General features: G+C 33.9%; 1 protein-coding gene across 1 annotated transcript; it reads right to left on the bottom strand.

Moving 5' to 3' along the window:
- Positions 1–62,250: 62,250 nt before the first annotated feature.
- On the bottom strand, positions 62,251–132,369 carry LOC129226723 (mutS protein homolog 4-like). The gene is made up of 23 exons (XM_054861352.1): positions 132,321–132,369; positions 125,068–125,155; positions 124,709–124,869; positions 118,722–118,870; positions 116,146–116,333; positions 115,950–116,071; positions 112,622–112,839; positions 101,962–102,156; positions 101,756–101,875; positions 98,387–98,453; positions 96,296–96,474; positions 94,495–94,507; positions 94,326–94,371; positions 92,698–92,822; positions 91,478–91,572; positions 91,330–91,377; positions 85,887–86,054; positions 79,319–79,391; positions 77,534–77,598; positions 71,143–71,213; positions 69,151–69,251; positions 67,597–67,688; positions 62,251–62,538 (listed from the first exon to the last, which is right to left on the bottom strand). Exons 1-23 carry the CDS (start codon positions 132,367–132,369, stop codon positions 62,386–62,388), a joined length of 2,586 nt encoding a protein of 861 aa, XP_054717327.1. The 3' UTR covers positions 62,251–62,385.
- Between the last annotated feature and the right edge of the window lie 11,810 nt (positions 132,370–144,179).

The following is a 144,179-nucleotide window of genomic DNA, read 5'->3' as shown; positions in this document are numbered from 1 at the left end:
GCACCATCTATTGCTAGAGAGACTGATGCATGCTCAACGTTAGATGTTGCACAGTAACAGTGTGGTTTCACGCCGAAGAGGAGGTGGGTCGCGCAAGTTTTCGTCCACTAAGGAACATGTCCTCATTTTTTGACCACAAGGGCCCACTGCTTGGCAAGCTCCTAGAACGGGTCACAACAATCAATGCCCAGGGTTATCAAGCCACTTTTACAGAGCCTTGGACGAGCCATTAAGTCGAAACGGCCATGCATGTTGCCTAAAGGCGTCCACTCACGGCCAATGCGATGAGGACGACATTGCAGCCGTTTCGGTAGGAAACGTTTTAACATCCACTGTACAGCCCAGACCTTTCACCGTGTGATTTTCATGTTTTTGGACCTCTAAAACGAGCTATTCGTGAACATCGATTCACAACGGACGACGAGGTGTGTGACTGGGTCCAGGTCAGGATCCGACAGCAGCCTACTAGCTTCTTCAAAGATAGAATCGACTGACTATTATCGCAATGGGCGAACAGTTTTGGCCATTATTTTTGAGTTAATAAAATCGTCACTGTTGCGTTACACTAGTGACCGGGTTTCATTTGAATGCCCCTTATATAGCTAAGTTCAGAATAGTATTTAATTGAAAAAATGCTTTTCCGCTGATTGTGTAAGTGATATCACAAAATTTTCAAGGCGAACCAGTCTCAGTCCGGTATAATGTACTACGCTTCTGGTTGGTTGTGAAAGAAAGTTCAGTTTGTGGAGCAAGACGCCATAAGTTTTTTTTCAGTTATTATTACTAGGTCGTGATGGCCTGATCGATGGGGCGTCGAACTCGTAACCGAAGATTCCCGGGTTCGATTCCAGCCGGTCGAAGAACCTAAGTGTTCTTTATTGGTGATTGGAGCGCGTTAAATATTTATTTATCACAAAGTCTTCCAAGTGAAGTAATACCTCTGGGGGGTACTGGACCAGAGATTGCTCGGCTACTGGTCAGGATCAAAAAATCAGAGCTGTCTTCAGGGCTCCATCCAGCCGGTTAAGCCACAAATAGTGGTACGAGGGACCCTGGAATACGAAATGTGAAGTAATTATTACAGGGATAGATCTTAAATATTCGTTTCTGCAGCTTTTTTATGAAAAAAAGATCATGTTCCCTCATACATATCGTTCAATTGCACAGTTGGTATTTGGTTGATCTGATATCCGATAATCGTATTCTTAAGAGTTAACTAAAAAACTGTTTAACAGTACTTGGTTAGTGACACACTCATTAGTGCGTAACACACATTAGTGTAGAGTGTATTAGTTAGACACTCTGTGGCTTTGCAACAACTTTTTATCTTGCAATCTTCAAGTTAAGATAAATAAGATTCTTCAGGTTACTTCCAAAGGTAAAATACTCTAGTTCAATTTGGAGATGATAGAACTCAAAGAATACAATAAAACAAATCTTCATTATGCTTTTCGTACATTCAAAACAGGCTTCAATAGACCAACTATTTCTTGTTTTCGTAGGATATTATCATTCAAGTTGAACCGAGATTAGAAAATGCATCGTACTTATTCCTTCACTGGGAATTATCTGGAGCTAATTGGAGTTCGCTGTTTCCTTATGGCCTTGACTTTTATACCCAGCAAACGAAGATAAGAAAATTTTAATCTCTGTTTAACCTAGACGTATTTTGGTTTTCAGACGATTCGTATGTTTGATTATCAATTTCCTCTTTTCATTGTTAAATCTCTTTTCGCGGGTTTTAAGTTTTTGCCCCAAAAGTAGAAGTTTTCCTACTTACCAAAGATTTCTCACTTAGGTAGCAAATTACTTAACTAATATAGCTTCAAATGCTCTTCAAAATTGTACAAAAAAAAATCATTTATATGTTTTTCTTCAAATTGCAATCAACCTTAATTATGTACACAAAATGTTGATTTTGATGGTGTTACTGTATTTTGTGTTGTCAAAATTTCAATCAAATCAGCTGTTGTTCAGGGTTTCTTTGTTGGAAGGCGATGGAAAGTCAATCCACATCTCCCACCAAAACCGAGAAGGTCTTGTTACCATTCGGGGGAGAAGTGGAGGAGTTGTCTTCAGTTGTCTTCAAATGCTCTCTCCCTCTCTCTTTCTCACACACACGCACATATCGTCGCCTCAGAACAAGAGCAAGACATCTTATTCCAGAAATATCAGTAAGATATCCTACTCATGGGCCGATTTATGGGGAGGGGGCGAGGAGGGGCAACACCCCCCAGTCTTAGGAGGACTTAATACTTAGTAACAATACACCTTCCAAAATCTTAAAAGTAAAAAGTCATGATTTTTTTTTCTTTTTTTGAATAGTTCAGAAGTGAAAAATGAATAGAATAGCAATTTTCCTTTACCAATGGGGGAGGGGGACACTGTACACTGTATTACAAGTAGTAAAGCTGTCACTGGTTTACTGACAATGTGTTGAAAACGATTAATTTGAACTGAAGACCATTAGGGCAAGTGTATATAAGTGAAAATGACGAGCTATGTATTGATCTGCAATACATAAAATAATCGACGATTGTTTCAACACATTACAAACAAAAACAAAGATTTAAGAAAATGAATTTACCTATAAACTAAATAAGCTATAGCTTTAGGCACCCACTTTTTTATATGCCCCCAACTGCCGAAAATTTCATGACATGTTCCTCAAAAAAAAAAAAAAAAAACCTTGAAAAAATAATTTTTTTAAGTGTTTGAAAACCTTGAAACTTTGGAAAAGTGGAGAAACAACCATAAATTTTAAACTTTATTTTTTAAAAAAATGGGAGAGGTAGGGGAAGAAATTCCGAAATATGTCAAATTCAGCTCCTTGCCCTATCTTGCATCAAAAACGTAAAATCCATGGTTCTTACGTTTCTTCAACATGTTACTTGAGATAAATTTTTGTGACTCACATGTTTCATATCTTTCTGTTTATTTAATCGTGAATGCAGTATTAAAAAAAAAAAAAAACTACCTTTATTCCTTTTTGTTTTCTGCACTACTCGTAACTGAAAAAAAAAAAAGTTGTTGTAGTGAGAAATCTTTAGGTTTTTTTCTTTTCTTTTTAAACTAAAAATAGTTGTTTCTTGCAAAGTTAGAACAGTACTGTAAAACTGTACAATCTAATACTAATTTTCAGAGACTAGAAAAGGCAAATGAAGTGCCTTAAATAATTTTAATTGCTCTCGAGTCCTTGAAAAGAATTAGAAGAGTCTTTGAAATCCCTAATCAAAGTGTGCTTCAATTTTTTTTTTAAATCAGTTGTATAAATTATGAATTGTCCAAATGCACAGCATGTTACTCTTTTGTGACTTATTTTACACCATTTCTTTTAAAGCATTTTTTACTATTGATCATTATGTATTTAATTCATTGTTGTATTTGTGCGTGGGTTGGAGGCGTGATCAAAAGCTTATGAAATTGAACCGACAGCCAATGTAAGTAAATAACAATGCACAATCTTCTCATCTCCCTCGTCTTTTCTCTCTGAGGACTGCTGTCATTGATTTTTCGACACGAAGACAATTTTTACTGTGTATTATCGTAATTTGCACAAGAGTATTTTGCCTTTTTTTCTGTGATTTTTGTAGTTCAAAATTACCCTTTATAAGATTTCAAAATGCAGAATTTTATATCTATTTTTTTTTTAATTCCTCCGACGGAGAAACCCCCGGACCCCCAGAAATTGGAGATATTCTATACTCTACTTAAAAGGATCACCCTTCTTAAGTTCAATTCAAGAAGGACAGCAGTCAACATATTAATAAAACTACACAAAATAAGTAAAGCATGACCATATGTATGACAGAAAACAGACAGAAACATAGTTGGTGGGGGGGGGGGGTTAAAATGGCCTTTTCGCCACCGACAAAAAAAGTTGTCCGGACTACAAGAGAGACCCAAAACCTGAAATAGCTTAGAGCCACGTTAAGTCTAAATTCAGCCTTGATATCAACCAATCTTGTCCAAAAAAACAAAAAAACAAAAACAACCCCCCCCCCCTAGGAACTCAGTTCTAAATCCGCCTAATACTGTTGCTTTGAGGTGTCGAGTATATATATATACATACACATACATACACAAAGTATATCACATACAAGGCTTGACTACAGCAGGGCTTCCCAACTGCAAAAAGCCCACTGGCTAGAATTCCGGTCACTGATCACCTGGCGGGCCGTAGCTTGAAAAAGTTGAACAATAACCCCTTACATCTTGTACAATACATAACAACTGATAATTGAATTATTAATAAGAACACAATGAAACAGAAGGATGATAAAACAATTTGCTTACATTTTAATGGGAAAACTGAGCTGCTAGCTTATTCGAGAACCTAACATTCGTCGCAAATAGTCAGATCATTATCATAAACGGAAAAGAGCGGAGAGTTGCCGAGAGCACAAGCTATCAATTTATTTTTCGAAATCAACAAAGGTGGTAGAGTCAGCAAGGGGGGGGGGGGGTCTTTTTTTTTAACCAAGTGCAGGCAGATTTTGCTTATCTGAAATGTTTCTCTCTTCCCTTCCAGTCTCCCCCGCCAACGCGAGGCAATACTCCTTCTAGGAATTCGTTTGAACACCAGCGTGCAGGGTAGGACTGCTGGACCTTAACCTGTAGATGTCCTGTACCTTTTTCTCCCAATACAATGAAAGGAGTAAAAGAGAAATCAAGAGAAATTTCGGGGACCCCAGACTTGACCAAGAATGGTAGTCTTGGGTGCTTCTTGATACCGTAAAATGGCGAAAACAGAAATATGCTTTGAATAAGAAGTTGCTGGCCGCACAATATGTGTTGGCCAGCCACCAGATGGACAGCCCTGGACTAGAGAGTATACTGCCAGTGAGTCGACTAGAAAAAAGACATGAACTGATCCAACCGTAACTTCCAACACATTTTTAGAAGGTCTAAAAATGGTGTATTTTTTCTCTTGGTTTTTGAAGGAAGTCCGGATAAGAGTTTGGAGAGTTCCTTTAGAATTTTAGGGCGGCTACGAAATGGTTGACACCTTTGAATCGGTCAAACGGCTGGTTAAAAACTTCGCGTACTTCTCGACGTTCTTCATAACCCCTTTAGCAGCACAATGATGAATGTCATTACTTCTCAAACTGAATTCCAGTGTTTATGCTCAAAATAGTTTTGTAACTAACTAAACCATTTTACAGTTTATTATTTATAATTTTTGTTGTCAGTGTTTGTTAATCATTTAGCTATGGATATCTTAAACAATTGCTTATGTTTCAGGTTTTGCATTTACAAAATTCAAATTTGATTTTGGTACACGTGGGAAGAAGTGAATTTAATGCAGAACTAGTAAAGTATGGCGAGTGTAATATCAAGACATTCAACATGTAAGTTCAAACTTAATTTTTTTTTTCCTACCTTACATTCTGCTAGAGGTTATTTTATATATTACTACTTTATATTCTACTAGCTTTGCGCGTAGTAGAAAATTAAAAGGTCATTCGGTTCGCCTGTATATTTACAAATAATGGATGAAGAGTTTCTCGCAAATATGCTATGTTAATTTGCTTATCCATGTTATCGCAATTTACTCGGTATTACTGCAGAGGAATTAAACTCACCAATAGTGGCTTAAAAGAACAAAATCTAATTTTCGAAAAACCGCTTCGAGGTGCATGCTATGAACTAGTTTTGTGGCAAATTTCATGAAAATCGGCCGAACAGTTTAGAAGCTATGCGTGTCACAGAGATCTAAATTATTAGTAAAGATGACATGTGTTTAAATGCAACGATACCAAGTAAAATTGTCTCAAACTTCTTAACCCACTTTGCCATCTTACCATGTTTAGAGGTCCTTTAGCTATATCTCAGTTTTTTTGTTTTTTTTTTCGTGTACTACGTCAGAAAAACACTTGTAAGAACAAAGGTGGCAAAAAACAATTATAAGTTTCTTTTTTTTTTTTTTTTTTTTTGATACTCCGTTCCCAAGTTCTGTATTCGAGTTATCTCCCGATTATCCGCGGAATGAGGTCGTTTCCGAAAGTTTATAAAAGTGTTTTTTTTTTTTTTTTGAAAGAGCATGCTTAAAAACAAGGATCTGACCATCTTAATACATAAATAGCTACTTCTGTATGTACGTACGTATGTCCTGGGTAATCTTCAACTACTGGACCGATTTTAACCATTTTTTCACCATAGATAGCTACATTGTCAGGGAGCAACTTAGGCTATAATTTATTCCTAAAAAACTTAATTTAAAAACGTTATGATGGAAAATAGTAAATGTCATGTAATTTCCCCATTAAATGATTAAATATAAAGTCCATTGTTACGAAAATTCGTTGCTTTACAACAGCAATATTAAAAGTAATCATGAAAATTTTGAATCAAGGCTTCTTTGGAGCAAGCATGAAATTTATTGCTTTCTTAGGATTTTTATCCTCATCCATGCCAATAATCGATAACGGAACGAAGTAAAAAGACAATTGATTTCGGCAACAGTTGGAAAATAGAAGGTATTTATTGTCAAAAATTACACAGGCCTGCAAAATTTGGGTCATGAAAAAGTAATTGAACGGTGTTGAGTGAATTTTATTCTACTAGATGTGCTGATTTCAAGTATGACATCCATTGTTCTCAATCATAAAGATATTTTCACCAATTGGGCTTTAACATATAAGCAGAAAAGCCTATTTTTTCCTATTCTGAGAGAAAGAGTCTTTTCAAAATAGGTGTAAGCAGGCCCGGCTCTAGGTTGCCAATTGGTTAGTCCTGCCGAAAAAATTGTGGCCGAGTTTTCTGGATTCAGCCAGATTATCGAATGCCGAGTTTTCAGGACTCGACTGTTTTCCGTTTTGATTAATGACTGGTTCAATCTCATTGACTTTTGCATAGAGTCAATGGATTTTTTTCACGCAATTCATTGTAAAACTTCGGCTATCGTACTTATAGTGCAGCGTTTAACAACTTAACGTGAGTCCTCACGTGGATACAGGACTGACGAGAGGTCATGTCAGCCTAGTCGGAAATTAGGGGCCCGGGTCCGAAGCGGAGTAATATGAATTTGATAAGCTGTAAGGAGGAGGGGGACCAGCGAATAAACTGGCAAGGGGCCTTGTGCAGATATTAAAAAAAAGTCGAATTTTCTTTGTTTGCGGGGAAAGAGCAATAATGACTTAACAAGTTGTAAAATAAGCCTAGAAATAAAATAAACTTCAGTTGTCGTTTTCTAATTGAGTGAAATTATATTTTTCCAAGGATGCTTACGGGATAATCAGCAACGCGAATAACCCATTCTCGGATAATCGAGAGTTCACAGTAAAACATACTCATGACGGGAACTGTTTTCGCACTCTTAACCGAAAACAGGCTTTATTCTTATTAGAGCTGAGTTCTATATTTGTAATCACTCTCTTTATTGTGAGATAAGTTTAGTGGCCTCGGTAATTTTCCAGCCAAAAAAAAGAAAAAAAGCGAATGTTTGTCGTGCGAAGATCTGTCTATGGGTTGAGGGGCATCACTTTCAACTTAAGCGATGAGATGTGTTACACTTGAGCCACGTCAGTTGTGTTCCAAAAACAAAACGAGGTTGTTAAAAAGTTCTCTATGATCCTTATATTTTAGATAACATTAGACCAACTGAAACCAGTTTTACCGGAAAAGTCACGGGGTGAGCCGCGAGTGCCTTACTTGCAGTCTAAAGATCGAAGCAAATAGTTTCCCTTAACTGATGCCCTTTTGTTGATTCCTTGCATCTTTTATCTGTCGCTAAATATATGCCTAAACAGAAAAAGAATAACAACAATTAGGGCTAAAAACTTAGCTTTGTAGACGTCAAATACCTTTTTTATGCTTCATTATTTGTGGTTTTTATAGTTGATGTTTGTTGACTTTTGAGCCGTAAATGTCTTACACTAATGTTTATATTTTACACTTGTGGTACCCGCACGGCTTTGCCCGTAGTAGAAAATTAAAAAGTTATTTGGTTCGGCTGTATATTTACAAATAATGGATGATGAACTTCTCGCCAATATGCTGTGTTTATTTGCTCGCCCATGTTATTGTAATTTACTCGTCCCTATTATGATAATTTGCTCGGTAAAATGTTCTTAAAATTGGAATAGAGAAAGGACAAAATCGAATTTTCGAAAACTCGCTTAGAGATGCACGTTCCCGTGCTACAAACTAATTTTATGCCAAATTTCATGAAAATCGGCTGAACGGTGGAGGAGCTATACTTGTCACAGAGATCCAGACATCTAGACACCCAACTTTATTATTAGTAAAGATTTGTACTTACAAAATTCAAATATTCTTTCGATAGATGAGGAAAAAAGTAAATTTCATGTAAAACTAGCAAAACGTGGTGCGTACAGCAAAAAGGCAGTGCGTACAAACTGTAAATACTTTTCTACATGAATTTCTACCTTATATTCTATAGCAGCGATTCTCAACCAATGGTCCGACGGCCGGGCACTAGTCAGCAGAAAAATTTGACCGGTCCGCAGAGAGTTTTACTTTTTCTCGCTAAAAAAAGATTCCGAACTCAAGAAAGAAAAGAAAGCACGATGCAAATAATAAATGTCTTATATGTTATCATTTATGTGAGTTTTGTGATTAATTTTCGTAGCTTTCTGTTATTTTTCAACAATATTGATTATTTATGAATAATTATTACAATAATGATTATTTTCATTCAGACATTTTTTGTAACTTCTTTAACACCAAATAATGTTTAAATTATACATTTATTTATTCATTTATTATTATAATTATTTTATAAAACAAGAAAGAAAAAAAAAAGCTCAACCGGTTGTTAAAAAAAAAAAATCACTATTGTTTAACGGTCCTCGGGTAGATACCTTTTTTTTTCCTTTTTTTTTTTTTTTTCAAGAAAGAACGAAAGACGAAAGAAAAAGGAAAAACTAAAGGGTGAATCTTGCTGATTTGTAAAAAAAAAAAAATCTTTTAACAATCCTCAAATGCAGGGTTTTTTTTGGGGGGGGGGAGCAAGGAAAGAAAGAAAGAAAAAGAGGAAATAAAAACATCACAAGTCAGCGAATGTTTTTCAAAAGCTCTTATCGGTCCGAGGGTCAAAAATGGTTGCGAAACGCTATTCAATAGCATATAGTATTTATTCTATAATATTGAAGAAATATATTGAAAAAGCATACCTTTTTTATGTACAGACGTGTTTATGTGATTTTTAGCGCTTTTTACCCAAGAGAGTGAGAGTTCATTGCTATATTAATGTAGTTTCATTTGTTGTAAATAGTAGAGCAACTTTTTTGATAACCATCTAATCGTTAAAAATGTGTAACAATGAAAATTTTCTCACGAATTTATCTCAGGGTTCTATACACTCCTGTTTGTGAAAATTGCAACACCATGAAGGAAGCGTCAGAGTTGAATGAAATTTAATACACAGTTGAGTGGTAATGGTACAAATAAATGATTACATTTTCAAACCAAACAAACAATAAAAAGAGATAGAAATTACTATTTTGTGTAGTCACCACGCGCCGCAATAAGAGCTGCTACACGACTCGGCATGGAGTGAAACAAAGTTTGAATATGAGCCTGCGGAAGAGTATTACATATTGTTCGTATGCGCAACCAAAGTTCGTCTGTCGAAGCAACAGGAGACATATCCGGGGAATATGCAGGCCAAGGAAGAAGCTGTACCTGCTGCGAATCAAGGTAGGATTTGACAGTCCTGGCGACATGTGGACGAGCATTATCCTGCTGGAATACAGTCCTTGGCAATCCTTGCAGGAAAGGAATAGCTTGGGGCGTAAAACTTCGTTTACGTATCGGGTACTGTTCAAATTGCCCACAATTCGTAGCAATTGTGATCGTCCATGATATGCTATGGCACCCCGGAATGTGCTGTTCACCGGCATAGCGCCTGACACGAATTCGGCCATCATTGTGCCACAAATTGAAGCGCTATTCGTCAGAAAAGAAGACCTGCTGCCAATCAGCACGCCAGCTCCTATGCACATTGGCCCATTGTAGCCGCAGGCAGCGATGGTTTTGCGTGAGAGGAATCCTGTATAAAGGAATCCTTGCGCGCAGCCCACGCTGCAGCAGACTTGTCCGAATATGAAGCACACAATGAAACACCTGTAGCTGTTGACCACTGTGCTGCCAATTGTCTAGAAGAAGCTGTGCGGTCCGTCAGCGCCATATGCACCAGGTGTCTGTCATCGCGAGCTGACGTCACATTTCGGGGTCCACTCCCGGATTTCCGAGCTGTCCGACCCTCGTTCATCCACTGCTTCCAAACACGCATGATTGTGCTGCTGTTACGCTGCACACGAGCGGCTACTACACGATAAGACAATCCAGCTCCACGAAGGCTGACGATTCTGCCCTGTTCAAACTCCGAAATTTGCTCAAATTTTGCTTTCTTTCGTCGAACAGGCATAGTAAAGACTCAGTTAACGTTTACTCTAGCATATAACCACCGATAATCATACACGCCTCGTTAGAGCCATCTATTTACATTCGGTTCGATCCGCCGTTCAGAGGGCGCTGCTTAGCATACGCATGCGCTACCGGTCTTCAATTCTAATCATTTGAATATCATGCCCTACTTTACATTTCCTGCAATTTTCAGCTCACGCGCAAAAGTCTTTCGTGGTGTTGCAATTTTCACAAACAGGAGTGTATAGCTGCGAGTATTCATTGTTGTAAGCTAATGTTATGCGTCCAGAGGTGCAATAATATTGAAACAATCTTGAGTTTCACTTATTTATTAACATAATTCAAGTATATATATATATATATATATATATATATATATATATATATATATATATATATATATATATATATATATATATATATATATATATATATATATCTTATACATATAAAATCTGAGTATCTATCTATCTATCTATCTATGTCCAAGCTTCTTCTCCGGAACGACAGTGAACTGACCATCGAACCAGGTATCGATGGATTCGTAATCTTCCCGTCTTCATGTTTGGCTATTTAACATAATCCTCTGATAATAATTAGCGGAGATATCAATTAAAAACTATTAATTATGACTCTTAGATTTCAAAATCAAATCCCTATTTTTCGAAGGCTTTCCTCCATTCAAATTATTATTCAGTGCTTCATCTCAACTTTCCGCAACAACGCTTTTATTAAAATTTACAGCGTGAAGAAAATCATTGAGATGAAAGATCTGTTGCCATTTCTTTTTCTCGAATATAAAGAAATAAAATTAGGCTTTTGTTTTAAGGCTTTTCCTGTAATCAGGGTGTTTAAGTTGTTTACTTTTTGATTATTTTGCCGTAATCTGCAGCAAAATTTTGCTGTTTTTTTTTTTTTTTTTGTTCAAGCCTGATTGTTAAATACGCGTCACATGACATAACTTTCATTTTCGAGGAGGACCGTGCACGTCGTAAAGTAAATGAGTGATTTACATGCAGTTTATTTTTAGTTACCTAACCTTAGTTAAACCTTGCTTTACGCGCATTTATTTATTCCTTAACGCGTTAGAAACTAGTGTCAGTGTACTACAAAAGCATCAACTGGACTGCTCTTACATTTTTTAGGTAGCCCGTGCAACGCCGGGCACGCAGCTAGTATATATATATATATATATATATATATATATATATATATATATATATATATATATATATATATATATATATATATATATATATACTTGATATATACTTGATACCCTATACATATATATATATATATATATATATATATATATATATATATATATATATATATATATATATATATATATATATATATATATATATATATATATATATATATATATATATATATATATATATATGTAGTGTGTGTATGTATCTATGTATGTTCCTATACAAATGAATCAATATGCAAGTGAGTATTTCACACACTGATTGCAAAACTATTCAAATCTATATACATAAATGTCTACTTCTGATGTGTGTATGTTCGGGGTAAGCTTCAAAACTACTGGATGGATTTTAACCATTTTTTTCACCATAGATAGCTACATTATCAGGAAGCAACATAGGCTATAATTTATTTCTAAAACACTTAGCTTAATAAAAATTATGACGGAAAACAGTAAGATTCATGTAATTTCCCTATTAAAAGATTAAATATAAAACCCATTGTTACAAAAATTCGTTGCCTTACAACAGCGTGATAAAGTGAATTTCAACCTTTGAAGACAGTTCAATTTTCGCTACTTAATCACTCCCTGCGATTCAGATTTTTAGCTCAATAATTAAGTTTAAGTCCAAGCATTAGAAAACATTTAATGAGATTCAAAAATAGCGGTAAAAAATAGCTGTTCATTGCTCCAAAGTTTAAATCACCTTCTATCGCCATTTTAAAAACTACATCTTCAAAAAAAAATTTCAAGAAAACACTGATAAAAAGAATAATTTTAGCGAAAACCGCAAACGAATCGACCAATTTTTCCGCTTTTTATGATCATTTGAAATTTTGGACCCTGAACTTTATTGACCCCTATCTCCTTTGGAAGACGTTTGGGACCCTTATTTTTGCTATTATATTTTTTGTGCAGATGTGTACAATCATCCCTTAAAGTTTTCCCCAAGAGTTTAGAAACACCCTATACATAAATGGCTACTTCTGTACGTAAGGATGTCCGGGGTAAACTTCAAAACTACTGGACCGATTTTACCATTTTGTCACCACAGATAGCAACATTATCAGGAAGCAACATAGGCTATAATTTATTTCTAAAAAACTTACTAGTTAGTTTTAAAAAGTTATTATGGAAAACAGTGTTTCATGTAATTTCCCAATTAAAGGACTAAATATAAAACGCATTGTTACTACAATTCGTTGCCTTACAACAGCAATATTAATAGTAATCATACTGAAAATTCTGAATCAAGGCTTCTCTGGAGCAAGCATGAAATTTATTGTTTTCTTAGGGTTTTTGTCCTCATCTATTCCAATAATCGGTAACGGTGCTAAGTACAAGCATGGCCCCACTGAATACGCGCCAGCGCATTCAGTGGGGCCATGGTACAAGACAACTGATTTTGGCAACAGTTTGAAAATAGAAAGTGTTTACTGTCTAAAATTGCACTGGCCTGCGAAATTCGTGCCACGAAAAAGTGATTGTACGGTAATGAATGACTTTTATTTTATTGGATGCGCTGGTTTCAAATATGACATCCATTTTTCTCAATCACATACATGATTTTGACCAATTGGACTTTAACATATAGGCAGAAAAGCCTATTTTTTCCTATTCTGAGAGAAAGAGTCTTTTCAAAATATGTGTAAGTTTATTACTTATAAACGAGTTTATGCATCAAACATACAATTGAAAATCAGTTACTTAATATATGTATTAATTTCATAGAAATAAGAACATAGTAATAATTCATAACGATTCAATTAGAACGTGAGGCAATCTTTTCATCTGGCGCTGTTTTTGCAGCCAAAAACTACGTAATAGTGTTTCTCGGCTTTCATTTCACCATATAACCAAAATATCCCAATTAAAAGAATCTTTAAAACTTTTGTTAAAATGTAAGATAATCCGCTGAATAAATTAGATAAATCTATAAACAGCGCAAAAACTTCCATCAGTTTGTCTTTGTGCACAATTTCAAACCTTGGCTAAATTTTGATAATTTCGGGAGAAAATATTTAGCATCATTTTATGGTCACCAAAAATATTTCAGTATTTGGCGACGATATCTCTTTGACGAAAATTAGTAACAGACCGTTTTACAAAGTAGGGAGGTGGAGCATTATCCAAGGTATCCCAAAACGATTGCCGCAAATTTGGTAACATTTTAAATCGCACCAAGAACCCACAATAATTGAAATTTTCCAAAATAACTAAAGCAAGCATAGTGGGATTATGGGCGTCTACATTTTTTAAAACGGTTTATAGTTCAATAGCCGTATAGAAAAAGTTTTAGGCTGTGTTCAAAAAAGAAAAAAGAAATAAATATTAACTGATAAATCTTTTTAAACAAGTGAAATTTCATATTTTGGAAGTTTATCAAATTTTCATATGCTTAAATGTCGTACTTTCGTTTCTAACTGAATACTACATATTTTGTTCCTTACACTTATTGCTATTTTACTTTTATGGGTATAGAACAAGTTCGTTTTTTAATCACATCAACGCGGTGTGTTTTGAGTTCTTTCAATTAAAACAGAAAACGAATCAAAATAGCGATTGTTTCTCACAAATATTACTGACCCAGGCTACGCCGGGTATTTTCGCTAGTTTGAAATATAGGAGAAGAAAAACCGAAAGTCGTTTTTCAGTTATTTATTTACTTATTTATTATGCAGGGCAAGCCACGAAACACAGACCCTCGCTCAGAGAAGGAGGAAAGAAGAAGAGGAAAACCGTTACTTCTGAATTAATAAGGTTAGATTTTTTGCTGCCTTCTTAATATAAAAAATCTCATTTTAGAAATCTAAATAACATGTTGTGTTTACAAATTGTTCAAGAAATATTTTGTTTAACAATTCAATAGATATTCTAAATACATCGTGAAATTTCTTCATGCAGTCACTTTTTTAGGGACGCAACCAGGAAGGTGTCCTTTGCCCCTTATGAGACTACGTTCCCGAAAGAATAAAAGAAAAAGTAAAAAGCATGAAAGAAAATATAAAAAAATCGCAAGAAACAAAAACGTTTAAAAAAAAAAACCATAAATATTGAAAAATATAGAGTTTTTGCATGGAGAAATGTGAACCTGTCGGTATATTTGTCTGTAGGCCCCCCCCCCTCCCTCTCTCTCACACACACACATACACATAACATTTAAAGGAATAGTGCAATTCAAACGAACATTTTTTTTTTTTTCTGTGGAGTATCTTATTCCTTTCTTTTTTCATTTGAAAGATTTTCTTTGTAAAATATTATGCAGAAATTGTCCTTACTTTTTTAATTATTTTTCTTCCGTTATTAAAATTGGGAATTTTACTTTGGAGGATACTTTCTGCTGTAATTCGTGTGTATAATTTTTTCTCCTGCTTCTACATATTGACTACTGCTGTTACATATTGAAAAAAAAATCTTGTTAAAAATATTCCTGCATAAAAAAAAGTAGTGATAGTTTGAATTTATTGAAACATGATGGCTAACAGTGTGAGAGAAGAATTTGATATCCTTTCTACGTTAACTTATTTTCTTTTAATGTAAGTCATGTTTTGTTTTCCAAAGCTGCTTTAACTTTTTAAAAGTACATTTGGGTAAACATATAATCGCATCCTGAGACTACCGAGGGAGAGTCTCAAGTTAGAAAATTGATACTGACATAAGGGAAAATAGAATCGTTTAGTTCTAGATGAACGTCTATAAATTAAGGAACTATAAGACCATCTAGAACAGAAATTCTTTGTTTTTTATCTGTGGAAATTTTTTTAATATCCACCCTTTTCGCGGAACATCGTGGTAGTATAATAGGAATGATACATTTTGATCTTCAGTTTCATAATTTGAATGTTACTTTGAAAAAGGTTTATTTGCAACTAGCATAAATACCCGGCGTTGACTGGGTCAGTAATAATTGTGAGAAACAATCGCTACTTTCATTTTTTTTCTATTTTAACTAGAAGAACTGAAAAAACACCGCGTTGACGTGATTGAAAACCGAGCTTCTGCCTTACCCATGAAAGTAAAATAGCAATAAGTATAAAGGACAAAATAGTATTCAGTTAGAAACGAAAGCACGACATTTAAGCATACCAAAATTTGATAAATTTCCAAAATATGAAATTTTACTTGTTTAAAAAGATTTATCAGTTAATATTTCTTTCTTTCTTTCTTTTTTTTTTTTTCCGAACAAAGTCTAAAACTTTTTCTATGCGAGGCAGTGAGAAACAAAAAGATGTATGCGGACATTTTCAAGTTTTGAGTAAAACGTGTTTAAAGATAATATCCCAGACAGGCTTTCATTGAAATTTTTTTCTACATCATGTTGTATAGCAGCAACTACCCAGGGCGACTAGTACCATCTCTTGCCCCAAGATAGAGGAGAAGTTCACTTACCATGTGTACTGATTATCTCCAAATTCTTAATTTTGCCACTTATGTACATCCCTTTGCTTCTCATTGTCTCATATGGCTATTGAAATACAAACGATTTTAAACTAGTATGTTGTGGCCATCACGAAACTTTCTTCTATATTTTTCTTTTTTTATCCGATCCCTCCCCATACTTGATGAGGAAGCAATATTCCAAAAAAAAAAAGAGAATTACATATGCAAAAACTTGACGACCATCCCAATGTCTGAATTATTGCAAAAGCAAAGCAAAGAGCGAAAATTGAAAGCTATTTTAAAAGCCTTGCTTGAATTAATTACAAATATTTCACTTGTTAACAAACATAAGATGGCAACAGTTAAAAATTTTAAATCATTGAGAAAATATTTCCGATCATTTCCATACAATTAAAATCACGAGAAATACGCAGACGACAATCTATTACGATTTATCTTTCTTATTGTTGCATTAATAAAGCTATTTTTATTCGCAAAAAAATAAAAAAAAAGAATCAACACCTCTTGGAGCGATTGGCGTCAAAATTGAACCAAAGCCTGTTTACATATGGATTTACATATATTCCAAATTTCAACCAGAATGTAGCATTACTTCTTGAGATAGGGCACTCACAATGGAAAAAAAGAACGGGCGATTGCGCTACCCCCTTTTTAGCTGTTGACACCAAAATAAAATCAGCTCTTATACCCACTAAGGGCTACTTGCCGATAAATTTTTCTTTCATTCCGTTCATTATTTCTTGAGATACAGCAGTCACAATTGACGACAAAAAACGTTCTATAGCTCAACCCCCGTTTGAGTTATTGACACCAAAATTAAATCAGCACCTGTTCCTGTTAATGGCAACATATGGACCAAATTTTGTTTGATTCCGCCAGTTACTTCCTGAGGAATAGCAAGCACTCGTAACTCAAAAAAACGTCCCATTGCTCCACCCCCCTTGGAGGAATTCGCGCCAAAAACCAATGGGCACAAGTTCACATAGCGGCACATATGTGTAGCAAATTTCGTTCGATTTCATGCGGTAGGTTTTGCTGTAGAGCGGCCACAAAAAACTGGTCACACACAGACGTGACACACACACATACACACACACACACAGACAGACAGACATTTTCCAAAAATAGTCGAAATGGACTCAGCACACCTCAAAACGTTCGAATCCGTCGAAATTCGAAAATTTGCACGAATCCAATACTTTCTTCTATATATTAGATATAGAAGAAAGTAAAAATGTAGCCGCCCATAATCCCACTATGCTTGCTTTAATTATTTTGGAAATTTTGAATTATTGTGAGTTCTTGGTGCGATTTAAAATGTTACCAAATTTGCGGTAATTGTTTTGGGATACCTTGGATAATGCTCCCCCTCCCTACTTTGTAAAACAGTCTGTTACTAATTTTCTTCAAAGAGATATTGTCGCCAAATACTGAGATATTTTTGTTGACCATAAAATGATGCTAAATATTTTCTTCCGAAATAAGTAGTAAAACTTGGCCAGTGTTTGAAATTGTGCACAAAGACAAACTGATGGAAGTTTTTGTGCTGTTTATAGATTTACCTAATTTAGTTAGTGGATTATTTTACATTTTAACAAAAGTTTTAAAGATTCTTTTAATTGGGATATTTTGGTTATATATGGTGAAATGAAAACCGAGAAACATTATTACGTTGTCTTTGGCTGCAAAAAACAGCGCCAGTTGAAAAGATTGCCTTACGTTATAATTGAATCGTTAGGATTAATTATTACTACATTCTTATTTCTATGAAATTAATATATATATATATATATATATATATATATATATATATATATATATATATATTAGGGTGGTCCTTATTTTTCAAGTTGCAGATATTTTGCGCGACGCCCCCTCAATTTGTTCCATTGTTCAAATAAATGATCCTTGCAAAATTTAAAGTCAATCCATGAATATTAACACGTGCCCCTAGGCCCCCTTTTTTGAGTTTCGAAGAAAAAATTGCGGATTTTCTCATTTTTAGTAAAAATATTCTAACGTTTTATGTTTAAATTAATTTTGAACCTCAATAGGTGCTGCTACTTCCAGATCGACCATTCTCTCACTTTCATTCTGTAAAATTTAACATGTTACAAAGAATAAAATGTACACCAATGACCTTGGGTTAAGCGTACCGCTCTTCTGCGCTTGTTCCATCCAAGCGGCAGGGGAACGTTTCTTCCCATCAAGATGGACACGAGGGATTCTATAGTCCATTAATGAATGACCTTGGCCATTACTGAACGATCTTTGACAACAACAAATTGCCTCCTCCAGGCTTTGGGGATGTTGATTTACAAAATTCCCTGTGTATGTAATAGGTGTGTCAAATAGAGTCGCAAGGTTTCAATGCTATAAATATAAGTAATTGCAATTATATTTTAATTCGCTGTTCTTTAGTTATAAACATACCTAAATGCTTATGCAATTTTTAATTTTTAAAATATAAATTTCGAAAAATCCTCGATTACTGCTAACATAAAAATATACTGTATTTTCCATAGCTATATAAGTAAAAAATTATCCAGATCGGAACAATGTAGAAATCTATACTTTAAATTAATTTTCTTCTATTTCAGTACATAGTCTTTTATTATCATCAAATTCTTGCGATTCACAAGATTTAGAAACCGAAATGGGTATCTATCCTAACCTGTTGAACTTTTGTTTTCTCCAGCTGGTTTACCACAATGCAAAAAAGCTTGACAACTATTGATATCTGCTCGCCTTTCATCACTGTTAGACCAATGCCATATTAGGGATAAAGATGTTGTTCATTTATTTACAGCCTATGTAGATGCAATAAGTTTAAATCCAAATGAGCTAGTGATTAATCGTACATTCCTTAAGAGAGCAAAAGAAAATCTTCGAGAGGTAAAATTAAATTTCATGAATTTAAGTTTAGATTTTGTAGTTATTCACTGGGATACAAAGCTACATCCAGATGTAACTGGAAAAAGAACGCCGACAGGATTACCGTGATAGCTTCAGGTCCTAATATTGAACAGCTACTCGAAATTCCTTAGATGTTTCTTCAGTTGTATATGATATCTTAGATGAAAGCTCTTTATTGCTAACTGTTCTAGCTGTAGTGTTTGATACAATGGCTTGTAAAACCGGCTGCATAAATTGTGCATGCAATTTTTTAGAGCGAAAACTGAACTGTTATATATTACATTTGGATTGTCATCATCATGCACTTGAAATCATACTGCAGAGTGTGTCTTTAGAGAAGTTTTTGTTTTTCTTAGTTCTAGATCAGATATTCAATTATTTAAGCGCTTCAAATTTTGTGGAAAGATCTCCATCATTCAGACCTTATAACATTTCAATCAAGTACACATACCACTTAAATTCAAAAAAGACGAAGTGGATGACATATTATTGTTCGTAAAAAGCGGAATTGAGAAAGATTACAGGTAATTCTCATAACTTGTAATAATATTTCCTGGTGAATTTCCTCCTGCAGCGACATGTTTTCGGCAACCTGGAGCTTATCACTGAGCCACATGGGTGGCAAAAGAAATTTTAGTTTGAAAATTTTTATATTTAAGAAACAATTTAAATTGACCTTACATGAAAAAAAAGCCCTTTAATGCTGTTTTACAAAGCTGTTTTACAATTAAATGCTGTATGAAGATATGGTTTTTCGCAGCAACCCAATCGAGGCTCTTTTGAATAAAATAATATGTCTGAAAAACTAGCAGCGTACAAAATGACGACAAACATGTAGCAGAAGCAGTGATTGGAAAATTCATAAATCACTTATAGTATTTATGGGATAAACTAGTAGCTTTGTCCGTATTGGATGAAGGAATTAACTTTGAATGTAGGAAAAGACTAGACCAAAAAATGCTTGTGATGAGGAAGACGTGTCTGATGACTGTTTAACAAATTTCAGATAAAAGTAGATGATTTAGAATACTTTCTTAGTAAAGATCTTCCTCTTTATAGAATCAATTACGAGTCAATAAAATTGTTTGATAAGTTTCAAATACTAAAAGATTTTTTCCTCTTTGATCCGGATTCACGACAAAATGTTTAAGCTATTTAAAGGGAAGAGAGATTGTTAAAATACTGAAAATTGTGAATGATACAACTGAAAGAGGAGCACAATATTAATCGAAAAATTTCACAACTAATTTACCAAAGATGAGTCACAAAGCAAATTATTTTACAGACCGTCCAAGACTATCGGGAAAAAATACACACTATCGAGACACATTGAGAAAAGCGTACGATTAAGGAAAGTTTCTAAAGCATTATTTCATTCTTATTCAAAGTAAAATCTTTAGATGATATAAAGTAATTAAAAAGGTTAATTTTAGTGCTACCTCACTGTAAAAATATTTTGCAAACCTAGGAGAAACGATGTACTGGGTCTGAAGTAAAAACTCGGAAGATTTGTGAGAAAATTATCAAAAGTGTTAAAGCTCAACGGCCTAGGGGCACGTGTTATTATTAACCGATCGAGTTCAAATTTTACACACGTTACTTTTTATTATAGTGTCAAAAAACTAAGGAGCGTCACTTGCTGAATTCCGAAAAAAAAATTTTCCCATATAAATAAGGACTACCCTAATATATATATTAAATTGATTTCCAATTGTATGTTTGATGCATAAACTCGTTTGTAAGTAATAAACTTACACATATTTTGAAAAGACTCTTTCTCTCAGAATAGGAAAAAATAGGCTTTTATGCCTGTATGTTTAAGCCCAATTGGTCAAAATCTCCTATGTGATTGAGAAAAATCTATGTCATATTTGATATCAGCGCATTCAATAGAATCACTTTTCATGGGCGGAACTTTGCATGCCTGTGCAATTTTAGACAATAAACACTTTCTATTTTCTAACTGTTGCCAAAATCAATTGTCTTCCTACTTAGCACCGTTACCGATTATTAGCATAGATGAGGACAAAAATTCTAAGAAAGCAGTAAATTTCACGCTTTCTCCGGAGAAGCCATGCTCCAAAATTTTCATTATGATTTCTGTTAATGTTGCTGTCGTAAGGCAACGGAATTTGGTAACAATGGGTTTTATATTTAATCATTTAATGCAGAAATTGCATGAAATTTACTGTTTTCCATAGTAACTTTTAAAACTAACTAGTAAGTTTTTTTTTTAAAATTAAGTTGTAGCCTAGCCAATGTTCTTTCCTGATAATGTAGCTATCTGTGGTGAAAAAATGGTAAAATCGGTCCAGTAGTTTTGAAGTTTACCCCGGACATCCTTACGTACAGAAGTAGCCATTTATGTATATAGATGAGGATAAAAATCCTAAGAAAGCAATAAATGTCATGTTTGCTCCGGAGAAGCCTTGATTCAAAATTTTCATGATGATTTCCATTAATACTGCTATTGTAAGGCAACGAATTTTCGTAACAATGGGATTTATATTTAATCATTTAATGGGGAAATTGCATAAAATTTAATGTTTTCCATCATAACTTTTTTAAACCAAGTTTTTTAGAAAAAAAATTATAGCCTATGTTGCTTTCTGATAATGTAACTATATGTAGTGAAAACATGGTTAGAATCGGTCCAGTAGTTTTGAAGTTTACCCCGGGCATCCTTACATACAGAAGTAGCTATTTATGTATGTACAAGGTGTTTCTAAACTCTTGGGGAAAACTTTAAGGGATGATAGTACACATCTGCACAAAAAAAATATAATGGCAAAAATAAGGGTCCCAAACGCCTTTCGAAGGAGATAGGGGCCAATAAAGTTAGGGTCCACCGGCCTCTGCAGGTGCCTCGGAATCCGCTTTTCCGGAGGCGTCCATGTCCAGCACACACACATGCTCACACACATACACACACGCCTACGTGCATACACACAGGTCTACGCACACACACAAGCATACACATTCACGCACGCGTACCTACACACAGAGAGAGAGACACACACACTGCACACGTAACCGCCCAGGAGGAGGGGCAAGCTTGGGGGACAAAAGCCGCTTCTAGAAACAATAACTCCAATGAGTAGGGTCCTGTCGCAACTTGTGATTGCGAAACACATAATTTGAATTCAAAATGCCAGAATTCAAATTAATTATTATTATTTTTTTTTTTTTTTGCTTATTCTATCAATTTCAGTGACTAAAAGTACTACTTTTGACTGAAGGAAACAACCTCATTTATGTTTATGTCTCGAGGATGAACCAGATGTTGTTTCAATAAAAGTTCGTATTCTTGAAACTGACATAGTTATATTTTCAGAATGAATGGGTCTTGAATCTACAGTTAATTTTCATATTTTCTCTGTTGTTTATTCGGAAAATACTGGTTAAAGACTTCACTTAAAACTTATTTTCATCGATTTCTTCCGTCTTGAATTAAAGGAACGAATGCAGGTTTCGTGGAGTCCTCAGGTAATTGCCATGGATCCCGTGGGTTCCGCGGAACACAATTTAAGAAACTCTGATCTAGAGATCTGAGGAAACTCCAAAACTATATTTCCTCCTTTTCACATGTTTTCACACGATAACTCTAATAAATCACTCAGCTGATCAAAAAAGAAGAGATATCTGTCAATCTTCAAAATAAGCTTGATACAATATGAGTGTTCCAATCTTGCCTCCACAAGATAAAAGGGGTTTTTATCATTTTCTTTTTTATCATTTTTATTCGTGCATGGAATAAGCGGATGTGCCTGGGATCAAGTCCAAAGTGAGTCTAAATTGAGCTGAGCTAAGGTCGTTGCTGAAAAAAGAAAGATAAAAAAAAAATCACTAGATTGCCACTAATGACAGATTTTTGAGAAAATATTCGATGTACATATGTGTGTTACATATTTATGCTATTCGAGCATATTATTCAAATTTAGAGCATTGGTTGACATCAGAGAGGCTATTTAACATTAAATGAAATGGCATCGAATTTATCTGTAAGCAAACACGAATTGCATTTCTACGAGGGCAATTTTTTCCCCAAAGTCCGAACAGTTATGAAGTAAAATCTGCCGCGAACATCCGATGGCGCTATTTGAAGACGTAAGCAGTCCTTCTAATATAACCGTCAATCACTCAAAAGAAATGAAATGAAATGCAAAGCGTAAAGCTGTAAGTGTACGGTATCCTGGCAAAATATTTTCGAAGTCCGCGAAAATATTAGCAAATCCGGAATCAACGATGATCGAACGACAGAATTCAGAACACGGCAACCTCCCCGCCTGCTAAAAAAAAAATCCAAGTCCAGAGCGAGGGAGTTCAGAACACGGCAACCTCCCCGGCTGCGATGAAAAAAAAAAACTGGTCACAGTAGTCGGTTCTGAGCACGCAGTGAGCCGATGCCATCGCAACACATCTGTTACGACGGTAACGAGTGAGCACTTAAACATACCCTAGATTCTCTCGTGCAGTGTGAATTTCACGCTGTAATGCAATCAGGGCCTGATTAACGCACGGTCCGACGGTCCGCGGACCTGGGCACCACAAATTTAGGGGCACCAAAATAGCCTAGCCTAAATTCTCATTTTACTTTTTCACAATTTTAAGGGAGAGGGGGCTCAAAATTTTTTAAAAATCTCCTCAAAAACTCATAAAATTGAAAAAAATTCGCGCAAAGAAGTTGTTGTCCCTTAGCTCTGGAATTTCAAAAAAATTACTCGGATGACATAAATGAACATTTTCCAGAAGAATTAACACACTTTCAAATTTTTGCAAAAGGTAACCCTTCTGCTAGAATGGTTTAAAAGGATAAGATGATTAAACATTACAAATACATTTTTACTTTCTTCTATATCTAATGTATAGAAGAAAGTATTGGATTCGTGCAAATTTTCGAATTTCGAAGGATTCGAACGTTTTGAGGTGTGCTGAGTCCATTTCGACTATTTTTGGAAAATGTCTGTCTGTCTGTGTGTATGTGTGTGTGTGACCAGTTTTTTGTGGCCGCTCTACAGCAAAAACTACCGCATGAAATCGAACGAAATTTGGTACACATATGTGCCCCTATATGAACTTGTGCCCATTGGTTTTTGGCGCGAATTCCTCCAAGGGGGGTGGAGCAATGGGACGTTTTTTGAGTTACGCGTGCTTGCTATTACTCAGGAAGTAACTGGCGGAATCAGACAAAATTTGGTCCATATGTTGCCATTAACAGGAACAGGTGCTGATTCAATTTTGGTGTCAATAACTCAAACGGGGGTTGAGCTATAGAACGTTTTTTGTCGTCAATTGTGACTGCTGCATCTCAAGAAATAATGAACAGAATGAAAGAAAAATTTATCGGCAAGTAGTCCGTAGTGGGTATAAGAACTGATTTTATTTTGGTGTCAACAGCTAAAAAGGGGGGTAGCGCAATCGCCCGTTCTTTTTTTCTATTGTGAGTGCCCTATCTCAAGAAGTAATGCTACGTTCTGGTTGAAATTTGGAATATATGTGAATCCATATGTAAACAGGCTTTGGTTCAATTTTGACGCCAATCGCTCCAAGAGGTATTGATTTTTTACTTTCTTCTATATCTAATATATAGAAGAAAGTATTGGATTCGTGCAAATTTTCGAATTTCGAATTTTGACGGATTCGAACGTTTTGAGGTGTGCTGAGTCCATTTCGACCATTTTTGGAAAATGTCTGTCTGTCTGTGTGTGTGTATGTATGTGTGTGTGTGTGTGTGTGTGTGTGTGTGTGTGTGTGTGTGTGTGTATGTATGTGTGTCACGTCTGTGTGTGACCAGTTTTCTGTGGCCGCTCTACAACAAAAACTACCGCATGAAATCGAACGAAATTTAGTACACATATGTGCCCCTATGTGAACTTGTGCCCATTAGTTTTTGGCGCGAATTCCTCCAAGGGGGGTGGAGCAATGGGACGTTTTTCGAGTTACGCGTGCTTGCTATTCCTCAGGAAGTTACTGGCGGAATCAAACAAAATTTGGTCCATATGTTGGTATTAACAGGAACAGGTGCTGATTCAATTTTGGTGTCAATAACTCAAACGGGGGTTGAGCTATAGAACGTTTTTTGTCGTCAATTGTGACTGCTGTATCTCAAGAAAAGCAAGTGTTTGGTATTCAAATCCCAGGTTTCCTTTTAAATGTAGTAATGTTCCTTTAAAATGTAGTTTCTAGTATATTACGCTTCTAGTATGAAACATTGACTTTAAAATTGTGCGGATTTTCTCATGGGGTGGGGGGCACCAAATTCAACTGAGGACCTGGGCACCAGTTTGGCTTGATCGGGCCCTGAATGCAATCATTCAATTTCTTCAGGCAGGGCTGCAATACAGCAGAAATTCATCGACAAATGAGAAATGTCTACAGGAAAACTTTCATGAGTAACGAAGCGATGTGTGGACATTCCGTTGAACTCTAAAGAAAGACGCACAGTTGTTTATTTTCCAAGTAGTGTGACTTTATAGCCTGACTTGGCTCCTTCCGACTTCCGTCTTTTTGCTCACCTTAAAATCTGATTCGGAGGACAAAAATTTGGTTCAGTCAGAAGTAGGAAATGAACTATAGCCTTGGATAGGAAAAGACCAGCTGCTGCCTTCGATGACGAGAGTTGGGAAAGTTGGTGCCACGCAACACGCAACGAAAAATGTCCCAATTTGAATGGTGACTACTTAAGAGAAGTAACTGCATGATACATCTAAATATTCCAAATAAAAGTTTTAATTTTCACTATAGTTTTCTTTTCCTGATCAATTGGACCCTGAAAAAAAAACTAGCTCTTGTATTTGGTGTTTAATGAAGTTTGTTTTCGGTGCAAAGTACTGTCCAGAATTTGGCCCAAAATATATCAAATCTGGGTCCGATCAAGCCAAGATGATGCCCAAGTCCTGTAAATATTATTTGCCTCTCACGCTAGAAAAATCTGCACATTTTCAAAGTAGTAGTTTCCAAATAAAAATTTAAAAAAACCCCAACTGAGTCGCAACTCTAGAATTAAGAGGGAAAATTGAAAATCCTCTTAAAATTATACTATTCAAAATATATTACTAGTATTTTACTTGTTAAAAAATAAATACTGGCAACAGATAAAAATTTGAAATCATTGCTTTTAATTTCCTTTCGACCAACAGTGAATTCGGTTATCAATCGCCTGAATAAAGGTTTAGCATTAATTAAAATCTGCTTTAAAAAAATGTTATAATTCGAATTCTATGAAACATGGAAGTTGCAAACACACTCTATCAGACGCGGGAAAAAATTATCTTTATTTTGATATTAAATGTTAAAACTTTTGACTATGTTTTTACTGCAAAAATCGCGAAAAACCTTTTAGAGGTTTTTAATTAATATCTTCGGTTAATTAATGTCATCCAAAGATGCAACCTAGCTAAGAACACTATCGATCAACTCTCCTTTCGAACATTTTTTTTTTCAAAACCGGTCTATCCGTTTATGCGCTTGAGTGCCACAGACAGACACAGAGATACACAGACACGTCAAACTTATAACCCCCTTCCTTTGTGTGTCGGGGATAAAGATGAAAACAGTCGGAAAAAACCGGAAAATTTCCGAAAAAACGAAAAAAAAACGTTTTTTTCCGAAGGAATAAATTTCCACTTCGGAAAAATTGAAAAAAAAAAAGAATTTTTTCAACTTTTCGGGGTTTTAATTGAAATTTTCAGCAAAAAGTGATTAGAAATTTCTCACGCTTAAATTCTGATGCAATTTCCTCCCCCCTCCCCTCCCGTTTTATGTTGAAATACTATCTAACGTTAATGCAAGTTGTTGTATGACAATATAATTTGCATATAGATCAAAAAATGTTTAATTATACTTTATACAAAAAAGCTTAAACCAATAACCTTAGTGAAGAATTTATTTTCCTTCTTCATAAAACAAACAAGCATAACTTTAATCACAAAACTATGTTTATGCTGACTGCGAACTAAATGTACAGGGTGCGGCAAAAAAAAAAAAAAAACGGACAAGCAATTTTCCAAGAAACTTTATTAAAAATAAATAAACTAACAAAATACAAAAAATAATGATATGAAAAGACCTTTAGCAATCATTAAATTTAATTGGTTTCAAACTAGCAGCCTTTTGCAGTAATACAGAGATGCAACTGCATATTGAAATTTTCATTCAAGGGCAGCTAGTCCTTTTATTAATCCTATTCCCTATAAAGCAATTGGTTTAGAGAGTTAAATTTTATGTGTAGATTAGGGTAGACCTTTGACTCTAAAATATACCATATAGTGTAATAAATGGGATTGAGGTCGAGCGAGTAGAGCGTTCACTCAAAAGATATCTTGTCAAAAAAAAAAAATGCGCTTTGCACCACTCTTGTCTGTTTGGCTATATGAATCGGTGTGGAGTTGAAGGAAAATGTCTAGTCTACAATGCTGAAACGCTCATAGGCCCACAGAAGTACAATAACTTTTAAAATGTCCTTCTGGTTCACTTTTTGATTCATTTTACGGCCCTCATCCACAAAAAACTAGATTTTTTGTCACTTGTCTTGATTCTATCTCAGACCAAGCCTGACTTCGGATTCTGGCGATATCTGAAGAAAAAAATGTTAAAAGGAAGGAAATTCTCATTTCCAAAGGGGGGGGGGGGCTTGAGCCCCCACTTTCCTCCCTACATGGGAGCCTATGGTGTCTACAGACCAGATCCTATGGTTCTGGAGGATATGAAACGGTTGAACGGTAAATCAGTGAAAGGTATCTCTTTCAGCGTGTACTTGCGGGCCCGTCTCAAACGTTTCTGGCATCTTTAGAGTCATACGAATGCCTGAATGTTTGGAACTTGCAAAACTTCTGTTTGAGCTGTTTTTTTCCCTTAGTCGCACTTATCGGTCACAAATTCCCACAAACGACTGCTCTCGTGGAAACCCGAGGATTTCATTGAATTCACTTTTGGATGACCTGACGATTAACTGAAATGTTCACTGTTCGGTTTTGTACACTTTCCGGACATCGACTATCATTTCCAAGAAACGGCACGCCGTTTCAAATACTGTTTGTCGAGGCACAAAAAGCAAACGAACTGTCGTTCTACTTGGTTAAACAACTTAAAATAGCTGGTATTTCGCTTAAAATTGTAAGAAAACCGAAAAACAATACATAGACTAGGTAACTGTTGTAAATCATTTCCTAATAAAGTGAGGAAAAAAAATAAATTAGGTACTCATTAAAATGAAATTACCTTTCTTGCATTCGATGATATAATTTTTGTCCGATATATATATATATACATATATGTTTTTTTTTTTTTTTTTTTTGCCGCACCCTGTATACTGCCGTGCTAAGCAAAAAAGGGGACTTTGCTGTTGAGCTCAAGTTGAGTTGTATTTTAAAGTGTGGCTCTTCCATATATTTGATTCAGATGTCTTTTTTTTTAAAGAATTTTTCAAAACAATAGCTCTTTATCAAATGACTCTAAAACATTTTATTTATTAAGTAAAATACGAAACAGAGAACAACTTGGTTATAATAACTCAAATTTGTTCAAAAGGGCTGGTATGACTACTTTTACTACTGTGCTTAGCACGGCCGTATGAATAAACTTAAACTCCAGTTTATAATTTTGGTTCAGCTTAAGAAAAACCAATTTAGTTTTGATTTGGACTTAGACTGAATTGGAAAAAATCAAAACACAATAGCTGTCATTTTCAGACAGTAGCATTGTATTACTTTTCTTCCAAAAAAAAAAAATATATATATATATATATATATATATATATATATATATATATATATATATATATATATATATATATATATATATATATATATATATATATATATATATATATATATATATATATATATGAATCATGTTTGAAAGTCGAAAATTTCAGAAGTTTCAAAGGCAATCTAAGACAGAAAATGTAATTGTTATGATTAGACACACATTACCCAACATTATTGGTTGAGTGACGACTTGACTTATTTCTAGGTTTGACCATGAAAGCCCTCTACTCAGTTATAAAACAAAAAGCTTTTTTCTTCCAATTAATCTTACCTTTATGTGTATTTCTGTCAAGCAGAAAAGGAAGATGTGTGGATAGCATATATTTGTTAATGTGTAACCCTTTATTTGTTCCAAGAAACACAGAGCTATTAAGAAATCCAAATTTTATTCATAAAGAAATCAAATTTTCCATTTTTTCCCAATTTTTCCCGAAAAAAAACCGGTAAAAAACCGGTTTTTTTCCATCACTTCAAAATTTTCGGAAATTTTACATCTCTAGTCGGGGATTAAAAAGGGAAGAAAAGAAGAAATTTGCTCTATTTTGGTGCCCCAAAAATTGTGATGCCCTGGTCCATGGACCTGTAAGACCGTGCATTAACCAGACCCTGAGCGAGATCACAAATTTTCTATCTGACAGTGTGTCACAAGAACCACCAAACCATCATCTTCTTTTTCTTCTTCCTAAATCCTCTATTTTAGCAAAGCTAGATATTTCGATGCTTTTACAGATTCTGAAATAATCTACAGCAGGAAAAGGACGATCCAGAACCCCTCTCTTATCTAGTCCGAGACATTCCAGGATAAGTTGTGGGGAGGCCTGTAAGTTGTGGCAATTAGAACATTTTAGCATGCGTGTAGTGGGGCTGGAACACGCCGGTACGACATTCTGATACTTTTCCTTAAGATGGAACGCCGTCCCGGAATAGAATTTCAAGTAAAACTTATTTTTCCTTTGTATTTGAAAATTTAAATGTATTTCCAAAACAGTTTAATTGGACTCTGTTCAAATCTGAGTATTTTTCTAAAACTGCTACAGTAAAATCTCTCAATAAGGAACCGTCAAGGGAAAGAGTATTGTCCGTTTTCCACGAGAAGGCTCTTGACTCCGCCTTCGTCACGTGGTGTCCGATGATTCTATTTCAGTTTTCGGCAGAAGGCATATTCGGATCACAGCATTTTGTCGTAAACGCAGCAGCTTTTAAAATGTAAGAATAACGAAAGTAGCAACAGACAAGTGAAGCATGTGATGTAAAGGACTTTTTTCGTACATTAAAATGCACGCCAAAGTTAAGGTTGTCTGGGTGTCTCATTTACAAGCACGGGGATATGTTACCGATCACCCCCGCGTAAATTTGAACTCTGCGTTCGAGAAGGCGGGGCGAAGTGCCTTCTCGTGGAAAACGGGCAATACTTTGTTCCTTAAATAGAAGTGTTCCTTCTTCGGAGGTATTTGAGCTAATGCCTGCAGTATATGAACTCAGTATAGTTTTTTAATAAAAGTAAACTGTTTTAACATCGATACTAAAAAACCTGTTACGCGTCTCTCTCTCTCTCTCTGTATATACATACACACACACACACACACACACACACACACACACACACACATATATATATATATACACACACACACACACACACACATATATATATATATATATATATATATATATATATATACCATTAGATACAGGGTCTCCAGAGGAAGCTTAAGGGACTGAATATATGAATAGATAAAAACATTCTACTGCACATCCAGTATGTCTACGGGACATTCAGGAAAAAATGCATTGAAATTATCATTAATTTGTCATTCGCGGCAGGCGGCAGGGGGTATTGAACCGCAGGTCGCGCACAGGGGTTGGCGAGCCAGGGAGGGGGGTAGAGCCCACTAGCTCCAGAATAAATATTGAAAATATTTTATTTTCGCTCCCTAAAATTCAGAATTATTAAAATTTGAAAAAAAAAACCTTTTAAAACCAAATTCAAAAATTTGGTACTGGCAAAGTTTTGTAACTTATTAGAAATTATTTTGAAATAATTCCTTACGTGGTTTTGCTTTATGTTATGCAATTTATAATGCAGTACAATGTAAATTATAATTAGTATTTATAGTTCAAGTTTTCTATAAAACACTTGTCATGGACGCAGGGGTAAGGCGCAGACTGCACCATTAAAATTTTTAGGGGGTGGATGTTTTGAGGAGTATTTTTCTCATTTTTAGAGGGGGATCTTGCTTTGGGGGGTGGGGTCTTTGTGAAATTTAGGGGGGGTGCGTCCTTTTTCTAAGGAGGGCACCCTTGATTGGCCTTGGACCATCGCTCGAGAATGAGCCTGCAAGAATAAATTGGTCAGAAGGAGGTGCATGCATATAAATTGCAGCGAAAATTTCGCACGTACTTGCTTCCTTCTTCATGTTAGTGTCAAACTTTTACCAGTCAGTTTTTGGACAAAAAAAATTAAACAAACCTTGAATTCCAGTAAATTTAATATCTCGTATTCATTTATATATTACTTTTGGTATTTTTTCTCTGTGACTCTCCCTTAAACAGAGTGTCTCTCATTTAGACGCAAATACACGGAAGTAAGCATCAAAAGAGACTGAAACCAGAAAAAATATCCCCAAAAAAGTGTCACTTAAAGCTAATACAGTAAAACCCCTCCGATGCAGACACTAACGGCATAAATTTTTTTGTCCGCAAGACGGGTTTAATAATTTTATTTGCCTTCGGATCGGGGAATTAAGAGTTGTCCGCATAAAAGGGGTGTTCGCATTTGAGGGGTGTCCATTAGGAGGGGTTTTACTGTACTATACTTTTTTCAAAAGCATTTTTAATCCACGTAATGAAAAAACTTTAGCCAAAATTAAAAATAAGTGATGTCACATTTAGCCACTTATTAAATTTGTTAGTTATTTGAGATTAATTTTTATTTCAATGTCGTTTACAGTAAACAATAAATAACGCATGATTTTCAAATGCATTACTGTTAAAAGTAATATTTATGCACTGTAATTTTGTAGTTGTATTGCATAAGACTTAATTCCTTTTCTGGAGAATCCCCTCTCCCCTCTCCTGTCAATCGATAAACAAAATACGACGACAAGATACGGTTTAATTAAATTTTTTCTCACTCATTCCTGCGTTCCAGGTCCGGAAAAAAAACGTAAAAAATAACCACAATTTTGACAGTCAGGAAAATTTGTAAGTTCACCACTAAATGTATTACTGCTGTAGGCAGTACAAAAATGAGGTTCTGGAGTTACTTGAAGAAACTCGTTTTTGATTTCCCGAAAACTAAAGTAAGATAAATGACGAAATTCAAAAATAATAATAACAATGACCACAACATATTTAGAGCGTGCCCAAGCAATCATCAGTGAACACCGAGGCTCATCGACCGGCTGGCATCGAACCCGGGATTCTCCAGTTGCAAGACCGGTGCTACACCGATCAGGTCACCTTTGCACATATCGACTCTTGGACAAGGGCGGACTGGGTCCCGCAAGAAGGCGCCAACCTTAACCTGGCCTCCAAAGAGCGCAAAAAAAAAGTGGGGGGAAAGAAAGAAAGAAAAAGGAAAAAAAATGATGGTACACAGGTTTACGGGTTTAAAGAAAAGAAGAAAAAAAGCGAAGTAAAATGGCACAGGTTGGTTATCGCAAAAAGAAAAAAAAAATAAGGAAGTTGCACCAAAAAATTAAGAATTTTTAAAAATAATAATAATAAAAGGTTTTCAGGCTTGAGGGCGCATAGGTGGAGGGCACATCGGCCCACTGGCCAATCCGCCCCTGCTCTTGGATATGTTTATGGATATCGTGAAATAGAGGATATCATCCCCAGGCATCATGTTGAGTTTTAGTATGCTTTTCACTGTTTTTAATTTCAATAATATTGAAATTTTAAACTGTTTCTTTAGAAAACAGCATTCAAATTAACCCCAAAATAACTTTTATGTCATTTCATTGAATACAAGTAACGATAGAATTAAAAAATTTTAAAATCCCCGACTGAGTCGCAACTGTAGAATCAAGAGGGAAAATTGAAAATCGTTTTAAAAGCCTTAAATTATTAACTAGTATGTTGTGGCCATCACGAAACTTTCTTCTATATTTTTCTTTTTTTTTTTCTTATCCCTCCCCATACTTGACGAGGAAGCAATATCCCCAACAAAAACAAAGTTACACATGCAAAAATTGAAAGTTATTTTAAAAGCCTTGCTTGAATTAATTACAAATATTTTATTTGTTAACAAACATAAGATGGCAACAGTTAAAAATTTTAAATCATTGAGATAATATTTCCGATCATTTCCATACAATTAAAATCACGAGAAATACGCAGACGACAATCTATTACGATTTATCTTTCTTATTGTTGCATTAATAAAGCTATTTTTATTCGCAAAAAAAATAAATAAATAAAATAAAAAAATAAAAAAAAATTAATTTGAATTTTGACATCTTGAATTCAAATTATGTTTTTCGCAATCACAAGTGTGTGTATGTAGGCGTGTGTGCTTGTGTGTGGGGGGTATGTGTATGTGTGTGTAGGCATGTGTGTTTGTCTGTGTGCTGGCATAAGTGTGTGGATAGTTGTGTATATGAATGTGTGTATGTGTGTGTAGGCATATGTGTTTGTGTCAGTGTGCAGGCATGAATCTGTGGGTAGTTGTGTGTATGTGTGTGTGCGTGCGTGTGTGTGTGTAGCTGCGTATGTATGCGCGTGTGTGTAGGACATGGATGCAACCTGGAGACGACTTTCGCTATAGGAGTAGTATCGTGAGGAGCCGGTTGACGGTGACAGGGTGCGGAGGGTGGCGGTGGGAAAATAAAAAGATAGGACATCAAAACAGTCAAATGAGAACAATAAGCAATCGTGATTGCTCAAAAAAAAAACCAACACCTTGGAGCGATTGGTGTCAAAATTGAACCAAAGCCTGTTTACGTATGGATTCACATACAGTGGCTCCCAAAAGTGTTCGTACACTTTGAAATTTTTTAGTAAAACCAAAATAACTCAAAACTGAATTCGAATATAAAGTCCAATATTTTTTCACATCATTCCTATGTCATTCTAAATATAACCCATTGTTTTTTTTTTTTTTTTCAAAATATTGACGAATCTTCTTTTTGAAATGGGTCAGAAAACGAAGAGACAGAGAAATAACACGCCACAAAAGTCATCGTACACTCAAATATTTTCGAATAAATTCATGATTAAAATTATCATATGCCGTTTTATTAGTATTTTTGCATTGTGTTGACCCTTATAAGTCATTTGGCTTTAATTTTTTTGTTTATTTATTCCATAATATATTGCTTATTACTACAAAACGGCTGGTATTCGTAAAAAACCGCAAACTCCATTCAAATTTGAATTTTTTCCCCACAGTAGTGGTAAATTGGTGTGAAATGTCTCTAAATTAGTTAATTTATTTGTTTGTATAGTAAAGTGCTTGAAAAAGTGCTTTAAAGAAAGGAATCGGACCGAAAACAAGGTAAGAAAAGGTCAACCGGCAAAGTTGACAAAACGTGATCGTAGATTTAAAGTTAAAAAATTTATGAAAAATACACATTTCAGTACTGTAAAAGTTTCTGCAGAGTTAAATGAAACATTTTACATTTAATTTTCACCTAAAATTGTTCGCCAAGTTCTTTGATTAGCTGGATTAAATGGGACCTCTTCCCGCAGAAATTTTCTCGGTCGTGCGAAAAACAGAAAGCTTACGGTTTTTATCCCAAAATCAATGATAAATAAGCTAAAAACAGTTTAGAATCATGTCTTACTTACAGATAAAAAGTAATTCAACATTTTTGGTTAAATTGTTGTATAACTGTAAATAGAAGAAAAAATTAGGAACTTAATCTTAAGAACTTAGTTGGATCAGTTAATCAGGACGGTGAAGGTGTTTTAGTGTGAGGGTGCATATCAGCATCAGGACTTGGTAGTTTGTAATTTTTTGATGGAATAATGAATCATGCTGTTCCTTTAAATATTTTAAAAACCAATTTTGAACTCTTAGCCAAAAATTTGGTTATTGGAAACAACTTTGTTTTTTATCAAGATAACGATAAGAAGCACACGGTTTTCAACGTTTGCGTCTAGTGCCTCGAAAATTGTCCTAAAGTTTAGAAAATACCACCTCAATCTCCAGATTGTAACTTAATGTAACGTATTTAGAGATATCTGGAGGCTAGATTACGAAAATAGGGCTTTAAAACGAAAATAGAGCTAGAAATAGTAATACTCGAAGTGTGGTAGAACACTTACTCAGAAATTACGCTAAAAAAAGAAAGAAAAAGAATGAAGTCTATTCCCAGACGTTTAAAAGGTGTTATGAATACTGTATGATATTCTACTAATTAATAAATTAATCAAAAGTTAGATTATTCAATAATATATAGACATTTCATAAAGTGTACGAAGACTTTTGTGAGATAAAATTTCGGGCACTTTTCGGTTTTTGGTTTTTAAAAAATTAAGTTTTAATATTTTTTGAAAACTTTTCATGCAGTTTTGTTAAAAATTGATCATAGATCTTATAATTAAATACCTATTCCGAAATATTAATTCTAACCAATGATTTGGGGCCTATTTCGTTGAAAGTCGTAGGTGTACGAAGACTTTTGGGAGTCACTGTATATTCCAAATTTCAACCAGAAGGTAGCATTACTTCTTGAGATAGGGTACTCAGAATTGGAAAAAAAGAACGGGCGATTGCGCTTCCCCCTTTTTAGCTGTTGACACCAAAATAAAATCAGCTTTTATACCCTTTAAGGGCTACTTGTCGATAAATTTTTCTTTCATTCCGTTCATTATTTCTTGAGATACAGCTGTCACAATTGACGATAAAAAACGTTCTATAACTCGACCCCCGCTTGGGTTATTGACACCAAAATTGAATCAGCACCTGTTCCTGTTACTGGCAACATATGGACCAAATTTTGTTTGATTCCGCCAGTTACTTCCTGGGGAATAGCAAGCACGCATAACTCAAGAAACGTCCCATTGCTCCACCCCCCTTGGAGGAATTCGCGCCAAAACCCAATGGGCACAAGTTCACATAGGGGCACATATGTGTACCAAATTTCGTTCGATTTCATGCGGTAGTTTTTGCTGTCCACAAAAAACTGGTCACACACAGACGTGACACACACACACACATACACACACAGACAGACAGACATTTTCCAAAAATAGTCGAAATGGACTCAGCACACCTCAAAACGTTCGAATCCGTCAAAATTCGAAATTCGAAAATTTGCACGAATCCAATACTTTTTTCTATATATTAGATATAGAAGAAAGTAAAAATCAATGTCAAGTATTTTATTTGCTATTAAATAGAGACTAGCAACAGATAAAAATTTTAAATCATTGCGTTTTATTTTCTGGTCGGCCAACAATGAATTCGGTTGTCTATCGCGTGAATAAAGACTTAGCAGTTATTAAAATCTGCTTTAAAAAAACGTTATGGTTCGAATTCTATGAAACATGGAAGTTTGGAAATTCACACATTCTATCTGATGCTGAAAAAAATTGTCTTTATTTGCGTATTGAATTTTAAAATTTTTAACTATGTTTTCACTGCAAAAATCGTGAAAAACCTTAAGAGGTTTTTAATTAATATCTTCATTAATTAATGTCATCCAAAGATGCAACCTAGCTAAGAACACTCTCGATCAACTCTCCTTTCGATCATTTTTTTTGAGCAATCACGATTGCTTATTGTTCTCATTTGACCGTTTTTGGTGTCCGTGCCTTTTTCAACTTGGACCAGAAGCCTTTGCAGCACCACCGCCCATCGTCCTCTGCTGGCGGCGCGGCGCGGCTGCTCCGGTTTTGAGCTATCCGCTTCTCCTGGTCGGAGGCGTCCATGTCCTACACACACGCACATTCACACACATACACACACACACGACTTCACACACAAACACTCACACACGCCTACGTACATATACACAGGTCTACGCACGCACACAGCTATGCACACGTAACCGCCCAGGTGAAGAGGCAGGCTTGGGGGGGGGGGGGGGGACAGGAGCCGTTTCTAGAAACAATAACTCCAATGAGTAGGGTCCTGTTTCAGTTCGTGATTGCGAAAAACATAATTTGAATTCAAAATTTCAGAATTCAAATTAATTTTCTTTTCTTTTTTTTTTTTTTCAAAATCGGTCCATCCGTTTAGCTGCTAGAGTGCCACAGACAGACACACAGATAGACAGACACGTCAAACTTATAACCCTCTTCCTTTGTGTGTCGGGGATTAAAAATCCCTAAAAAGTGACATGCACCTGCGCGACTTTTTAAGTGCTGCATTTTAAGATATTACATGAAAAGCATTTTAACATGTTTTAAGCTTAAAAGAGACAAGCACATGTTGAATAGCGAAAAAAAAGCGTGCCTAATGGAATTATCACACGTGCTTTGTGTAACTTTTATCTTTACTCGTCTGTTGATTTTCCGTTTTTGGTAAGGCTACGAGAGATTAGATAATAACACGACGATATGAACTGCTGTCTTCGCCGTTCCTTGATTATCATTCCGGTTTGGCGATTTAGCTCTTCGCCTTGGCTTTTGTTTGCCTAAAAAAAAGGCTTAAAATATCTCAATGGTAACACAGATTTCAAAATGATTGAACATCAGAAAAATTTCAATAAAACTTCTCAATGAGTCGTGTAAAATGAATGCAGGCAATTTTCAAAAAAAAAAAGGATTAATTAATTTGAATTTTGGCTTCTTGAATTCAAATTATGTTTTTCGCAATCACGAGTGTGTTTGTGTATGTAGACGTGTGTGTTTGTGTCCAGGCATGAGTGTGTGGGTATGTGTGTATAGGTCTGTGTATGTATGCGTGTGTGTTTGTGTCTGTGTGCAGGCATGGGTGTGTGTGTGTGTGTGCAGGTGTGTGTATGTATGCGTTTGTATTTGTGTGTGTGCAGGCATGAGTGTGTGTGTGTAGGTGTGTGCGTGTGTGTTTGTGTGCAGGTGTATGTGTGTTAGATATGGACACCTGGAGACTTTGCTCGCTAGAGGAGGAGCATCAGGAGGTGCCGTTCGACGGTGGTGCTGCAGAAGGAGGAGGGGGGAAATAAAATCATAGGACGCCAAAAACATTCAAATGAGAACAATAAGCAATATAATTGCTCAAAAAAAAGTGTCAAACATGTTATTCGTGAATGAGCGAAACAATTTTCAACATTTTTGCTGGTAATATTTAGCAATTTAAGGGTCATTAACACATTAAAAAATAATGTTGATTTTTTATGTGGGTTAAAAAAATTACAATAATCTACTCATTCAATGTTAATTTGAAAAGCACCGAAAATATTTGCGTACCTAACCAATAGGTTGTACCTAGGATAAAGCTTGGCGCTAGGAAAATGGGTCGTTAACTTGATAATTCTGGAATAATGAAGTTGTGTATAATATCATTGTTTAAGGTTAGAAAATAGCAATTCATCTCGAATCAAATGAATGTTTCATAATCTACGCAGCCCCGACTCCTGGGGTAGGCTGCAGATTTTAAGGACGGCAAATTTTTTGAAACTTTTTTTCCCCATGCTGTGGAAATCTTTTTTACACATCTAGAGTTCTCTTAATTTTATCCTCATATAAATAATAGCCGATGATCGAGTAACTCGCGTGTTTCCACAATGAAACTCGCGCTACGGCAGAATAATTGGATAATATGATTTAATAATGTTTAACATGAATGGAAAGACTTTGTTGTGACAAAGCTGAACTCGATCTGGTAACTTGCCTGTTTTACTGGTAAGACTCATTTCAGAGGAATGAAGAAACGATAAAATGGTCAACAATGAACGCTACCTACTGAAGTTTAGGGTTAGTCCACTGGAGATAGGGTTACAATTTCAACTATGAAAATATTACCTAACAGGCAATGGCTTCGTTCAAATCTTGAAGCAATTTTCACCCGTCATATCTTGACGGGCGACTTTCTAGTTTTCGAATACTGATCACTTTGTTTCAAAGTATTATTATCTTTTTTAATTGTTTTTTATATGGGCCAATGTTACCCTTACGTTTGGGTTATTTTGGCTCAAAGTAATTTTCTCTATTTAAAACCATTGTAGAACTAACTGAAACCTAAGAAATACGTGTGTTCATAGGGGAAATTATTTATTTGAAAGAAAAATTCAGTTCGCAAGAAGTTTGAGTCACACATATTTTTTTAAGGAAAATTAGTTTTTTTTTTTTTTTAATGTGTGAGCATACCTAGTTATTCTTTCAGAAATTACCGACGGAGAACAGTCCTCTTTTCATCAGTTTTGGAGGTTTAATAATTTATTAAGATCTAACGTTTTTGGTCATTTTCAAAACTGTTTCGTCCGTTTTATTTACTCTCAACATTAGCTCCTTCTTCTCTCGCATAAATATAGCTATCCCTGGAAACCTGAGATCATTCCAAATTCCAAAATAACAAAATTCGATGACTTCCAACAAATTTTTAAAAAATGTATACGAAGAAGATGCAACTAGGTCAATGTTTTCTAAACCTCCTGCAACTTTTAGTTCATCTTCATCTTCTTTACTAATAATAAAGCTGAAAGTCTCTGTCTGGATATCTGGATCTCTCTCTGTCTGGATGTGTGGATCTCTGTCTGTCAGGATCTGTGTGACGCTCATAGCTCCTAGACCGTGCGGCCGATTTTCATGAAATTTGGCACAAAATTAGTTTGTAGCATGAGGGTGTGCACCTCGAAGTGATTTTTCCAAAATTCGATTTTGTCCTTTTTCTAGTCCAATTTTAAGAACGTTTTTCCGAGCAAATTATCACAATGTGGACGAGTAAATTACCAAATTATCATAACGTGGAACCGTAACATAGGAGAGCAAATTGGCAAGAAATTCACCATCCATTATTTGTAAATATACAGGCGAACCAAATGACCTTTTAATTTTCTACTACGGACAGAGCCGTGCGGGTACCACACACACACACATTAGTCCATAATAAAAGCCATGTAACTGAGCTTTGGGGAGTTCAGTCTGTAAACGCTCTCTTAATCCGTCGCTGCGATTTCCTGGTTTTTTTCTAGTGTTTTTCCTGTTAAGAGTTCTACTTTAAGCTTTTCTGTTCTTTTCCAAATCTCTCCGACCGTTTTTTTTTTTTTTTTTTTTTTTTTTCAAGTCTTTATGCTGGGCCAAAGTAGATCGTAATTTTTAGGTGAGGAGATATGTTGTAATTGTGAAATGTTTAAATAAAAACCTTAAAAGAAATGAAAAGTAAAACTACATAAAGTATTGAATACTGTTCATAAATAAGTACTTAACAATTTCTTAGCTGATACAGAACTGCGTTTACATGTAAAAGTCTGAGAGGTTATAAAGACACATGTTAGCACAAGGAACACAAAACCAGTAGTTTTGCTCCTTGTGGAGAGCTATCAAACTGTAAAAGTCTGAGAGGTTATAAAGACACATGTTAGCACAAGGAACACAAAACCAGTAGTTTTGCTCCTTGTGGAGAGCTATCAAACTGCTTGGTATAGATTTACTGAGTCCTTGAGGCTGCTTCTCTAACGGATTCTATCAAAATATGTTTAAAAATAGCTTCCTGAAGGTTGGCAGAGGACGTTGTATCTTTTTCTCAATTTGGGCCAAATTAGGACCCTAGGACCAAAGTATCCCGCGTTTACGGTAATAAAAGGTAAAAAAAAAAACTCTTCACGTGTTCAACGAAGCATTTTTTAACCGCTCTTTACTCTTCCTAGCTCTATTTCACTCGGAAACAGAATTTCTTAAATTAGACAAATCAATTAAGAGAATTTTATACGAGATTTTTGCTCCGTTTGCTATAATCAGAGTGCAACGGAACGGGCATATTTCTCGTGACTCGATAGCGCCTATTAATTCTTCACGTTGCATTTCTGAAGAGTTGTAAACAAAACGACCAACTGGTTGACATGTTTTCATCTCTCAACACATTTTCCTTCCTTTATATCAGCAGTATTCAAACTTTGTTTCTTTACAAATTTTTACATGAGCCAAGTTTACAAAAATTGTTAAACATTAATGCGCATTTCTTTGAAAATATTGCTGAATTCATCTAAACAGCCGTTCTTTACAGAACCAAACTGAAATAATTATACCAGTAAAGAGAAAGAAAGTGATTTTTTAGCGTGAACCTGCACGAAATGTTTTCGACCTGGTGTATCGAATTTTTGAATGCTTTTACTGGAACTCTCAAAGCCGATCGCATGCAGATTGTGGGTCATAGACTGGGTCGCGGCTGCTTTTAGATTTGTTCTAGAAACACCTAAAATCAATCGTTTATCCCCAGCAATTCTCCCATATTATTTTGCAGATGTGAACTGGATGCGGCAGAGTCATAGAATCAAACATCGATCCCTAGTAGAGGTTTTCTTTCCCCTGAAGACACCTTCTTTTAAGATAAATAAATACCCCTTTGTGCTTAACAGTAAAGTAAGAAATAACGTCAAAAAGCACAAATTGCAGATTACTGCAGACACGTGTTTCGACGTTACAAGGACCGCCTTTTTCAATGCAAAAAGTGATGAGCTTATGGATGAAAATACATCCGACAAAAGCACACGTGTTTCGGCGTTACAAGGAGTCTTTTCATCGATAAGCTCATTACTTTTTGCATTGAAAGAGGCGTTCCTTGTAACACCGAAACGCGTGTCTGCAGTAATCTGCAATTTGTGCTTTTTGACGTTGTTATTTCTTACTTTACACCTTCTTTTATTCATTTTTGATGGTTTCCAACAACCGTGCTACTTGTTTCGAGTGATAAGCAACGGACGCGTTGATTGGTCTTCATATAAACCATATATTGGTTAAAATAGAATCTAAACTTTTCTGTTTTAAATCTCAATGTTTCACGTACCAGGGGCGAACTTACCACCGGCTCGGCTCATCGACCTTGAACGCCCTCTATGCGCCTTCGTGCTTTTTCTTTTCTTTCTTTCTTTTTCGAACATTCAGACACCTGAGAGCCTTTTTTCTTTATTTTTTCTTTTTTCTTTTTTTTTTTTTTTTTTTTGTTCAGCCAATGCGCTCTCGTTTTTTTATGCCCTCGATCCTGTGCGCCTTCGTTATTTTACCCCTTTTTCTTTTGCGCCTTTGAACCTGTGCATTTTTGTTTATTTTTGCGCCCTCAAACCTGTGCGCCTTCGTTTTTTTCCCTCCCTCGAATTCTTGTCCGACTTAGTTTTTTTTTTCCAACCTTTAAACCTAAGAACCTAAGAATCTTAATTTTTCTTTTTTCCTGCTCTCTCAAACCTGAGCTCCTTTGGCTTTTCTTTTGCGCCCTCGAGAGTGCTTTTAAGTTCTATTTTATTTTACTTTATTTGTGTCTTCGAACGTGTGATTAACTGTTTTTTTCCCCACATCCTCGAGCCTATAAATCTTCCTTTTTTTTTAATTTCTAACTTGTGCACCTTCAGGGTTTTTTTTTTTTTCCCTGCGTCTTTTGGGAGTCGATGTTGGCGCCCACTTTCTTAGGGGGGCTCAGTCCGCCCCTGTCACGTACTTCTCGTTTTAGAAATTCATTGGAGGCATTCATGGCGTATGTTCAACTAACTGTAAAACAATCATTTTTACTCTTTAAGGGTTTTCAGAGTTCTGCAACTGAGTACTTTTTGATAAAATTGTTGAAAAACTCAGCTGAAAATGTGCAGTCAGCAAAAAATTTTTAAATGTTACGAGTAGTAAATAATTCTTAAGTATGACTCAAATTATTTCAATTATTTTTACATGGATTTTTAATAACAGAAATTAAATTTTTGTTAGAGTTATATATTCTGCTACAACATGCATTTATGCATGTTTTATTAATATACAATTTTTTGGCAAACGCAGTTATTTTAATGTTTTTTTGAGCAATCCGAAATGATTATTATCCTCGCTGGACCGCTATTGACGTTCCGATTCCATTTTCCATGTTCCCACGTAATGATCATCTCTAGTAATATATAAGGCAACACCTCATCCATAAAATTGTAATATATTTCAATGGGGTCGTTTCCAAAATTTTAAAAGTATTTCTTTCTGGAAGAGTATGCTTAAAAACATAGAATCTGACCATTTTTTAAATAATTTGTTTAAGTTTAATATTTTTAAAAAAATACTTAAATCGGACGCTTTCATTGTTTACGGCTTCTGCCGATGACATCACAAATGATGAAATGCGATTCTGTGTTGCCATTCACAGTGCAAAATATTTAATTCGCATCTTTACTCTCGTGTATTTTGGCAACGATATGGTTGATAGCAAGCGTAGAGCGTAACATTTAATTCGCTTCTTGATTATCATAACGTGGAAACATGGCAGAAAGATGCGGCAAAGTGCATCATTTGTGACGTCAACAAGACCACGCCTTGTCTGAAAAATCGGACATTTTAAAAAAATAATTTAAAAAAACTGTTGGGAAAATAAAAGTATTTTCTGGGTTCATGGTTTTTTTTTTCTCTCATTCTATCCAGTTCAATGACTAAAAGTAGTACTTTTGGCTGAAGGAAACCACCCCATTACCCCAGGAAAAATTCTGATTTCACCACTGTGTGACGTAACCCTTGCTCCGAAGTTTGTTTAACACTTAACTTTCGTAATGTCCTTCCCAAATCATCAACACAACACCACACAAATTGAAACTGAATAAGTTTGGAAAAAATAAAAATGACTCATCTAAACACCTACTTGTTTTGCCTTTTCTCTTTTGTGCACTTAAATAAAGTAACCAATATCAACTATTTTTGACGCATGTACATATTACAGTCACCGAAGTTCTAGTCAAAATATAAACAGACAACATTTGCATATGATGACCTTGTTAAAACATTTCTCAAAATTAGCAGAATATGTGCAAGTACACATCGTGGTCAAAGATTTAAAAAAAAAAAAAAAAAAACACGTATCGTTCACGTGGACAATCAAAAAGGCTAAAGAAAATACAAAGAAATAGTCTGTGGGATAAGAAATATTAGTAACTGCGCATTTTGTGTCTAGCTAGCATCGCTAAATCTCCCTGAGAGGTCATCTGTTTATCTATGTCCTTTATGAAAGTCAAGGACTTTGAACGCAAAAAAAAAAAAAAAGAGATTTTGCTTCTGAAAATTTTTTATAGCAAGTTATTTCTAATTTGCTTACTATTTCTATAAAAATAGTGAATGTTGATATACAAGGAACTGCACAAAATAAAATCGAAACGGTGATTTTAAAATTTTAAACGTCACTGTGGTTTCTGAAATCAGCATGAATGATTTTAATCGAGCAGAAGTTGGAATAAGTTGGTGCGCATAAAAATACAGCTTAAAAACTGTCTCTTTGTAAAACAAAATCGATATGTTTTATGAATGTAATATGAGTTTCAAAAAAAAAAATCGTAATAAAAAAGTAATCAAACTCTTATTTTCTGTAACTTTTTTTGTTTAAGAAATATAAAGACGGCAAATGTCTTACCTAAAGAAATATTGTAATAAAAATGATTTTATGTTCCATGTAAAGAAAACGAGATTGGGAACAAAATATATACTGACAAAATCTAATGATTGCGTGTATTACTACTGGAGTAATTCTAGTGGGGGAAAAGGTGAGGAGAGGTTATTTTTCCTAATTTTTTTTTTTTTTTTTTAAATATTTGGGCACTCTGTCAACATCAATAAAATAATGGTTGATGCGTTAACTTCACTCTATAAAAATTACTTCAGACGATTAAAAAGGCTAAGACGATTAATAGGCTAGTGCCAATAATGTTTGAGACCAAAAAAATTTAGAACAGGATAAAACCAGTTCGAAAGGTAAGAAATTCTAATAACATTAATAGGAAAAATAAATTACGGGCAAGTTGAGTTCGGGAAGGGGGGTTCAGGACCGGACTAATGCTCCGTCATTCCGTGCCCCGGCACGGAGTAAAAAATTTGAGGGGCGCAAAATTGCCAAATCCAAATGAGAAAAATATTTGCAACTGAGCGGCTGAAAAAAAAAAAGTTCTCTGGAAAAAATACTGGCACCATCTACAAATGAAGAGGGCGCATCACGATATCCCTTTATCTATTGTATAATCGTAGTCTGCACAAGTTTGAAGGAAAAGATGTTAGTACTTGTCGAACTTTTACTAATTACAGAGACTTTAAAATCATTTTTAATGAAAGAAAATCATCAGTGTGATGAACACCATCAGGTGCGCCCCGAACTTAAATTTTTCGGAGGAGAGAAATTCTCTGCCGAACGAAGCCCCAAGCTTTGCAGAATGATAAAATACGGATATGCACATATGTACTTACATTTCTAGTAAATAGTTACATTTAGGCATTTAAATATTTCAATTATGTCTGCAAATTTACAGAATCGTCAGGCAAAATTTGCCAAAACTCGAAATTTTTGAGAGATCACAGTGATCTCAAATCGGGGTGCCCATAGTCACCAGGATGGGGGGGAGGAAGGAGAGTGGGGTGAACATCCAGAAAACGGGTTAAAAAAACATAATAACGAAAATGACAATTTTTTTCTGTAAAATTTGAAACAAAATGCAAGTTAAAAAAAATATATATTTAATAATATATCAGAGAACATCTCGACTAACAAGAAAAACCAACTAAGAGCCGTTGAGATGAACGTTTGAAACTTCTTTAAACAGGGACAAAAAAAAAAAAAAAGCTACCTTAATAGGACTAACTTTCGTGAGCCGTAGTTTTCACGAAAATGAAGACAACGGTGATTTCGCGAGCTGAAAATTTCGCTATCTTTTTATAAACAAAATCGAAAGTTGAAAAATCCGAAGTAAAAGAATATTTCGCGAGGTTTAAAATTTTCGATTATGACGGGGTTGCGAAAATTAAAGCCTCGCGAGAATAAGTGCTTTTACAGTATTCAGTGCAATTTAGAAACTCATGGAAAGCTTTAGACTAAAATATGAATAAATTTATAAATAAACAATATAGAGTCTGGGGAAATGATGTTTTTCGGTTTCTGTTTTTCTTACTTTCATTTTTTTGTTCCTTACAATGAAAATCTCACAGCTAAATGTTGAAAAATGTATGTGCCGCCGAAATATGGTTCAAACAGATTAAAAGTCAAAGTAGAGAGATAGAGAGAAGTGAGGATTTAAACGATTGTAATGAAAAGTTGCACCAGAAGTTAAATGGTTGAGGGGAAGAAACGAAGGTTAAAACAAGAATTCTGCAGGAGGTTAATGAGGCACGATATTTAAAATAAAACATAGTAGAAAAATGACCATAGTTATCACACAAAAATCAAAAATAAAATAAAATAATAAATAAATAAAAACACCTCCGTTCAAAACAATGAAATATTCTACTGGACTGTAAGCGTTTGAATTCAAACATGTTAAAATGTAAGGTAAGAGTGAAAATTAAAAATTTTAATATTTGCGTTTTTAGGACTCTAATTTTGAAAGAGTTCCTAGGGTTAGAGGAAACCCTAGAACCCTAAAACCTGGTGCTTATAACATCATCGAAGATTGTCTATATAGCTGTTTTCAAAACTTTTATTTTGAAAAATTTCCGAGGAAGTCTCCTCGACTCTTACCTCTTCCCCTAATGTCATCAAAGATTGCTTACAATTTGTGTAGTTATTATTTCAATTTTGAAAAGTTTTCGCGGAAGCTCTTCCGAACCTTCCCTCTCCAACATTAAAGATCAACTTCTGTTCAAACGATTTCAATTTCGAAAAATTCCGCGGGGAAAGGCACTTAACTCTCCTCATCTTAACATACCGAAGATCATCTTAAACTATAATTTTGGAAATTAAACTGATAATTTACTATGGAGAATTCTCCAATCCCATTCGTTCTCTTAAAATGACTTAGAATTAAATATTTCGGAGGAAAAATGTACGGGTGGATGATCCCAGACCCCATCCCGTTCCCTTACTTCAACAAAGTTGCCTGCCGATCGAGTTGTGTAATGGTTAGGCGCTGGCATCTTACGCTTGAAGACAAAGGTTCAAACCTGGCTCCAATCGGTGGATTTTCAAGATGCATAAAATAGACAGCGCCCGGGTCGTATGACCATGCGGCATGTAAAACATCCCTCGATTATTCGTTTGGCTTGAAGTACTCTTGGAAAAAATAAATTCCCAGCTCAATTTCGCATCGTAAGAGCCCAGGTACCTCCATCTGATTACAGAAAACTGGACGTCGATATTATCGTGGCTCGGTGCCACATGAAGGAATGGATCGGGAGATCGCACTAGGTGTACAAAAGTCAAAGCCTCTAAAACAGCCGCATTAGAAATAAATAAAAAAAGACAAAGATTGCTAACAGCAGCTTTTTTTTTTTTTTTTTTTTTGAAAATTTTCCTCTCTAGACATTTTGACAACCCCTTCTTCCCTTCCCTATTTCAAGATGTAACTCCTGGACCCCGCATTTATGCTCAAAGCCATGACGCAATGTTCACATAGCTCTTTTTTTGAGCAATCACGAATTGCTTGTTGTTTTCACTTGATCGTTGAACGACGTCCGTCCTTTGATTTTATTTTCTATTATAATGCAGGAGTCCACGTGCCTCGGAATCGAATTATCTATAAACGACTTCCTCGACTTTTTACAATATTTCTTTTCTCGAAAAAAGTATCCAGCAGATAGCATTCATCAGATAACAACCAGCCCCTGGCATTCCTTTAAATTTTAAAGTCTTGAATTTCAATTATAGTTGCGATAAGAGCCATTAGTAGAAACAAGAAACCCAATGAGTAGGGTCCTATCGCAATTCGTGATTGCAAAAAATATAATCTGAGATTTCAAGATCTCAAAATTCAAACTGGGTATTTTATTTATTTGCACGTAGAAAAAGGATTAGTAACATGCATGCAACACATAAGCATAATTCTACTAATTCCAGATTCCACATAGATAACACAAGTCCCCAAATGTATGTGCTCATATTCTAGTAAGGATTCCCACTTAAACCAGACGTTAGATCCACTCTGTCTCAGACTGCCGTCTTCTGAACGGAGAATTAGAAATCACCAGAATCAAATATCTGTTAACCAATTGGAAAATTATTATTAATATTTACATTAATTGCCAAGTTACTTTGACACATTTTATGCGTTAGCCAAAAAATGTAAAAAAGAGCATGTATTTATTTATTTGAAGGGGTGGTCTTTATACATGCAGTTCAAAAGGGGCGCAATTTTTCCCTTTTGCACGGAGTATTTCAAAAGCTAAATCCAGCCCTGGGGGGTTTAAGGGGGGGGGAACGGTTTATCACGATTTCAGGAAAACCTAAGAGTCCTATCGAGAAAAACTAAATTACAAAGTTGATGGTAATAAAAAAGATCTACAACTTTTGTAATTGCACTTTTTTTACATAACCTCAAAATTTATGCGAAAAATTCAAAAAACCGCCTTTTTGGTTTTTTTATTTTTATCTCCCACAAAAAAAAATTTTTTTTCACTAAATTTAATGAACAGTTACCTTATAATGTCCTAAATGCACTGTTTTTCTTTCTTTTTTTTGGATTTGAAATATTAATTTTTCTCCTTATTTTGATTCAGTAGTAAAAAAGCATCAGAGTTTTCAATCAAAAAATCTCACGTCAAAATATCTGATTTTTTTAAAAAATCGGAGCAAGTTTTTTTTTTTTTTTGGAATCTCTATTTTTTAATGGTATAAAAAACAATATATAATACTATGGAAACTTTGCGCAAAAAAAAAAAGAAAATAAAAAAACTCGAATTTGAAAAAAAAAATCATCACTATGTAAAATTTTAAGCTATTTATTAAAATTTGCACTTTATTTACACAAAAAAGGTATAGAACATTTATTTCGTTTAAAAAATACTTCATTCATTTTAACAAAACGCTTTATTATCTTGTTATTTATCAATATTTAATCGTTAACTATAATCACATCCTTTACTTATCCATTAGTCTTTTCTTCATCGTTATGCTCATCTATTGTTCTTGATTCCAGTAGATCTTCGAAATTTTCTAGACCATCATCATCTTCGTCTCCAATTTTTTTCCCAGTCTGCATTAGTTTTTCATCCCCAATTTCATCTAAACCATTAAATTTCTCGGAGGTTTTTACTTCCACATTGGCGCATTTTTCAGAACCGTGACAATTTGAACATAGACTGCAGTCACCGTCTAATGGTGGATGAGAAGGGTAAAACAAACGCATGCTGTAACTTGATTTTTAATTATTGCAGTATGTTTTTACTTTCAGTTTGTGTCAATGTAACATGAAAAATTTCATTTTTTGTGTAATTAAAGTGCAAATTTTAATAAATAGCTTAAAATTTTACATAGTGATAATTTTTTTTTTTCAAATTCGAGTCTTTTTGATTTTCTTCATTTTTTGCGAAAAGTTTCCATAGTATTGTATATTGATTTTATACCATCAAAAAGTAGAGATTCTAACAAAAAAAACTTGCTCCGATTTTTTTAAAAAATCAGATATTTTGACGTGAGTTTTTTTGATTGAAAATTCTGATGCTTTTTTACTACTGAATCAAAATAAGGAGAAAAAATAAATATTTTAAATCCAAAAAAAGAAAGAAAAACAGTGTATTTGGGACATTATAAGGTAACTTTCATTAAATTTAGTGGAAAAAATGTTTTGTGGGAGATAAAAACAAAAAACCAAAAAGTCGGTTTTTTGAATTTTTCGCATAAATTTTGAGGTTATGTAAAAAAAGTGCAAATACAGAAGTTGTAGATCTTTTTATGGCCAACAACTTTGCAATTTAGTTTTTTTCGATAGGACCCTTAGTTTTTTCCGGAAATCGTGATAAACCGTTCCCCCCCTTAAACCCCCTTACACCCCCATTCCCGAACTCAGTTCGCCCGTAATTTATTTTTCCTATTAATGTTATTAGATTTTCTTACCTTTCGAACTGGTTTCATCCTGTTCTAAATTTTTTCGACTTTTTACCATTTTCAAAACTATTGGCACTGGCCTATAAAACCTAATCATGAATACTTAAAATTCGGTTATAAAAATGAGCGTTCTCAAACTGCATATGAACAAGTAGCCCAGTCAATAAAGGTTTCGTGTCGCAACTAATTTAGGGAAAGCTAATTTTTTGCAGTTTGTTAGTTCATAAAGTATATACACTAAAAAAATACAAAGTCCCGACCCCCACCCCTACCCCGTCCGAAACATTGCCAGAGCAGTACTATGATTATACGCTTTTCGTGTTGCAACTACTTAAGAGAAAGCAGAATTTTGGCAGGATGTTAGTATGTAATGCATTTTTTTAAAAAGTACAAAGTCCCGACCCCCACCACTCTTTCTCCCCCCCCCCCCTCATCCCCTACGAAACAGTGCAAGAACAGTACTATGATTGCACGCTTTTCGTGTCGCAACTAATTAAGGGAAAGCTGAATTTTGGCAGGATGTTAGTATGTAATGTATTCTTTAAAAAAGTACAAAGTCCCGATCCTCACCCCCTCCGAAACATTGCAAGAGCGCTACTATGATTATGCGCATTTCGTGTCGCAACTAATTTGGGGAAAGCGGATGTTTTTCATGATGATAGTACAAAAAGAATACACTAAAATAAGTCAAAGTCCTGACCCCCCCCTCTCCCCCCCCCCCCTCCGAAACATTGCAAGAGCAGTACACTATGATTATACGCTTTTCGTGTCCCAACTAAATAGGGGAAAGCTGATTTTTTTTTCAAGATGGTAGTATACAAAGTATGCACTAAAAAAACACAAAGTCCCTACCCCTATTGCTTCCCCCCCCCCCCCCGCCGCAAACATTGCAATAGCAGTATTATGATTATACGCTTACAGCTCGAAAACTAATGATGATACCGGAGTATTCCTTTTTTTTATTTTACTTCTTACAATATTATAAACCAGTGGTGCCCAACCTACGGCCCCACGGGCCTATGAAACTGATCAGTGTGAACCGTTGTTTTGCGAAATGTTACAACTCTAAGACTATGTCGCAACTGGTTTCTGAAAAATAGGTTGCATTCAACAACAACAACAACAAAAAATAAATAAATAAATAAATAAAAAAAGCATCAAGTTATTATAACTACAATTCTTTTTTTATAAGGGGTTATCTAACAGTTTTTTGGTTTGGTCCGAAATATTGTTACAGTGCATTCCACTAGTGTCCACACATAGACGTGCAATCAAACCTAGCTTTACGACAGATACAGTTTGAAACACATAATGTTTTCAATTGCAAGATATGAGTAGGAGAATTTCACTTGTAGCAGAGGTTATTGTCATGATCTTAGGAATCAGTCTGTTTCTTGAAATATATGTCCAAACCCTGGAAATTTAAAACCTAACCAAGTTTGAATAAAAGTTTCTGAAAAGCAAGTAATCGCAAAAATGTCCCTAAAATCCACTTTTGATTTATCGAAACTTCCACCAACTTCAGACGTCACTCGTCAACATCTTTTTAAGGTTTCCACCAGAGTTTTTAGGGTCAACACCAGATTCAAACTTGGTTAGGTTTTTAACGTCCCACAGAAGAGTGGGGTTGGCATTATACTTCATGCAACAGACAGATTCCTAAGTTCATGAAGATTACCTCTGCTTCAAGTGAACTTCTCCAATTAATATCTTGCAATTGAAAACATGTGTTTCAAACTGTATCTGTCGTAAAGCTAGGTTCGATTGCACGTCTATGTGTGGACATGGACACTGTAGTGGAATGCACTGTAACAATATTTCGGACCAAACCAACGAAGTATTAGAAGATGGCCCCTTATATAAGACCAGGGGCGGATCTAGAGGGAGGGCATGGGGGCCATGGCCCTTCCCAAAGCCTTGTGATTGTAGAAAATTTTTTAAGGAAAAAAAGAAAAAAATATTATGAGAAGATAACAAAATTTAATACATGTATTTTACTGAAAAGAAGTATAGGCCTCAATTGGGAGATAAATTATATTCTTATCCTCAAAACAAAACTTTTATTTCCAAAATGTTTCTCCATCTTTTACATCATTTCTTGATTCCAACTACACACACTTGGACGATCTCTAAATGTTGCGGATCTCAGAGTATACCTTTTGTTCACAAGACCAAAGAGAACCTAAATATTCGTTTTTATGGCTTTAATTTCGAAACTAGGGGGAGAACTCTCTTTTCCCATGCCCTTTCACAAATGCCTTGATATGTAGCAAAAAATTGCATTTTAAGTCTTTTATTTGGCAAAAATGTCAACGGAAACTAGCTAATCCAGCCCTTATCAGTTAACTTGCTTAAAAGCAACTTAAATGAATTTTTTTGGGACTTCAATTACAAACGAGTTTTGATAGGACCCCCTCCCTTCCTAGTTTATATCGTGATGATAGCTTTAAAAGGAGGTTTTTTGGAGGAGCTCACGAATCTTCCATCCCTTTCTAAAATATGTATAAATATAGTTAAAAATCGAATTTTTGGAGCCTCAAAGGCAAAATATTTCCAGGAAGGAAGGATTCTAAGCACCTTCACACTTCCTTTAACGTAAGCAAACGTTATTTATAGGTGCATTTTTAGGCGGGACAGCTGAAGAGCTGGAAGAGCACCCCCCCCCCCCCTGTTCTAATTTCTCAATGTATAATGGCAGAATATTTTGGTTTCTAAGCTTTATTTTCAAAAAGTATTTTGGGACCAGCGCTCGAAACCTTACCTTTCTCCGTACATCATCAAAAATAGACAAAATGCGTTTTTAGTTTCCTAATTTTCAAAAATTGCTCGGAAATTTAAATTTTGAAACAATTTCGTGGGAGATTCCTAAATACACCATTTCACCTAATGTCTCGATACCCCGAAAATTGAGTTTTTAAAACTCCATTTTAATAAAATTTCTGGGGAGTTATCAGGGCCCAATTTCCCAATAGGCAGAGTAGGCAGCTGCCTAGGCCGGCAAACTTTTCAGGGGCGGCAAATTTGCTATTTTAAACACATATTTTGAATTAAATTGTTATTCTTGGGAGTAAAATATTAGCATTCTTTCATTTTCCACACAGACAATTTTTTCTTGTAATTTAATAATGATTACTGTCACACATCTTATGAAAGTCAAATGTTTTTCAATCATGGTATTTGCCGAATGGTCAGCAAAATTTTCCGAATAAAAATTTTTTTGAGAGATCGCTGTGATCATTTCATCGGGGCGTCTCAGAATGTGAAACGCCATCATTTCTTCATGAGTTTGACAGTTTGAATCTGGGGAACACTTTTTTACGTTTTTTTTTTTTTTTTTTGAGTCAAGGATATTTTGCTTCTTTTAGGGGGGGGGATGGGGCGGCAGATTTCAAATTTGCCTAGAGGTGGCATGGAGCTAAATTCGGCCCTGAGGAGTTTGTTCAAAATTTTCGGATGGCCCCTCCCAAAACAATCGGCTGGATCCGCCACTGTATAAGACTTAAAAATATAACCAAAGGTAATATTAAACGTTAATAATATCCGCTGCGAGAAAATAATCTCTGTTAAAATATATTGTTCCTGATTTATTTAAAGCTTAAATAGTTAGCCAAGCATTAACATTATTTTGTAGACTATCGCCGACACAAACGAATTATAAACTTTTGTAACAAATAATTGCATTATGGGAGTAAACACTTGAAACAAGTGAAAGTCAATAAATTGTTGATCCATTTCAAGAAGATGATTATTATCATATTATTATCTATAAATTTTGTTCAAATATTTCTTCCCAAGACATAATGATAAAAAGCTATTCATTTGTTGAAGTACTTTTTGGTTTTTGTTGTGAGTTTTCTGCACGATTAAGTTGGTAAAATGGTGAAACTGAGCTATCTACATAAAAAGTGCATATTTCAGAATTTGTGTATAACATTGGTCCCCAACAATGTTTTCAGAAACCAATTTCTAAATATTTAGCTAACAATTTGTAACATTGTCATTAATCATGCTCTTCGAGTTGTAACATTTCACAAAACAACGGGCAACACGGATCAGCTTCGCGGGCCGGATTCGGCACCTGGGCCTTAGGTTGGGCAACACTGGTTTACAATATTGTTAGGAGTGAGAGTGAAGTAAAAAAAGGAACATTCAGGTAACATCATAAATTTTGAAGCTGTACGCGTATAATCGTAGTACTGAACTGATCAGTGTGCAATATTTCGGAAGAACGGAGGGGGGGGGGAAGCTGCAAGAGAGGTAGGGGTCGGGGCTGTCAAGGTTTTAGTGTACACTTTATGTACTAACATCGTGCAAAAATTCAGCTTTATCTTAATTAGTTGCGAAAAGAAAAGCGTATAATCATAGTACTGCTATTGATGGTCTAAGTGTTTTGAAGAGGGTGGGGAGGAAAGCCAAGAGGGGTAGGGCTCGGGACTTAGTGTTTTTTAGTGTTTTCTTTATTTACTAACCTCCTGCCAAAATTCAGCTTTCCCCTAATTAGTTGCGACACGAAAAGCGTATAATCATAGTATTGCTCTTGCAATGGTTCGGAGGGGGGGGGGGGAGCAAGAGGGGTGGTGGTCGGGACTTTGTATTTTTTAGTGTATAGGGTCTGGTGGGGGAAAGTGGTCAATGGGGTAAAGTGGTCATACTTCAAATATATGGCTATAGCTTGCAAATAAATGCTCGAATGAATGCGAAAATTTTATTTTAGAGTAGGGCAGCTAGAAACTACATTTTGAATACAAAATTTTACAACTAGCAAACTTTTATTTGGTAACAAAAAATATTTTGCGTGAATATGAAAACTTTTTAAATCTAAACACCTATTTTAACTTTCTTGGGAAATTTTGTTTGTTAGAACTAGGAACAGATTGACTGCACAGGAAGCTTCCTACATGTCTCAAGAACTCTTACTCATTAGCAGTAAGCTGAATCTATTTTAGAAAATTTATTAGAACAATTTCAGTAAGATGGGGTAAAGTGGTCATAATATTAGGCTTAACGAATATTGTTCTTCTAATGTCACTTAATCTTTACGTTTAAGGCAAATACAAATTAAATATCAATTTTACTTCATATGTATTGTTTTTACAGAAAACGGGGTTAAATATACGAGTATATGCTTATATATACGCATATATGCTCGTGTTCACATAAATGCGCCAATAAATACGTATACGATAATCTGCAAGTATTTTTTATCCTTACAGCTATACATTCTACTATACGGTATACGCCCAAAATGTCGCGGGACAAAATGTCGCGGCCAAAATGTCGCCGGCCCAAAATGTCGCCGGCCCAAAATGTCGCCAGTCCGAAATGTCGCCAGTCCAAAATGTCGCCAGTACAAAATGTCGCCGGTCCAAAATGTCGCCGGCCCAAAATGTCGCCGGTCCGAAATGTCGCCGGTCCAAAATGTCGCCGGTCCGAAATGTCGCCGGTCCAAAATGTCGCCGGTCCAAAATGTTGCCGGCCTAAAATTCGCTAGTTCAATTTGTACGAAAAATTTAAATGTACGTCGATATTTTCCAGCATAAAAGTTGCGAAAGAATATTAATTGCCTTTCAAAGTAAGTTCCTTCAAAAATTCCAAACGTTTTCTCCTGTCTTAATTCGTAAACATCAGATTAATTCCAGAAAATTAATAGTTTTCAGAAAAACATACGTTTTTCTGTATACTATTTCAAACGTAAACATGTGAAAGGCTGCTGCAACGGAATACTCTTTCTCGTTTAATCTGATTAATAATAATACTCAAGATGTAACATAAAGGATCAAGATGTAACGCAAGGATTCAGACAAAAAATTGGTATGGAAGTAAAACTTAACTGTTCTAAACGCGAATGAAAGAATAGTGAGGTGCAATCTGAATATGGCAAGAGAATAGGCGGTTTGTATTTTTTGGCGTAATGAAGTAAAAACAAATAACTCCTTCACTCTAGCATATTATTACAGTAGCGACAGGTCAGTCATTTAGGGGATCAGGTGGAATGGCCCTCGACTTTGAATTTTTTTTTATATACAAGTGGGAGTGGTTTTTATAGCAATCCTATGAAATTTGCATTGGTTATACATACGCCCGTTATCCTCCCTCTCCCCTTTCACTGGAAAAATTCGAAATCACGGGCCAGGGTGGAAATAAAGTAGAAAAGTATCTTAATGAAATTTAATTTTCTCATAGATTTATCAACATTACCCTAAGAACTGTAAAAAAAAAAAAAAACTACGTTTTCAGTGAGATATACGTTGGTTAAAGTAAGATCAAAACTGCCGTGGGAACTCCCATCTCTTATGAGTAAAATTCTGAAATTACGTCGAAATGTTCACCGTCAAATCTTTTGAAATCAATGAAACCCGTAACTGCTAAAACAGGTGTCTTTCACTCAGATTTTTGAAAAACGACTCTACGCGATGACAAATATTTTCAATTCTCAACATTCATGAAATTTATATATTCGATAGAACATCAAGGGACAATTTCAGAACAGCTATTTTATTGAAGGTTTTCAAGAGGATACTTTCATGCATGCGAAGTAGCGCTTGTCAGCTAATCACATTTTCCAATTTTAAATAGAAAAGAAAAAATTTCATAATGTAGGGTGAAATAACTGATGTCAATGAGATTATTCAGATCAATTTTGACCTGGACTTATTTTTAAAATGAGTTTCAAAAAGTAATAGTTCCAGCTCAATATGGCTTGGCAATTCAGAAAGAAAAGAATATTGATAATAATAATAATAGACAAATAAGTTTTTCTCTCTCAGAAAAAATTGCTGTTTTAATTAGTGAATTTTTACTACGCAAATTATATAAGAATGCAAACTCGGTTTTTATTTAACACTCACGCTAGTTAAAGTGCTACAAAAATGAGAGGAATACACGGCTAATTTAGATTTTATTGATATCATGCTCAACCTCTCATATATAAATTCAGTATATTTTTCATTGTTTATTTGATTACACTGACTCACGTAAACGATTACGAAACTCAACTTAGAACGAAAATAAGGCTTGTTTTCGTTTAATTTCACTTGTATACTATATTTTTGTATGAATCCTCGCATTACTTCTTGAGATATAGCAGTCACATAAAACGATAAAAATTATTCTGTGATCCATCCTTTTGGGATGACTGAAGCCAAAAATAAATGAGCAACTCGCCCTTTAAGATATACCTGTAGACCAAATTTTGTCTTAACCCTTGTACAGTAGACCCTCGTTTTACGCGGGGGTTATGTTCCACGGAAATGCTGCGTAAATCGAAACCGCGTAAATTGAGACCTAATATTAGTGTCAAAATAGGAATTAGGTTCCGTAGATTAAAAAAAATACTTCATTCTAGTGATGACTAATTGTATAATAAGTTTAATGTGTACTTATATCAATTTTTATGCACAATATGCATAAAGAAAACAAACTAATTTCGTGTTCTGTTTATGAAGAAGAGCTGACTATGATAGTTTTTTGGTAGTCATTAAGAATTTTTCCTCCAATTCTTTGCTTAGCATTAACTCATCTATGATCACTTGCGTCATTTCCATGATAGAATCTTCTTTCACTAGCAAATCAGAAAGATCATTCCTATTGTCTACGGATGGTTCGAAAATTTTCAATGTGAGCGTTTTTGGTTGTGTGTCACCGGAGTCGGTATCCGCGTTGGTTTTGACCTCCGTTGTCACTCCTAAAAGCTCTTCTTCCAGTGAGTTCTGAACTGTGTGAGTTTAATCACTTTACTTCTGATGGAAAAAGCTCTGGAACCAATCGCATAAAATGTCTCCAAGGACCCAAGTTCGATTATTAGCACGCCAAAATGCAGTTAGTTACGTGTAATCTGCAATCTTTAGGAGCTTGGGTTTTGAAAGAGAGGAAAATGTTACCTGTTTGCATTGCCGCATCTGCGTAAAACCGAAACTCATCTGCATAAATAAAATAAAGGTGTCAAATCTTCAACCGCGTATAATCGAAACCGCGTAAAATAAACCCGCTGAAAACGAGGGTCTACTGTATTACTTTTTGAGATATATCAATCACAGATAATAAAAAAGAAAGGAAAAAACATTCGATTGCTCCACCCTCTGGTGTTATTGAGCCCAAAATCTGTCCCCGTGCTGCTTCCTAACATTTTATTTGATTCCATTCATCATTTTTTGAGCAATGACAGTCACGCATATCGATGAAAACGTTCAGTTACTCCACTATCTTGAACGAATTGACGCAAAAAACCACGCAGCCCTAAATCATATATGGGTACTTGCGGGTATCGTTCGAATTCTTACTACAGGTTTTGACGTAGAATGTCCCCAAAAAATCGATCACATACAAACGCACACTATTCTTGAAGAAAAGTTTAAAATAATTTAGCGAACGTCAGAACTGAACGCCGTCAGAACGTTTTACAGTTGGTAGATAGCGAGTCACAAGAAATAAGATAACGTAACGCTTGTATTCTATTTGTTTGCTGAAAAACAGCCGAGAGTTGCGAATCAAAACGGAATAATCTTTTTAGAATTTATCATGAAACTCAGTTAGTCCAGTCCCATTTTTAACGAAGACATTCATTCAAGGCAGTAACCATTTATTCTGCAAATTTGGTGTTAAACATCATTTTTGTACATTTAAATTTTTCTTACCAACTGAATAAACGAATTTTGGATCTACGACATTTTGGACAGGCGACATTTTGGCCCGGCGACATTTTGGACAGGCGACGTTTTAGCCCGGCGACATTTTGGACCGGCGACATTTTGGACCGACGACATTTTGGACAGGCGACATTTTGGACCGGCGACATTTTGGACCGGCGACATTTTGGACCGGCGACATTTTGGAACGGCGACATTTTGGCCGCGACATTTTGTCCCGCGACATTTCGGTGGCGACATTTTGACCCCAAACCCTACTATACACGTATATGCTCGCATATATACTCGTATATATAAGAACACTTATATACTCAGGTAGACACGTATATATGCTTACGTACTCGAGTAAACACTTAAATACAAGCATAAGAAATACAAGTATACAGGGTGAGTTTAAACTCTTGAGCAAATTATTAAAAGGTTTTAGAGGCGGGGATAAGAATCAAGAATCACATAAGGAACATATGGTCACAAACACAATGTTGACGCGCTACATGCACGCAAAGCCAGAAACTGATGGATGCAAAAAGAAGTCACAAATTTATTACACAAAGTCAATTTTACACATCATTTTAGGTCTTAAGAAAGTTTTAATGCGATTGATGAAATTTGCGGCCTGCAGCTGTAATACAAATGTGTCGCATTCACAGATCACTCTCTGTTGCAATAACGAGACTTTTGAAAAACTTTTATCAATCGCTGCGGCTTTGTTGCGGATGCGTGTATTAGAGCTACTACAGGCCGTAACTTTTAACAACTTCTCTAAATATTTCTTAAAAACTAAAATGTTAGATAAAATCATCTTTGTGCAACAAATTTGTGCCTTGCTTTGTATCCATCAGTTTCGGGCTTTGTGTGCATGTAGCGCGTCAATGATCATAATCTTAATTATGTCTTATCCTACCCTCTTACAGTCTTTTGATTTTTGCCCAAGAGCTTGGATTCACTCTGTAGGCCGACATGTATATAAGCGTATATTCTCGTGTATACATACATGTGCTGGAGTATAAACGTATACATTGCGTATATACTAGTGCTTCCCCATTACATATACGTGAGTAGACACGTACCCTCCACCCCCCAAAGACGCACTGGATGTATCCACGAATTAGATCGTGTATACCTATATATGTATGTATGTGCACTTATATATGCGTACGTCTACTATACATATATGTACTCAAGTATGCACGTATTTTCTCGAGAACAAGTGCATAAGCGCATATGATGTTCGTTTACACGCGTATATACTCGTATATACACGTGACACGTATATACAAGTGACACGTATATACATGTAACACGTATGTACTCATGCAGACACGTATCCACGCCTGTAGGTAATCACGTATACATGCTTATATATTCGTATATATGCTTATATACTCGTATATACACGTATATACTTGAGTAGGCACTTGTATGCATGTATCTGATGTGTACATGTATCTACTCATATAGGAACGTGTTTACTCGTGTATAACATACAACACGTATATATTCACGAGTACACGCATGTACTCGTGAGTATACTTGCAACTGTAAAAATAGCCGAAATATACAAGTATTAGTGTTATTTATAATGGTTTTGCATCTATTTTTAACTATGACCACTTTACCCCATGCTATGACCACTTTCCCCCACCCCATGGGGTAAAGTGGTCATAAAAACATAGGGAAAAGAAAGTGCTATAAAACTACTAAAATCAATATTTTTCATCCTAAAATTCAATGTACCGTGTTCTTTAATAATGCAATGTAAAATAACAACAAAAAAAGTTGAAGTGTTTAAAGAATTTGTTGTATTTATTATCCACCTAAGCTGAAAACCTGTGATTTTATGACCACTTTACCCCACCAGACCCTACCTTATTTGCTAACATCCTGCAAAAATTCAACTTTGCCTAAATTAGTTGCGACAAAGCCTGTTTTTTTTACCTTCATTGACTGGGCTAAAGCTAGAATTTATCGAAAGAAGGGAAGAAAGCATAAAAGCAGATTATATCGGGCAATAAACCATGAGCCAGGAAGAATAGGCTAACATTTGAAGTGAAAAGATTTATACACCAATGATTCACAGTTCTAAGACTTGAATATGCCACCTCAGTCCCCCCCCCCTCCACACCGCAAGATAAATGGCGCACTTCCCCCTCCACGGAGATCCTCCCTGGAAAAGAGAAAAACACCTCTGAAAACACTCCCCCCCCCTAAAAATTTCAATGGCAATTTCTTGGTTGGCACCCCTGTGCCACCCATTAACCAAAGAGGTAAAACATTCCATCCCTCCCTTAAGGTAAAACGTAGACTTTACCAGACAGTTTGCGATGTTGATGTTACTTCAAAAGAATACAAACGAGGCAGTGAGAAATAAAGGGACCTATAAGTGGGAAAATTAAAAATTTGGAGATAACCAGTACACAAGGTCGGTGAACCTCTCCTCCGTCTTGGGGCTAGCGATGGTTCTAGTAGCTCTGGTAGTTGCTGCTACAGACAATGATTTAGAAAAAAATTTCAATGAAAGGCAACCTAGGAGCTAATCTTTAAACGGGTTTTACTTTGAAAATGTCCACTTACATCCCTTTGCTTCTCACTGCCTCAAATAACTAACTACGTGAACAAGATGCAAAACTGCCGTCATTCACTAAGCTAAAAAGCAGGTTATAGGTTGATGGACTTGTTTTACCCTTTTCAGCAGCCATTAGCCAGAGACTGCGACGCCTCCAATAGTTGATTTGAATTGCGAATTACGTAATACATGTAAGAATATAATGAGTTATCAAGTGGAAAAAATATGATACATGAAAGAAAGAACTGCTCGTAGATGCCGAATTAAGTTTTTGTATTAGAAGAAGACTCGACGCTTATTTGGCAGGGCGCAGCATCTACATTTTATAAACCCATACCTCGTTTAAATTTTTATAAATGAATTTATATTTTAGCAAAAAATAGTATGTAATTAAGAAAATCATAGCTTCATAACATATAGATTTTATTGAAGAATTCAGAACCTATGTAATTTCTTTCATTTTGCATTTTTAATAAGCTGAAAAAGAAAGCTATTATTTTGCAAATAGCTTCCTGGATCAAAATGGTACGTCTGCACTTGTTTTAAATGTTAATTATTGATTTCATCAAAGTAGAATTAATGGAAAAATCCCGATACTACGTGCTTTTTAAATCGAAACCAGCATGGACGCCCATATGCAAAGTTGCAAGGGGGCTCAAATATTTTCCCTGTGGTTCAGCTGAATATTTTCCCCGTCAAAACTGATTTTAGGACAGATTCGAGTCATTAAAATTTGACATTTTTAACAACTTATTGATTAATGGCTAGAGAAGAAATGTTTTTACATTTTTGCAAAGAAAAAGTATTAAAAGCAAGGAAGTTCCGATTTCGAAGGGGGGGGGGGGGCTCGAGCCCCCTCTTGCCCCCATATATGGGCGCCCTTGGAAACCAGTGTGTTAAATGTATTCTGCCACTCTGACTTGAGTATTACTTCTTTAGAGAACAAAAATACTCAACTATCGTTTCGCGCAGTATAGCCTATTAAAAAAGGTTCTTGCACCATTAAAACCAATAGAGTCAACCAAAACTACTTCTATTCAAATATCTGGTGTGTGTTTTGTGTTCTTTTTAAATAACGGTTGAAAACCTGGATTTAATAGAGAGGTTAGCTAAAAAATAATAAATGAAATAATTGAATTGTATCTCTACTGCCCCCCCCCCTTAAAGCCACCGCTGCTCACGAAGCGACCATCTTATCATAACCCAGCTTAGTTTCTGGCCAATGTATCCCATAACTACAACTTCAATCTTATCTTATTTTTACCGAAGGCAAGTCATTTATTATTAAATTTCCTGTAGCTATGAACAAAACCGAAAGCTGAAAAATAAGCCATGAAAATTATTTTGCGAAGCTTTAACGTTCGTATCCGGTTACGACGGTTTCCCGAAAGTTAAAGCCTCACGAAATAAGTGCTTTTACAGATTTAATTTGTAGAGAAAATTTGCTGAAATTATCACAAAACAACATTGATTTTTTAAAAGATTTAATATCATTACATGTTTTACAAACATCAGACATGTTTAACAATAAAATTTAACAGAATGACAGCAACATTATGCTTAGAAAACAGTGTTTTACACAAGCATGAGCAAAATATGGAACATCATGAATGTTCAGTTAAACTAGAAGTTGCTAAGCATTAATTTTGTTCACAAATTTGAGATTTTAAAGTTTTTAAGTGACATCTTAACTGCTGTTCTTCCAATAGAGAGTCCTGGGTTACTTGTATGAGATGAATTGCAAGATTTATTTCATCTTGTTTTGTAGAATCATTTTGATCTATTTTCTCAGCCTAGAAGAGCAATAAACATAAACATCTATATTGAAGTTTTAAAAAAAAATCATCTCAAATAGGATTAATAACTCTAGGTTACATACACTGTAAAAAAAATCCGGAAACGTTTCTGAGTATATCGTGCAGCTGTGGTTCATGAAAGTTTCAAAAACGTTTCTGAGTATTTCGGAATCCTCTTTCTGTAATGTCCAGAAACGTTTCTGAGTATTTCGGAATCCTCTTTCCGTAATTTCCAGAAATGTTTCTGAGTATTCTGTGCAGCTGTGGTTCATGAAAGTTTCGAAAACGTTTCCGAGTATTTCGGAATTCTCCAAACAATTTTCAAAAACGTTTCCGAGAATTTCGGAATCCTTTTTCCGTGATTTTTTCTAAAATATAATTCTTTATTATAGTATTGCATACCATATCAGTTTCAATTCTTTCATATCTAAGAGCAATAATACAAGCAATTTTAGAATCATTCGTGGATTTTTTTTTTTTTGGAATTTCTAATGACAAATAGCATGGTTAACAGCATAACATATGCACAGTTATAAATTTTTGAAAAATTATGAAATAATCTAGTAGTTTCATTCCTAATCACAAAATCGTCGGGGAATTGGAGTGGGGGTACCTTCTGAAAAGTGGGGAATGTTTGTTAAACAATCTTAAACTTCAGTTTTTCTCTCAATATTTTCAAGACAAAACTATCAACATATTGTATTTTTAATGCAGAACTTAAAAACATATCTTGTATCAAACTTGATAGCTTTTATCTTCGGATAAAATTTGACAGGACTTACCTACCCTTCGCGTTCCTAAATTCGTTCACCTCAAGTCAATTTCTCTGACGAACAAAGTGTACCGAAAAGTACCAACAGAGAAATTGATGAATTTAAATATGACACCAAGTCCCCCTGCTGGAACCATTCGGGTTGATTCTTCTGTTCTTGCCCTTTTCCAGTTCATCACAAATATAAATACTTATTCAAAATAAGTTACTGATTTTATTTTTACAGTGTGCGCAAAATGCATTATATATTTTATTTATTAAAACATTGAACTCTATTACATGATTATTCCATTTCATATATACGAGAATACCCCCCCCCCCACCATAAGAGTGATGGTGCACCCATAAAATGCTATGAAGCGCCCCCCCCCCCCCTTGAAAAAGCAACATCATATACATTATAAATCAAAGTATCATATACATTATAAATCAAAGTATCATATAAATTATAAGTCAAATACTTTAATATGGTGTAAAAATACAAAATTATTTTATTAAGTCTTTTTTTTTTTTTTGCTTTTGGTAAAATTGAGGCTCGTAAAACGAAAAAAAATGAAGACACTTTTAAATACATATATGTATCTATTTGTTAAAAAAATTAATACACATTTAACTAATTTAAAGCGTTTCGCTAATGCAAATATTTAAAGAGATATCGTCATTTAGATAATACTGAAGCACTATGTTCCTAATTACAAGAGATAGTTTTTTTTTTACTTCATACAATCTAGCTACGCTGTTTACAAGAGAATGAAAACATGCAACCTTAAAGACGAACTATCAAACCTGACAGTTCGCATATTATAACATTTAATTCATAATGCTTGATACATAAATGTTCAGCCAAATATTAACTGAGATTGACACATAAAAACAAAGTACACAATAACACCTATTTAAATTTTTTTATAATCTTCAATTCATAAATTTTACAGAATAAAACTAGACACACTTGCACTTTAAATATGTGTTCTACGTAATGTAAAATATTTTCAAATTGCAATAGTTCACAACGAAAAAATTATACTGAAGAAAATAGTTTTTTTTAACGAGATTTATATGAACTCTATTATATGATATCTCTTAAAAGTAATACAGTTGCAAAGCGACTTACCTATTCGTCGGTGGTGGTCTTTTGCAGGCTTTGGTCACAAAAAAGGTGATTTTTATGACAGAATAAAATTCTGCCAACAAAAATTACCCATTTGGTAGAAAGAAGAAAAGTATCCAAGAAAAAAGTAATTACCTACACAAGTTATGCGACGCAACGAATTTACATGGCGTCCTCTCGGCAGTTATTTGGTTTTTAATTTCAGTTTGTATTCCTTCCGCGACCATGCGTCGAGAAGTTGCACTTCGTACTTAAAAATAAGTGACATAGCTTCAAATTCAATCTCATGACGATACATATGCAAGAAAATATAAGACTTTAAAATTATCTTCAGTGAATTCATGCGAGGAACAAAACTTCTACTAATCCCCTTGATGAGTGTTACTTCGCATACATGAGTCAGCACTTGTTTTCATTGTGTGCTTTCGAAAGTTTCAGTTTAGATTTACTGCTGACTATAAAATTGCCGCGGGAGCTGCGCATGCGTCGACTCTTACTTTCTTGCTAAACGGGAAACGTTTTTGATTATAGCAGAAAACTGCGGAGGGCGTACGAATCTGTGTATTACGGAAAACTTTTTTGTATATTCAGAGAGTTTTCCGAGATTTTTTACAGTGTACAATAAAAGCTCGAAAAATATGTGCATAATGAAAAAATTTCAGCGTTAATGGCCATACCTCTGCCTATATGTATAAATATAAAATTTGATGAAATATACTAAACTGTGAACGTCATATTTTAACTGCAAACTTCATGTAATCTTCATAGAAAATTTTTAATGTGTTCCAGGGTTAAAAGTCAATAAATTTAAAACAAATGTTCTTACATTTTTCCAACATTTTATTAACATTAACACTTTCAACTAAATTTCTTTCAAATAATTCTAAATTTACCCTACAGTTAATTCACTCAACACTTAAAAATGGGACTGTTAAAAAAAACCATCGTAATAAATTCAGGCTATTGGACGGTAATTTACTGAATATACCTGCCTTGCCTTCAATCTTCGAGTTGAACCGAACCATTGCTTCGGTCACTCGTCTGGTCTGCACTAATTCTATATTGGCTACCAGTTTGTTTGGCACTCTTGGCTTCCTTAAGAGGTTTTCCACCTCCAGCTCAGTCACTTTCCTATGCCGGGCTGATGAGTGCTAATAAGTACAAAACTGCAGTCCTCGGCTGGAAATGACTGAGCTGGCGGTGTATTTCATGTATTTCTGCCTTATCCTTGGCTATAGAGCGAGAACTTCATGCATCGTAGTAAATTCAAAACTAAAATTAATGAAACGGATCCTCTCTAAAATATATTTCGGGCTATGGCCTTGCTCTTAACTACAGTATAACCTCGATTTAACGATTGTCAAGGGAATGGAAAAAGTTATCGCTTAACCAAGAACATCGTTAAATGGAGGAGCATAGACATTCAATGCAGTCAAATCCGGACCAATGAAATGTATCATTAAATTGAGGAAATAGTTAAGTTGGGCATCGTTAAACCAAAGTTATACTGTATTCTCATGGGCGCCTCATAAAGGGGGAAATTGGGGGCTCAACCCCTGCCCCCTTAGAAATTAGAGCTTTCTTGCTTTAGAACTTTATTCTTTGCAAAAATGGAAAAACATTCTTTTCCAGCCGTTAATGGCTAAATTATTAAAAATGTCAAGTTTTAGTAACTTGAATCTGTACTGAAATCGGTTTACATGGGGAAAATAGCCTGCTAAATCATAGGAAAAATATCTGATCCCCCCCCCCCTTGAAATTTTGCATCTGGGCGCCCATGCTATCTATATATATTATCACATTAAGAGGAAAAACTAGAGTCCCCCATGTCTTTTTTTTCTGTTTAAAAAAAAGGGTAAAGAATCCTTTTCTTACAATTTACTTTTGTTCCGTTCATTTCTTTAAGCCTACATTGATTTTGAGTGGGATTAAATTTATTTATGAAATGTATGCTTAAGAAAGCAAAAAGCATGGATATTTAACTATTTCGTTTGCTTCTTGTATCGTTATCGCCAGTTAAAAAATTTTTGAAAATAATAAGATTAAAGAATAAACTGCGTTGTAAATAAAACAAATGCAACAACTAGAGTTTTTAGATTCAACTAAACACTTATCAACTTAGATTTTAGGCGTTTGAAATGTTTTAATAAAACTAATATATGGCGTATGCCTATCTGATTGCTCTGCAAAAACTGCCAAGTTCTGTTACAGAAACATCATATGCAGGTGTGTTTCAGAATTCAACGTAGGTACTTAACTTATGTTGGGCAAGTAAAACATGAGCTCTGATGTGTATCCAAACATTCGAGATAACACAGCATTTTAAACTCTGTGTGAACGATTTCATAAACATTCCTTTTCTCTCCTTCATCTTGAAAATGATTCTGTAAATATACTATGCTCATGCAACTGTAGTTTGAAAATATGTGTGCTCAGGGGAACCCCAATAAAGGGCATGGGAGATCAGAGTCACTCCCATTTCCTTAAAAACTTTTTCATATTTTCCAAATTTTGTACGTCAGTTTGCAGATTTGAAGACAGTATTTCAACATTGCAATTTTTTTTATGATGCACAACATCTCTCTGGATTAGATGTAGGTATGTGTGAATGCTCATATTTTATCCTTCGGTAAAATTTGAAATTTCATTCGGAAAATTTAGAAGTCCCCCCCCCCCCAAAGAAAAAATTAAGTTTAGAAATATCCCTGCATGCATGGGCGCCCTTATGCAAAATTGTAAGGGGGGCTCAAATATTTTAATCATGGTTTAGCAGTATATTTTTCCCCATGGAAACCAATTTCAGGACAGATTAGAGTCACTAAAATTTGACACTTAATAAATTATTCATTAATGGCTGGAGAAGAAATATTTTTACATTTTTGCAAAGAAAAAAGTACTAAACGCAAGAAAATTCTAACTTCTAAGGGGGGCTAGAGCCTCCTTGGCCCCCTATATGGGTGCCGCCCTTGCCTGCGTGTGCTTAAATACTACTGCTCTCCCTAAAAAAACTCCTTTGAACACATTAAATATGAATTAGAATGTATGTTAAGTGCTCATTATGACAAAGGTATCCATAGTGTTTGGATACTTTTGCTACATGATGTGGGACTGGCTACTTTAAAATGATTAAAAGAATTTTCTTTAAAATTTAAACTAAAGAAAATCAACTTACATTTTCATCATCTGCAGATGTTTCATCAATCAACTGTTTAGCATCTGAAATTACTGTTGAGGGAATTTTCGAAAATTCTGCCATTTTAATGCCTAAATGCACAGAAACATTGTTACAAGGAAATTTCTTCATATGTACACAAAGTCACTCAGTCAAAAGATCATATTTAATAATAAGAGTTAAAATTTAATCATATTAATTCATAAGAAATAAAATATTATTTTCAAACTAAGAACAAGTAATAAATTTTCAACGCAAACATTTCCAGTAGTTGATAAATAGTGTGTATACTTTTATTTCTAGTATGAAAAACAGCAAATAATGTTTTTATGTACAGGCCATTTAAAATATCTTGCAACGTGCATCATCAAAGTTGGTTTTCAGGTGGAATACTAAGCATGAAAAAAATGTTTGAAGAAAAATGCATCAGATCAGAATTAAAACATTATAAATTTCTCAATGCATCATTTTTTTGCTAAAAATTTCAAAATTTTTCAATTTTCCCAGAATAGACACATTCAGAAAAAAATATATTTTTCCTCAAATTTCCCAGTTTTTTTTTTAGACCAGTCTCATCTCTACTTAAAGTTTATAGCATTTAGGATAAAATTATATGCATCTAAACTGAATCAAAAGTTGCAAGTAAAAAAAATCAAATTTTCATTTAAGATTAACTTCTACAAATTGAATTTTATCTATAACTAGTTGTAACCGCACGGCTTTGCCCGTAGTAGAAAATTAAAAGGACATTTGGTTCGCCTGTATATTTGCAAATAATGGATGATGAATTTCTCGCCAATTGGCTATGTTCATTTGCTCGCTCATGTTACGGTTTCACGGTATGATAACTTTGTAATCTACTCTTTCATCTTATGATAATTTGCTGGGTAAAATGTTCCTAAAATTGGAATAGAAAAAGAACAAAATCGAATTTTCGAAAAATCGTTTCGAGGTGCACACCCCCATGCTACAAACTAACTTTGTGCCAAATTTCATGAAAATCAGCCGAACGGTCTAAGCAGGCGCAGAGATTCAGACATCCAGACAGAGAGACTTTCAGCTTTGTTATTAGTAAAGATTTATGTTGCGAGATGGGTTTTTTTTATCACTAATTCAACAATAAATGACCAATCACCAAAAACTAGTAATACCTTTTAATTGAATGTAGTACATTTTAACCACTATTGCAGGTTTTCACTTCAAACTAATAAAAATAAGGTTTGAATCTCAAACTACATTTTTTGAGCGCTCATTTTTCACAAATGTTTTTCCATTCTCAACTGACAGCTAAAGACTCAATTCAAACAAGAAGGTTAAAGGTTATTAAATTGAAATACAAAGTAATTAAAGTTAATAATTACATTACAGTGGAGCACCGTTTATACGTTTTTCAGGGGACTGTATGAAAAAATGTACAAATGAAAAAATGTATAGTAAATATACGTTAATATGCATATGACACTGCAGGGATCAATTTTGAAAAAACGCATAAAAGAGGAACATATAAACGGTGCTTCACTGTATTGAAACTAATAATTAAGTAAAAAACTTTACCATAGTATTTTTCTTTACAAGGTCCTTGAGTTAAACTGTATGTAAAGCTACAGAGATAACCATCATTTTCATTTATGTCATAATTTACTTTGAAATGGTAACTACAATAAAGCAAAACAATAGAATTAAAGATAAAAGAAAGAAAAACTGAATAGGAATAAGGAATTTAAGAGCCAACTTTATGCTATAAAATCCATGAAGCGTTTCACAAACTAAAATACAAAACAGGTAATGTATTGAAATGTTATAACTAATTCAGTAAGTTCTCGCTCTATAGCCAAGGCTAAGGCAGAAATACATGAAATACACTGCCAGCTCAGTCAATTCCAGCCGAGGACTGCAGTTTCGTGCTTCTTAGCACTCATCAGCCCGGCATAGGAGTGACTGAGCTGGAGGTGGAAAACCTCTTAAGAAGCCAAGAGTGCCAAACAAACTGGTAGCTAATACAGAATTAGCACTGACCAGACGAGTAACCGAAGCAATGGTTCGGTACACCTCAAATATTGAAGGCAAGGCAGGTATATTCAGTAAGCTAATTCTGTATTAGCTAGCAGTTTGTTTGTCAATCTTGACTTCCTTAAGAGGTTTTCCACCTCCAGCTCAGTCACTCCTGCTGGGCTGATGAGTGCTAATAAGCACAAAACTGCAGTCCTCGGATGGAAAGAACTGAGCTGGCGATGCGTTTCTGCTTTAGCCCTGGCTATTGGGCGGTAATTTACTGAATATACCATGCCTTGCCTGCAATCTTAGAGTTGAACCGAACCATTGCTTCGGTCACTCGTCTGGTCAGTGCTAATTCTGTATTAGCTACCAGTTTGTTTGGCACTCTTGGCTTCCTTAAGAGGTTTTCCACCTTCAGCTCAGTCACTTCTATGCCGGGCTGATGAGTGCTAATAAGCACGAAACTGCAATCCTCGGCTGGAATTTACTGAGCTGGCGGTGTATTTCATGTGTTATAACTAACTTTAATAAGCAACATTTCCACAAAACATAATTTTAAGAAGTATTTCAAAAGAATTTACTGCCACCAAAATAACCCATCTTAAGAGCTTTGCATTGATAAATGTAAACCAAAAACTACTCTCTATCCAAATGGGTAATTTTATTTGATGATAGTAGAAGTACAGTTAAGTATATCAATTTTCTTTTCCAGAGTGAATGTAAACCAGTAAGCAGAAGTGGATACAAATTACTGGTCTGGAATGATCTTTTCCATCCGAACAAGCTAACACAGATTCCTTTGGATGTCCCATTTGAAGCAGAGAAGAGAGGGGAACATATTGCCCAAAAAACAGTGGTAAAAGTAAGAACCTTTCAAAATGTCGATACAAAAGGAAAATAATTTCTGACAATTTAGAACATGATTGTTTAAACCATTGTTCTAACTCAACATATTTATTTATTACAATTGAAAGTAACGAACAAAAATGTAACTATGTATGATATGAAATTAAAAGTGTGTTAGAAATTTTAAATTCAATTTCAAAATCCTTCCTTTACAAAACACATTAGGTTTAGGAGGAATGTATAAGCAAGTTTAGCTTTTTAAATAAATTAATTTTATCTCATTTTTTTGAACTTGGTTTTAACTGTTTTCAGTATAGAGTTACAGTATGCCTACGGATTATATTTAATTGGCAAACATCCAGTTAAGACGAATCTATCTGCCTGATTTGATATGCATTTTCATCAAATCATTCATCAAAATGAAGAAGAGTCACATGCATTTGAATGTGACTCTGCTTCATTTAGAAGCTAACATACATCTGCAAAAGCTGACATGCCCGAAAAATAACAAATGCATCCATTTCCGCCTGTAAACTGGATGTTTGCCTTTCTATCTAATCGGTGGTCAGACTGTAAATTGTCGTAAATTGGACAGTTCTCAATTGATGTACTTCATGGTTCATGGTACAGTTCGACACTGATCAAAGAGAAATATTTATATCACTTCTATAATGTCTAGAAAAAACATATTTAAAATATGCATACTTTTGAGCATTTGGATAAACTGAAAATAGCTGGACAAGTTCTGAAAAATGTGTAGCACATAAAGTGAAAGCCTGAAAAGCAAAAGTTGTAAGTTTAAGAAGCATGCATACAAAAATTATGAATGAAAAGTAACGTTAGACTATAAGACTTTTCTTCATTGTAGTTGTACATAGAATTAAAGCAGCTAATTTTCCTTATTAATTCAGCACTTAATAACATTTTTGAATAGAAATAATACACAACTTAAAAGCTTACTTGCTTTTTTAAATTAAATCTATGAAAACCAGCTTAGCCCGTTCACTTTTCGGCTTTTTTTCTAGATTTTGTTTGCTCCCCCTCCCCCTCCAGTTAATACCTTTGTCAGCCTCATTCATCTAATATTCACATTGACAAAACAAAAGTGTCTACTCTCCAGGCGTAACAGCATACTTTTTCAAATCTTAAGAGGATTTTTAGGGACGTTTTGCTAACAGTTTAGAAAACTTTTAGTTAAGTTTTAGTTAGCTTACTCTGACAAAACTGATTTGCCCAACTGAAAATTTGTATTCTTTATATCCTATTATAGCCAGTATGACCCCCCCCCCCCTCCTCATAAAAGAGGCTGTGAGAAAACCCTTATGTTTAATGTTACTCTCACATTTAAAGGTAACTTTGAAGTAAGTTTTTATTAACCGACTTCTAAAAGGAGGCGTTATCAGTTCCTACCCTATGTATGGTTTTTTTTTTTGTCCACTCACAGCATCTCACCTAGTGAACCGATTTTGATGATTCTTTTTTTAATGCATAGGAGATGGCTCAAGTTAGATCCCATTATTTTGTTTGATCATATTTGTTCTTTAGAAAAAAAGTTATGGGCAAAAAACAGTTAATTTCATGCAATTTCCCTATTAAAGGATTAAATATGAAACCATTGTTATAAAAGTATGGTGCCATATAACAGTAACATTAATGGTAATTGTAATGATAATTTTGAATGAAGGCTTCTCTGAAGCAAGCATCAAGTTTCTTCAGTGTCATTGCTCCATAGTGGGGGTACACCTAACCTGGAAGCGAGGTGTTGCAGCGATCAGGATCTGCTTAGCCTTCGTAATACTACCAAGTTAGGTTTGCCTCAACCATACAGGATTGCATCACAAGCAACTTGTATGCTGTAAAATGCAAATTAGTTAGGGAAAACGTAATATTTAAAAAGTTGTTATTAAATTAACACACAAAATACTTCCAGAGAGAAAACAAAGATAAATTTTTAGTGCCAATCGCTTAACGTTTATGGCGTGCTTAAGTTTTTTTTTTTTTTTTTAGTATGGAGCATTTTTATGAAAAAAAAGGTGAAGTTTCCTGATGGTAATTTCTTACTTTTACTGAAATACCTACATTTACACTTAAAAGAATGAAATAAAAAAAAATTTTTGAAAAAAAATAGAACCGACTTCAAAATTGCTCTAAAAAGTGAAAAATAATTTTATTCTTTAAACATGATCTATAATACTTTTGAACATAATTTTTGAAGTTGGCGCAAAAACGATAGATAAGATCATTCACAACCATAACTCAACTACAACTATAAATTTAACCAGGCCTAGTTTCTTCACTACCACATACATTTTGCATTGATGACAGCATATTTGAGTAACAATATAAATGTTTCGTTCCTAACTTTGGATGATTTTCTGAAAAAAATCTGAACAAAGCATGGTTTCACTGGATTTTACTTTTTGTTTTTGCGCCAACTTTAAAAATTATGTTTAAAAGTATTATCGATGGTTTTTAAAGAATAAAATTATTTTTCACTTTTTAGAGCAATTTTGAAGACGGTTCTATTTTTTTTTTTTTTTTTTTTCAAAATTTTTTTATTTTCTCCTCATTTATATGACAAAAAATTAGCATCTGCTATTGAAGTCAGCTCTGATTTTATATTTTGATTTATGTTATACTTTTTTTTTTTTTTTGAACGAAACACAATTCAATAATTTTTTTTGACCGCTACATTTCAGATAAATGATTTATATTGAAATTAATTTCTTTTTAAAAAAAATCAAGAATGTACTTTTGCAGTTCCCTTTTCAAAATTAGTTCTCTTTCACTTTCAAAGCTAAACAGTTCTGAGATTTTGCAATTGAGCAGTTCCTATGTTACATTCCATTATGTTTGAACTAAAATATTTTTTTCAGACATTTTGCACTCTCTTTTCTAAACCTAATATTCATTTTTTTTAAACTCATTAATATTTTTGTCACTTACGCAAATTTGTAAATCAAGTTCATTTTTCTAGTTAACTCCTTTTCTAGAACTCCCTTTGTCATTTTTCTATATTAAGATTTTCTTTCAATCTAGTAGTACAGTGGTGCTGAACCAACGGTTCCAGAAGTTGACCCATGTGGCTCTGTGGCTCATTGAGAATGGAAAACCATCTTTGCATCAATAACTATTTTTAGTAAGTAAGTAATTTTAGTAAGTTTTCTTTTCCACATTTCCCAATGTTATCTAAGAAAATTAAAAAACTACACAATGTACTTTCATTTTTATATTTTTAAAAGTCTTTTGTATCTTAACTTTCAAATTATTTATTAATATTTTTCTAACGTTTTTAATTTTCAAAAAAGTTTTCTCTGCGTTCAGTTCTTCTGACTACCAACATTTTTATGGATTTGAAAGGAGTAGTATACTAAAATATTTTATTACCAAACCCAACTAATTTGCTTTTCAACTCTATCCCCTCCCCTCAAGAATATTGTGATTTTTAAGCAGAACAAAAATTTCTGAATATTAAATTAAGCTGAAGCTAGTTTTAACTACTAAAAATATTAATAAAAAAGATGTGAAAAGATAATGAATTTTCAAAAAAAGAACAAAAAATTTGGCGAATTTTTGCAATAATTCATAATTATAATAGGACTACGGAAAACAGCACAATTCACACCAGAAAACAAAATTATTTCATAAGTGACATAAGCTACATAGTTCGTGTACTTTTCCAGCATTTATTTTTTGAGTGGCAACAGGGATTTGAACATAACTGCCATCAGCTGAAATTTGTGCTGTTGAAACATGTTCATTTAAAAGTAAGCTTACTTTGTTTTCATATTCATTCAGATAATTCTGCTGTTAGAATTAAAAAAATCTTTTTCATAAAATGCATCACTTTAAGGATTTTACCAGGCTCCCATCATTTTAAAGTTTTCCAGTGGTGGTGGGGGGGGGGGGGGGGGGGGGAGGATGGCAAAGGGGCAAATACTCAATGCATTTTATAGAGAAAAAAACATCAAAATATGTGCAAAATGCCAAAGGGGGTCAATTGCCCCTCTCCCCCTCCCCTGATAGCTCAAACGATAGGCCTGCATTTTCATGCAGTGCAAGTTACTTTGAAACTACAAGTATCGGTTCAGAAATAAGGTCACCATCAATTTTACAAACAGCCAAATTTTTTATTCTCATAGAAATCAACATTGTTGGAAGAATGAAACTTTCCTCTATATTTCAACATACTCGCCATCTTTTTCTACACATTCTTGTAGACAGCGCTTCATTTTCTAAATCCCAATATCATAGAACTCTGCCTCCAAACCATTGAGAAAACGTATAACCTCTTCTTTGACTTCGTCACTCACGTGTTCCTTTAACTTCCCCAACGATCAACTGAGACAGTTATTGTGCAACACTAAGAAAACTCAGGCGAGCTATTCAGAACCGCCGGCGAGGATGACTGACAGCTGGTATAACGCTGCTTCACTGAGAACACACAAAATCCAGGAACTTTTGACAAACTTGGCGTGGACTGTCATGCTCCATCCACCTTACAGTCCTGACCTCCCGCCCAGCAATTATCACTTGTTCCTTAAGTTAAAGGAATACTTAAGTGGCCAATGCTTCCGTTGTGACCATGAAGTCAAAGAAGCGGTTGAATGCTTCCTCAATGGTTTGGCGGTGGAGTTCTATGTGCTCCAATATCTGTATCCCAATATCAGTCTACAAAAATGTGTAGAAAAAAATGGCGATGATTATGCAGAAAAAGAGGAAAGTTTTATATTTCCAACGATGTAAATTTCTATGAGAATAAAAATTTTTATCTTTTTGTGAAATTGATGGGAATCTTTTTTCTGGATCGACCCTCATACTTAAAGTTGTCATAAATTCATGTCCCACATGTGACAGAATAAGATCAAGCTTTGAAATTGATACTAAACTAATAATTAAAACTTGAAATGATGTCTGATAAGAACATCATTTATAAATATTTCTGAAAATATTTTTAAAATTTTCAATTTAGTAAGTTATAAGATAATTAATGGTTGTCGGACGTGCGACGCCGCGTTCAGGACTTTCACTTGTAATCTTTTCTTTCTTCGAGAGAGGTATTTTTATGGTTATGAAAATAAAAATATCTTTCACAAAATCATTTTTTTAAATTATCAAATAGGATTAAATGATGGTGATAATTATTTTTTCAACATTTACTTTTTAATATCAGATTTTGTATAAATACTTTGTTTGTTTTCACATTTACACTTAATTTTTCTTTCAGAATATAAAAATGCCATCAACAAGTTCCAGAACATGAGAGGAATCCTAGATTTTCAAAAAGAGAATAGTAAAAGAATGTCCAGGGTTAAAGAAAGAGAAGCGGTAAAAGATGACATTGAAAATTCCGATTTTTTAAAAAATATGGCCGAGACAGAAAAAGAATTAATTTTGGAATATACCAAATAAAGAAATAAAATTGTAGTGAACCTTGCTCTGAGTACATAGTAAAATTGATTTGTATGTTTACAATAAAAACATGAAGAAAAACTTTTTACCTGGAAGTATTTTGCTACTTCCCATGAAAGAGTTGTTAGTTGACGACATGAGGTAATGTGAAGAGACTTGTTTGCCAAAAAATAATGAGTAAGAACAAAAAGCACATAGTTAAATATGCTTAAGATTTTGCTTTAAAACTCACATGAAGCACAAAAACATTCAACATTGGGAAAGTAAAGATTGCGAAATAAATATCCCCGGGAAAAAACAAGAACCATTCAAGGAATATCAAGCTTCCATGTGTGTGAACCACTGCCTTTCGGAAGAAACTTACATACTTGAATAAAAAAAATAAACAGAATTGATTTTCAATGAAGAACGAAAATGTGAAAAATGGGTTGTTGTTACTTATGGAATCAAATGAAACTCATGTCCAAATCAGGCTCGGAGAATTATTAATTTTGCCCCCCCCCCCCCCACCAATAAAGTTTGTTTTCTTCAATTTCTTGGGCAGTTGGACCCCTTAAAAATGTACTCCCCTCCCTCCACTGCGAATACGCAGATCCAGATTAAATGCTTGCCCCACGATTCACAGCAATACCTCATTTAAAATTAACAAAGGTGTTACGCAAAAGCTTTTTTGTTGAATAAATCACTTAAGTCAAGTACTTTCACAAGGTGAACAAATTTCCAACTTTTAGCCCTAAATAAGTCGTATACATACATAAATGTCAGAAAAAAAATTAGTCTAATTGTCCCACACGTGAGGGTGGAATCAGCCTATAACTGACATACTGTCTGAGCACGGATTGTATGGAAAGACAAACATACGTTTTACAGCCGGAAATGGACGAATCGATTATTTTTTTACCGATTTCAGTTTTTGCAGAAGCAGAGTCTCATTCAAATGAGCAGAATACGAGCATCAAATTTTTACTTTTCCCCCTTATTCACATAGATTCGTCTGATCTGGACATTTGAGAATTCCATACAATCCGTGGTTGGACAGTAGCAGCATATTTTCTCAATAGGCAGTGAAAATAAAGGGAAAAAATCCTTGAGTTTGTGCAAGATGTTTTGGATTTCCTGACTTCTGAAATCAAACCTTATCACAAATGTCCTTATCAACGATTTAGATCAATTTAATTTTCCAAAACCTTCATATACCTAAGATAAAGCGTAATAAATACTAATGCTAACTTTTAAGGATGTTAGCGGTTGGAATCCATTTGGAGGCAACAGGTTTGATATTTTTTAATGGGCACGGTAAACTGAGGAGTCTACAATGAAATATAATGAAACATTTTGTGAAATGTCAATTTGTCAGATTAAATATCTTGTGAAAAGTTTGTTTTGTCTCCTTTGTGAAGGGTCCTATAAATTCTCTTAAACAGGTACTACCTTAAACAGGTAAAAGGTTAAAGTAACAGGTACTTTACAGGAAACTACCTGTAAAGTTTTCTGATTGCTTTAGAAACACCGACAAAATTTTAGCACAATCTTAAGACTTTTAGAGAAATGACAATATGAATATATATTTGCTTGAAACACTCTCCTAGGTTCTGAGAAATATTAGTTATGTGGAGAATGAATCTTATCACTGAAGTTCCGTTAAAACACATTTTTTTACAAAAGATACCACTAAAATACATACCTTTGTTTCCAAAAGTGCTTCACATATAGCATATGCTAAGCCACATCCTTCTTCTATATTTGTACCTGCAAAACTCAAGATAATTTTACTAAAATTATGAATTAATTTGAAGTATCATAATCGGTTAAAAGGCATATTATAGTTGCAATTCAAAATAGTTTTTGTTAATGATTTCAATGAATTTTAACCAACGCCTATTTACATATGGATTCACATTTATTCCAAATTTCATCCAGAACGTAGCATTACTTCTTGAGATAAGGCACTCATAATGGGAAAAAAAACGTTCGATTGCGCCACCCTCTTTTCAGCTGCTTTTGCGAAAACAGAATCAGCTGTTATACCCTCTAAGGGCTACTTGTCAATAAATTTTTGTTTGATTCCGTTCATTATTTCTTGAGATACAGCCATCACAATTGAAGACAAAAAACGTTCTATAGCTCAACCCCCGTTTGAGCTATTGACATCAAAATTGAATCAGCACCTGTACCTGTTGGGGGAAACATATGAAACAAATTTTGTTTCATTCCGCCAGTTACTTCCTGGGGAATAGCAAGCACACATAACTCAAGAAACGTCCCATTGCTCCACCCCCCTTGGAGAAATTCGCACCAAAAACCAATGAGCACAAGTTCACATAGGCGCACATGTTTACGCCAAATTTTGTTCGATTTTATGCGGTAGTTTTTGCTGTAGAGTGGCCATAAAAAACTGGTCACACACACATAGACAGACATTTTCCAAAAATGGTCGAAATGGACTCAGCACACCTCAAAACGTTCGAATCCACTGAAATTTGAAAATTTGCACGAATCCAATACTTTCTTCTATATACTAGATATAGAAAAAAATAAAAATCAATGAGAAACATTTTTCAAACAACTTGTTCAGATAATTTGAAGAAAATTTATTTTTATGATTTTACCTTAGTTGTTGGTTTCTAATTCAAACACAAATGTACATGATCGCAATGTAGATTTCTCACTTTTCATAATATGACTCAATTTTAATGCTTATTTAATAAATTATGCATTAGCCTCAAATCAGCATAAATCACTCATTTGGAAGAAGAATGCCACAGTACGAAGAAATAAAATTTTACAGGAGAAGCGTTTAAAGTTTAACTCTTCAGGAAATTTGCTGAACGAAAAGTAAATTTCCTGTGCTCTCTAGTGGTTAATATTAGAACAAAAAACCTGCCATTTTTTTCCAAAGAATATAACGTCATTTGAAGCCCTTTAAGCAAAAAATAAAATAAATAAATAATAATAAAAATTTTGTATTGTGGCACTTTTTTTTCCAAATGAGCGAAATATTGAACCTTATACTTAGAAAGCCAGAGGTATTTTACAATTTCAATTTCCCATAAGATATTTCAAAAAGAAAATAGAAATTTTCTTTGTTTCTTCTAATGGTCATAGCATGACAATAAGAAAGATTTCTTACAAATACATTTCATTTCTTTTGATTTAAAATCATGAATAATATCTATCAACTATAAAAAAAATACATTCATAATATAAATTCAGGAATTTAAATGCTATTAAAGAACTAAATACATATATTTCTGGATGCATTTCAAAGAACATAACATTTTGTTTTAGAATCACATCTGCAAGCCTATGATTTTATGTCTAATATTACTATACATAAAAATAAATATTATAATGTTTTTCTTTGTGTAAAACATTTTGGTATTACTCTGTAAAAGTTTCAAAGCAAAGTGATTTGTTTTGAAAGAAACTCCTCAATTCAGTCACACATAAATTAAACTTCATACATTACCTCTTCCGAGTTCATCTATAATGATCAATGATTTATCTGTGGCTTGCTGAACAATATAATTTGCTTCCTTCATCTGAAAAGAAAGGAAAAAGCTGCACTATAGAATACATTTTAATTTAACTCATAAATTAAGGTGGTGAACATTTGTACAAGTCAAGATCAAGCAATAATAGCAAAATAAAACAAAGAAATTCTGTGTATTTCATGTGAGAAAGCCTATTTATACAACAAAATGAAACAAAAGGTACTAAAGAAAAATGGTATACACATACCAACATAGACCAGAGGGGTAGAAAGAGACAACTGACCCTCCCTAGGTAGAGCATTTTTAATTCATTATCTAACTCCAGTTTCTTCCCAAACAAATTTTTATTTTCATACAGATACACTTTTTCATCATTCATTTGGGTTTATTTTCTCAATCTTGCATTATTTTACCAAAGCTTACACATAATAAAAGGCAAAATAGAGAATATTGTAATATATTAAGCAGTGTAATCAATTGCTAAATGTTCTTTACATTCTTAAAACTGCATTTAGGTTAAGTTGAGTGTGGGATGTTATCTGCTGTTTTGAGTTCTCTGCAGCTATGGCACTGGGTTAAGAAAATGGCAATTCTTATTTTTCAACACGTTTGATCGTTAGATTTAGTTTGACCTTTTACGTGTGAGCTTTTTTTTCTTAATTATGTCCACTTTCCTCTTTAGACAAACATCAAAGTTTGAAAAATAATTGTTAATCGTAAATTGGTCAGCATGAGTATCGTCTGGACATTAGTCTACAAATATTGCATTATAGTTACTCAACTAGACATTCTTAATTATTTGTGAGACTATTTTCTTGCTCATAATTACAATAACAGACCCCGAAGTGGTTTTTTGGGGGGAAAAAGTAGGAAATAAGGAATCAAAAATTGAAAAAGTAGGAAAAGTAGGAAAAAAATCGCTTAAAAAAGTAGGAAAAAATAGGAAGAGATGGGACTACATACACGTCAAAAGGAAACAAATTTAGAGTAAATTTTATTTCTAATGTAAAATAAACTAACACTATTTTTGATTTAAAACTGTTCCAAAAATAAACTAACAGTACTTTTGAAGTATTAAAGACCTTTAATACTTCAATAATATTTCAATTAAAGACCTTTAATGAAAGGCCGAATCGCAAAAACAAAATGAAAGAAACAAGCTGACAATCATCAGTATGAAAAATAAACTGGTGGAAACAAAGATATATGAAAATAAAATCCAAAACAAAGAAACACTTTTCAACAATATAATAAAATTTAAAAAAAAAAAAAAACAATAATAATAAAACTCTTATTTTGGTGCAATAAAACCATTTTTGTCAAAGATTTTTCAAAAACGAAAACATTCCTTCGAGAGCATCCATTTATCATTTGAAAATACTAACACTTTCAGCTCCTGTTGTCATAAACTATGATACAAAAAGCAAAGCAAATATTAAATTAGTTTTAGTTAAAAATAATCAGCAGCTGACATGCATTCTTGCATAAACAGGGGCAGGTGTTTGAATTTGAAGAAAAAGGAAAAAGACAGAAGATGCAGAACTAAAATAAATTTGTTCTTAAATATGGGACATAAAATCTTACTAATATTATACATGCGAAAGTTTGTCTGTATGGATGTATGGATGTATGGATGGATGTTTGTTACTCTTTCACGCAAAAACTACTGAACGGATTTTGATGAAACTTTACAATAATATAGCTTATGCATCAGAATAACACATAGGGTAGTTTTCGTCCCGTTATGGGGGGCAAAACCCCCATAGGGGGGCAATAAAACACAATTTTTGTATAAATTCTCTAATATTGGGATGAAAAAATACTTGCACATATTTACATTATATGTCCATCGAAAGCTTTGATTTTTCTGCTGAAGATGGCACCTGTTCGAAATTTCTAAGTAGAATAAAAAACGAGTTATGAGCTTTTTAGATCCATGTTCGAAGGCTTTCCTCAACTCAATACAGTATTTAGTGTATCATCTCAACTCCCTGTCGATAGTTGTATTGTTGACTTTCTTTGCTTTTCGTTATTGTTCAAGGCTTTTCTCAAGTCAAATCTTGAAGTAAGATTTTTGCACAAGATTGGCAAATAATACATGATTTGGCTGATGATTTTCCATTTAAACGGAACTTTAATGTAATTAATGGTTTTTATTATTATTTATGCTGATTGAACACTTACTCATTATCCAAACAACCAGCAGATCGCCAAAATTTTTGCAGAAAGATTTCCGTAGCTGATGCATTTGGCAGTTTTTTCAACGTTGCTGTTTTTGAAGCCGAAGATTACGTCATAATGTTTCTCAGCTTTCACCATGTAAACAAAATATCGCCAATCAAAGAACTTTCAAAAGACCTTTTTTACTGTGTTAAATAATCCAGCAACTAAATTAGGCAAATCCATAAACAGCACAAAAACTTCCATTAATTTTCCTTTTTGCACAATTTCAAACAATCACCAAATTGTATTACTTATTTTGGTAACATTTCGGATGAAACTGTTTAGCGCCATTTTATGGTGACCAAAAATAACTCAGCATCTAGCGACGATATCTCTGTAACGAAAATTAATATCATATCGTTTTACAAAGTTAGGAAAGAATGGGGGAGCATCATCGAAGGTACCCGAAACGACTTTCGCAAATTCGGTAAAATTGCACCAAGAGCTACAATGATTGAAATTTCCCGAAATAACTAAAGCAAGTATAAGGGGAATACGAGCGCAGCTACTTTTTTTTAATCACTTCGTACTTCATTAGCCATACATAGAAGGTTTTAGACTCCATGTTAAAAAAAAGTATCAACAGATTAATCTTTTTAAATATGAGAAGATTAATTTCATGTTTTTTAAATTTGTATATGCTTAAATATAGTGCTTTCGTTTCTAAATCAATATTACTTTGTTCTTTATACTTATTGCTATTTTAGTTTTATGGGTAAGGAAGAAACTCGATTTTTAATCACGTCAAAAAGATGTGTTTTAAATTCTTTCACTTAAAACAGAAAACAAAAGCAAGTAACGATTTTTTCTAATAATTATTACTGACCCAGGCAACGCCGGGTATTTTTGCTAGTAAGAAATAAAATCTTAAAAATACCAAAATTAAAACTTTCATTCAAATTCCTTTTTCTGCATTTGATTTGTATGAGTTTTTACAAAAAGTGTTAAAAATGATGGACATCTTGTGTGGATGGATACTTTGCGACTACTATTTTGAATTTCGGTTTCGTATTCGTAAACACTGGTGACGTCGGTTTAGACGCCAAAAGTTCATTATGGAAACCCACTACTTTTTCCAATTTCGAATACCAAAGACATATCAATGCAGGGCCTTATGTCAATGTCGCCAAATGCTTGGCGATAAAAATTTCAATGAGGGGGAGCACCAATTTTTCTATTTCTTCTTTCCTTTTGTAGTTGACACCCTCGAGACTGCAGTGGCTGTCCTGTCGTTGTCCAAACAATTGCCCGCGTGATTGACACGAATCGTATATGGTTCAATACTAGTTTATAATAAAATGATTAAACTAAATAAATAACGAAATAAGTAAACTATAGGGTTTGTATTATGTTGTGTACTTTTAGCATTCAACATAAATTTTTGTTTCAGGCACGTCATTTATGGGGTGTCAGTGGGGTCACTTTCTCCCCTCACTGGCTTTGGCAAAATAATGCTTAACTATACAAGTTTGTGCGGTTTTTGTTGTTTTCAGATAAAATTTGCATTCAGTATACATCCTTTGCTAGCCACCCCCGGGGGAAAATCAGAATGACGGGCCAGTTTTAATTTGAATCAAGCAATAAAAACGAATATTGTTTTATTCAGTAAATTACCGCCCATTAGCCAGGGCTAAAGCAGAAATACATGGAATACACCGCCAGCTCAGTCATTTCCAGCCGAGGACTGCAGTTTTGTGCTAATTAACGAGGCAAGGCGCGCTTGCCTCGCGTTCAATCTTCGAGTTGAACCGAACCATTGCTTCAGTCACTCGTCTGGTCTGCTAATCCTGTATTAGCTACTAGTTTGTTTCGCACTCTTGGCTTCCTTAAGAGGTTTTCCATCTCCAGCTCAGTCACTTTCCTATGCCGGGCTGATGAGTGCTAATAAGCACGAAACTGCAGTCCTCGGCTGGAAATGACTGAGCTGGCGGTGTATTCCATGAATATTGTTTTATTGGTCTGATGATTTTTTACCTCTTTTTTGTTCCAAAATTTGTCACTGGAAAAAAAAGGAAAAATACATGCATGGTAAACATAACATTTTTATCAAAGTCAAAGATCAGTTACTAATGTTTCTCTGTGCATAAAAACGAAGACATGTAGTTTCGTTTGATCCTCATCATACGACAAAAATATTCATTCGGAAATTGTTCACGAAATTGAGAGTGGGGGGGGGGGGAGCATCTGGTATCAAATGCCAGCATACATCTCTTTCACCCCCCCACCCTTTGATCAGGTGCCCCTGAGTACAATAACTTACAGTAGATACGTCACATCGGTATAATTGCCCCGCACCCCCGAAAAGAGTAAGAGTATGAAAAATTTTTATATGTTCCGAAATGCAGCATTGCCATAAAGGCAGCACATAAAAATTATGAGCAACTCCTCGATATTGATGATATATCAGAGTGGAAAATACCCATTAAAAATAAAAAAAATACAGTACATATTTGCTTGTGTGCCCCAACTTTTAAAAATGTAAAGAAATAAAAACTGAATCTCGCATTTAAATTAATTTCAGGTTTTTCTCCAAAAATAAAGAACGTTTTGCCGTGTTTTTTTTTTTTTTTTGTTTGTTTGTTTTTTTCTTGCAAATACACTTTTTGCAAGGAAAGAAAATTAAATTTTATAAATTTTATTATCATGTTTACGATTTAGAATGAACAATAATCATATTTATGTATGAAAAAGTTTGTTTTCTGCGATTATTTTTGAAGTGATCCGTTTTTGCGAATTTCTGTTATCTGTGCCTCTTATTTTGTACTAACATCAATAAAATATGTACAGTGTACAGGTTTTTCAATTTTTGCTTCCTTCGTTCCTTTTATGGTTTTTCATTGCCCTTCTGTTTAAATAGAGCTCCATTTCACTTGTAATCAATTACACAAAAAATTGGCAAATAGGAAATCTGGCTTTTCCTGCACTTTTTGGAAAGTCGGCCGTTTACTTTAATTAAAGCTTCTAATTGAGGGGGTAAATAATATATAATTGCATCAGAATGGGCCAGTATCTGTTTCTTTATTTTTTCGTTAAAAAGTAGGACTGAAGTCGGGGCAATAAAAAGAAAGGTCGATCATAAACGCCGCAACGGCATAAAAGTCACTTACCAATATTTAACTTTTAAACACGCAGACGCCGCAGTGTTCCTTACAGAAATTACTGTCATCAGTGAATTAAAAACTTAGGATTTTCTTGTTTCTTTTGCTTTTTAAAATTGAAACATGCAGAAAAATATCGGTGCGGCATTGTAAAAATAAGAAAAAATGATTAATTAGAAGTGCTATACTAAAGAAAGAAAAAGTAGGAAAAGAAAGGAAAAAGTAGGAAAATAAGGAAAGAGTTCTAAAAAGTAGGAAAAAGTAGGAAAAATAGGAACTCTTCGGGGTCAGGGTCTGCAATAATGTTATCACAAAAAAGCTGGTTACAAATGTTACATTTCAAAGTATATAATAAACATCATGAGCCAGTTCGAGGCAGACCAAGTTTTTCCAGTAATGAATTCACTGCATTTTTAAGTACAACTTTGTTGGGAATCCTCCCCAAAACTTTGCCACCCACTAACTTTTTCAGCTTGTGCTCAAGCACCAAAATGGCACTTTCGTAAATTTTGACCTATAAGAACCTCTATTGCCTAATGAAAATAAGGGATATGCTCCCTCGAACAATTGGAGAATACATTATCAATGATACCATCTCAATGATTTCATCAAGCCAAGAGATTCAATGAAAAAAATTCTACACCAATACCCTAATTCAGCAGATTAAAAAAAAAAAAAATATATATATATATATATATATATATATATATATATATATATATATATATATTTATATATATATATATATATATATATATATATATATATATATATATATATATATATATATATATATATATATATATATATATATATATATATATATATATATATTATATATATATATATATATATGAAATATTCTTTAAAAATTAATACAAATAAAAAGTTTTACAAAACAAAATTAAGACACTAGTATTGCAAATTCTAATTAATCTGTCTATTTATCTTCTTACTCCATAGTTTAAACTACTTATCATATAATCTTCTATGTCCACATACATAGCATACGTTTTACAAGTGATGAAACATTTTTAACTAATAAAAGTAAGTTCATCAATAACGTAAAGCATCAAACCTCAAAAAAGTAACAAAAAATGCAATTAAATGATTTTGTTTTTAAAACAAACCCCAGATTTTCATAATAATATTTTTTTGGATATTTAACTGTAACACAAGGGGACACCATATTTTAAAGTTACAACATGTTTAACTTACTTACCTGCACCATTAGAGAAGAACAATTTTTTTCAATGTCATCATTACTTCCCATTCGAGATAAGATTTGATCTGTGAGGCGGAAAGAGGCAAACTCGGCAGGTACATAAGAACCCATTTGAGCCATGATTTGCAGTATTGCAATTTGCTTCAAGTAAGTTGTTTTTCCACTCTAATGATGAAAATACAATGCAACAAGTTAACTTGAAATCAGGAATGCATTAATTAATCAGCAGTAATCGGCCTCAAGATGAATCATTTATAATCAGCCAATTTATCAGCAGGATAAGTTTCTGATTAAAATTACTTTAAGCATGCCTAGAATAAGAAACTGAATGAATTTACAAACAATAAATTAAAGTATTTTTTATTGTTTAAAAAGAAAAGTCGGTGGTTGTGAGATAGATATATGTCTATCCGTCTTGGTTCCTGTCTTACTTTTCAGAGAATACTTTTATTCAAACATTTTCTTTTTACTCTTGATCTTTCAGTTATTGTATTCACTATTAATGCCCATACATTTTAGTTTACTTTTAAAAATGCTACTTGTTCATTCAACAAAAATTGTCATTGTTTGCCAGGCCCGGCTCCTGGGGTAGGCGGCCGCCTAGGGTGGCAGATTTTAGGGGCGGCAAATTTCGAATTTGAAACATTTTTTTTTTAAAGTAAGAATATCTGTTTCAGCACCATAAGATTCACTGCTTTAATGCTAAAAAAAAAGAATTTAGAGTGTGTACCAGTGCTTGGATGTGCAAAATATAGTTCGGAATTGAACTATAAATTTAATTTTAGATGCGGAAAATTGCATGATTTAAATATCTTTTAAAAATATTAACATCTTTTTCAGTCATTCGTGCACTAAATTGCACTACTATAATTTTAAAAAAGATAATTTAAAGTGTGTACCAGTGATTGGATATGCAAAACTCAGTTTGGAACTTAACTAGAAACTCACTTTAATTTTAAGCACTTTAATAATATGTTTATTTTATTTATATATATATATATATATATATATATATATATATATATATATATATATATATATATATATATATATATATATATATAGATATATATATGTAGATATATATTCATTAAATGTCAAGGGGGCAGCACTTGTCAATACCGCCTAGGGCAGCAAAACTACTAGAGCCGGCCCTGATTGTTACATGTGTTTTAATTTTTCAAACCATGCTTTAAATTGTATCTTTAAGTATTGATGATTGAGAGCAATGTTACCTTTTTAAATTCAATTGCACTACTTTATATGCACACATATACCATGCTGGACAAAAATACAAGACCATAAGAAAAATGTAAGAAGTATTAAATAAAAACAGTACCATTGGTTGTGAAAAGAAAATATTTGAAAACATGTAGCGTACTTAAGATAATTTGTAGAAAAGTATCCTGAAGAAATTATTATTATTACTTAAAAAACATGCGTTTGCATTGAAAATAAAGAAGATGTTGGCCAAAAGTATAAGGCCACATTAGGCTTAATGCTGAAATAAAGCTAATAATCAGTGAAATTGCTTTTTTTTCTCCCTGATTTTAATCAATCTTTAAGTTGTAGACTACAATAATATCTTTAAAGCATTGTTTGGAAGATTCTCCCAAGAGCATAAGATGGCTTTCTTCGGTTCATCTTTATTCTCGTAACATTTCCCGTTTTCATAAATATCTCGCAGTAATCTGTCCCATAAGTTCTCATTTGGATTGATGAAGGGCCTTTTAGCAGCTTAGCTCAAAAAATACACTTCAACGACTTGAAACCAGATCTTTGTGTAGCTTGAGGTATGAGCAGAGGAGTTGTCTTGTTAAAAAAAGCACAATAGATCCTTGGTTTACACAGGGGTAACATTTCATGAGAATCCCGCGTAAATTAATACCTAACATTAGTGTTGAAATAAGGGTTAGGTTCTAGAGGTTAAAAAAATAATTTTCAATCAGTGATAGATAAAAGTGTAATAAACTAAATGTGTAATTATTTCAATACGTATGCCCAAAGTAAGAAATAAAATCTATATAAATAAACCAAAAAATAAGTGTATGTTCCCAATACAAATCCACAGTTTTTGTCGGATCTGGATCAAATGTGGCAGGGAAGTACTTAGGACCCCCAGAAGGAACGTAGGGGTTTTTTCAAATGTCAAAAAAGAACTGAACTGTTCGAATTTTTTATTTTAAAGGCTGAAAATGGTATTAAATGGCTCTTTCTACCCAAAATAAGTATCCGATTTCTTTAATTCAGGTCCCATTTGAAAGCCCCTGAAAAATACCCATAGAGTTTACTTAGTTTATACAAATTCCAAAAAAAAAAGGCTGTAAAATCACCAGGAAAAAAATAAAGAGCACTTTTAAGCCTTAATAGAACTCCATTTTCATATTGGAAAACCATCGTTTGCGCGATCTCATTTTAAATTAACTTTCAGAAGTTGCCACATTTTTTTCTTGGCTGGGACTAAATAAAATTTTGTTTTTGTTTTGAGGTAAAAATTTCCCCTTTTGATTATTACTTGGCGATTTATCTTCTTTCTTTTTTTTAAAAAGGATTTTAGTTGTATTTATGGAGGGATGCATTTAATTTAATCAGGAATTTTTGATTTGCCATTTTCTTTCTTCGAGAATGATTATTTTAACGAGAAATTTGAGAGTATTTTTTAAATCTAATTGAAGCCCAATTGTTGAACAGAACATGCGTCACTTGACATAACTTATATTTTCGAGGTACACTTTACAAAGCCGAGCAATGCAGCTAGTTAAAAATTTAAAAAAAAAACGATTGTGTCTTAAATGTACAATTAAGATCGAAAATTGCAAATCCCTTAAAAAGTCTTAAACTACTAAAATAAACTACAAGTATTTTATTCGTTAACAAATATAAATTGGCAACAGATAAAAGTTTTAAATCATTGCTTTTAGTTTCCTTGTCAGGCAACAATGAATTCGGTTACCAATCGCATGAATAAAGGCTTAGCTGCATTTAAAATCTGCTTTAGAATGCGTTATAACTTAAATTCTATGCAACGTGGAAGCTCCAAGCACATTCTATCAGGCGCAGAAAAAAAATACTTTTTATTCTGGTACTAAATTTTTCAAAATTAAATATGTTTTCACTGTAAAAAACCTTTTAGAGGTTTTTAATTAATATCTTTATTAATGTCATTCGAAGACGCAACCCCCCCCCCCCCCCAGCAGTCTTGATCAACTCTACTTTTTATTTTATTTTTTTCCCCAAAATTGGTCCATCCGTTTAGGCACTAGAGTGCCACAGACAGACACAGATACACACACAGAGATACAGATGTGTCAAACTTATTTAAACCCTTCCTTTGTGTGTCGTGGGTTAAAAAAGATTTAACTTACTGTTAAGAAAAAAAGTTGGTTATGATAAGCTGTTGGAAGCTTTAATCAGTCTTGGGCTGGTCATCTTTTGAGAACGGAAAATGATACATCTGCATTGAAGGTCTTCAATGCAGTCCCTTTTTGACAGCAACCAAGGGATAAACCAAAAAAAAAGATGGGCTGACTGTGTGGATACTGATTTTGATATCATTAAAATCAAAAACTGAAGGTCAATGGAAAAGAGGAGGAGAACCTGGCGGGATCTCTTAAGAAGGCCAAGACCCACAACGGGCTGTCGACAGGGCCGGTGGGGCTATTGCCCCGGGGTCTCCACAACAAAGGGGCCCCCACAATAAAATGTTTACAAAATATCCTAACTTTCACGGGTCGAAAATATCCGATATATACATATATATATATAAATATTCGGATATATATCAAAGTATCGGATATTTTTGAAAATATGATGATCTTTTTGCACCCTGATTAGGGGCCTCCACTCCTTTGTTGCCTTGGGGCCTTCACACTTCCAAATCCAGCCTTGGCTGTCAAGCCAATTATGATGATGAAGCGGGGAAGTTTTCTTGACTTTTCTAAATTGACAACATTGTTTTGAAAGGTAATAATGATAAATCACTAGACCGTATAAAGAAAATTTTTGTAGCTGGTAAAAGCTTTTGATAAAAATTATAAAATAGTAACTTACAACTTGAGCTATAAAATCTTTGTTTTGGCACCTGTTTTCAGTTACTTATTTTTTGAAAAATTCTGCAATAGTAGGTAGCTCGCTCAAGTTTTTTTGGAAATAATTTTCTAACTCCTTTTTTTTCTTTCCTTGTCTGCCCATGTTTTACATTTAATATTTGTTAATTTATTATAGTCTGATATGTGTATATTTTTTTGTGTTATTTAATTTATTTATTGACAGCGCTATTTATTATTATTTTTATTTTTTTTTTGTAAAGACAAAGACAAAAGAAATAATATAGAACTGAGGAAATGTTTTGGTGGAATATGAAGGTTTTTCTGGCCCCTATATGGCGAAAAATATAGTTTATATTCTTATATCAATAATTGTTCTTACTTATTTATTCCATATTTTTCTCAGAAAAATATTTGCTAAAGCTGATAATTATTATTAAATTATCCGGGGTAATTATTTAATTATGCATTGTGTCTACGGAATCACTGACATTGCATTTCTGGGAAAATATTTGGTTCTGGGAGGTTTTTGTTGCGTTACCTGATTAAGCAGAGCTGACAGTACACTCAAGCAATTTAACTGCAACAGAGTAAGCTAAGTTACACCAAAAATACATTACGGAGGGGAAGTTAATATTTTCAAGTCTGGTCCGGTCACTCGTTTAAGCACATAGGTAGTGTAAATCTAAAAAACTGTATGAAGGGCAGATATAAAAATCAATAAGTAGATCACTAAGTGGTGGAGAGCTAAAAATCGGGTTTTAACTAGTCAATTTTTGGTGATCTTGAAAGGTTTGATGTCATTGGAAAGGAGGGGTAAGAAATAAATAAGAATTTCTAAAAACAGATTTTGCACTTGTTAAGGAACAATGTGTGCATTTATCTACAGCCAGTTAGTAATCGCCTGATTTTTTTATTTATTTATTTATTTATTTTTTGAAAGTGTAAAAGGTCTGGGATCAGCCGTGCCCGGATAATCAGGATTTTACTGTATATGGTATGCAATATGTAGTCTAGTGTATAGTAATTTATGCTTTGACAGTTAAAACAAAAACCCCTTTTTTACTCATGCCTGAACAATTTTTTAAAATTTTTGAAAACAGGCTATATATTTTGTACCCCATAGTCAGGTTAACACAAGTCCAAAAATGGCAATTTTCAGGTTATTACTACACTGTAGGTAAAATCATGTTTTGCATTGAGCTAAACCAACAAAATTCTGTTTTAAAAACATCCTTTATAATTATTTACTAGTATTATAAGAGCGCTAGTCCTAACCTTTGCCTGTACCAGAGAAATGTTTTTACATTCTCCTGCTAAGTAGTGATAATATGACTTACTTTAGTCTAGCTTTGAGGTACAGATTGAATTATGAAAAATTAATGAAATCTTACCATGTTTGCACCAGTCAATATCATAAAATTTTTCTCCTCACAAAAGAACTAGGAAAAAAAACCGACATGTAAAAACTATAGACAATAGCAAGCACATGCATTCTTTTTTAATAGTGATGAAATTGCTGTTGACAACACTTGCACTTACTGTATCATTTGGAATAAAAGTGGTTCCACCAATCTTCTCTACTACTGGATGCCTGCCATTTTTGACAGCAAAAGTATCGGAAAATTCAGGAGAAACTGGAATAATGAATAAAAATGTAAATATACATAAGACAAACTTTCAAATTAAAAAAGAAACAAAACATAAATTAATATTTCATGCATAAATTCATGATATATAAAGAAATGTTCATTGCATCTATATACATATTTATAAATCAAATATTTCAAATTATAATATTACTTAATTAAGCGTCAGTAAACATGTTTGTTTACAGGATTTTCATTTTCAGTAAAAATTTTCTAAAACAAATATTGCTACATTGAAGTTTCGTTTGTTATGGTGAAATGTATTCCTATTCGGAGGTAATAGCTTCAAAGTGACTTGAAAATTACCATTAAAGTAAAAAACTAAAGAAAGCAAGAATAATGTTATACTTAGATATTATTATGTTTAACTCTATATGTAATATTTTTTATAAAAAAATTTTTTTTATTTTCTTATGTTATACTTTCATATAAAAAATTAATATATTGAAACAGCCTACAGTAAAATTAAAAAACAGTGCTTTAAAATGCAATACTGAGAAGCAAAGTAATGTATCCAGAAATCTAAATAAATACCAGGGGTGAGGGGAGTCATGGTGCATACTGCATTGAAATTTTTAGGGTGTTGCTCCATAGTATTTGAGAGATAGTATTCTTACAGGGTGTGCTATTGCCCTTTGAAGAGATTTGCACCCTTGACAATAATAAATATTGCACTTTCAAAAAATTTCCTTTTAGTGTCCATTTTTCTTATTGAGTAAAAAAAAAAAGAGAAAATATGCATTCTCAGTTTTCACTAATATTGTTTCTACTCCTACTTTCAGTCCTTTTAAAGTAATACAACTTGAAAAATCAAAAGCAAAACATATTTACAAAATTTGTGGTCCTTTCAAGTTTGTTGTAAAGGGATTTAACTCTATTAGTTTTATCTTGCTACACCAAGTATAGATAAGTTATGGCACCTCAAGGTTATAACAACGTTAAGCAATATACATAAGACTTGAGTTCAAAGCTTTTCTTCTGAAAGCAATTGGTTTCACACAACTAGCAAAATTAATATTTTTGAAAAGTAACATCAACATTACATGCTTTTCACTCTGCAAACATGATACGAGGAATTCAAAAAGATTAAAAGTTTTCTGTATTTTCAATTACCATGATCAGAAAGCGTACACACATGAGCAAGAGAAAGAAGGAAGTCTATTGATGAAACTGCTTCAGTTAAGCTATATAAGCAAGTGACATGTTCTCGAACTTCACCCAAAACCTCTTCAATTATTCTAAAAGTAATAAATATAAATTAAACAGTATTTGACGATGAAGGTTCGTTAAATTTAAACACAATAGAGTGTCAAAATTAGGAATAAATAAATCACACAAGCTATCAAAAATATATATAAACGGCACTTGCTAGGAATTAACAGATAATAAAATACTATAAGAAATGAGTTAAGAGTATTTGACTGAACATTATAAATTTTCTCTACTAATAAAAAAGTTGAAAGTCTGGATCTTTGGATGTGTGTGACGCCCATAGCAACTAGACCATTCGGCTGATTTCCATGAAATTTGGCACAAAATTGGTTTGCAGAAGGGAGGTGGGCCCCTCAAAGCGAATTTTCGAAAATTAGATTTTGTTCTTTTTCTATTCCAATTTTAAGCCCATTTTTCACATAAATTTGATAATATGAGGGAGAAATATTTCATTCAAATTTTTAAGTTTTATGTCATTCAAAAGCTTGGAATTTTTTGCATAAGAAGAAGTTTGTTCAAAGTTTCTATGAGCCTCGTGAGAGCTGTAGGAGTCGTTTAGAGAAAACCAACATCCAAGGCTTACCTTCAGCAAGCCAAATGATTCTAAATGATTAAGCAAATAAACCAAAAATTAAAGATAAACAGAAATTATTTTTGAAGCGGAAATTAAATTTGTATGTCACAATGGTTACATCTCTTACTCTCTTTGACTGTTTTGTTACTTTTTTTGTTTTGGGCATTTGTAAAAATGTGCTTATTTTAGCGATCAATCCTCTTTTTATTGAAAAGGATTTAAATTAAAGTATTTTAACTGTCAAGAAAAAGTCCTCTGCTTCTATTTTCGTAGTTTTATGGTATTTTGTTCAGTAAATTATTAAAATATTGCTATTACAACATTCTTTCGATAGTTTTCAATTTTGGAAAAATGGGTCATTTTGCATTTTGAGCAAGGTAGGGAAACTTCTTGTTTTAAAATATTTCTAAGACTTTTCTTGGTTCTACAAGCTACATTTTCAAACCTGCTAAATATATGAAGAGATCTTGAAAAAAAAATAGTAAAAATAATGCATAGTAGACATTAACTTTAAGTATACAGGCAAATCAAATGATCTTTTAATATTTACTATGGGCAAAACCGTGCGGGTACTGCTAGTAAATAATAAAAGGAATCAATCTGGCATATTTATTATGTTGAAATATTATTTCTATGTTTTTTGTGGATTCATGCCCCGGATGACCATTTTCTTCAATGAAAAATACATAACTGTTCCTTGCCCCTTAAATGTACATGGAACATGCAGTTTAAAAAACACAAACATAAAAAAAAAATCCATAAGCTTTCAAAAAAAATATAAATAAATGCATACACACTTGAAATACAAGGGACTTATATGTTGCAAGTGTGAATCATCATTAAACATCCTAGATTAGATTGAAAGGAAATAATTTAAAAACAAGCTTCATTTTTTTAAATTTTGATTAGAAGTTAATTTTAGATTACTTGGAAATTATGTAAATAATTATCTTACATATCACTCATTAAATAAATTTCCTGTAACGACTCTCTGACACGATCTATAAAAAAGAAAAGCATAATAAGTTAAAGAATGAAGAAAAAAGAAAGGAAAATTTCTTACAAAATATAAATGGCTCTTTGTTTTTAAGAACAAAGCTTAAACCTTATTAAAATGTACTCACCATTTAGTTTTATCTGTAAAGAAAAAAAAAAGAAATTTTTATTTTTGTTCTCAACACAAAATTTAAAGATTTTCAAACATTTAAAAAAAAAAGACTAATAATAATAAGAAGAAGAAAAATAAAAACATTTTTGAATAATTTTGAGAAGCAGTTAACACACAACAACAACTAAATAATAATAGCAATAACAAATGACTAAATTTAACACATGTAGGCTCAAATAGGAAGACTAGCATCATAAAAATATAAAATATGGATAAATTAGGCTATGATTCTTAGTTTAAGAAACAAGGTGCTCAACCCTCAGTTCTGTATGTGATCAAAATATTATGTGGAAAAGTTAAGAAAATGCAAGCATGTGTATCTTTAAATTTTCCATATAAAATATACTACACAAAATAAAGTCTTTATTTTTTGTCATCAGCATATGAACAGAAATGTATATACAGTAGCTTTGATTTAACGATACCAGATTTAACGATTTCCTCAATTTAATGATACATGTCATTGGCCCAGAATTGACTGTATTAAATGTCCATGTTTCTTGATTTAACAATAACTTTTTCCCGTCCCTTGACAATCGTTGAATGGAGGTTATACTGCACTAGAAAGACAGACAAACTTTTTCAAGAGCTAGGGAAACAAGCATCTTTGATATTTAGAGACGTACCGAGTATTCAGTAACTACTCGGTACTCAGCCTACTCGGCCAATACCGAGTAGTTGTAAAAAAGAAATTTTGTTCAAAGCAGATTTTACAATAAATAAAAAAATGCACAAGCATATAATATACTGCAATCATTTACAATTCAAATTCACAAGTCAAATTCAAATTTTGAGAATAATGAAGTTTGTTATGCTTCAATGGAGTAAATCTTATATTTTAATGCCCCAAAGTTAATGAAACTTATTTATTAAAAAAGGGGCAAAAAAGGTAAGTACAGAAAATATGAAAATTTTATATTATTAAATGGATTTTTGCCACTAACAAAATTATTTATAAGAAGCATAAAAATACCTTTTCTCGAAAAATAAAGCAACATTAAAAGCACAAATGCACAGGAACACTGCAGGCATGTGTTTTGGCATTACAAGGAATGCTTTTTTCAATGCACAAAATGTGAGCTTATGGATTTAAAGACATCTGACAAAAGTCGTTTTTTTTAACATTCATCAGCTCACATTTTATACAATGAAAAAGATGTTCCTTGTAATGCAGAAACATGTGTCTGCAGTGCTTCTGCACATTTGTGCTTTTAATGTTGTTTCATTTGCTTTTAAAAATTATTTACGTTTGGCGAACTAGAAGTATAGATTGATATAATTTGTTTTGCTTCCAACTTGATTAATCCTACCTTTAATGTATTTACTTATTTTTAATTTAAAAAATAACTTATTTGTAAAATTATTGACACAAACAAAATCTTTTAAATAATGCGAATTAAATTTCAGCTGGAATTTTGTTTTAAAAACTATGATTTGGACATAGAGGTCTACTACTATTCATGAGTTCAAAATTCGTCATGTGTGTGTCGGTGGTTCTTCTTAAAACATAATTGGAACTCGGAACTCAGTACTCGGCTGAGTAGTGAAAGACCCAAGTACTCGACCAAAGTGCTACTCGGTACGTCTCTAAATATTTTCAACTTAGTTTCTGGCCTAAGATCAAGTGTACCTCATATACTAAACAAAAGCATGACATAGTAGTAAAATTAATTTTGATTGTATTCGACTTATTGATGCAAAAAAATATTCATGAATGATATTTTTTTTAATTCAAATGAAAAGAAGATATTAATTACCAGATCTTCAGTAGTACAGGTTATAGTACTTTTATATTTATTGACTTTTACAAACACAGGTGGCAAATCTTCCTCTGCTATGTTGAGTTTGCTTACGATCTGAAGAAAAAAACCTCGAGTAGAATTAAAACCAACATGCAGTTTAATGTTGTACTGCTTTTCCAACTGTTTTGTGATTTCTAAAAAAATAAATATCAGTTTTTAAAAGTTTACAAGTAGCATAGATGGCACAAAAGTATGAAAAGAAAAAAAATGCATAAGAGAATAACCTAAAAACTTACAATTTGAATTATTCAGGGGTGCCCACCTGGGAGGGGGGGAGGAGGCAGACTGCCGGCATTGAAATTTTTAGGGGGATAGGCGTTTTGAGAGGTTATTTTTTTCATTTTTTTTTTTGGGAGGGGGGTCTTCATGATATTTATGAGGGTGCTTAGGAGGGATTTGCAGGGTCTAATTTAAGTGTAAGCCCAAGAAGTTCGGGCTTTGGGGTTCCCCAAAAGTTACAAAAAAATTCTTAATAAATGTTTTCATTTGTTTCGCACTATAAAAATTTTCAAAATATTTTTTCTTCCAGTGTAAGTTTAAAAATTAAATTGTTATTACTGGCTCTGTATTAACAAGGTCCATGAGTTCAGCGGAAAACTATCTGGAGTGACATCTAGCGTAGAATGAGACCACACAGATATCACTACATTTCAGTACGCAGCTCACTATTACTGCTTAAGTAAGGCATTTATTTTGTTTCTGTTGATTTACAATATTTCAAGATGTTTCAATCTTTTGTAATTGTTTATTTATGTAAGTATCAAATTACAAACACACTACAGTGATATTATCAAACTGCAGCATATGCAAATGTTAATGAAGTCAACCTAAAAATTAAAAAAAAAAAAAAAATCAATGGTGCAGACTGCACTACTGATTTTTTTTTTGGGGCACCCCTGAATTATTTAGACTAAAACTGTACTTTACATACTCAGGCTCGATAGCTTATAGATAATCAATATATTTCAGCTACAGAAGAATTTCAATTAATTATCAGACATAGGACCAAAGTATTGATGGACAATCTAAAACATGTTAATCAATAAAAACAATTTTTTTCATAACAAAGAAAATATATTATAGCACCACTTCATCAAAAACATAAAGATGCAACGTTACCAGTCCATAAAAGCAAAAAAAGCAAAGACCTATAAAATTTTGCATTTTGAACGTGACACATTTAGTTCCTTATTTGTTTTACATTTACTGGTGTCGCCGAATTTGCACAAGGTTCATCTGAAAATGAATCCAAAAATCTAAAGATATTTTGATAGCTTTTTTCTTTTTTTTGAAAAAAATATTAAAGATATGGAATGCAAAATAAATGAAAAAATAACACAATAAAAAATAATTTAAGAAAAACAGCAAAAAAAAAAAAAAAAAACCTTCTAGTTGCTTCAAAACTATCACCTCATAACACTATGATTGTACTTTTAGTTTATTAATTTAGAGGCACAAGTATGCTTTAAATCTTGTTGTTTGGTGCACTTTTGATGTTCTTAACAAAATAAAATTCAATAATAGAAATAGATTTTGTATAAAACATTTTCGAAATTAGTACATTTATTTGATTTTAAAAAAGGAAGCAAATTACAGCTTATTTGAATAAACATTTATATTGCTCTACAGAACCAGTCATTAATGCTATAAAACATATGTTTGAAGAAAAAAAGAATATAAATAATTTTTAGCTTTTGAGAAGAAAAACAATACAGAAGAAGCTATTTACAAAACCAATACTAAGGTTATCTTTTACCAGCAAAACACATAAACAAAATAGTAGTTAGAAAACAATATTTGAAAAAAAAACATATGGACCTTCAGCAAACTATTCTTGAACCCAATTTGTCACTTAATTTACCAACCCTAATACAAAGATTTGAGTACCACCAAGGATTTATACTCTTTTGACTTTAGATATTTTTTTTACAAATATAGTCTGTTCATTTGTTATATACTAAAAAAAAAAAAGAAATCTCATAGAATATTTTATGTGCAGCATAATTATAGTAGTATAATTTTTCAACTGCAAATGCAGAAACTTACCCATAATATCATTCACAGATTCTGAATAAGCCCGACGAGCAACATCTAAGAGTCCATTAATGTTTGACTGAAAAAATATTGTTGATATTTATATTAAAAGAGCAACAGTATAAAAAGAAAATTACTTACATTATGTAATTCTAGAAATTAAAAAAAAAGAAGAGGGAAAAAAAAGTAAAATATAGTTGGTCATATTTTTCTTGAACTAAGATTTCTTCTGACTGGATATGAGAAAAGAATACCCCACTTCATAGATATTTAGCATGATGCAAATTTAGTCTGAGCTCCTCATTAGTTTTACACTTTAAGAACATAAATTTTACTTAACTCTGCCTGAGGGTAATTCCATTTTAATGTTGCACAAAACACCCTACAAAGACTCCAAATATGTCAGACTCCTGTTTCATTGCATGAAATTCAGGAAGATTACTCTTTCTAACTCAGAATATTGCCTCTCAAATGTATAACGAAGCATGCTGCCTAGTTTTTATCTTTTTAATGCAAAGTCCAACATATGAACCTCTTGCATCTGGAGAGGGTGAATGTGAGTTGAAGTGATGCAGTGACAGAGAGGGTATCGTTAGTTAAAGTTTGACTGTCAGGAGACAGTACTTGACAACGCCTTACTTCAGGAATAGTCAATTTTCATGAAGGTGCGGCATGCAGAGGAAAATTGAAGAACGGAATTCGCAAGTGCTTGAATACATTACCTTGCAAAATTTCAGAAATTACTCAGAGAGGAAAGATATTGAAATTTTGCGAGTTCAAGGCAGATATCTTGTTGGATCTACATAAGTGGGATGGGTCTTGGTTTTACTTCATTCAGTAGTCACTGATCAGAGACTATAACACCTTCTATAAATAATTTGAATTAAAAAATGGCAAGAGGGATAACAGGCTTTTTTCTTACATTTCTATCAGAAAATCACTGAACAGCAGCATGTTTAAGTGCTATACATTTTGAAAGATTCCCGGATGAACACACCCACATGAAGCACATTTTTCAGCACCATAATGGTCTAAGGTCAGCCAGGCATTTTTGTTTTCAGTGCAGAACCTGTAGCCATACAGTTTGATATTCTTCATCTGGAACAAGACCATGTTGGCCAAATTGGAAGTGAACTTGAAATTGTTGCTGGTAGTAATCAAAAGAGCTCCACCACAATACATGATCATGCCATGCCATTGCAACTACTTGCAAATGACACATGTACTGCAATCTATCGATACAACTTTAATTACTGAATCCCCATCAAACTCGCACAGTGCCCTCTCCAATTACGGGAGGTTTATATATATGCCTAAGCAGGGGCGGCATTTCAGCATTTCATTTGGGGGGTCGAGTTTCTTTAATATGTATTACCACAGTGCGGTCCCAAACACACATTAGGTAACAGGAAGTAGTCAAAAAAAATTTTTAATACGAATAAAAATTAGTGTTTAGAAACAATTAAAATTTTGATTCACTTTCTAATAAGTTACCATACAAAACATCTCGATACTAAAGTTTTTATACCTTTTGGAAAAGTTTTAGCGCATGATTTTTGGATTTCGGGAGAGCAGGGAATCGTGTTACTAATTTATCAGTGCCCAGTGCCGTTGTGTTTTGCCAGTACAGCTAAATAGATTTTTTTTTTTTTTTTTTTTGCCCATTGTGCTTTGAAAATAAGTCTCTAATCTCCTGAGACAAAAAAAATCTTTCTCTGCTAGCTGAGCTGATTGGAATAGTTAAAAAACAATTAAAGCGAGTTATTATTAAGAGTTTTCATAAAACAAAGTTATGTATGAAAACTCTTTTTATATCTTGCTCTTCAAAATCACTCAGGCAGCTTCAAAAATTGTTAGGGGCTTAATTTTTCATCATTGAATAATCTAGTCTCGTGGGCGCTCTCAGCTTCAATGCGACGTCATCTGCCTCCATCCCTGTTATTCACTATTTCAGACTGATGAGTCCATTACAAGGACAAACTGTAGTCTCTGGATGTGATAACCAGTTTTTAGGTATATTGCTTGTAATTATTCCTGCCTCATGCTAAAAATTTTACTCATAACTGAAACATTTTATTTTTCGTTTTCAAAATCCAATCCAGATAATATAGAGCCAACCATACGGAAAAATAATTATCATCAAATCTTGTGTTAATTTCATTCAAAACTGAATCTATTACTTCGTACAAAATATTGAAAAATCAATGTTTGACTTCACATCATCATGTGGATTTTTGTCACTTTTTTTTTTTTTTTTGCGCCTCTTTAAAATTGCCTTGTAGGAAGAATTTTTTGAAAGGTTTCACGATTGATTGAAATATGCATCTATATAAAATCTAGTTTCAGTTTCAATTATAGATTGAACTATAGTAGTATGGTGCACAGATCAATGATAGATTGAACTGTGGTTTGAATAGTCCGAAAATTAAGCGTAGCGGATTGAAGATGGTTTGATAGAGTAAAGCATTTTTCAAAAACGTTCTTCAATACAAGCAAATTGAATAAAAATTCAAACGAAGTCCATACATGAAAAAGGGCATGAGCTTTTTCACCATTGAAAGAATCATTTTGCAATAATTCTTCCAGTCGTCAAATCACTGCTTTGAAGTTATAAAGAAATCTTTTTATGGTTTTAACTCTTGAAGACCATCTTGTGTCACTCCGAGATTGCATAATTATAGAGCCTCATAAAAGGTATTTGTTGATATGTTTTTTTATTCAATAATCACACGCATTTTTAAGAAGTTTCTATGAAAGCATATAATGCATTGAGCAGCTGAAACGTGTTTCTAGCAGAAGAAAGCGATGAACACTCATTAAACCATACACTTAAAAAATGAGCGTAAATGTGAATGTAAAATATCAAGGAATTTTCTTACGAAAACTTTGCAGCCACACCACTTTGCACGAGCCTCTTATATTGGACACACCATACTGCGCACAGAAGTATGAAATATTTAGCCTATATGAGGAAATGTCTTCTTTAGTTAAAATTAACCATGGTTCTTTATCAATTTTCTCTGTTTTGAAAGGGTCGAAAAATACTTCATGAATTTCTAAGTCATCATACAAATAACGAAAAACCCTTTTTCCAATCTGAAAATGTGTTGAGAGTTTCATCAAATAGTTACTAAGAACCAGCGAGATTTTTTTTTAATGAACATTGATTTCCGACTCACATAAAATGAATTCACCCATTTTCTCTCATTCTGCTCAAAAAATTTGGGGGTGCGACCGCCCCCTCTTGACCCCCCTATTTGCCGCCCCTGTGCCTAAGTGTAATAAAAACAGACCCTATGTAACAAAAACATAAAGACAAAAAAATGTGATCAAAATATAAAATACTATTTTCAGTAAACAAATATGCTTAAAAATATTTACCTTCACAGCAAAACACTTCTGCATATGCATATTTAACACACCTCTTTGCCATCTAGTATCACTATGAATTACAACGTTTATTTTCTCCTGAAGTTCCAAAAATTGCTCATCTGACAAAGCCTTTTAAATGAATAATGACACAGAATAAGATCAATATAAGAAAGGACACTTTGAAAGAAGATTACATGTCTTAAAACTATATTTACCTTAAAATAGGTTTGAAAGAGTTCATTTTTGCTTGTGGCTAAAACAGAATGCAGTGGTTTCACTAAGTCAAGAGCATGCTTCAAACATATAATATTTGTTATTTTTTGTTCACAATTTCGAAGATTTTTCTCTTTGGGAATCTGAACACACAGTGAAAGTAATTGTTCTGTATCCACAAATTTAGCAATAACAGCCTGAAATATCAAATTATTTTTATTCTGATAAGATAATCTGTCATCATTTCAAAATATAAATTAACAAAATAAAAATAAAATAGTGATTAGTTAGTTATTTTTAAAAAAGTTTTTTTTAATTTGATTTTTAGCCAAGAATTTTTTAAAAAAAAGTGGACTCAAGGAAATTATAATTACTCAATACTTTTTATTTTAGTCCATTTAGGTGTCCCTGTAGGTGTGATCAATTATTTTTTAGAACCTTTGAAAACCATAAAGATTTAAACGTGTAGGGAAAAGTGGGGTGAGATGAGGTTAATTAAGCTTCAGAAACAATTTCTTGCTTCAGGATATGAATTAAATTTTGAAACTTATGCACTTATGCCCATGACATCTTTCAAAAATCAAGTTTAATTTTAAAAAATTGAAGCTCTTGTTATCTCCTTTTTAAATATGAAAAGCATGTCATCAAGAACAAAAGCGTCTTTTGTCATCTTATCTTCATCAATGCTCAATACACATGTAGATATTGAAGAGGAACTCAATAAAAACATTAACAAAAAAACGGATAGCTTGATTTTTTTAAAAAAAGACGGAAGGCAGAGATTTTCACTAAAATATTTTTCTGAGAAATGGCATCAGATGCCATTACATTGAGCTGTCATCTAAGGGGGGGGGGGGGGGGGGGTCAGAGTCAAAAAAGTCTTTTTTAGAAAATGGTTTGATTGAATTTATTAAAATCTTTTGGGCATTATTGTGTATGGTTTTACGAATGTTCGATAAATCTTCAAACAAAAAATATCCACAGACAAGCCGGTGACAGAGGTTTTCCCAGAGCACCTTTGGAGAAAGATGATTTACAGCGTTCACTGTATCTCAGCTGACAGTTATCTGAAATCAAATTCTATTTGGATTTTGTCAAAGTATTAAGCCTCCCCTCCCCCCCCCCCCCCCCCCAGGTTCTCAGATCTTTTTTTATTAGACTTGAAAGTGGATTTGAGAAAAAATGTGTTTAAAGTTTTAGAAGTTAAAAAGCATCAATTTCAGCTCCATAGAGTAGTCCCTGTAGCAGTTTCGATCTCCTCAGCCACTTCTTTTTTCATTATTTATTCATATTATATTTAGCTAACCCCAAAACAAGCAGCACTGACATTCTGAGCATCTGCAGCTGTCAGAACTGCTGCATTCTTCAGCAGCTGTTGGAGCTACAGTTTGAAGGAGCAAAGACTGATTACTTGATAACTTTGAGAATTTTGCTCGAAACAACTTGAAATTTTGGAAATTTTTGAAATGTTCAACTACAAGACAAAACAAAAAAGGAAAAAAATCCCTTTATGAAGCGACACTCAACCCTCCCCTTCCTCCTTCAAAGGATTCATTGCACTAACATTCCCTTTTTGTAAGATTTGTTTGTATACAATTGTGGCAATATAACCAGATTGGCACTAAATCAGGGTTTGGCTACAGATGTATATACTTCACTGCTCTTCTGATTGCTTGATCCACACCAAGGCCACTCTTGAATTTAGGGCCTTTAAGCAAGCAAAGCTATGATGGCTGGCTGATTATGCCTTCCCAGATCTATTGCTACTAAAGCCTTACAACTATCACTTCCACCAGCATGTTAGTTCACACTTTTGTTTAACAACCTTGCTCCTTTGAAGTCTATGAGGCGACCCCTTCTAAAGTTAAACACTGGTTTAGAATGCCTTTAAGAATATGTTTAAGATATCTGTGCTTAATTTGTGGTGCATCGAAAAATGGTGCAGTTCCAATTAACCCTGAATCCAAGTACCAGGTCTTTTAAATGCCATCTTACACGGACACTACAAAAATCCCTATTTGTCACTGGTGCTGAAATGTTAATAATTTACTTTTATGCTAAGTAGCTCTGCCTCATCTTTTTCTGGGTACCTGAATATGAGACACTCTTTAACATTGAACAAAAGATGGGTCACATACACCTCGACTCGCTTTTTTCCCTGTGTAATAGGAAATGCCGACAAAAATGAGATCTACTTATGGACTGAGAAGTAACTGAAGAGCATGCAAAATTAGTTTCATATGGAGAAAAAAACATGGTTTTAGCCAACTTTTCTATAGCATAAGCAGTGGTGGATCCAGAACTCGAGCAAAGGGGGGGGGGGAGGGCTAACCTCGGTCTAAGTGGGGAGTCACTGTTTTAGAGGGTCTTTTTCATTGTTTTTGCAGGTAATTTCAATCTCGGGGGGGGGGGGGGGGGGAGGCAGGGCCTGATTACTGAATTGGCTGAATAAGCCATGGCATTGGGCCCCACCTTTTTGGAGGCCCCTAATTGACCCTAAATTTAGCCAATGACCAAAATTGTATGGTTTAGCTACAGGGGGCTACGAAAAACTGTTTGGCCTAGGGACCCTGATACCTTAATTGGGCCCTGGGGGGCATTGTTCTTAAAGGGACAGACACCCATGTTTAAACAACATGAAATTTTTTCTACAAGGGGGTCCCTCTCCCAAAACATTTAGGACTTCAAATACAGCTTTTTACTTTAAATAAACTTATATAGTATACTGAAGAATATAAATAATTTTGCGAACATTTTAAAGGTTTGAAAACACTGTACGCACCTCAGATAGATATAAAGCTACAAATTACCACCCTATGACCAGAGCTAAGATGGAATTGCAAGCAAACACCGGAAAGGTTAGTTACAGCATCCAGAGATTGCAGCTGCGCTCTAGCTTTATGCTCATGAATATGGAGTAGCTAAAACCATGCTCAGGTAAAAAATTCATATAAAGCTGAGCAGATTATCACATTGGCAGATAAAAATACTTTCGCATAACAGAAAATGGTTTGCAAACATGGTATGACTCCCTATTGAAAAAGGGAAGATAAAAGCTAGGGTACAAACACTACCCCAGCTATTGCTGGAGAAAGGTAGTAAAAAGAAGTGGATGCGCGAAGGGGGTTAGGACCCTCTCATGGAAATTTGTAAAATTGATGTCAAAAATCCAATTTTCGGAATGTTTTGGTGGTAAAGTAAGGTGAGATGGGGTTGAGCTTCTTTCCTGAGTGCTTTTCCTTACTATAGTCAATTTCAAGCCTTCACTGGTGATATTAGAGAATCGAATGCTCTTTCCAGAAGTTGGCACAAATAAAAGGTTAAAAAACGCATTTTTATGCTATATGTGATAATGATAAGGTGATGGGGAAGGTTCAGGGGCTCTCTCTGCAAAGTTTTCGCTGTAGAACTCGGGAAAACACGATTATAGACTATCTTTGGGGACGTTAGGAGAGGAATTCTCTAGTGATTCACTTGGAAAAATTTTCAAAATTGGAGTCATTAAGGAGTTTTACTAGACTTCTGGTGAATTTATGTTACTAGGTCACTCTTCTCCAGAAGTCTTTCGACATTGAACACTCCAATTTAAGCTGTAACTGGTGACGTTTGGGAAATGAAGAGGGTGCGGAGGCACTTTATGGAAAAGTTTTGTCAGTGAAGTCTGAAAGATGCAATTTTAGTCAAAGTTTGATTAAGTTTAGAAAATGGGAAGTTTGGGAGGCTTTTTTTTTAAATATTTTAACAACTAAGTCTTCAAATGGTGGCGTTTTGTTTGGGAAATGGAAAAAGTTCATGGGCTGTCTCTGGAAGTTTTTTGACCCTAAAGTTTGAAAAAAAACTCAACGGTATGCCTTCTTCGTCAATGTTAGGGGGATCTCCTAATGTCACGAAAGTGATGTCAGGTTTTATTCTGATTTTTTTCCCAAATTCAAGTCCTAAAGATGTGACTTAAGGTTTAGGTTTGGGAAAGATAGAGGAAAGAGGACTCCCTGCCTTCTCGACTCCATCGGCCTCCTTCCTTCCCAAAATCTCTTTCAATAAGTCATTTTTAGGTTGTATGTGAAGAAAAAAATTTGAGCATTTTCCCGAGGAATTTTCTGAAATGAAATTTAAAGCTATCTGTGCTGATACTCAGTGGCGTACTGGGTCCAAAATGTGTACCGGGAAATACACTTGACCGGCGCCTTGTTCTATTTTCGTACCCTCCCCCCCCCCCCCCCCGCAATCCACCAAGCTAACTAATAAATTAAACTTGACGAACTTCCTATCAGAGGAGTATATAATCTTCATCGCCCTGGGAGAAATGTAGCTTTTGTCACTCCCCCCCCCTCAATCCACAAGCTCTACTAATAAATTAAACTTGACGAACTTCCTATCAGAGAAGTATATAATCTTCAGCGCCCTGGGAGAAATGTAGCTTTTGTCTCCCCCCCCCCCCCACCTCCCGTTTGACGAAATGAGAGAAAGTTTTTCTTTTTAATCTTCCTTCGGTGATGTTAGAAAAAGGGGTGTTCTGGGTCGGGGTGAAGGAAATATGCTCAATCGGAAGTTTTTCGAAATTGAAGTCCAAAACACGATTGTGGCAATCTGAGACAACGTTAGTGAACGGGGAAGGAATGCGGTTTGGGACTCTTAGAAATTTTTCGAAATAAGTCTCAAATATGCAAAAAAAAAAATTTTTTTAATAATGTTTGGCAGAGATAAGTGTCTGGGGCGGAAATTATTCAAAATTGAAATCCTAATTACATCTTCGTCTGCTATCGTTGATGACATCAGGTGAAAGCATGGGTTTCGGGGACTTTTCCTGGGAAATTTTTAAAATGGAAGTCTTAAATCGGAAATTTTAGACGATCTTTAATGGGGGAAACATTGCGTTTGAAGGGTTCAACTGTTTTCCACGAAAGATTTTTGAAATTGAAGTATCAAAACGTAATTTGAGACCTAGGCTATCTTTGATAACATGAAAGGAAGAAATGGAGATCGGGTACTCATCCCCGGCAATTTTTCGAAATCGAAGTTCTAACTTCTAAAAATTAAACTTTAGACGAGGTTTTATAACTTTGTGATAGGATTCTTGTGGACGGGGGAAGAGGAAGCTTTCCCACAAAATTTTTAAAATTGATGACTTGGAAACGCTGTTTTATACGTTTATAATTGTGAAACTGTTGCTACACCCAGGAGCGCCCCCCCCCCCCCCCGGTCTTCCGCGAAGTCAAAAAAAGTAGGGTGAGTACAGGGGTGGATACAAAAAAAGTTTTTTCAGGGGGCGACGGTAAAGTAAAAAGCCTCCCTCCCCCCTCCACTCATACAATTTTAAGGGCCACCGGACCTTGAAAACAAACTTTTTTAATTATTGATGGATTTGCATGAAATTTTAACCATATAATTTAAACACTAGTACAACCTTAATTATAAAATTTCATTAAAAAATTTTAATTAGAAGACCAATTATTTAAAAAAAATTTAAATAGCCTTAACGATAATTAACAAAACTTTGAAAAGTCCCTTGCGTAATTATTTTGATTTCACAACACTGAAACTTATTTTAAGTCATTCTCTATACTATACTAAATAAAACAAAACTCACAAAATTGTCCTCATATTCAAATAAATTCAAAAAATAAAAATTTCAAAATTTTGACAAAAATTTCTTCCTTTTGAACGTCCAGTGTCCCCTTAAGCTTCTCGCGTATTCCATTTGTGTCCCCCCCCCCTAAAATGCTCTACTACAGGTATACGAAAATGGCGGCCCTTTAATTGTTTCAAACGTATCTATACTAATAATATAAAGATGAAGAGTTTGTTTGTTTGAACGTGCTAATCTCAGGAACTACTGGTTCAAATTAAAAAATTATTTTTGTGTTGAATACTCCATTTATTGATTAAGGCAATAGACTTTTTTTTTTAAATCAGATTGACTGAAATATTTGTAATTGCAAATTAAATGTTTAATTGTTTAGTTCTATGAATTCCTAATAGATGGCGGAGTTAACTCATCGAGTTGGCGCTGGCCGAAAGTGTCGATAGCTGCGAGGAATCATGCCACACGACTCAGATGCTACGCTATTGTGGGTTTGTAGTGGTCAGCGAAGCAGATTTTGGAATGCGTTTTTTCTTTTTTTTTCATGTTTTCAGGTACATAATTTGATTTTGTAGGCTTTTTCTATTGGGTTTTGTTTTCCTTATATCTTCAACGTTTGTTTTTGTTTTTATAAATGAAGTTAGTTACTTACATAAGTAAATAATTTGATTTGTCGTTTTATTATTATGGGGTTGTTCTTTACAGCGTTTTCATTTAGTATCGTTTGTTTGGCGAAACATTTTAAATCGCAGAAAAAAAAAATCGTTAAAGGACAGGGTTATGGTAGCGTGGTTACTTAGCGAGTGAAGCGATGAACTATACAGTTGAAGGATTATTTTGAATTGTATAGCTACTGTTAATCTTTTAATGTGTTTTAGCATAATGGGTTTTAAATTCCAAAGAAACTTGAATAGGTTTTTTTGAAAAGGTTGGTACGCATTTTGATCGCAGAAAAATGATCATTTCACATCAGAAAGGGGGGGGGGGAGTTTTTTTTCTTCTACAGACTTTTTTTACATTCCTAGCACGGGTATCGCCGAGCGGGTACTGCTAGTTTTAAATAAAGAGAAAGAGAATGTCTTTATCTTCTGGTTTAAGAGTCTGGTTATTACTAGATCTAAGCATTGACTATGAACCTAATCATGAGAATAATATTCACTCAAAAATAAGTGTGGGGTGCGAGGGCTTCTCCCCCGAAATTTTTTTGGTTTTTTTCGTTTTCAAAATGCATTTAAATGATCTTCGGTAATGTTAGGAGCAGGAGAAGAAAGGGAGCGCTCGTCTATTTTTCGGAATTGAAACCTTAAAATTAAATTATCTAGAATTATGATAATGAAAGGGGGTCTGGGGCTCCCCCCTGGAACATATTAGAAATTTTAGCTCTGTTTTAGACCATCTTTGGTTGTACTATGGAAAGGAGATCGAGGCCCACCCCGGAAAATGTTGTAATTTGATTTTAAAAGTGCATTCCAGATTGTCATTGGTAATGTTAGGGGCTGAAGAAGTTCGTTGATGCTCCGCGACCATATTTCGAAATTGAAACTTAAAAACGCAATTGTAGATTATATCCGATTTTTTTAAGAGAGTGTGTTGGGCTGTGCTCTCCCCCTAAAACTGTAGCTGTAAAAACGCATTTAGGCTATTTGCAGTGATGTTAGGGAAGGAGAGCCACTAATCGCCGCGCAACTGTATACTTCAGAATATCATGAAACATATTTTAATATTTTAATATATATATTTTTGGGGGAGGGAGGGGGGTGGCGAAAGGCAAACAAGCTTGGGAAAAAAATGTTTCGAGAAGAAATTTTCCATTCGCCTTTCTTTTCGCTCCCCCCCCCCCCCTTTGTGCTCGGCGCCCTACGTGTTCGCATGCCAGACATCCTCGAATCAGCGAGTAGATAGTATAAAATGAAGTCTTCAAAAAAAGCGTGTGTTTGTTTAAATGCGCTAAACTCGAGAACTACCCGGCCGATTTCGCTGAAATTTTCACAGCATCTTTCTCTTAGCGCCGGAAAGGTTTGCACACATGTTTGAAAAAAAAATTTGAGGAGTATTTTTTTTTCCAATATAGACCCAATTTTCACATAAAATTCCGAATATGGGGGTGAAAAATTATGCACATATACTAATATTATATATCATTAGAAAGGGTAGTATTTTCCCGCGTTCTACGCTATTTGTTTTAATCATCTAACTTAATTACGGCGGGAGTTACTTGCGTTTTTAACTCGAATTTTTTTAGGCTTAGCTGAAATTTAAGCACTACTTTCTTCATTAAATCTATCAATAAAAAGTGAAGGAACTGTCCCACAGTTTTTTTTTTTTTTTTTTGACACTATTGGGAAAAAGCGATATTTTTTACTCCAGATCCATCTCGACTTATGATCGAAAAACTAAACTTCCATCTCGAAAGGAAAAAAAAAAGGTTACAAGCCTTTTAAATCAAGTTCAAAAAATCTCTTTCCCATTCAAATTGTTAATCATTTTCTTTCGCATTTTAATTCCTTAAACTTATTTTATTTTGTGTTTCCATGGTTACGCTTTTAAAATCCATCATTCTCGATTTACTTTCTTTAAAGTATTTTAATATCTGTCGTCGTTGTTTGGGAGGGAAATTTTGCATGATGTTTACTTTTAATTTATTTATTTAAACCTGATTGTTGAATATACGTCATTTGACACAATTTTTAGTTTCAAGGTGGACCGGGCATAGCCGGGCAACGCAGCTAGTACCTTCTATATAACACAAGCATGTAACCTGTACTTTTGATTCCCAAACTCTTGGGGGTGGGGGTAAATCAGAGCGCAGTGAAATTTTCATGGGGGCGCCGTGCCAACGCTACGGAATTTTCAATTACTTCACTATAATTAGAGAATTATGAAACAGTTGAAATGTTCCGCAGCGCTTCTGAATCATGAATAACACTAAAGTGCTATGCAATGCTGTTAGTTATGATTAGTTATATGAGTGGTGAATCTAGGGAAGGAGCTATCGTTGAAAGCGATCCCAAGACGATATAAAAAATTTTCGTCATCAGTCCCCCACTACTCCCCCCCCCCCCCTCGGAATCCTTGCTTGCTACCGAGTTATAGAGAGAAAGGCGCCGTAGGAAAGTCAGATGTCTAAAATAGGCGCCTTGGTTCAAAAATATCTTGGAACCATTGCAAAATATCAGCCCCGTCCCTTAAAATTTTACATATGGGCGCCCTTATTAGCCAAGATTTTTAATGCAAAAGTTTATTAGTTTCAATTGAGTTTAAGTCGGCGCTGAATGGTTACTTATTGTGTTTTTACAATTCGTGAATTTAAAAGGGAAAAACTCCGCTATATACCATTTTTTTCTTTGGGAAATAGATAAATTTGGAAAGGAGGGAAATTTGGATGAGAATGAGAAAAACAGAAACCGATAACGAAAGTAACTTTGATTTAAAAAAAAAAAACTACTTAGGCACCGGCGCACCGGGAATTTTCCCGGTATCCCGGCGGCCCAGTACGCCACTGCTGATACTAAGGGAGAGGTGTTCGAGGGAACCTCTGGAAATGTTTTTAATTTGAAGTCTTAGAAGCGCAAAAATTTGTCTGTGTTTAAAGACGTTTATCGTGCAGAGAAGAATTTGGGTATCTTCTTTGGCTAAATTTGGAAATTGAAGTTTAAAAGCACAATTTCTTCTATCTTTTATAGTAATATTAGGAAAAGAGTGAGTGTTCGGAGATCTTCTTCACAACTTTTTTCGAAATTGAAGTCTTTAAAACGCATTTCAGGCACTCTTGGACGATGCTAGAAGATGCGTTGGGGTTCGGGGGCTGTCTTCTGAAATGTTTTGAAATTGAAGTACTGAAAACACAATTTTGGTTTATATTTTGATGAAATGGGTTGTCTCCAAAGGTAAAGTTTCAAGCTTGTGAAAGCCTATAGATGAATCTTTTTTTAGTCACGTTAAGGGAACAGACAGTGCTTGAGGATTTTCCTCACAAAATTTTGAGAATAAAGCTAGAAAAGCAATATTAAGCTTTTTTTATGGTATTGTTAGGGGAAGGAGATTCAGGAGCCTTCTGTTCTAAAAACATATTTTAAAGCTCACTTAGGTGACGATAAATATAGATAGGTATAGTTTCACACCAAAAGTAGTTTGAAATTGAAGCGCAATAAAATTTCATTCTATGTTTTTTTAAATAAGGGGTGAAGATTATGTTTAATTGGGGGGGGGGGGGGGGGAGCTAGAAAATTTTCTCCAGAAATATTTGAAAATAGTGTATCAAAAATGCAATTTGAAGTAATCTTTGATGACATTAGGGGGGAGCGGGAGCTCACTCAAATTTTTTTTTCAAAATAAGGCCTAAAAAACAGTTTTAAGCTCTCTTTGCAAAAGTATTGTGTAGTATTTAAAGTCTCCGAAAATTCGGTTTTATCCAGTGCGAGTTCTGACCTTAATAAGGGGGGGGGGGGGCTATAGCGCCGTTAGCCTGAGAAAGAAGTAAAATATATGACTGTGTTAATTTGAAACTGACAACTTCAGGTTAAAAAACCTTGATAGCATCAGGACGAAGCTATTTCCTCCAAGCCTTCCCATGCTGTTGCAACTCACATTTCAATCTGTTGTAAGTTTTGACCGAATGGAAGAAGGATGCTACAGTGCCTTTGCTCAACTCCCTCCCAATTCACCACTAATACGTCACAGTGTATATATTTGCTTAAATATAATGCATATATAAATTCGGAAAAGTATTGAATAAAAAAAAGTTAAACATAAACGCCTCAACAAACCCCTTAAATAAAAGTTAAACATATATGGCTTGTTTAATTTGAAAATTATAACTTTAAGATTTAAAAAAAAATAATTGCAGAACGAAACTGTTTCCTCCAACCCTTTCCATTCCATAGCAGATCACAATTTAATCTGTTTTAAGTTTGGACTTCAGGGGGGGGGGGCTACAGCCCCCTTAGACCCACCACTGAGCATAGGTATATGTAAAAAAATGTGAAAAGAAGAGGACTTTTGATCAAATTTCATATTCATATCTTAGAATAATTGGTATTTCACCTTGTATAGAATGAAAACATATACAAAAAAATATTTACCTTTAAATCATAAAATAGATGCTCATCACTGATAAGTTCAGCTATGCAATCCAAACGAGTGTTGATTGTATTGAGATCACAGGGTGGTTGTAAAATGTTTGCTCGCAGAAGTCTATTCCCACCAGGTGTTTGTGTGTGGTTCAATATGCCATACAAGGTATGATCAATTTTTCCCAATTCATTCGTAACCAATTCCAAGTGGCAGGCTGTAGCAGTATCTAAACCAAGTAAATTCATAACAAGAATTTTAAAAAGCCATAATAATATCCGAATGCATTTCAAATAGGGGGGAGGGTGGTAACCTTGATCTTAATCTATCGGACTACCCTTTGTAAAAACTTTAGGGGAGTAAAAATGATGCAATGTTGCATAATCAACAGTGAAGCCCCCCCCCCCCCCCCCAAAAAAAAGTGAAATGGATGCTTGCAGATAAGAGCATAAGTTAATGAAATGAAAAAGCAGTTGCGATGCTTGTGTTTTAATTTTTTTCTAAGAGAGGGCACTCTAGTGCACAAAGTAAAGGCTGCTCCCCTGAATCGACTCAACTTCACCACTGATAACAACTACCCTTCTAACTAAAATGCATTCTACAAAAAGACAAAAACACCACCTCACTGCTCGCTTGCCTTGCTTGCACCAATTCCATGCTCTATGATTTTTTGAACTATGCTTTCACTTAGCTATTTACGATGCTGGTAACAGCTCCCACTCTTTGGTCACGAAAATTTTTAGGTTCTTTATAAGGACTTTCAAATATCTTACAAAAAATGTTCCAAGGACAAAAATCTGGATTTTCTCCAGAGCAAATTACTCTGAATTCCTTCAGTCAGAGAAAATATTTCTATTAACTTTGAAACCAGTGTTTGCAATTCTGACATTTCGAAACTTACATCTAACAACATTGGTTTCCTGTAACTTGCATTTTTTATTTTGAGCATTAAAAGAACCAATTATATTTATCCCTTTCAGTTTCCTCAATGTGCTAAAATAATTTAATTCTTATAAAAAACAAGTACTGTGTATACTAGCATTGACATTTGGTGCCAAAAGAAGATACAGAGTTGAGGGATCAACTTATAACAAGGCAAAACATTGCATTTTGATTATTATTTTTTTTTAATATTCCGCTTTTCAAAGCTAAATATTTTTAAAAGTATGACAATTGAAGGCAATTATTTTTAAAAGGTTGTAAAAAAATCCTTTTGCCCAACATGGTCACTGCAAACATGTCTTGACAATTGAAAGTTTCAAAATGTATGTACTTTTACCTACCACATTACGTTTTCAAGTTTTCTTTTAAAGAACCCTAGTTTTCAGGGCAATGAAAGCCAGAGGCGGCAATTGGGGATGGTGCAGGGGCAAGAAATTTTTGGAAGCTGAAGACTTTGCTTTTGGCTATCGTTGAGTGATTTAAGGGAACTCTTCCCCAAAAAATTTTCGAAGCTGAAGCATCAAAAGAAACGTATTTGGTGATGTAAAGGTAACTTCCCGAAAATAATTCCGAAACTGGCTTCTTAAAAAAACAAATTTAGGACATCTTCAGCAAACTGGGGGCAAGGCATTAGGGTTCGCTCCCAAAAAATTGTGCAGAGTTGAATTGTTTTAAAAACGCTATTTCAGGACATCTTTGAATGACTTAATGAGGGAAGAAATGAGTTTAGAGGTTCTCCCCGGTAAATCTTTTGGAACTGATAAAGCCCTAAAACATCAATTTTAGACTTCCTTTGGTGACTTCAAAGGAAAATGTGGAGGACTACTCTTGAATTTGTTTCTTATTTGGAGGTTTAAAAACACATTTGTACATATTTTGCCTGATGTTAGGGAGAAACGGGTTCGCTTCTTAGAAAAAAAATTCCAAAGTTGGAATTTCATACTAACAAAAATTTAGGCCCTCTTTGAAGATACAAGAAGGAGGGGTCGAGTTTACGGGTTCTCCTCCAGAAATTTTTTGAAACCAAAGTCTAAAAAATACAGTCTTAAGCTATCGATGGGTTATCTCCCCAGAATTTTTTTCAAATTAAAATCTTAAAAACATTCAGGCAATCTTTAGTGCAGGGGCGGTCACCCCCCACCCCTGAATCGCCGCCACTGATCAAAGCTAAGATGGGTCCCTTGTCTGTTTGGTTACCGGTTCTTTCAACCCCACAAAAATCATAAAATTTAAACTACTTTGAGCTGGGCCCTACCTGGGACCCTAGTTCTGGACTAGGCTGATTGTTTCTTGTCACCCCAGCCTAGTTGGTAAAATGAAAGTCTAAACCTTTCAAGAGCACTTCAAAGGATTGTGGCAACTAGAAATAACTCAATTAACAACAAAAATCTATCAAATTTTAAATTTATTTTAATAAGTTCTAGTTTACTATCGATTACTATATGGAGTTTATTGCCAAATGGTGTTATGTCAGTATTTTTCATTTTGAAAAAACAGTACAGTTGAACTCTCTTAATACAAAATCACGGCTAAAGCGAACATTCTGTTCGTTAAGTTTAGTTTGCTATCTAATTACATTAAAAATTTCATGTTTAATACATATATTAAATTGAAAGTCTCGGCTAAGACGAACAAAAATTTCTCACCTCTTTACTTAAAATGTTCGGGGTTGAATATTGTAATTTTCTTTTTCAGAAATTATTCATCATTTTTTAGGTAGCAGAAGTCCCAGTGTGTTGAGAGAGGAAAATATTAAATATTTTATGCAGAAAATAAAGCCCGTACATTTGTTTACCAACGGATAACATTCCGCGGACGTCGATTATCATTTTTCTTTTTTAATATTTTCCAAAAACATTCATTTATAAGAAATGAGTGATTCATTTTCCGAATGTACTAACAGTTAGATTACAATATGTTAATTAGTAGTAATGGTTTTTAAATTTGGGTAAGCATTTCTTCATTTTTTCAAAGTATCACTCATTTACGGTTGTTATGAATAACGGCTAATACAAACAAATTCGTTGATTTTTGACATTTCGTATTAACCGAGTTCAACTGTATTTTATTTTGCATGATTAATTGTTGAATTTAAGAGGGAAATAATGTTTCCCAGAAATATATAGATGATAATAACACTAAATTACATGATAAAAGAAATTCTAATTAAGAAATTTAAAAAAAGAAACAACTTAATCCCTTTTGGAACAAAACTATGATTTACGCCCTTTAAGTACAAACAAATAATTAAATGAAATGAGTTAGTTAGATTTTAAAATCTAAGCAATAATTATTTCTAAATTTATAGCATTTAATCCAAACTATTGAAAAAAAAGTATTTAAATTTTAAATATACAAAAATTAAAACAGCATTATGACAAAAAAAATTAATCTTACTTATCAGAGTTGTATTTGCACTGGTACAGTAAATAACTCTCAGAGAATGATGGGCATATGACATGTTTTGTTTATATTCCACATATTTTATGAGAGCAGCACAAGCAGAAAGACAATAGTATCTACAAAACAAAGAAATGATGAGAAATTGAGAGATCATAAATGGCATGTTAAAACTGCTAAAAATTTCCTTTACTTTTTGGCAACTTCAATTTCTACAGTTTTATAATCTGCTGCACACAGTTCTTGAATGCACTGTAAACCTTTAGTTTCATTGAAATATTTCCTTAGGACTGTAACGGTAAGTATGTCAGGAAATAGCTCTTGCATTCTACAAATAAGTTTTGATTTTGTACTGAACTCCACAGTGCCTGGCATAATTACCTAAGAATGTTCAGAATTTATAGTAAGAATCATTTTGTTTGAGTTTTAGGTTTTTCCAAATATCTGAATTTTTATACTAGTCAAGAAAATACATTCTCTGAGCAGAAGAAAATCTATTTTTATAACCTTATTATCTGTATCAAAAAGTATAAAATCTCATGATTGTAAGATCAATATAAAATCAATATTAACTATTCTAAATTTAAAGTGGTTATTTTTTATGAAAAAAAATTAATATCTCAGTTCTAATTATGTAATTTAAAACTTCATCTTTGATCTTAAAAAGGTTATAATAAAGTTTTAAACACCAAAAACAAAAATTAAATGAGCATTTAAAAATTAATTTCTCAATTATCTTTATAATGAATGAGTTACTTGGCACAAGTCAATCCAGATTTTATTTTTTGGGCCCCCATTGTGGAAAAAATAAAATATTTTTATGAATTTTCTTTACTTTTATAAAAAATAAATTATCATGAATTTCCTTTTTTCCCAGGAAAAAAAACTTTTTCAGGTAATAATTTAAATGTATGTAACAGTTAAGAATTTAAAGGTATATAATGTTTTTTTTTTTTTTTTTTGAAGTGAAAACTTCTTTAGACACTTTGGACATTTTTTAAAATGAGAAAAACAACAATGTTTCTGATATCTGTGATACATGTCCATGGGGGCCCATATGGGGAGGGAGCGCAAGTGGGGGCTCAAGCTCCTCCTTAGAAATTAGAACTTACTTACTTTTAGTACTTTTTTCTTTTGCAAAAATGTAAAAACATTTCTTCTCAAGCTATTATTGTATAAGTTATAAAAAATGTCAAATTTTAAACACTGTAATCTGTACTGAAATCTGTTTTCATGGCGAAAATATCGTGGTAAACCATGGGAGAAATCTGAGCCCCCACCTAAAATTTTGCATATGGGCACCTTACATGTCTTTGTCGTTGCCACTCTGCAAATGGACAGCTAATTGTAATCGCAAAACTTTTTTTTCAAACTGCTCTCCGTTGCTTTCAACAATTGCTTTTGTGTCAATCTGTATTCTCAATCACGAAAATAAACATTAAAAAATTCAATAACTTTGTTTTATTAATCTATATGATGAAGTTACAACAATAAGTAATTCATTTCTGTATTTATTCTGGCACTGGAAGACCTAAGCTGTACTAGTAAATGGAAAATTAAGATGTCTGAAAGCTATAAATAATGTCTGTTCTATTGTCTTCGTCTAGCCATTTTAGCACCGGCTTCACTATAGCAGTTGAAGCATAATCTCAAACAATAGGAATTTTGGCCAAAATAGGGATTGCTGCTGGAACAGGGAAATCTCGTCCTTTTACAGCAAAATACTCCAAAGAACTACCACAAAATTGTAAGATTGTTGATCAAAAATTCTACAAAAATATCAAAACAGAAATTTATTACGAAAAACAAAAAATCAGAAGCAATAACTTAAACACTTAAGCAGGAAAAGGGGAGATTCAGGTTGAAAAGTGGGAGACTTCCGCCAAAATAGGGAGAGTTGGCAACTCTGCATGATTACAGCTGAGCATTGAGATTTCTTGCATTATTGCTCCACTAGTGGTATCCTCACGGTTTTGCCCGTAGTAGAAAATTAAAAGGTCATTTGGTTCGCCTGTATATTTACAAATAATGGATGATGAATTCCTCACCAATTTGCTATCTTCACTTGCTCGCCCATGTTATGGTTCCACGTTATGATGATTCCGTAATTTATTCATTCACGTTGTCATAATTTGCTCAATAAAATTTTCTTAAAATTGGAATACAAAAAGAATAAAATCGAATTTTTGAAAAATTGCTTTGAGGGGCACACCCCCATGCTACAAACTAACTTTATGCCAAATTTCATGAAAATTGGCAGAAGGGACTAGGCGCTATGCCCGTCACGGAGATCCTGCCAGAGAGAGATCCAGACAGACTTTCAGCTTTATTATTAGTAACTAGTGGCACCCACACGGCTTTGCCCGTAGTAGAAAATGAAAAGGTCTTTTGGTTCGTCAGTATATTTACAATAATGTATGAATTTCACGCCAATTAGCTTGCCCATGTTACGGTTCAACGTTATGATAACTTGGTAATTTACTCGTTCATCTTATAATAATTTTTACTCGGGAAAATGTTCCTAAAATTGGAAAAGAAAAAGAACAAAAACAAATTTTTGAAAAATCGCTTTGAGGTGAACACCCCTCCCCCCCCCCACGCTACAAACTAATTCTGTGCCAAATTTAATGAAAATCGGCCGAACAGTCTAGGTGCTATACGCGTCACAGAGATCCTGACAGAGAGAGATCTAGACAAAGAGACTTTCAGCTTTATTATTAGTAAAGAAGAAGATTAAATTAGAAAAGTAGATCATAGAACCCTACATACTTCAATAGGTTGCAATATGTTTAGTTGAACAGCAAGATGAATATATGCTTGAGTATCTGCAAACTGAGAGAGTACTAAAACTGGGTTTCTTAAATCAATGTAAGCCATTCCAATCTCTCCCCTTGCATTTCCTCTGCCTTCTACAACAGCTTGGGGGGAAAAAACCATAATAAAAATATTTAGTAGCACAAAGAAAAAAGCAAACTATAAAGTCTTATATTGCCAAAATGATAAAAGCAGGTCTATCACTTAGGGGAGCCAGGAGAGAGCAATGGTCCCCCTTTCACTTTTAGAAATCAATGTATTTCCATACATGTGTGAGTAGTTCTTTTTTTTTTCAATACCATAAACACTGAGTAATTATACCCTTTGCACATTTATGGAAAAAATTTTAATTACTGGTCTGTGTTCACAATACAAAATTAGAGTGCTGTAACAACACTACATAAAAACATGACAGACAACAAATTTAAATTTAGTATTGTAATGGATCCAGTGAGTATTTTGAAGTTAAGGGGACGCTAAAATATTGTGAAAAAATACATATCTTCTTCCTAATGGTACCAACGACAAGAAGATGCAATGGGACGAACTTGAGCTACAACAGCGCATTAAAAATGGGCTATTTTTCACGTGAACGATTTTGACAACCACTTTGGATGCCAATATCTTTTAGAAAATCAATATGTACGCTTTGCAACTATAACCCATTAAAAGTATTGTAACGGATCCGGTGCGGTTTCCAACTTTCTTGAAAGGACGACACAGTTCTTGATTAAAAACAGAGAATTTATTTACACTATGTACAGGAAAGATCGTCAACAACTGCTAAATTAATCATCAGCAATTAAGCAAATATCACACCACACCGTAAACTCAACGGTTACACACGTATTTACTTCCAAATACGAAAAACAACACAGCGAAACGCCTTGCAATAAACAGAGCTAATACACTCTCAGTACAAATTATCAATCGAAACTCCCTTTTTATCACGCGGGACGCTTTTATAAACAGCGAAAAGAGATCTCTCAAATATTCCAGAAAATGCTACACCATTCTACAATTTCATTGATAAAATCTGTGAATGAAATAAGAAAAAAAAGAATAGGGGGATCGTATACTTGAGCCGAATGTATAGGGACTGTGTATTCATTACGGGAAACTATTTACAGGTTACGTTACTAAAATAATTACTACTTACAGAATTTGTAACATTGCCCCCTTCCTAAGGACTGCACGTCCCGGGCAGTACAATCCCCAGAAAGGGTGCCAAACTTCTATCACAAGTTCACAAATACACACATTAAATAATAACCAACAATGCATAGGAAACACAATAATAACAAGAAATATTACTAAACATTAAAAGCAAAAAAATTATTTACAACTTTTCTGTTATCAACCATGGTTGTTTACGTAATACTCATGAACTATGGCCATAGTATGGGGCTAACCGATCATAATGTTAAACCCTAGGTTTTGCATTAGGTGATTTTTGGATCCTCACTACGACGTCATTCAGTCGGTTAAGGACTTTGTAGGGTCCATCCCAATGCGACTGCAATTTGGGTGAAAGACCTTTCCGTCGGATGGGATTCCATAACCAAACCTTGTCGCCTTCGTTGAATTCACGTCCAGTAGACCTTGTGTCGTATCGGGTCTTCATCTTCTCCGCCGCGATGTTGATTCGCTCTCGTGCGAAGTTATGAACGTCTTCCAACCGGGCCTGGAGATCCTGGATGAACTCCTCAGGCGATGCTGGCGCATCCGGAGGACGACCGAAGACGAGATCACAAGGTAGCCGAAGCTCTCGTCCGAAGAGCATCTGAGATGGGGCAAATCCGGTAGTCTCGTGGACAGCACTGTGGTAGGCCAGCAGGAACAAAGGTAGCTTCTTGTCCCAATCCTGTTGATTTCTGGATACCATAAGCGAGAGATTATTCAGGATTGTGCGGTTAACTCTCTCCACCATGCCGTCCGATTGTGGGTGTAGTGGTGTTGTCCTAGTTTTCTCAATTCAGAAAATTTGACATAGGCCCTTAAACACAGCAGAGATGAAATTCCTCCCTTGATCGGAATGAATCTGCAAAGGTGTTCCATATCTCGAGATCCAATGTTGGACTAGAGTCTCTGCTACGGTAGTAGCCTCTTGATCTGGAATGGGATATGCTTCCGGCCATTTGGTGAAGTAGTCGATGGAAACAAGAATGTATGTATAGGGACTGTGTATTCATTACGGGAAACTATTTACAGGTTACGTTACTAAAATAATTACTATTTACAGAATTTGTAACAGTATTAAGTAGTATAAAGTCATTATCAACTTATAATTTTAGTACTCTACTATAATTTAACTTTTCATGCTTCAATTGAAACTCTACTCTTACAAAAGGATTTTTTAAGCTGTCTTTTGCTGACACAATGGGGTGGTTTCCTTCAGTCAAAAGTACTACAGTGACCTCTCACTTATACGCGACCAAAGGGGACAACGAAATTTACGCGCACAAGTGAGATTCGCGCTTAAGTGAAAACCCCCCAAAATAAGCTTAAATACAGTAAGTTATCAACAGTTATAGTAATACTAATAGTACACTACTGATACTAATGAATAAATATGCACATAATTTCCATTTATGCATTGTAATTTAATAAAAATGTAAAATTTGAAGTTGCACGTTTGTCATTTTTTATACACTCTACAGTATGTAAGCGAATTCCACAAAACCTAAAAACTGTCGCGTGATCAGTGTCATAGTCTGTGAGGATACAACAGATCCTCGATAAGCTATGTCAATGCTTTCCGCTTCACCACGACTTTTAGGAAGGTCAACCTTTTCGCATGTAACCCGTTCTCCCCTCTCGAGGTCAATGACAAGACTAACTGCACCCCCAATCACACACTTGCGCAAATACAGTCGACGCTCGATATAACGACCATCTCTGTCCCAGAGAAAAAGGTCTTTATAACAAGTGGTCGTTATAAGAGGTATAAATTTAAAAAATGTACACCGTCATCATGCATGCCCAAGTAAATGCCCAAATTTTTTTTATCATAGGAATTTTTAGAAAAGTCGTGTGCAAAATATTATGACAGAATATTAAACAAGTTTTAAAGTAGAAAGTATAGGGAGGAAAATGTTATACACTTTCAAATCTGCTACTACTACTACAACAATTTCTGAAGATAAAACCAGAAACAGAGGTCTGCCTTTTTAGCAGACGTGATGTTTGCAAAACATTATTTTCTGTTTCAGATATAGGTGATAAATTGTGTTTCTCTTGCTTTCCAAAAAAAAATTTAAAAGTCCCTCGAGAACCCCAAATCTTTAAAACCACTAAATTCAAACACCAAACTACAAATACATCTGTCAACTCCCTTTTCTTAGGAATCTGGAAATTTCTCGATTTTTCCTCCCATTATTTTTTTTGTGCTAGCTGTGGTGAATGGTAATCTCCCCTCCACCCCTCTTAAAGTTGGATTTGACATTGAAAACTTCAGGCAGATGTCCGTAAACAATAATGTCATTCCAAGCTACAAATTTGTTTTATTGGAAAGAACACAAGAAATAACGTCCGCTGATTCGGTCGCTGTATTGGATTAGACGATACAGAACGGTCGTTATAACGAAAGCAAATTAACATAGAGTTTATAGGAACAAAGTTGGGACTTTAACCACTGGTCGTTATAATGGGACGGTCTTTATAATGTGTGGTCGTTATAATGAGCGTCGACTGTATACGCGTTCTTAGAAACATTTTGAACATTGGAATAAAGGTGTGTGAAAGCGTTCCAAGAGACATCAAGAAGGGTACAAATCTGCCGATAAACAAAGCGTAAGTAGGCGATTTAATTAAAACTTCAAAATTTTTATCGCGCATAAGTGAAAGGTGCATTTTCGGTTTCGCGTATAAATGAATAAGAGTTAACATTGTTTTCCTATATTGCTGGCCGGGCCCGTGAGAAAAACGCGCATAAGTGAAAAACGCGTATAACAGAGGTCACGTATAAGCGAGAGATCACTGTACTTAGTCATTGAAATGGATAGAATGAGCAAAAAAAAAATAACATGGACCCAAAAAATACTTTCATTTTCCCAACAGTTTTTTTTTTCAATTAATTTTTTTAAATGTCCGATTTTTCAAACTAGGCGTGGTCTTGATGATGTCAAATATGATGCACTTTGCCGCATCTTTCTATTACGTGTTCACGTTATGATAATCAAGCAGCGAATTAAATATTGCGCTCTACGCTTGCTATCAACCATATCGTTGCTAATTGTCAGGAGGAAAAACTAATTTAAGTTTTTGGTGGACCTCACAAATGTGTCTTGGTTGAGTCATATTAGAAAGCATATTTAAGTAAATCATTAACATTTATTAATATTAAAATACAACATGTTAACAAGAAAAAAAGGCTTCTTAAAAATATATTATTCCTGTAGAATCCTACCCAGCAATAATAAAAATATTGCAGCGAACATGAACAATAAATATAATAGTTATACCACAGGTGCTCCTAAAAAGTTCATCTTGATAATGGAAAAAAAAAAGTCTAGCGATCTCGAATCGTCTTCCGCAAGGTGATTCCAAACGAAGTCTTGAAACATCCACGTAAGGCCGGCCGGCCCAATTCATTTGGCAGGTAGATCAAGTGGAACGCGATTCCATCATCGACAGGACGATAGATCCCAGGGCTGGTAGCCCACTACAACAGCTTACGCAGGAGGAGACATCCTGGTAATGGTAGCAGGGGAGAGAGAGAGCGATCGATGGACGGATGTCCACCGCTTAAATACTGCCTCGATGACGTTCCACACAATTTACATATGCTTGGTTGCAAGTTCGATGAAATCCACTAAGAAAACTCAAAAATATTTTTGGCTACACTTAATTTCATTGAAACCGTTACATTGACGGACAAGATTTTTTTTTCACTGTGATTTTTAACTGAACCGTCAATCAAGCACCGTGCGGCTTGTTTACATTTTTCTTACTACGCATGCAGGAAAGAACGAAAGTTTTGGGACTGTATTTAATTAGTGCAACGTCAAGATATGGAGAGTCCCCTCACATAAAAATAGGTAAGTATTATTAATATCATTTCCCCAGTACCGGAAAGTCAAGAAAACAAAATAAAAAAATATCAAATATTTTGACACTAATACACATGAGTAAAGATGCGAATTAAATATTTTGCACTGTGAATGGCAACACTGAATTGCATTTCATCATTTGTGATGTCATCGGCAGAAGCCGTAAACAATGAAAGTGCTTCAATTTAAGTAATTTTTTAAAAATATTAAATGTAAAAAAATTTATGAAAAAATGGTCAGCTCCTATGTTATCAAACATGCTCTTTCAGAAAAAATACTTTTGAAATTTTGGAAATGACCCCATTATAGCATGTTGTTTAGAATTGGCATGGCTATTTCATTCATGAAGTAGTTTCAGATGATTCAGCAGTAAAAGCAGTCCTATATTACAAAACTAGAACAACTAATTAACGCTCTGACAATCCTGGAGTAAGATGCATAAAATTCTTCCCCCATGAGATTCTTTTTTTTTTTTTTTTGAGTAACTTGCCATGTAAGTCAAGTGCCCTACTTTCTATCAATGCCTAGCTTTCGCCCTGCGCTTTGGATTGTTTGACAACGAACATTTAGCATCCGAAAAATAAGTGTAAAATGCTTTTAAAATGTGCTTGGTAGAGCGTGATAAGATGTTCAAAACCACCAGGAATTAAAATGAAGATAAAGCATTAAAAATCTTAATTATGCAAACATTTTGATAATTTTGTGTAACACAATGACAGCTGAAGTTAAAAATATGTTACAACATGCGCTATGAGTACTTTTGCGCATGAAATTAAATAAATAATTTACAGGATTGTCAGTGATAATTCAAACAAAGTTTCAAAAAATACCACAATACAAAGCAACTATAAAAAAAATATTCTTATAAAGAAAACATAAAATATGAGTTACCAGCTATTTTTAAACTCCCTATCTGAGGGGTAGCAGACGATTTGGAATATGAAGACAATCCAGTCGTAGATGATGTTGGAACATTTGGTGTAACTGTACTTTTTGAAGTTTTTGTTCCATTTGAAGTGCTAACAGATGAGATCCTTACTTTATGCTGAAAACTGAAAACAATAACAAAATGTACTTTTATAAACTCTTTATCAAATTACCAAGCTTCAAAAACTGCATACTAGTCCATTTAAATGTGATAAAAACTATTAGGAATCAACTGCCCATAAGATTTTCAGATCTCTAATGCATTTATTCAAACTTCATTCTGATTTAAGATAACGTGGAAAATATAATAGTTAATAATATACCTTATTCCTGAGGCTGGTACTTTTGGTTGCAGAAAGAAAGAATCATCACAAGATGACTGACCTTGGTCGATGGTTTTTCTTTTATATCCTACAAAATTTCAGATACATTAAGTTCTATTTACATAATTTCTTGTCAAGTTCCACTACATGACAGTTCAAAAATTCTCAAAATAAAGCTTACCATTTTTAATAATGCCGGACTTAGGCCTACAAAATAGTGACTCATTTTCTGAAGATGAGCGATTTGCAACATTTGAAGAATAGCCTAGATGGAGTAAAATATTGAAACAACTGAAAGCTACAATAAATAAATAAATATAGGCATAATATCTTATCCTTATTAAAACATATAGCACCATTGAACAACTAGCTACATTGAACAGTTCTATTTTTAAAAGGGGTGAGAGCTTGATTAAGAAAATGCATCATGGCAGCATTTTTGCTTTACTGATAAGGAGGAAGGGGAATAAATAAAAAAAAGCCTCAACTCAAACCAACACCTCTAATAAACGAATCCAACGAAAAACAAAACGAAAAAAAACTCACATTCCTTATCTTTCCTATCAATATCTCCCCTATTTTGATAAAATCAGAAGCAAACCTGCAAATTCCAGGAAGGTCCCGCAAATTCAAGGAAGCTCCCAGTTTAAAATATCAAACAGTATGTGGATTTAGGGGAGAAACGTCAAGGTTACTGTGTTCTTCCCAGGGGTGATAGTGAGTGCAAGTAAAATTTTCTGAAGATCATGTTATATTTCCAAAACCTATGAGGAAGCCTATTTTAAAGTAAGCAAAAAATTTGTTTTCGATTGTTTGGTCATTTTTGATGTGTAATCTATTTCAATGTAACCTATTAATTTTGATTTCTCAAGCAAAAATTATATGTCAAACCTCTAATTTTGTTCTGGATATTTATAAAATGGGGTTTGACTAAGTTTTTTTTTTTTTTTTTACTTTGTTTACAAATTAGGTACTTTGGAATTTAAATAAAGAAAAAAATATCCGTACATAAATTACACTTCTCTCATGTGAGGTACGAAAGAATCTAATAAAGAAATGGTAGAACCCAAAAGACAGTGTCACTATAGTTAGGGCAGCGTCATAATGCTATAATTTGGATCTGCATTTAGCTTTGCCACAACTATAGTAGCTTTAATTATTAATGGATTTTCCCTCAAGTCCCCCTGATATTGATCAAAGCACAGTGCAGCAGTTGGAGGGGAACATGGGAGAAAATGCTTTTCCCTGAAATGTCTGGTTTATTATTGTAAAAGTGCAAAAGTAATGTAAATTTGTTCAAAATAACCTTTTAAAAAATGTCAGCTTATAAAATTAAAGCTAACAAGGTTCCTATTGAATTTTAGAAATAAAAATGAAGGAAATTCAGAGGAGTTTTGAAGAGTTTGATTTTTAGGGAGTACTTTCATCACATCCAAATTGCTATTTCCTTTTTTATTATTATTATTGACATAACCACTTCACTTATTGCATCTACTCAAGCATTTTAAAAGATTTTTAAGAACAATTATACAAAATATTTTTCACTGCTGGGTGGTGGGTGCTTGGAAAAACAATACATAGCTTTGTACAAAATGCTAGGGTGAATAGCTGGAACAAAGAAGTTAATTTCTTATTCATAACTATGATGCAATAACAAGAATTTTGATGCAAATTTTCCTCTCTTACAAAAAATAAAACCTTGTTTAGGCAAATAAAAATGTTCTCACAGTCATTTTTATTTGCCTGTTGTTTTCCTGATATTTTTGTAGTTTCAATTACCAATTATAAGGATCAAACAAGCAAAATTTTATATCTAATTTTTCAAATATTTCCTTGGGAGAAAATTACCAGATTCTCAAAAGTTGGAGATATTCTATACTCCACTTTAAAACATAAATAGTATTCAATATATAAAATAAATATAATGGAAACAAAGATATTCTCTACCCCACTTTTCCTGATACCCCTCCCCCTCCAAGGTCAATCTATTTTAGATAGCAGGCAGCATTGAAATTTATGAAAAAACACATGGGTTTATGCATCAGTAAAAAGGACACACATAGTAAAAAAAAAACTTAACAGCTTGCTTTGTCGCCAACTTAAAGTTGTCTAGACTACAAAAGCCCCCTCCCCCCTACCTGAATAGCTTAGGGCTCTGTTAAGTCTAAATCCTACCCTGCCCATTTTAAACATGAGATTTATGACCAGTGGTGCATTTACATGTTTGGGGGTCTATCCCAATGCATTTTATTTGGGCACCTCTGTATGTCACAGAACTATATTTGAGTTTAGTAACAGGGTTCGTACTCAATTTCAGAAATAAAATGAAGGAGTTTTGGAGGAGTAAAATGAGATTTTGAAGGAGTACTAATGCGCTGTCCCTGAATGATGTTGCTCTTTTATTCATCATAGTGGTACCAGCACGGCTTTGCCTGTAGTAGAAAATTAAAAGATCATTTAAATCGCCTGTATAGTAACAAATAATGGATGATGAATTTCTCACCAATTTTCTGTGTTAATTTGCTCGCCCATTATGGTAATTTGCTCATCCATATTATGGTAATTTGCTTGCCCACGTTATGATAATTAGCTCGATAAAATGCTCTTAAAATGGAAATAGAAAAAAAAATCGAATTTTCGAAAAATCGCTTCGAGGTGCTCACCAGTATGTTATGAACACATTTTGTGCCAAATTTCATGAAAATCGGCCAAACGGTCTAGGCTCTATGCGTGCAACAGACAGAGATCCAGAGACAGACTTTCAGCTTTATTATTAGAAAAGATATTTGACCCCCTTCCCCTTTGTCACAAAGTGTCACACTTCATCTTAACACTCCTCTTGTAACATGTCATAACATTGTTATAATAACTGTGCAATGTCACTTTTTGGTCTCTATCTCTTCCCCCTAGTCACAATTTAATGAACCTGTCTTCGCCTCAAGGCATGACATCACTTGTGGATGTGGATGACCCTTTTTACATCATAACTGCGATTTACTACACAATTGTTTTTTTAACACAATCACTTAATATAGTAAATCTACTTATGTATTTTTAAATATTTAAATAACGATTAAACAAACTGATTTTTGCTGCTGAAAGTGAGAGAAAAGCAACAATCATAAAACTTGAAAAAAATAACCAAGCACCATTTAAGCATGTTTTACTTCACTTATGAAAGGTCTTAGTCATCTAATAATATTTTCACCTTCAACTTTTACGACTTCTATGCTCAATTTGTAAATCACACCTTTATGAAAAAAATAAATATACGAAATTACTACGTCAAAATTGTAGTTATACCTTTGCCCTTGTGACGATGTTAAGTTGTCGATTGAAGTATTTTAAATCACTGTCAGAGGAAAATTATGTACTCTTCAACTAAAAAAGAAGGAGTTTTGAAGGAGTTAAAACCAAAATGAAAGAGTTTGAAGGGCCCTTCAGAAAAATTTCCTGAATGAAGGTGTATTGAAGGAGTTTTGAAGGAACGTACAAACCCTGAGCAAGGAGGGTAAGAGTTTGGTAAGATCTTATTTGGACTATTCCGTTCAGTTTTGGTCTCCTTATCTCAGGAAAGATGTTTCCTCATTGGAAAATGTTCAAAGAACGACTACAAGACTAGCAAGGGGACTTTCAGATTTAGATTATGATACCAGACTTAAAAGGCTTAATATGTATAGCCTGGAGTAGAGGAGAGTCAGAGGAGACAGGACTCAGTTGTTTAAATTGATTAAAATGAAAGATGTTTCTGGGTTAAGTTTTTGCACGGAAAGCAGGACGAGGGGTCATTGTTTTAAGCTTTTCAAATCTTCCTGAAAATCAGGAAAAATTATTAATTTAGTAGAGTCATAGGCACTTGTAACAGCTTAATAGAAGAGGCAACAATGATCAATAAGGTAGATAGCTTTCAGAGGGCCATTGATTTTCATTAGGAACTAATAAACTGACTACGACCAGCCTACATGGGCCCAGAGCCAGTTGATGGTTGTCACATTTGTATTTGTATTTATTACGTGCATTTTTGAATCCCTTTTCGGTCCTATGGTTATGGAGGTCTCTCGAAATTGCAACATTGTAAATCTACCACTGTTTATGAAAATACAATATGGCATGGGTATACATGTAAGAATAATTTTCAGCATAAAATGAGGTGAATGGCATTTTCTCTCAAAATAACAATTAAAATATAAAACAATTTTCAAAGCCTGATCACATTTTCAAGATCACTGCAAAAAGATTTTCTTAAATAATATGGAAAATAGAATTACCAACTGCTTTGAAAACGTTGTTTAAATGAGGTGTAGAGGAAGATTTGTTGTATGAAGACAATCCATTACCCGAGGATAGGGGAAGGTTCGGCATAGCAGTATCTGTAGAGTTTGAAGTTCTTTGGTTTGTATAATTGGATGACATCCTTATTTTTTGTTGGAATCTGAAAATTAAACCATAAAAAATGAATAAACGCAAAGTTTTTTTAGAGTATACAATTGCACCCTAGTGCAAAACAATCTAGCATACCTACTTAACTCCTGAAATCTAATAACTATTGATCAAACAAAATACATTATTTGACAGTTCTAATTTTCAAAATTCTCAAATAAAGATTTTTTAAGCATTCAATACAATGTCTTTTTCTTTCAGGAGGGCTCGTCCTACCAAGGGCAAGGGCTTACTCCCTTTAATGCTACAAAACATCCTGCAAATTTCTAATTAATGCACAATTGTAACCAAAGTGGCAAAATTTAGTATCATGATGGTAGTTTAAATAAAACTGCTGAATCATATGAATCAACGTAGAAGTCATGCTTAATGAGAAAAATTATTGATTGTGCCACCCTTTTTGGAGTAATTGAGGCACAATGAATGAATCAGTAGCTATTCCTATTGAGGTTCAGTTGTAAACCTTTTTTTTTTAATTTGTACCTTATTTCTTGAGATTTAACAGTGATGCTTTCCAAAAAAAAAAAAAAAACGTTCACTTGTGCCACTTCCTCCAACTGATTAGTGTCTAAAAGTAATCAAGGCACTATAATGGTCCACCTACACACCAGCACACCAGGGGTGACAGTAAACTCAAGTAAAACTATCCGAAGACAGAGTGAAATTTACGGAACTATGAGGAAGCTCGACCCTCCTCCCCCCATAAAAACTTTTCGAATATGCATACAAAAATCATTACAAAAACCTTTTAAAGTTTTTCTTTTTTTTAAAATAATTTTTCAGTTTCAAAATGTGTTGTCAGCCCAAAATGTTTGGCAATGGCAACCCAAAACTTTCAGATCACAAACACCCCTGTTGCGCACCAATTTTAATTTGAACTATTGCATTAGTTTTTGAGACATAGCAGATAGGTTTAACAAGAAAAACGTGTGATTGCACCATACTAGTTGGAGTGATTGGTACTAAAAACCAATCAGAGCAGCAGCTTTCATCAGTGTTCATCACCATGCATTTTCCAAAAGAAGTGAAAATGGGTTCAGCACCTTTTAAAACATATAAATCCACTAAAATTTGAATCCATTTCTTCTACACACTTTTGGATACAAAAAAAAGAAAAATGATTCAACAGGCATTTTTTCCTTTCATTTGACCATACCCACAAAAAAGGATTTTCATTTTGGTTGCTAATTGCGAAATTTGAAATTAATAGTTAATAATTAATGATTTAAAGTGAGGGGGGGGGGGAGATTTTAAGACATAAACATTTTTTTCAAACTTAAGAACTATGTGTTTATACGTAAACATTGTGTAAGTGCTTTTTACATAAATTTTATTTAAAAATACTTTCTCCTGTTTTAGAGGAATACAGAGAAAATTCTTTTCATTGATTTGCTTTTCAAACAGTATTAACAGTTTGAAATTTTACTTCAAGTTGAATATAATAATCATAGTAAGAAATAAGGCTTATGAGTAGATAGGTAGTACAAAAATAAAATAATAAACCTCATTTCTGAATCTAGCTTGGCAGATTGTAGAAAAAAAGCATCATCATAACTTGACTGATCTTCATCAGTTGATTTCCTGTTAAATACTGTAAAAAAGTATAATAAGTACAATAAATACTATGATAGTCGCTCAAAAAAATGCACAAATAAAATTCTAATTTACTAATTTCAGTATTATAAGGTTTGGGCTTGCAAAGTACGGATTCATTTTCTGAAAATGAGAGTCTCGTAATACCAAATAAATTTTCTATATGAAAAAAACTCTTTGGCCAGAAAGAAGATGAAAAAAAAAATATGCAGACGAAAAAGTTTGGACATGCAAGTGCTTAATCAGTTGATGTGGTTAGTCTGTCCAGGATTTTTCAGAATTCAATTTTTGTGAAAAATCAAATGATTTTGTGAAAAATCAATTCATTTTGTGAAAAATCAAATAATTTTGCAAAAACAAATTGTAAAAACAAAATTTCAAAATTTTGAGGTAGCACAAACTGCATCATTGAAACTTTTAGTTGGATGTTTTTCTCTTTTGTGTTGAGTATCATTCTTGCAAGTTTTACTATTGTTAGGAACAAGGGGGGGGTGGGGGAGTGTCATCGCTCTCTGGGGAATGGGCACCCTTCAAGTATCAATATCTATATATCATTCTACATTGCGTTAAATTATACTAGAAATGTTACATGTACAGTATTTAAAATAATTGAAAAAAAATCAATCAGGTGTTCAGCATTTAACTTTTTGCCCTAAGACACTCTTAAAGAGCACAGAATTTTGTTTAAAACTTATAATTTCATAATTTTAATAAAAATAAAAAGAGATTTTATTTGTTTACCTCCTAACAAAGCATCAAATATTCAAAAAATTTGATCTCCATAGCGGATGCAAAGAGATAGCAATCCTTGTATACATTTATCAACACAGTGGGAGCAGAAATAAAATTAAACCATCGATTCAGCATTTTAACCCTAGCGTCAATGAACCAAATTTTTCCTTACTCTCAATAACCAAGTACCCTAGTACTCGTGTTGAATTTCGAAGATTTAGAGCAGGAAAATATTTTTTTTCTGAAACCTCTTCTACTTAACTGAAACGTTTTCTTCCACCCTCATCTTGAGAAATGTGTGTAGCTTGTTTTTACCAAAAAACAAAATGGCTTACTGTTTTTCCAACATTTTATATTTATGTTACATGCTAAAAGTTCGGTTATAAAAAAAATGTATTTCTCCAGGTTTTTTTTTTTTTTTTTTTTGTAATACTGGATGTATTAGGTCTTACGCTTTGGTATTTCATAGTGATTTCATTTATTTATACCAGTGATGTTCAGCTTACGGCCCTGATGAGGCACGTGAAGCTCATACATGTGGCCCGTTGCATCGAAAAATATTATCTGTAATTTTTATCCTCACTGTCATTTGCTCAACCTTTGCTGTCATGCCATCTGACATTTGTAGGTATACTCAAAAAAAAAAAAAAAAATGATCATGCGTTCCAACTGAAATATTATTGTCTACAGATTGAGAGATACAAAGTTCCTAATTCAGTATCACTGACAATGTAACAATATGTTTGTACATCAGCAAAAAGAAAAAGAGCTGCAATATTGTTTTCCACTTCACATCATAACAAAAGCAACTCTGTTGCAACCAAAAGTCATAACTATTTTGTTTTATAAAAAACAAAATCTGATGTTGACACAATTGATCAAATGTTTCGATAATTTCGAAGCATTTGATCGAATGATGATAAACAATAAGTGCAATAACCTCTGAAATATAAAAATATATTAATGTATATTATAAGTATACTTAATTTCATTTAAAATTTTAATTATATCTGTAAATGTAATTGGAACAAACGTCAATAATGCAAAAAGTTTCTTTGCATCTAAGATCTGCAGTGTGACTGATATGTAATATGCAATGTTTAAGTGTTTATTAATTTTTATTTTTTTTACAGTGAAAAATTTTTTGAGCATGGGAAGTGAGTCCAATACTTTGGTTTTACACCAAGAAAATAAGTGAAAAAATTGAAAAACGAACCTTTATCAAAAAAAAAATAGTTTGTGAGGATTTTATATATATATTTTTTTTCGGGGGGGGGGGGGGAGTACTTGCTTGAGTGTCCCAACTTGCCAAAAATGTTCGTGCTTTTGAACTATACACTTCTTTAATCCTTCAGAAGAATGATAATGGTGAATACAATGCTGTTTTTTCCTATCAAATTTAAATAATTGCTATTAATACAGAATAAAATTAGGGGGCGCGATATCAAAGGGGGAGGGACTGACGGAGGAAAACAGTTGTCATATGTCAAGGGCTCATTTTACATAAGAATCATCAAAAATGGCGTCAGAAGCATTTTGAAGGGGTATTTTTTTATATGTAGTGTAATGGGTACCCGGTTATTGAATTATAATAATGTTAAATGCTAAAAAACGCCCCCCCCCCCTCCCCAAATTTTTTTCTGAAAACATGGTTACAACTTTCTTTAGTTCACATTCATGTAAATAACAAGGATTAAAAGCAATTTCACCAAGACCAAGTTAGAAAGTGTAAAAATTATGGTAAAAGTTGCAAAAAGGTACATGGGTTCCCGGTCACTGACACTAGGGTTAATTTTTGACTCGTAAAAGAAGATGGAATTTCGCTTAAAAAACTTGAAATAAATGTTGTAACAGAAATAAAGAGACGTTTCATTTATTTGCATCCTAATAACGCGAAGTTAGCTTGAAAAAAGAACAAAATACAATTCTCATATTGGATGCAAAAAAACGGCATCAAAAGTATAAAAACGGTAAATAAAAACGTTTATTAAAGTTAATTATCCTTGTTAGCATCGAAAGTTCAAACCCATATAATTTTCTCCCACTAAATAACATTCTAACATTGTACTGTAAAAAGGCAAATATTGCCAAGCTGGTAAAACGATGGGAATTATTTTCTAATCAAGTCACAATAAAGGTTAATGCCAGATGCTAAGTGGCGATAATTTAAAACTAGTGACCTTATCTGAAAGCAATCACATTTTCTCCTCACCCCACTATCCTTTTTCAGTTCTTTGTTCATTTTGCTGACATATATCATTATTATTTTTATCATTGTTGTTTCAATCATGAGCAGGGAGAAAAGTATTTGTGCTGCCTTTTCGGAAAAGTCAACACCACTGCAAAACAGCTATGGTAAAACAAACATGTGAAATTATTTGAAACAAAACTGACTTTCAGCTGTTAATTTCTTTTGAAGACACAAACACACATTATATTTATTTAGCAGTATTAGTTATTTATTGCTTGCAAAAGCATCACAAACGTCCCAATTTTTTTTTTTTTTTTTTTGCAAAATTAGCTGATAGTGTAAAAGTTGCTCCCTCTAATTTAACTTTGAAAAAGTTCCAAAAATTATCAGTTTCTATGATAAAATATGCATTACTTTGATTTGCTCTTTCAATAAACAATTTGTGAAAGATCCGTTTTGGTTTATCAGAATTTTGTAAAGGGTCTGTTTTGGTTGATCAGGATTTTGTGAAAGGTCTGTTTTTGTTGATCAGATTTTTGTGAAGGGTACATTAACAGACCCAAATTTCCTCTGGCCAGACCCCTATTAGAATGTGTTGCTGTGTCAACAGCACTTAGAAAGCTTAGACCTTTATTTCATTATTCTTTTATGATTTTTTAGTGGTGTAATAACAAAAAGCATGCAGTGAGGTGTTTCTCTCTAAAAAAAAAAAGGGGGACAAGAATTTAGAAAGTATTGCTTCTTTTAAATGCTGTGCAGTGGCGGATACACCCGGCGGGCAACCGGGCATTTGCCCGGTGGGCCGGTCATGTTTCGGGCTGATCAATTGCCCTGTCTACAAACAGTAAAATGTAAATACCGCTACGTAAATTCTCTAGCTTCAATCCCTCTTTACGCATGGGCTCAAGGCCGCGGATGGAGGGTGCAAGACCGTCGCTAAGGGGGCCGTGGGGGTGCTACACCAGCCCAGTTTTTCTGAAATGGGGCCGCCAATTTTATTTTAATAATGTAATAAAAAACAGAAAAACAAGGGCAGTATTTAAAAGTTAAAATACTTTTGTCTATTTTTCAATTTCATCTATGAATTGCAATTCACATTTACTTTACTTATGAATGGTAATTTACAATTGTTATGAATTCTAGTTCATAACAATTGCAATAAAAGTGACAAAAAGTATTTTTTCAATAAAGCTTTAACAGAAAATGCAATCTTAAAACACAATTTGGAGATATCCAAAATTCTGTATTATGAAGATTATTCAAGTAAAGACCTCCTAAATGTGTGCGTTTCTAAAATTTTTTTGCGAAAAATAAAATATTCAGTTTCTTTCACTCAATATCCCTCAAAGGGTTCAACCTACGGTTGAAGACCCTTCAGTTTAAAAATGTTTATATAAAAAAATATGATTCTCAGGGGCCGCCGGCACACCGACCTTTTCTACCATTTACCTTTCCTATTTTTTAAAAATGAAAAATATCATCCTGAAAATCAGAGTTATGTACACAAAAAAATACACAGGTCCCAGAAATATGGTTTATCTAGGAGAAAAATTAAAGCATAGCGAGAGAGACTGAAAATATATTGAAATTAATACTCACCCCAGTAGTTCTAAATGTTTGAATGAAAAAAATCATGTATGATTCGAAAATTTAAAATAAACTTTATCAAGAGGTGAAGAAGGAATGATATTTAAAATAAAATAGAGTAAAAAAAAAGGTCAAAGATCATTAAGGTTATTTAAGGTCACCAAAGCACCAGATCAGTTCAAGAAATTTTTTTTTACCTGAGGCCGAAGATGGTTTGTATTTCAAGCAAATAAAAACACTGGGCTGTAAATTGAAAATTTTATTATAGAAAATGTAAATGTAAATGGTTTTGAAGGAGAACACTGTTAGAGGGTGTTTCATATTTTTTATCAATAAAATAAATAAAAGAAGATTGGGACGTAGCCAAAAGGGATGAAGAGAGGGAACCAAAAGCTTATATCTTCCTTTTTAGTCACTAAAGCTTGCCCAAAGTGCGTTTTTGAAACTTAGCTTTTAAAGGAATTCCTGGGAAAAACTCCCGAACCCCACATTCCTTAGTTTAACGTCATTAAAGAAGGCCTACAATAGCGTATTTGGGATTTCAGTTTCGAAAATCTTCAAGGAGAGTATTTCCGCCGCAATTCACCTAGAAACGTCCCCACCCCATTATTAAAGAGCGTCATAAATCAGTGTCGAAAAAATTTCGGAGGCCCCTTAAGCATCTCCTTCCCATAATATCATAGAAGATTGTCTAAAATTACCTTTTTAGGGCTTCAATCTCAAAAAAAGGGAAGAAAAACCCCCAAATCCCCACTTTTCCCATTACATCATGACAGAAGATTTTTTTTGACCTATTCCCAAAAATTTAATTAAATCCACAAATTTAAATCTAAACACCACACACCAAGCAATTTTTGTAACTGGCCATAGTCCTTTCCTTATCAATCTACTTCGTTTCCGAATCTATAGCATCGAAAAATTTCAAAGAAAGTCTCCCCCTCCCTCCCCCTTCGTCATCATCAGTAAAGCACGTCAGAAATCCCGTTTTTAATGCTTTAATTTTGAAAAAATTCCAAGTAGAACCTGACCATAACTCCTCCTCCTAAAATCATAGAAGGTCGTTAAAAGTTTCGTTTTTGGAACTTAACTTTTGAATAACTGTCAATGTCCTAGTTTTTATCAAAAAAAAAAAGCTTACAGTTACCTTTTCACGATTTCAATTCAAAAAAAAACTCTTGGTGGATGTTGCTCGAATCTCTCCTTTCCTTAGCATCACCCCAAATCTTTTAAAACTAAGCTTTCAGAGCTAATATTTTAAACTCTTCCCGGACCCCATCTTCCTAACATAATTGAAGATAATATATACAGTGGCTCCCAAAAGTGTTCGTACACCTTGAAATTTTGTAGTAAAACCAAAATAACGCAAAACTGAATTCGAATATGAAGTCTAATTTTTTTCACACTATTCCTAATCCATTCTGAATAAAACACAATAGTTTTTTTTTTCAAAATATTGCCAGATTTTATTCTTGAAATTTGTCAAAAAACGAAGAGAGAGAAAAAATACTCCACAAAAGTCATCGTACACTGAAATATTTTCGAATAAATTCATGATTAAAATTATCATATGTGGTTTTCTTATTATTTTTGCATTGTAATGACACTGTAAAGTCATTTGCCGTTAATTTTTTGTCTATTTATTCCTTAATATTCTGCTTAATACTTTAAAATGGCTGGTATTCGTAAAAAACCACAAACACCTTTCGAAATTTGAATTTTTTCCTCACAGTAGCGGTAAATTGGTTTGAAATGTCTCTGAATTAGTTAATTTGTTCCTTTCTATAGTAAAGTGCTTGATAAAATGCTTTAAAGACAAAAATCGGATCGAAAACAAGGTAAGAAAAGGTCAACTGGCAAAGTTAACAATGCGTGATCGGAGGTTTAAAGTTTAAAAAATCATGAAAAATACACATTTGAGTGCTAAAAAAGTTTCTGCAGAATTGAATGAAACATTTTACCTTTAATTTTCACCTAAAATTGTTCGCCAAGTTCTCTGATTAGCTGTATTAAATGGGACCTCTTCCCGCAGAAATTTTTTTGTTTGTGCGAAAAACAGAAAGCTTACGCTTTCCGTCGTAATATCAATGATAAATAAGCTCAAAATGTCTTGGAACAACGTCTTACTTATAGATGAATATAAATTCAACATTTTGGGTTAAATTGTTGTATAATTGTAAATGGAAGAAAAAATGAGGAATTTAATCTGAAGAACTTAGTTGGATCAGTTAATCAGGACGGTGAAGGTGTTCTATTGAGAGGGCGAAATTCAGCATCAGGACTTGGAAATTTGAAATTTTTTGATGAAATGATGAATCATGCTGTTCATTTAAATATTTTACAGAACAATTTTAAACTATTAGCCCAAAATTTAGCAATCGGAAACAACTTTGTTTTTTGTCAAGATAACGATAAGAAGCACATGTTTGCGTTTGGTGCTTCAAAAATTGTCCTTAAGCTTAGAAATATCTCCTCAATCGCCAGATTTAAACTTAATGGAACATATTTGGAGACATCTGGTAGCTAGATTATGAAAATACACCATTGAAACGAAAAGCGAACTAGAAACAGTAAGACTTGAAGTGCGGCTGAAAACTTACTCAGAAATTGCACAAAAAAAGAAAGAAAAAACAATGAAATCTATTCCCAGACGTTTAAAAGCTGTTGTTGATACTGCATGATATTCTACTAAGTAATAACTTTGTAAAAAGTTAGATTATTTACTAATTTTTTGACATTTTTTCAAAGTGTACGAAGACTTTTGTGAGATAAAATTTCCTGCAAGTTTTGGTTTTTGATTTTTTTAAAAATATGTTTTAATGTTTTATTAAAAATTTTCATGTAGTTTTGTTAAAAATAGATCATAGATCTTATAATAAAATACCTATTCCGAAATATTAATTCTAACTAATGGATAATGGCCTATTTCATTTAAAGTCGTAGGTGTACGAACACTTTTGGGAGCCACTGTAAATGCAAGTTCGGAGTTTCACTTCCAAAAAATTGCCGGAAGAGGACTCTAGAACCTCCGCTCCACCTAACATCACCAGAGATCATCTAAAATTGCGTTTTTAGGACTACAATTTGAAAAAAATTCCGGGGGAGAGACCCTAGGACCTTATATTTCTGACTCAATGTTAAACTTACAATTAGGTTTCTAATGCTAATGTTTAATAACTTCCATATGCAAGAAAATCAATCTACTCCCTATCTCTCTCTGTATTGGTACATGTGTTTGAAAAAATTAAGGGTTCGCACACACCCCTCGCCTCCCTAATAACCTCCCTATTCTAACTGAAGTAATGTTAGAAGATATTATTACGGAAATAATCAATACAGCACCAGGCAACTTAAAAGTACTTGAATAGATTATTACAATCACCTTTCTTTTTACACACAAAGGTTTAGCTTATCGTGTATCAATTGTTCACCATTAAAACACGGGAAAAATTCTCATCTGTTAAATTTGTTTAAAGGAAAGTAGTTATTTTTTTGAATAATTTCCTCATATTTAAGTGATTTCGTTTCCCAATCATTTTTGTAAAAATTAGTATCTATAGAAGCTATGCGGCCGCGACATCCCTTTATGCCAGGGCCGATTTCTTTAACCAATCCGCCACTGATGCTGTGTAAAAAGCAGAAATAACATTCATATACCATTTTAGTTATAAATACAAGAGATTCTTACCATTAACAGAACTTTTGTATGAGTTAGAACTTTCATACATCATAAAAACCTAAAAAATAAATACTATTGTAGCTAAATATTTCTTTGCAAAGTAAAATTCAACATAATTAACCAAAATAAGACACAAGCATTGCATGGAACCCAAAATCCGGAACACTTGGGACAGCACACTTTCCTGATTTCGGAATTTGCCAGTTTTTCAATTCTAACTCAAAACATAGTCAAAATTATTATATTGTGTAATATTTGACACATTTTATTTTTAATTTTGCAAATGTTCGAGCCAAATCTCTTTTCTTATTTATCAATCTCAATGAAAGCATTCTTTAGTGGTATACCAAAGAAAAAAAAAAGTCTGACAATTGGCATCAGCGCATGATCAGCAGATATTGCTTTTAGCTACATTGTACATCATATGATATTCCGGTTAATACAATAAATCATACTTGTACTGAAAAATAGCTTTGTATTTTTGCTCAATTCGCCTTGTACTGTATACTAATAAGAAAATATTGCAAACTGAGAACAGATGCTAAAAGATTGTTGCAGGTTTATAGCAAAATGCTAATATTGCACATGACACATGGCACTGAAGAAATGTAAAAATTATTTGTATATACAATGTTTTCAACAAATAATAAATGAATGGTAACAACTTTGTTAAAATGAAAAAAAAAATGTCAGTTTCAAATTTTTTCTTTTCCTTATAAAATTTCAGGGCTTTGGGTCCCACACGGTACATTTGTTTTTTAGAGTCTTATGCCATATGAACTTTGAATCATTTTTTTTTTTTTTTTTTTTTGAAAAATGCATTCAATATTGCAATAAAAATAATATATTTACACAGATTAAAGCAACCATTTTCAGATGCACTGTGCAATATAATAGTGCAGCATTTGGTTTATTCCTACATTCTGTAGTAATAAATTAAATAAGTACTGTGCCATTTTATTTTATGTCTCTATCCCATTAATCATTGATTTTGTACATTATTACAGTGTTGAATGCAACTTTCTTTTTAAATACAGTAAATATTCAGTTCTTTATATAAGAAACATTAGTGTATAATTTAGGTACATAAATACATACAATAGAACTTTGTTCATCCCATCATTTGAAAAAATATAATTGCAGACTTATGAAAATTAAATAAAACTTGTTCAATATAACTGTACCAACCACGTGATTTTGTAATAGGATTTTTAGGACCATAGGGGCTATTTGTTGGTCATAAATCAAAATAAAAAATATTTATGGTATCAAAATTATTTAGACCGGTTCAAGGCGCCCCGACTCCCCCTATTAACGTCGTAACGTCACTGGAAGCAAAAAGACTATACTTTGCAAGTTTAAAAAGGAAGCAGCATTTATAAGTGCTAGTAAGAGTTCATTTTAAAAGAAAGTTACAACTAGAGAACATAACATATACATAAAATCAACTGTAAACGGCACAAAAACAATGCAAGAAAAATGTTTTTAAAGGGTCTCTACTTTCACTTTTATTCACAGACCTACAGATAAAAAGGAGAAATCAAGAGTACTTGCACATGTTTAAGTTTCTTAAGTATCACTTCCAAAAAGCTACAAATATTGATATAATTCTTTAAAAGTAGAAACGTTGGATATTTTCAAAATTTATATTCAGATTAATAACAGAAAACATACCACTACGAAAAGGGGACCAAGCAAACTATGCTACCATGGAAGCAGGTTCTATAAAAATAATCTTATAGTTATGGACAACAGCTAAAAAAGGAATAAAATTTAAAAGCATATGCATTCAGATCTAAAGAGCAGACGATAAATACAAATGCTGCGAAAAGAAGAAGTAGAAGTTAATTTATAATCATCCCACGTGACTAAAGGAAGGATAAAATAAATCAGTAAACCAACCGCAGTCAACCGGTAGTTTTATGCGAACGAAACCTTCAGTGGACTCCATTCCTTGAAATCCATTCTTTTCTTTAAGGGACTCTAATGCCATCGAACTAGAGTCTCTAAATACGTTTTCATATACGGACTCTACATCCAACATGGCCTAAAAAGGGCATTACAGAACTCAATTTCAAAAAACATCCAGGGGTAAAGTCTCGAACCACATCTCTTTTCCTAACTTCAGCGAAAAAGGCTTACTTTTGAGATTTTCAGGACTTCATAGTGGAAAATTTTACAAGGGAGAGGTGAAGGATAACCCTGATTTAGGATTTCAATTTCGGAAAAAAACTGGGAAGGTTTGTCATAAATTTCGTCTTGTTATCAAAATTGCTTTTGAAAATAGCCTATATTTGCGTCATCAAAGCTTCAATTTGAAAATTTCTAGTGGAAAATCCCAATCCACGTTCCTTCTTTTTACATCGTCAAAGCTAGCTTACGATTGTGTTTTTAGGACTTGAATTTAGAAAAAATTTCCATGGCGAGTCCCAAATCCGGTCCCTTTCTCTAACGTCATTAAAGGCCTATAACTGCTTTAGTGTTGACGTTGCAATTTCCTGAATTATTCCGGGAAAGAGTCCGTAAATCCCATTCCTTTTCTAACCGTCATCAAAGATCGCTTACAGTTGAGCTTTAGGCGTTTCAATTTTGAAAAATCTCTGGGACATGGTCTCAAACCGCATCCAGTTCCTAACGTCATCACAGATCGCCTGTATATTTGCTCTTTTAGGACTTCAATTTGGAAAATTTTCTGGAGCATTTCTTAATCCCTCAAACCGTTACGGAAGATCATCCAAACTTTCGATTTTAGAACTTCAATTCCGAAATGTTCCCTCTAAACTCATGATGTTATCGATTTGTCTAATTTTACGGCTTTAGAGCTTCTGTTTCAAAAACTTGTCAAGGTTCTCATTCCCCCCTTCCCCCTCAACTTTAAGAAACGTGGCCTATAATCGAATTTTTGAATCTCTGATTTTGAAATTCAACTTCCTGCCCCAAACTCACTTTCCCTCTAATAAAGAAGATAAAATTGCATTTTTCGAATGATTTAGAGAAAGTTCTGGGAAAACCTTCACATTTCTGAGTGAATATTCCGAGAAATTCGAAATTAAATACCTGCTGCATATACCTCACTAAAATGATAATCCTTGGCCCCTCTTAATTCTCAAAATCCCCCCCCCCCCCGGAGCAAAAAGTCTGAAAACATTGGTTCAGCTGCAGTGGTATTTGTTAGATGAACATAATTTAAGGTACAAACTAAGCAGGAACTGTGTATCAAATAGAAAGCGAATGCTCGGGGTACTTGCATCGATGTCCGTGCTATTACAATTTAAAATTGTCTATGTGAACATAATTTTTTTAAAGGTACAAATTCAATCTGAGTATCTGGATGAACAAGGTTCTACTGTAATATTGCAAGTTCCGCGAAACGGGGGGGGGGGGGGGGGGGGTCGTGGCGGACACATATTGTGGGATTGAAAAATTTTTTTGGAAGAAGCGCTCCGTAACATTTGAGGGGGGTGCGCCATTTACTTTAGGGGCTTGGCCCCACTGGATATTAAACACTTGACAACACAGATGAAACTGTAATAACTGCTCAAAAAAGCTCATAAACATACACACAAAAGAAAAAAAAAGAAATCATTTTGATCAGTTTTAAGACATGCAGCAAACTGATTATTGACTAATAAAATATTAAAATGTAACAATATAGTAAATATACAAAGGACCCCTCTTTTCTTGAAATGTACTTTTAACTAATGCTTAGGTGCTTGATGCTAAAATGTTTAGACACACATTGAAGAAATTCTACAATGACAGGGGTGGCCACGTCGGTGGTGGTGGGAGGCCTGGCTCAAACTCTGCCATAAAAATTTTTCAGGGGGTGTTTTTATCTTATAAGAAGAGAGGGTGCCTTTACATTTGAGAAGTAGGGCACTCGACTGCGAGTACACATTTAAAATTTGGCACGGTTGCTTATGATAAAAATTTCCCATCTTGAAGAAAAATAACAAGGATGAAATAATTAAATTATATACTACAATACTATTAAATTATATACTACTCAAGGGCTCTGCACCTTGCCACTTGCCAACCCCCAAAGATTGCTTTGCAATCTTATTTGGTTTGCGAAGATTTAAAGTGCATGTTAAGAAGAATCAGATTAAAATCCACTTTTTGATTAGAACAAAATAAAAATTGCGCTCTTTCTGTAGAAAAGAGCTTATTCAATTTAGAAAAATATCCCTCCACTGATATCCAAACTAACTTGTACCAAATTTCACAGCTTAAGATTAAGATGGCCCATTTTTCTTTTTTGTGAACTTCTTGACATATAATTAAAACTTTGCAGAAACACCAAATCATTATTTTACTGTAGATGTAATACAATGTCAGTCCAATATTGTTGCACTACATAAAAACTATATAAAAGCATTTTGGAATTACAGAAAATTCCTTCTTTAGTGGAAACGTATATTCCATTTCCTTTGCAATTTGTGCCAATCAGTGTTAAAGTTGACATTGCAACAAATATTCATAATACAATGTTTCAGAGGAACAGAGAGGAGAGTAGAGGTTTACCCCCACCCCTTTCCCTGAGCTTGTGGTTTTACATTACTGCCCATCCTAATATTGTCGCCTAAGAGCAACAGTAAGATACCTTAGTGTCATTTCTGGGATCTTACTGTTGCTCTGAGGCGACGATATGGTAGTTTAATCATGCAAGAATTTGTGCTCATGTATTTTGCTCAGATTACAAAAATCCTCACTAACAAAACCAATACAAATTTATTTCAGTTTCCTGTTTCCCCCCAGTTATGGGGGGAGGGGCATCTCATTAGAAGATATTTTTTGCAAATAAATACAAAATTTCAAGAAAATAAATTTTATTTGTTTAACTACATGGAATGATAATGCGGGAACAAAGATCTTTTATATTTCTCAGAACAC

This window comes from Uloborus diversus, chromosome 7 (assembly GCF_026930045.1).
Source record: "Uloborus diversus isolate 005 chromosome 7, Udiv.v.3.1, whole genome shotgun sequence".
Classification (NCBI taxonomy): domain Eukaryota; kingdom Metazoa; phylum Arthropoda; class Arachnida; order Araneae; family Uloboridae; genus Uloborus; species Uloborus diversus.
Note: the sequence above shows the minus strand (reverse complement) of the source record. Positions and strands in the feature narration are given on the sequence as shown.

Bases quoted from the DNA above. Each gene is read 5' to 3' on its own strand.
- LOC129226723 (XM_054861352.1), bottom strand. From the start codon at position 132,369: ATGTATGAGCTTCACGTGCCTCATCAGGGCCGTAAGCTGAACATCACT. The intron at 112,840-115,949 runs GTAAGATTAATT...TACTTGGTTTAG, and splicing joins TGCAAATACAACTCTGATAA to ATACTGCTACAGCCTGCCAC. The intron at 67,689-69,150 runs GTAAAGTTTTTT...CTGTGCATTTAG, and splicing joins TTGTAAAGAAAAATACTATG to GCATTAAAATGGCAGAATTT.